The 121,896-nt window shown below is 59.5% G+C and overlaps 7 protein-coding genes and 1 long non-coding RNA gene across 14 annotated transcripts; 6 read left to right on the top strand and 2 right to left on the bottom strand.

The window, feature by feature from the left end:
• Positions 1-4,368: 4,368 nt before the first annotated feature.
• LCN6 (lipocalin 6) lies at positions 4,369-10,324 on the top strand. Its single transcript, XM_027554503.1, has 5 exons — positions 4,369-5,447; positions 6,037-6,161; positions 8,627-9,300; positions 9,579-9,680; positions 9,891-10,324. The coding sequence occupies exons 1-5, from the start codon at positions 4,803-4,805 to the stop codon at positions 10,322-10,324; spliced, it is 1,980 nt and encodes a 659-aa protein (XP_027410304.1). The 5' UTR covers positions 4,369-4,802.
• A 729-nt stretch (positions 10,325-11,053) lies between these two features.
• Positions 11,054-13,524, top strand: LCN10 (lipocalin 10). Its single transcript, XM_027556899.1, has 6 exons — positions 11,054-11,164; positions 11,742-11,881; positions 12,291-12,361; positions 12,693-12,800; positions 13,031-13,129; positions 13,439-13,524. The coding sequence occupies exons 1-6, from the start codon at positions 11,054-11,056 to the stop codon at positions 13,465-13,467; spliced, it is 558 nt and encodes a 185-aa protein (XP_027412700.1). The 3' UTR covers positions 13,468-13,524.
• Positions 13,525-16,272: 2,748 nt separating this feature from the next.
• On the top strand, positions 16,273-30,710 carry LOC113901866 (lipocalin-1-like). Of its 2 annotated transcripts, none has more exons than XM_027556884.1 (7): positions 16,273-17,171; positions 27,881-28,011; positions 28,412-28,482; positions 28,889-28,999; positions 29,583-29,681; positions 29,853-29,879; positions 30,547-30,710. In XM_027556884.1, the coding sequence occupies exons 1-6, from the start codon at positions 16,962-16,964 to the stop codon at positions 29,876-29,878; spliced, it is 648 nt and encodes a 215-aa protein (XP_027412685.1). In that variant the 5' UTR covers positions 16,273-16,961; the 3' UTR covers position 29,879; positions 30,547-30,710. The 2 variants fall into 2 exon arrangements, with proteins under 2 accessions (XP_027412685.1, XP_027412686.1); XM_027556885.1 differs by lacking the exon at positions 16,273-17,171 and adding an exon at positions 27,336-27,572.
• A 6,583-nt stretch (positions 30,711-37,293) lies between these two features.
• On the top strand, positions 37,294-39,784 carry LOC113901867 (odorant-binding protein 2b-like). Its single transcript, XM_027556886.1, has 6 exons — positions 37,294-37,663; positions 37,972-38,042; positions 38,273-38,383; positions 38,957-39,058; positions 39,312-39,338; positions 39,680-39,784. Exons 1-5 carry the CDS (start codon positions 37,416-37,418, stop codon positions 39,335-39,337), a joined length of 558 nt encoding a protein of 185 aa, XP_027412687.1. The 5' UTR covers positions 37,294-37,415; the 3' UTR covers position 39,338; positions 39,680-39,784.
• A 7,129-nt stretch (positions 39,785-46,913) lies between these two features.
• Positions 46,914-50,121, bottom strand: MRPS2 (mitochondrial ribosomal protein S2). Its single transcript, XM_027556877.1, has 4 exons — positions 50,013-50,121; positions 49,825-49,920; positions 49,271-49,400; positions 46,914-47,963 (listed from the first exon to the last, which is right to left on the bottom strand). The coding sequence occupies exons 1-4, from the start codon at positions 50,050-50,052 to the stop codon at positions 47,348-47,350; spliced, it is 882 nt and encodes a 293-aa protein (XP_027412678.1). The 5' UTR covers positions 50,053-50,121; the 3' UTR covers positions 46,914-47,347.
• Positions 50,122-50,233: 112 nt separating this feature from the next.
• On the top strand, positions 50,234-57,322 carry C11H9orf116 (chromosome 11 C9orf116 homolog). 3 transcript variants are annotated; one of them, XM_027556895.1, is made up of 3 exons: positions 50,234-51,194; positions 52,144-52,222; positions 56,301-57,322. In XM_027556895.1, exons 1-3 carry the CDS (start codon positions 51,052-51,054, stop codon positions 56,409-56,411), a joined length of 333 nt encoding a protein of 110 aa, XP_027412696.1. In that variant the 5' UTR covers positions 50,234-51,051; the 3' UTR covers positions 56,412-57,322. The 3 variants fall into 3 exon arrangements, with proteins under 3 accessions (XP_027412696.1, XP_027412695.1, XP_027412694.1); XM_027556894.1 differs by having other exon boundaries at positions 50,243-51,194; positions 55,128-56,664; XM_027556893.1 differs by having other exon boundaries at positions 50,248-51,194; positions 55,125-56,664.
• Positions 57,323-60,254: 2,932 nt separating this feature from the next.
• PPP1R26 (protein phosphatase 1 regulatory subunit 26) lies at positions 60,255-68,662 on the bottom strand. Of its 4 annotated transcripts, none has more exons than XM_027556857.1 (3): positions 68,535-68,662; positions 66,492-66,612; positions 60,255-65,679 (listed from the first exon to the last, which is right to left on the bottom strand). In XM_027556857.1, exon 3 carries the CDS (start codon positions 65,242-65,244, stop codon positions 61,723-61,725), a length of 3,522 nt encoding a protein of 1,173 aa, XP_027412658.1. In that variant the 5' UTR covers positions 65,245-65,679; positions 66,492-66,612; positions 68,535-68,662; the 3' UTR covers positions 60,255-61,722. The 4 variants fall into 4 exon arrangements, with proteins under 4 accessions (XP_027412658.1, XP_027412662.1, XP_027412659.1 ...); XM_027556861.1 differs by lacking the exon at positions 68,535-68,662 and adding an exon at positions 68,165-68,254; XM_027556858.1 differs by lacking the exon at positions 68,535-68,662 and adding an exon at positions 68,155-68,242.
• A 19-nt stretch (positions 68,663-68,681) lies between these two features.
• On the top strand, positions 68,682-77,403 carry LOC113901875. The gene is made up of 3 exons (XR_003513572.1): positions 68,682-68,839; positions 71,661-73,796; positions 77,091-77,403. It is a non-coding gene; the product is annotated as an uncharacterized LOC113901875 (long non-coding RNA).
• The last annotated feature ends 44,493 nt before the right edge of the window (positions 77,404-121,896 follow it).

The following is a 121,896-nucleotide window of genomic DNA, read 5'->3' as shown; positions in this document are numbered from 1 at the left end:
GCAGGGGTCCAGGTTCGATTCCTGGTCAGGGAACTAGCTCCCACGTGCCGCAACTAAAGATCCTGTATGCCACAAGTAAGACCCGGTGCAGCCAAGTAAATAAACTTCTGTGGACCACAGCATGTATTCATGCTTATACAGTGTAGACAGGCTGGACACGGAACAACAGGCTGGTTCCAAACAGGAAAAAGAGTATGTCAAGGCTGTATATTGTCACCCTGCTTATTTAACTAGTATGCAGAGTACATCATGAGAAACGCTGGGCTGGAGGAAGCACAAGCTGGAATCAAGATTGCCGGGAGAAATATCAATAACCTCAGATATGCAGATGACACCATCCTTATGGCAGAAAGTGAAGAGGAACTCACAAGCCTCTTGATGAAAGTGAAAGTGGAGAGTGAAAAAGTTGGCATAAAGCTCAACATTCAGAAAACGAGTATCATGGCATCTGGTTCCATCACTTCATGGCAAATAGATGGGGAAACAGTGGAAACAGTGGCTGAGTTTATTTTTCTGGGCTCCAAAATCACTACAGGTGGTGACTGCAGCCATGAAATTAAAAGACGTTTACTCCTTGGAAGGAAAGTTATGACCAACCTAGAAAGCATATTCAAAAGCAGAGACATTCCTTTGTCAACAAAGGTCTGTCTAGTCAAGGCTACGGTTTTTCCAGTGGTCATGTATGGATGTGAGAGTTGGACTATAAGGAAAGCTGAGAGCTGAAGAATTGATGCTTTTGAACTGTGGTGTTGGAGAAGACTCTTGAGAGTCCCTTGGACTGCAAGGAGATCCAACCAGTCCATCCTAAAGGAGATCAGTCCTGGGTGTTCATTGGAAGGACTGATGTTGAAGCTGAAACTCTAATATTTTGGCCACCTGATGGGAAGAGCTGACTCATTTGAAAAGACCCTGATGCTGGGAAAGATTGAAGGCAGGAGGAGAAGGGGACGATAGAGGATGAGATGGTTGGATGGCATCACCGACTCAATGGACATGGGTTTGGGTGGAGTCCGGGAGCTGGTGATGGACAGGGAGGCCTGGCGTGCTGTGGTTCATGGGGTGGCAAAGAGTCGGACACAACTGAGCAACTGAGCTGAACTGAGTGTGGATAGGTAGGCGGGTAGACTGTATGAACTCTTCTCCCAGATGCCAGTTCTTGGGCTGAGGGGCAGGGAGACAATGTGTCCGAAGCCCCCAAGTAAGATCCGAGTGTGGCAGGGAGAGGTCAGACCTCTCACCACAGAACTGTGGGGTGAGAGCAAGCAGGGATCGAGGGACAGGTCACTGTGGCCTGCAGGCCCCCCACGGACCCCCTTGAGCCTCAGGTGTGGGGCGGCTTCCAAGGCCACAGAGAACGCTCCCGCCACCAGCCTGTTCCCTGCCGGGGTCTGGAGACTCTCCATCACGAGTTCTAGATGCCCGCTCACCTCCTGCCTCCCCAGCCCCCTCATCTCTGAAGTCCACTCTCCACACAGCGGCCTGAGCAAGCCTTGTAAAGCATCAGTCTGATGCGTCCCTGCTTGAGACGCTCCTGAATCACTGTGGTGCAGAGCACAAACCCGCCCCGAGTGGAAACTCCCCAAGCGCAAACCGGCGCCCAGCCCAGCTCAGTGCTGCCCAGCTCCCTAGCAGTCAGCCCAGCCCGCTCCCCGCCTGCCTGGGGCCTCTTGCTCATACCCTCCGGCCCAGGGGCCCTCTGGTCCTGTCCAGCCCCTCACCAGAGTCCCTGCTACTCACCCTCTGCCTAGTCAGCAGCCTTCCTCAAACCCAGCCCACCGCTGGTCTGTGTCCTGGGGGCTTAGCACCGTTCCAGCTCTCTCCTGAGTTTATTTGTTCTCTGCTCTCCTGTGAACCCCGAGACGACAGGAACTGCAGCAGCCTGCAGGCCAGCCATTGGCCTCTGTTTCCCAAGCCTGGAGTGCGGGGCCTGGCGGTGGACGCTGCCCACTGACCGTTGTGAATGAACGAGGGTCAGGCCCAAGTCGCTGTGACCCCCAGGTCTGCCAACTGGAAACCTCACAGCATGCATTTGCCTGCGGGCAGGTGTGTGTGGCCACATCCGGCCTGAGGTGGCCCTGAGTGCCTGGCACCGCAGGCCCAGACAGCAGCGGCTCAGTGGGGGCCCCACACACACAGTGGGCCGGGCACTGCGGCCAGGGCCTCCATCGCGTCCTGCAGGCCTCAGCGCCCTGGAGGAGGCTAGCACATGCTCTGCTGTGTGCAGAGGGGGTTTGTGGCGGCTCAGGATGAGGACGGGGGCACCGGCAGGAGAGGTGCCTTGGTGGGCGGTGGGCAGACCGGAGCTGGCGAGGCCCTGGACCCAAGAAGGTGCAGTCCCAGAAGTGGCCACAGGGCGATAGCAAAGAGACGCCGCTCGCAGGGCTGGTGGAAGAGCTTAGATGGGGTCTGCGGTTCACTGAGCTGGGGAGGGGTCCCCTAGAAGGAAAGCTGCCTTACACTGAGGTGAGGTCTGCTAAAGGGCCGGGCTTCCCAGGTGGCACCAGCGGCAAAGAACATGCCTGCCAGTGAGGAGACGTGAAAGACGCAGGTTTGATCCCTGTGTCTGGAAGATCCCCTGGAGGCGGGCACGGCAACCCACTCCAGTATTCCTGCCTGGAGAATCCCCATGGACAGAGGAGCCTGGTGGGCTACAGTCCATGGGGCCGCACAGACTCAGGCACAGCTGAAGTGAGTTAGCACTCGCACATTCCGCTGAAGGGTTGCCTGGATAAGCAAATGTGGTCTATCCACACATTGGACGATTGTCCATATAAGAACACGATGAACCTCGAAGACAGGGTGCTGGGTGAGAGGCCAGACCCCTAAGGCCACGACGTGGTGTAGGAGCCCCCTATGGGACATGCATAATAGCAAGTCCTCAGAGACAGAAAGGAGCTTAGTGGTTACCAGGTGCTGGGCTGGGGGAGACTGATGCGTATGGGGTCTCTGTGGAGAAATGCCCCAGGGGGGCAGCAAGTCATGCCAGGAAGCCGACATCTGGCCATGAGCTGGCACACGCAGGTGGACACAGCCCAGCCAGGGGGGGGCGACAGCTGCCCAGGACAAAGAGAGCTGGGGGACGGGGGGTCACAGGAAGGATTTCAGGGCTAGAGAGCTGGGGGTGGGGGTGGGGGGTCACAGGGAGGGTTTCAGGGCTAGAGAGCTGGGGGGTCACAGGGAGGGTTTCAGGTCTGGAGAGCTGGGGGGTGGGGGTCACAGGGAGGGTTTCAGGGCTCCCAGAGGCTGCTCTGGGTGCTGAGCAGGAGCCAGCAGGAAGGTCCAGGGCAGCGCTGGGTCCGAGGCCATGTGGGAGGCACTAAGCTCTGCGTGGCCGCCACCCCCACCCACTTCCTCAGCGCCCAAGCTCGCCCCCTAGTGTCCACCAGTCTGCACAGCAGGTTGCCTGCTGCTGGGGAGCAGGTGTGGGGCGGGGGGAGCGGGGCGGGAAGGAGGGGTTGGCGGGGAGGCGCAGGGCGGCAGGGGCAATCCCAGCTGGGCCCCGCCTGTGGCCAGTGCCCTATGTCCCACTCCTGCCCTGAGGGCCCCTCCTGGGCTGGCTTCCACCCCATCCATCCAGCCTCCCGGTAAAGAGCGCTGGGAGGAGCTCTGGCTCGGCCTCCTGGGCAGGGGTCCTTCAGCCCCTGCCCACTTCCCCATCCAGTGCCCCCGGGCCTCCTCTGTGCAGCCACAGGGAGCCACCCCTGCCCGTGGTGGGCTGTTTGTGCCAGAGGCCCCGGCCCTGGGGTCCTCCAGGCCTGGGGGCAGGGCGACGCTTCTCTGCAGGTCTCTGTGTGATGGGCTCTCTTTGGCCCCCTTTCCTGCAGGGTGCGTCCTGTCTCCAGGCAGGGGTGGGGCACCGGCTTATCTGAGGTCCTTCCTGGGAAGGCCCAGCAGGACAGACAGCTTCATCTTTCGTCACCTTCCAAGGTGCCTGTCCTGTGTCCACAGCACCCTGGAAGCCAGCCAGCAGAGGAGGCTGGGAGCTGTGGTTTGCAGGGCGCCCCCTCCCCGGGAGGGCATCGTCCCAGGTACTTCTGCTTGGGTTTTGGGGCCTCAGACAGATCCTGCCGAACCTTCTGACCTCCGCTCCCAGGCAGGGTCTCCAGTGACCCAGAGTGGGCAGCCCAGGTCCAGGGCAAGCTCTCATGTGGCCTTGAGGGCCCGGCCAGGCTCATGGTGAGCAGAGGTGGGAGGCATCACAGTGAGGCTGCCCAGAGAGTGGGCAGGTCCGGATGGTGGGTGGGCGGCGAGTGGCACAGGGCGTCCAGTTGGGTGCTGGCCGTGGTGGGGCGGGAGACAAGGGCCAGTCGGGCAGGAAGGGGAGTGGGCCAGGAGCGTGTGGGAGCTTTCAAAAAAATGGGGGGGCTTTTTAAATTTTTAATGCCTAAAACAAAAGATACCCAAAACCACAGCTTCTGGAGGGACTGTTTGTTCTTGCCTCTCTTCTCAGAAGTGACCTTGGCCTGGGTTCAAGAGCAGGGTCTCTGGCCCTCCTAGACCGAGCGACAGAGGGTTGGCGCCCTGGAAGGGAGGGGATGGTGCAGCTGAAGGCAGGATGCTCATTCTGGAAACTTCCAAGTGGAGGGCTGCTGGACAAGCCGGGGTGGAAGGGGCCCTGCACACGGTCCCAGCCCCTCCTTGCTCCCTGGCGCAGCTGGAGGACAAGGAGAGAGGCAGGAGGGAGCCTGGTAATGAGCGCCGCCCACAGCACTGCGTTCAGAGCCATATAAACGGGCATCCGGAGGCGGGAGGGCTGCTCAGCCCGGGCCCGGGCAGGTCGCTGGCGTGTGGACCTCGGGAGGATGCGTGCAGCGCTGCTGGCCGCTCTGCTGGCTGTGGTCTTGGTGCCCAGCGCCCGGGCCGTGTGGCTGGGGAGGCTGGACCCTCAGCAGGTGGCGGCTCCCCCACACCGGTGCAGGCCTGGGGCCACACGGGTCCTCGGGCCTTTGTGGTCTCCGGGCTCCCCCGGGGCCCCCCGGACCACGGGGGCTGCAGGAGGCCGGGCTGGGGGTGGAGGGACGGCCCCTCACCTGCGCCCCCTCCCTCAGCTCATGGGGTCCTGGTACGTCCTCGCCGTGGCCTCAGGGGAGAAGGACTTCGCGCTGGAAAAGGCCACAAAGAGCGTCGAGGGGGTCGAGGTGATGCTGACGTCCCAGAACACCCTGAAGATGCGGGCTTCCCGGCACAGGTGGGTGGGGCCGGGGGCGCGGCTGGGTGGCCGGCCCGCCCTCCCCTCCCTCTGCACCGGGCTCTGCTGTGAGCTCCGCCCTCCATTGGGTCTCCGGGGTCTGCGTCCTGGGCTCCGGCCAGGGGCGCCCTGGGTGGGACTCATGCCTTCTCCAGCGAGGCTGGCACAGCCTCTGACCGCCCCCTCCGCCCCGGCCCCTGGGCAGCTTGGCAGCGGCTCCGGTCAGCAGGAGAGGCCGCTTCTTTGTTCAAGGCCCTCCTGAGCAGCCGCTCAAGGTGGGTCTGTGCATTTGAGCCCACACGGTCCGGTGGGCCCTCGGGGAGCCTGGAGACCACGAAGCCCCGAGGACCCACATCACCTAAGTGTCCAAGTCCCCGCCTGTCGCTCGGGATGGCTGGTGGGGCACCACCGCGGGCCTGGAGTCATCATGCAGCCTGAGCGGCTGGCAGCCCCAACCCGAGAGGAGGCTGTCTGCCCTGCTCCTTCCCACAGCTGAGCCTGCTGCAGCTGCCGCCCAGCTGGGGTGGCCTGGCGGCGGACAAGCAGGACAGAGAACATGGGGCTTGGGGCGGGGGCCCTGCTGTGCTGGGTGAACACTGGCTCACACGTGTCGTGGGCTTTAGCCCCAAAGCCATGAGGCTCAGAGAGTCCTAACAAGGCTGGCAAAAAGCCATCCAAACACGGAAGCTTGGCACCCAGAAGGCCAGGCCCCATGTGGCCAGGCCCCATGGGACGGCCGTGGACGGTGAGGGGATGAGGGCGCTTGCAGGGGCGGGGGCCTCCCAGCCCTTTCTGGCGTCCGCTTGTGGGTACCGACGGTCAGCGGCCTTGCTCCCTGCTGTGTGGAGGCGCGTGTGTCTGAGGACCTGGGCCACACCGGGGCGGAAGGGGCGGGCCCAGGCCTGGCTGCAGGGCGCACCCTGACAGCAGGGCCCGAGGACGGGCAAGAGGGCGCTTCGTTTTGTGAGTTGAGGTGAGTTTCACGTGTTGGTCTTCGAATAGGAAACACACTGACCTAGTTCGAAGATCAGAGTCCCCCGGCAGCTCCCCGGGCGTGCAAGGGTGAGGACGCTGTGCTCTCACTGCCAAGGGCCCCAGTTCCATCCCTGGCCAGGGAACTCAGAGCCCTCAAACTGAAAAAGAAAGAAACGGGGAGGTGGACAGCAGGGGTCTTTCCTCCCCCTCGCACAGGCAGCCCCTGGTTTTGATCTGTGACGGCTCCTTGGAGATGTTCAGGAACACGCAAGCACACGCAAGTCTCTTAAGTATCCAGGCGAGCCACAACTTGGTGTCAGCCCCCCGGGTTCTCTGCCCTCTTGTGAAACATTTAAGATTTTATTCTCTTTTGCCTTTCTTAAAGTTTTCAAAGCTGTGGTAAGATAAACGTAACATAAAATTCACCATCTTGACCATTTTCAGTGCATAGTTCAAGGGCATCGAACACACTCACCTTGTGCAAACCTCACCACCATCTCCGGAACTTTCTCACCTTCTCACACTGACCCCCTGTCCCCACCAGACACTCGCTCCCCGTCCCCTCACGCAGCCCCTGGCTGCACCATCTGCTTCCGTCTCTGGGTTTGATTCCTCTAGGGCCTCGCGTGAGTGGATCCTGCATTAGTCTTTTTTCAAAGGAAAAATGTTGTTGCTGTCTTTATGCTCACTCTGGCCCTGCTGGGTCTCTGGTGCTGTGCGGGCTTTCTCTGGGGGTGGAGGGTGGGGGCCACTCTCAGTTGCACAGGCCTCTCCTCCTGTGTTGGAACACGGGCTCCAGAGCAGGGGCTCGGCCGCTCTGCAGCATGTGGGATCCTCCCAGGCAGCGACCGAGCCCTAGTCTCCTGCTTTGGCAGATTCTTTACCACTGAGGTGGGATGGGGTAGGAAGCCCCCTACATTGGTCTGTGCCTGGCTTATCTCACAGAACACAGCGTTCTCCAGGCTCACCGTGTTTCGGCCTGGTTCGGGATTTCCTCCTTGAAGGCTGAGTAATATTCCACCTCAGGGCTGGACCACACCCAGTTCCCTTTCGTCCACTGATGGATGTCTGAATTGCTTCCGGCTTTTGGGCCTTGTAGACACAGGTGTGCAAATATCTCTTTGAGACCCTGTTTTCAATTCTTTTGGAGACACACCCAGATTGTGGGATTATTGGGTCATCTACTGACTCTATGTGACTTTTTTTGAGAAACTTTTTTTCAGAGCCAAGTAATACTCCCCTGGGCTGCCTTCCAGGGCTCTGCTGACGGGCAGACAGCGGTCTCCAGTCTTTCGCAGCTGGAAACACATCTAGGGCTGTGACATTGGTGCGCTGGCCTGGGAGGGACAAACCCCTGGAGCTGAAGTGCGTCTGTCCTTTTCCCGTGTCACACGAGGCGGGTGCCCCGAGCTGGTGCGGGACTGGGTGGCCATCTGATGGGTGACCGATGGCCCCATGGTTGTTTTTACTGTCTCCTCTGATCACAGGGGAGCGGGCATCTCGGGGCCTGTTCCTTCTGGGGCTCCTTCCCAGCCCAGCGTCTGTTCGTATCTTTTGCATATTTTTTCCTGGGGTAGGTTTTTATTGACACGCAGGAACGCTTAGGTATTGGTGATTTTGGCTACTGTCTGTGATGAAAGTTAGTTGCAAATTAATTTCCCACTCTGTCATTCTTACGCCTTCCAGCAGTTTTTGGTAGGAAGAGTTCTTTCTGTGTTTGTGTAGATGTAACTCTGGCTCTTTTTAGGGCCTCTGGGTCTTGTGATGTAGTTGTTAGGAGGTCTTTCCACCTCCCTGAAGCTGACAGGCCTCTGATCTTTGACCTGCTCGGGGCTACGCCCTGGGGACCTGCGAGGTGTGACCGTTGATGCTTGCCCAGGGTCCCTCTTCTTCCACTGGCCAAAGATGCTCACTTTGTGACACCTAACTCCTGGGCATTTTGCTTCATTTCTGGACTCTCTGCTCTGCTCCTTCGATCAGTCTGCTTCTGTGCCAGTGAGTCCGGTTGCTTTCCGTCTCGTGGCTCCACAGTGTGCATTGTTAGGGCTGGTGATGCTCCTTTCAGGCTTTTCCTCGTGACTCCTGGGTCTTGCAGGCAGCTTGGCTGTGAGCTCGTCTTGCTCTGCTCACAGAAGGCTGTCTGCTCATTTTTCGGGTTGACGGCTTAGGGACACTGGCCTCTTTAGACGTGGAGCCGCTTTACCCCAAACTGCAGACCCCCCTTTGTCTCAGGCGCCTTTCATGCCCTCAGCAGTGCTCCCAAGTTTTCTCCGTGTGGATCTGGCAAAGCAGGTCCCTCGGGAGGTATATTCTGCAGGTCCCCAGCCAGCCTGCGGCCCCGATGGCTCACCTGCGGTTGAGACCAGGGTTTCTGGGTAACTGCGGCCCCCGAGGGGGAGGCAGAGCCCCCCTGCAGCCACGCTGGCCAGGTCCGGGCAGTCCTGCTCCTGGACCTGGGTGATGACGGATCCTTCTGTGCTCCAGGCTGGAGAGATGCCACCTGCAGGCTGTGGAGCTGCGGAGACAAAATTCCAGATGGGTCTTCGCGAATCCCTGTAAGGATGACGGCCACCACGGTCCTTCTGGGCAGCGTGGGGACTCCTCCAGTCCCCTGACCGCCATCCGGCTGCCTTCTGCCCCCAGCGGCCTTGGGCCTTCCACCCCAGCTGCGTCCCCAGGCCCCTGTGTGCGGGGTCAGCCCCTCACGACGGGGAGGGGCAGCTCCACCCCAGCTCCAGGGGTGCTCCGCCGGGGACTGGGAGGTGCTCGGGGCCAGTCAGTCCCAGCCCTCCAGCTATGGTGTCTGGGGAGGTGGGCGCGCGTGGGGGTGTCCTCTGCCCCCGTGGGGACCCAATCTGAGGAGGGTGACCTGGGAAGAGCTGGGGCTCACCTGCCATCCCCAGACCACCTGGAGGCCCCGTGTGCCACGGCTGGGTGGGGGCGGGGGGCCGACGGACCGAGCCTGGGGGCTCTTGGTCCGCTGAGGCCTGACGCACTCCCCCGCCCCCGGGGGCACCTGTCTCTAGCCCGGGGCGTGCTGGAGTACCGGGTGCTGGGCACCAACTTCAGGGACTACGCGATAGTGTTCACACAGCTGGAGGCCCAGGAGGAGGCCTTCAGCACCGTGGAGCTGTACAGTGAGTGCGCGGGGCTCCGCCCCTCCCACCAGCCTCACCCCGGCCAGAAACCGCCCACCGCCCCTGCGCCTGCGTCCTGGGCGGCCCCTCCCCACGCACAGACCCTCCCCGCTCCCGGTCCGAGGCAGGAGTGATCCTGCCTGGAGGGGGCGGGCGGGGGGCTGCACGTGGCGAAGAGCCTTGGGCCCAGAGGGCAGGGAGTCCCGCCGCCTGTCGGGTTCTCTGGGTGGGCTTCTCCTCGCCCCAACCCCCGCCCGGCTCTCCCGCCTCCCCCGCAGGCCGGACGCCCCTGGCCAGTCAGGAGGCCCTGGGCCGCTTCGCCAAGTGGAGCCGGAGCCTGGGCCTCCTGTCGCAGCAGCAGGCCGAGCTCCAGAGGGACTGTGAGTGTCGCCAGATGCTGGGGCGCCGTTTGCCGGCTTGAGGACCTTCCTGGCCTCGGGGAGTCAGGCCGAGCTCAGGGGGGCTTCAAGGGGTCACCTGCTCCCTGCCCAGCATCAGGCTTGCGGGGTGGATGGGGCAGGCGGTGTGCGGGGCCAGGGTGCTGGTTGGCGAGGGCCGGCTATCCTCACCTCGGCCCCTTTCCTCCCCAGTCACCTGCGCACACAAGGTCTTCCCGGTAAGCGGCCTCCCCGAGCACCCCTCCCCTCTGTGTGGCAGGAGGCGCCTGGGTGCCCTGGGCCCCTGTTTTCCGGAGGCTCCACGGTGGGCAGGGCTGGGGCCCCGGGGAGCCGATGCCTCTGTGGCGAGTCCAGGCCGCCCGTGTTGCTCTTGGTTTCCAGTGAATGCTGCACCCACCAGGGGCCCGGAGGAGGCTGGCCAGACACTGCCCTCCTCGCCCAGCCGCCCAGGGGCTGGGCGGGGGGCCACCTGCTCCCAGGGGCTCTGGCTGCGGATTCAAATAAAGCAGTTCCACAAACCCTCCCGGGGTCTCTTGCGTGTGTCCAAGCAGGGCCCTGGGCCGGAGACTGCTGCTCCCCCGGGGGTCCCCCCGGGCCCTGGGCCGGCAGGAGGCCCGTCCACCTGAGCTGGAGCTAGACCCTGCGGTCTTGGTGACGTGTGGGCAGGGCACTGGGCTGGGGCGCCCAGGGCGTGAGAGCTTGGCTTTTCCTGGGGCCTTGGGGCAGGGTGGGGGGCCAGGTACCCCAGAGAGCCGGAGTCTGTCTGTCTTCCTGTGTCCTGAAGTCCTGGCAGAAGCAGGGGCCGCTGGGGGGCGGGGTCATCTTGCACTCTGCTGGTATCGGGTGTACACACACACAGACATATGTGAACACACACAAACACATACACACATGCACACATGTCAGGACCTGCCAAGGGCATCACGCAGGCGGCCCCAGCGTCAGCACCAGCACGGTCCCAGCCCCGTGCTCAGAGACCCCACTTCCTGTGTGCACACCCCGGGGAGTAACTCAATGCCCCGTCCAGGCTTTGTTCCCCCCCGGGGTGGGGGTGGGGCTAGGACAAGAGCACCAGCAACCTCCCTGCCGGTTGCATGGCTCCAGGGGACACTCGGTGACCCGAGGCCCAGGAGGTGACCTCGGGATCTTTGACGCCTCTGTCTTCTGGGGTGTCCCAGGCTGGCTCCGAGGGCCAAGGGTGGGGCTGGCCCTGCCTGCAGGGCGGGGGGAGGGCCCAAGACCCCTCCGTTGGCCCCCCAGGCTGGCTCACGGCTGTGGTCAGCTGACGCCCACAGCAGGGCTGGCAGGCTGGGCATTTAAGCGCAGCGTCCAGGCGGGCAGCTGAGGTGGCGAGGATGGGGCTGGGCTGGCGGCCGGCCCTGCTGGCCCTGCTGCTGGGGCTGGGTGGGGGCTCCCAGGCACAGGAGCAGCTCCCCCGAGAGTCCCACAACCTCAACTGGCACAAGGTGAGCCTCGCGGCGCCCTCGCCGGGCGCCGGGGCCAGGGGGTGAGGGCAGCGGGCAGAGGGCCCCTGAAGCTCGGGACGGGCTGGCTGGGGGCTTGGGCACTGGTCTGCTGGTCCCCAGGGCCTCTTCTGGGGACAGGCTGGGGCTTCAAAACTCAACTGCTGACCGTGGGCCACAGCCCAGAGCTCCGAGACGGGTGCTGCCGAGTCACTTGCTGGTGCCCGGGGGTGGAGGGGAGGCGGGGGGAGCAGGCGAGCCCTGGAATAACGAGACCGCAGCAGGCGGAAGGTCCTGGTGGGGGCGGCCCTGGGCACAGGCCGAGCAGACGCGGGGGAGCCGGTGGGATGGGAGCCAGCTGGAGGAAAAGGCCCTGCGGTCCCTGCGTCCTGGGCCCTGCGCTGCGCCGCCTCAGGTCGCAGACCAGCTGGGCGTCCGTCTCCAAGGCCTGGGAGGCAGCGGGCACCCAGGCTGGTCCTGGACATGGGCTGGGCCGTGGGCAGGGGTCACCGGTCCTGGGGGTCCTCGGAGACCGGGGCTGGGCGGGACCAGCGTGGCAGGCCCTGCGCCCTCTCCGCAGTTCTCAGGCTTCTGGTACGTCCTTGCCGTCGCCTCCGATGCCCAGGGGATGCTGCCACATGGAGGCCAGAGGAAGCTGGGCGCGTCCATAGTACAGGTTCAGGAGGTGGGCCAGATGAAGGTGGTGCTCGCCTTGAACCGGTGCGTGGGCCAGGGTGGAGGGCCCTGAGCCCAGGGAAGGGGAGGGGCCGATGGGGGAACCAGGGTGGGGGGCCCTGAGCCCAGGGAAGGGGAGGGGCCGATGGGGGGGCCAGGGTGGGGGGCCCTGAGCCCAGGGAAGGGGAGGGGGCCAGTGGGGGGGACCAGACCCAGGGTCAGTCTGGAAATCCCACAAGGACTGTCCCCAAACACCATCACTTCCTGCTGTCAAACTCAAGTGGCTGCTTTTTTGAGAAGTCCCCACAGCCCACTGGGGGCTGGGGGGCAGGGGTGTTGGAGCATTTCCCCTGAGCGGTGGGACTGGCCCAGGTCCCAGCTGGAATGTCCCAGGACGGCAGAGCCCCGAGAGGTCTCCCAGGCCCGCAGCTCACAGCCCGCTCCCCCCACCCAGGTCCCGGGGGTGCCAGACACACTCGCTAATCCTGCGGAGAGACAGGAAGAAGCCGGTGTTCAGGAACACCTGTGCGTACCCACTGGGCCACAGGGGGCTGGGGGAGGGCCGTCCAGGGCTTTCTGAGCCCCCAGGACCCTGGACAGGATCCCTGACCGCACGGCCCCCAGCAGTCCTCCCCGAGAGCATGCGCCGGTGGGGACAGACGCTGGGATGCGCGGTCAGGCCACAGTGGCCCAGAGTTGGCTCGGCCGGTGTGCGCCCAGGAGCCCAGGCCTGGGGGTGGGGGGCTTTGCTGCCCTTCCAGATGGCCCCTCGGTGAGGGTGGTAGGGGCCCGGGGACCCTGGAAGGACCGCAGTGTTCAGGAGTGAGCAGGGGATTCTGCGCTTCCTCCCTTCCAGTGAGGGGCGTGGAGGGCTTCCGTGTGATGGTCCCCGACTACAGCGCCAGTGTGGTCTACCTGCGCCTGGGCCGGGCCGGCCGGACCACCAGGACCCTGCTGCTCTTCAGTGAGTCCAGGGGCCACAGCCCCCGGGGCCCTGCAGGGCGGCCCCCCTCCCGAGCCTGTTTGGGGACCCCCACTCCCGGCTGACGCTTCCCATCACCCACCAGTGGCTGCAGGTCCCTGACCCAGAGCCCGGGGGCGTTCTGGTGAGGGGTGGTGCCGGGGGCCAGGGCGCCCCTCGACCGGGGGCTCTGACGCTGCGGCTCTGGTCCGCACCCGCCCCGCCCCCCGCAGGCAGACAGCCCACGTGCAGCTTCCTGAGCATGAAAAAGTTCGTCAACGCGTGTGAGGCCCTGGGGCTCGCCAGCCGTGCGGCCGTGCTCCCAAAAGACGGTGAGGTGTGGGCGGCACTGCCCCGGGGCCACCCCGAGACGCCAGGGAGCTGGCCCCCGTGAGGGATGGAGGGACAGAGGGCGACAGGGGCACCTTTAAAGAAAGTCATGGCCACGTGCATGTGCCCATCCTGTCTCCCCAGGGACCCCTGAGAACGCCGGTGGCTGGGGCCGGGTCACTGCGGGGTGCTGGGGGCCAGGGCCGCTCAGCTTTGCCCTCTGCAGGGCCCGAGGCCCCAGGGGAGCTGCTGCGCGTGCCCGGCAGACGTGGGATCCCTCGGAGACGCCCAGCCCTTTCCTTCCCCTGCAGCCTCCTGCGCGCACACCATCCTGCCGTGAGCCGGCCGCCCACCTGCTCCTCCCCGTGAGGCTCGGCTTGCGGTCCTCCCAGACCCTGGGAGCGAGTTCCAGATTGCAGGCTTCACACCCCACTGCTTGTTGAGACGGGTCTGGAGACCCCAGGCCACTGATGGTGTGGAGCTCGGGCAGGGCTTGGGCCCAGCAGGGTCCTTTAGGGTCCCCGGGGTGGGGGTGGGGGTGCATGCTGACTGGGGGGGGGACCTGGGGCTGGGTCCTCTGGATGGCGCGGCAGGCAGCTGCTACCTGCCCTCACCTGCTGGGAAATAGACGGGGCCAGTCCAGTGTGCCGTGTGCTTTCTCTGCCACCGCCCTCCATGTTGCGTGACATCCGACACTTCCCAGGAAGCCGGGGAGAGAGCCCGGGGCAAAGAGGCAGATGCGACCTCTCGCTGGGGAGGCAGACGCCAACATGGTCACCCGGGTTCAGTCGTGGACCCTGAGGACTGTGTCCAGAAGTGCCAAGCGCAAACCATGGCAGATCGGGGAGGAGGGGTCACGGAGAGTTTCTTGGAGGATGTGACGCTTGAGCTGAGAAAGTTATGGTGGCGCTGGAGCAGGGAGGGCCGTCCCAGAAGAGGAAACAGCCTGAAAACCCCCAGAGCAGCGGAGACGGTGGGGAGGGCGGGTGCAGGGCCGCTTGGAAGGGAGGAGGTGGACGGGGCTGCCGGTGTCCTGGGAGAGATGGGATCCAGAGCAGAGGGCAGGGTGGGGGACGGACATAAGAGTAACAGGGCTATTTAGGGTGGGGGTTCTGGCGTGGACGAGTCAGGCCGCCTACGGAGAGAAGCAGGACTGAAGCTGTCAGCTACTGCTGTGTAAGAACCACACGCGTGCGTTTCTCTTTATCATTATTAGGCGGCTCCCCAACTTGCAGGATCTTAGTTCCCTGACCGGGGATTGGACCCAAGGCCAGGGCAGGGAAAGCACCCGAGTCCTGCCTGCTGGGCCACTAGGGAACCCCCCCACCAATGTGTTCAGTGCCTGCGCCCGGGGCTCACCTCGAGACTGGGGGGCGCAGGCGGGCTGAGAGGTGAAGTCAGCTAGGTGTGCTCTGCGGCTCTGGGGGCGGGAGACAGGCTGATTTGGGCCGGCTCAGCCCCGGGGGCTCAGGGGCCTTGCCCTCCAGCTGCTGGGCTAACCACAGGGTGCCTGTCTCGTGGCCGTGACGAGGGCACATGGGGTTGGGGAGCGAACAGGAGTCCTCTGAAGGCTCAGGCCCGCCCGGAGTTGCTCGCCTCCGCCTTCCGAGTCGCCACCTGGCCCCACTCTCCACCGCAGCAGCTCATGTCGGGGGGCTTCCCTCCACCTGCCTCTCCGCTCCGGGGCTCCCGTCGTGCCTGCGTGGCTTGAGCCCTGCAGGCCTCCTCTACTCCACGTGCCTCCCAGCCCAGCACTCAGCCTCCCTGGCAGACAGAGAGGGGGGCCGCCTGGGTGCGCCCGTCCTGGAAGGAGGAAGGGTGGCCCTTCTGGGGGTGGGGGTCCCCGGACTCTTGGTTCTGAGGCTCCATGCCTTGTCATCGAAGACGCTTCTTTTTCAAGTGCTCGGCCACCTCTGAAGGAGGCGTGGGGACACGCGCCAGGTGGGCACAGCCCTCAGCCCATCTCCAGCCTGGAGGGTCGGCCCAAGGCTGCCCTGCGCCAGGCTCAGCCACAAGGCGCTTGCGAGGCTTGGAGGGTTTTCCCTGCGTTTGCCTCCAGCGTACTCCAGGTGCCCAGGGCCACACCCACGGTTCCTCAGGAAACCTGTCTTTCTCTAGGTTTGATGGTTAGAATTTGGGAGCGCTCAGTCTCAAACATCCAAGGGGCCCTTATGTGAACCTCGAAGGCCTCCCTGGAGCCTTAGTACTTCCCAGACCAACAGCAGCATCGCAGGATCTTGGTCTGCTGTGCACCCTGAGGCTGGGTCTCACCGTGGCGCCGGGATTGGGTTCTGTTCCCTGTATTTTAACAGCCTCCTCCTAGATTTGATGCCCGGCTGGCCTCACCCCTCCTCGGGGGTTTCCTCTGGGATGAGAGCTCCTCAGGTCCTGGAGGACCCCTGCCACCCCTCTCATGGGGGGCCAATTCCTCTGGGCGTCCCCACGACGGCGCAGGTGCACGCGTGCACACACACGCTCACACTCACTGACTGTCCTTCTGGGAGTCAGAGGGGTGTGCACGGGGGGAGGGACAGGGCTGAGGAGGAGGAGGCTGGGGACAGAGACAGTGAGCCCCCAGCAACATGCCTGGCCCATAGCACGGGAAGGGGGTCGCCAGGGTGCCCACTGGGCCATCCCTAGAGAGGCCTGGGGAAGACAGGGTCTGGGGTTCTGTGTCCAGCACTCTGGGCACCGGGAGCTAGGATGAGGCTCCTCCCCAGTGTGGAGGGGCTGCAGGAGAGGAGGCCTCAGCTTACTCCCCCGTAGAGGGGGTGCTTAGACAGGGCGGTCCCTGAGGCCCCAGAAGATTGCGGGAGAGTCTGTTGGCCTTGCTCCCCCATCCGTGACCCACTGTGCTCCGAGTCCTTGGAAAAAGCTTTCCGCTCCCTGAGGTCCTTCTGAGCAGGGGGCAGCCTGGGGATGTGGGGGACTGGGGACCCGGGGGCGCAGAAGGGGGCAGGCGCTGGACCACCCACTGGGACCAGGGACAAGACCCTCCTTGTTGGCCCATGGGGTCCTCATTTGGACCCCTGGTTGGGCTGAGGAGGCCTCCGGAGTGACCTGAGCACGGGGGCAGTGGAGGGGGGAGGCGGCGAGGGAGGCGCCGGGGTCCCTCTCGCCCAGGAGCGGGCAGGCTCTGCTCCTTCGGGGGTGGGCCCTGGTGGAACCACTGCCTTGCTGAGTTTCTGTCATGCCCCGCCAGGCTCCTCTGTCCGTGGGGCTTTTCGGGTAAGAGTATTGAGGGGGCTGCCTTTTCCCTTCTCCAGGGGATCTTCCCAGTGTGTGTCCTGCATCGCAAGCAGATTCTTTACCCGCTGAGCAGTCGGGGAACCTGAACCCCAAACAAGGGATTTGGTCTCTGCTTTTCCTGCCTGGGCTGCAGTGCTGGAGATGACCACGAGGGGGCGGGCAGTGCCCACTCTGCTCCGTGGAGGATAGCCCAGGGTCATTCTGGGCATCCCCCTGCCTCTGACTCAACAGGCACCTTTTATTGTTAGTCTCCAGGCCCACAGTGTCAGCTGCTCAGAGGCGGGAGGGGGCCCTGAGACCCTCTGTTGATGGTTCAGCTACTGCCTGGGGGTGGTGCTGACACGACAGACGGTTCCTGCCCTGCAGGAGCTCACGGCCTGGAGGGGCAGGTGGGCGAGAGCAGGAGAGCAAGTCCACGTGAGAGAAGAGCTCCAGGGAACTGAGTCAGGGTCCTGGGGGAGGGCCGGGAGCCCTGGGGGTCTACAAGGCTCCACGGGACACCGATGCCATGACCAGAAAGATGGGGGCGGCCAGCCCTGCACGCTCGGAGCAGCGAGCTGGGGTCAGAGGTGCGGCCAGCCCTGCATGCTGGGAGCAGTGAGCTGGGGTCAGAGGTGCGGCCAGCCCTGCACGCTCAGAGCAGTGAGCTGGGGTCAGAGGTGCGGCCAGCCCTGCATGCTGGGAGCAGTGAGCTGGGGTCAGAGGTGCGGCCAGCCCTGCCCGCTCCGAGCAGTGAGCAGGGATCGGAGGGATGTCAGAGCATTGGAGGAGGAAGAGACTTCGGCCAGAGGGCAGGTGAGGCGGGAGCCGGGGTGGCGGGAGAGAGCTGGGGAGGAAAGCAGGTGGGAGGAGGGGGAGGGCAGACCCAGGTCTGGACTGACGGTCGGAGTCTTGGTGTCTGAGTGGCTGGGATGCGCCACCCCTGCAGGGAGAACCGGCTCTGGAACCACCGTCAGTGCCGGCCCCACCCACGCCGTCTACCTGCTCCCCGGCCCAGAACTTTCCTTCCCTTCCCCCACTTTAGAAAACAATTTTATTCTCTCGCATTTTGTATAGTGTTTTATATTTTAGGCTCTAAATTAAAACTAATATAATATCACCTTGCATCATTTAAACTGAGCCGCACATGAGTGTTAAGTCCGTTTCCGATTATGTGCAGCCTTCAGTCCGCAGAGGCAGACCCTGACCCAGAGCGCCCGGTTCCTGGCCTGTCCTCCAGCCCCTGACCACCTCTGGTCTCCTTTCTGCTCGTCTTTACTGTTCTGCTCGTTTCCTACGAATGGACTCATACAAGGTCACTTTTTGTGTCGGCCACATTTTTAAGAGGGGAGTAGCTGCTTTTTGTTTTCTTTTTTTAATTTGAAATAGCATTTCTGTTATTTGAAAAGGAAACCCCAGATGGATTAAAGATGACATGTACAAAATGAAGCCCTTCTGGTGAGCGTATGTGTAGACTCCGGGCTGACCCTCCTGTCCTCGGTGTCAACCAGGGACAGAAGTTCTGGTTTTGCCTGGGCCAAAATGAAAATGGGCAAAATGTAGCAAGTGGGAAAGACAGACCGTGAACTGGAGCCCCATCCCTCACGTCCCGGGGCCAGAGAAAGATCTGACATCCCTGACGTAGACGTGGGCTCGACCCCTGGGTCGGGAGGATTCCCTGGAGGAGGGCGTGGCAGCCCGCCCCAGTGTTCTCGCCTGGAGAGTCCTGCGGACAGATGAGCGCGCACGTCTCTGTGGGCCTCAGACTCTGTGAAGACACTGATTTGAAAAGAAACAAAGAGCACACAGCTCTGAGAGGCGACCCCGCGGTCGTGCTGGTTAGAGGCCGCGTGCTGCGCCAAGCCCTCTCTCTGAAACATCCACAATAAGAATCCTCAGTGCTGGAGAGGCGACGGCTGGTTCCTGGGGCGGCGTGAGACCCAGATGGACGTTTGGTGCTTGGTGGGCAAGCGGAATCTGTTTGGCATGACGGGAATGTCCTAAAAGTAGATTTTGCTGAAGGTTGCACAGCGCCAGATGGTCAACATGGAAATCAGATTGATTATATTCTTCGCAGCCAAAGATGGAGAAGCTCTATACAGTCAGCAAAAACAAGACGGGGAGCTGACTGTGGCTCAGATCGTGAGCTCCTTGTTGCCAAATTCAGACTGAAATTGAAGAAACTGGAGAAAACCACTAGACCATTCAGACATGACCTAAATCAAATCCCTTATGACTATACAGTGGAAGTGAGAAATAGATTTAAGGGAATAGATCTGACAGACAGAGTGCCTCATGAACTATGGATGGACATTCGTGACATTGTACAGGAGACAGGCAGCAAGACCATTCCCAAGAAAAAGAAATCCAAAAAGGCAAAATGGCTGTCTGGGGAGGCCTTACAAATAGCTGTGAAAAGACGGGAAGCAAAAGGCAAAGGAGAAAAGGAAAGATATACCCATCTGAATGCAGAGTTCCAAAGAATAGCAAGGAGAGATAAGAAAGCCTTCCTCAGTGATCAATGCAAAGAAATAGAGGAAAGCAACAGAATGGGAAAGACTAGAGATCTCTTCAAGAAAATTAGAGATACCAAAGGAACATTTCATGCAAAGATGGGCTCAAAGCGAAGAAATGGTATGGACCTAACAGAAGCAGAACATACTAAGAAGAGATGGCAAGAATATACAGAAGAACTGTACAAAAAAGATCTTCACGACCCAGATAATCACGATGGTGTGATCACTGACCTAGAGCCAGACATCCTGGAATGTGAAACCAAGTGGGCCTTAGAAAGCATCACTACGAACAAAGCTAGTGGAGGTGATGGAACTCCAGTTGAGCTATTTCAAATCCTGAAAGATGATGCTGTGAAAGTGCTGCACTCAATATGCCAGCAAATTTGGAAAACTCAGCAGTGGCCACAGGACTGGAAAAGGTCAATTTCCATTCCAATCCCAAAGAAAGGCAATGCCAAAGAATGCTCAAACTACCGCACAATTGCACTCATCTCACACGCTAGTAAAGTAATGCTCAAAATTCTCCAAGCCAGGCTTCAGCAATATGTGAACCGTGAACCTCCTGATGTTCAAGCTGGTTTTAGAAAAGGCAGAGGAACCAGAGATCAACTTGCCAACATCTGCTGGATCATGGAAAAAGCAAGAGAGTTCCAGAAAAACATCTATTTCTGCTTTATTGACTATGCCAAAGCCTTTGACTGTGTGCATCACAATAAACTGTGGAAAATTCTTCAAGAGATGGGAATACCAGACCACCTGATCTGCCTTTTGAGAAACCTGTATGCAGGTCAGGAAGCAACAGTTAGAACTGGACATGGAACAACAGACTGGTTCCAAACAGGAAAAGGAGTAAGTCAAGGCTGTATATTGTCACCCTGCTTATTTAACTTATATGCAGAGTACTTCATGAGAAACGCTGGGCTGGATGAAGCACAAGCTGGAATCAAGATTGCCAGGAGAAATATCAATAACCTCAGATATGCAGATGACACCACCCTTATGGCAGAAAGTGAAGAAGAACCAAAGAGCCTCTTGATGAAAGTGAAAGAGGAGAGTGAAAAAGTTGACTTAAAGCTCAACATTTAGAAAACTAAGATCATGGCATCCAGTCCCATCACTTCATGGCAAATAGATGGGGAAACAGTGGCTGACTTTATTTTTCTGGGCTCCAAAATCACTGCAGATGGTGACTGCAGCCACGAAATTAAAAGACGCTTACTCCTTGGAAGGAAAGTTATGACCAACCTAGAAAGCATATTAAAAAGCAGAGACATTACTTTGCCAAAAAAGGTCTGTCTAGTCAAGGCTATGGTTTTTCCAGTGGTCATGTATGGATGTGAGAGTTGGACTGTGAAGAAAGCTGAGTGCTGAAGAATTGATGCTTTTGATCTGTGGTGTTGGAGAAGACTCTTGAGAGTCCCTTGGACTGCAAGGAGATCCAACCAGTCCATCCTAAAGGAGATCAGTCCTGGGTGTTCATCGGAAGGACTGATGTTGAAGGTGAAACTCCAATACTTTGGCCACCTGATGCGAAGAGCTGACTCATTTGAAAAGACCCTGATGCTGGGAAAGATTGAGGGCAGGAGGAGAAGGGGATGACAGAGGATGAGATGGTTGGATGGCCTCACCGACTCAATGGACATGGGTTTGGGTGGACTCTGGGAGTTGGTGATGGACAGGGAGGCCTGGCGTGCTGCAGTGCATGGGGTCGCAAAGAGTCGGACACAACTGAGCGACTGAACTGAACTGAACTGCACAGCACCTGAAATGTACTAAAAATCACTGACTTGTTCACGTGGATGAGCAATATCATGGCATGAGTAAGCATGACGTGTAAAGTGTGTGTAGAAAGCTGTTTTAATGTACACGTAACAGAGGAATCAGACCTGACCGCAGAGTGGTTCTAGCCCTCGTCAGAGGCAAAGGAAGGAGAGAACTTACTCATATCTCCAGAACCGAACGGGCAGTTTTTACAAGCGGGCTCCCACTGCTGGCGGCTGGAGCAGGGTTCAAGGTGAGGTACGTCACCAGCCTGCACCCGTCTCACTCTGTCTGGGGTGGTTTCGACCACAACCTACAACATCGCCCGTTCCCCCAAGCAGAAGAGACGGAACCCTGAAACTTGGGCTGCAGAGAGAGCTCCGGCTTTCTTAGTATGGAAAGGCGGTGGTTGCTGAACTGGCTCTGGGAAGCCAGTGGTCCGCCTGGCCCGCTCTGGGGGTCAGTGAGGGGCTGCAGGTCAGCCCCCAACTCCAGCCCACCCAGGACGGCCGCCAGCTCACGCTGCACACGGATGCAGGCACTGCCCCCTCACGGGCGCGGTGAGCTGCAGCTGGAGGGAAGGCGGCGACGCTGGGAGAGAAGTCTGGGCTCCTGTGCGGTTGCAAAGGTCACTTGCTGCAGAGGCTCTTCCTGTTTCTTTGTTCACGGCCGCTTCCTTGTGGCTGGAACCCAAATCAGCGCTGCCCTGGCTGAACTTTGCAGAGCCCCGCTCCCCGCCGACCCTGGCTGACCTGTGCGGAGCCCTGCCCGCCCCGACCCTGGCTGACCTGTGTGGAGCCCTGCCCGCCCCGACCCTGGCTGAACTTTGCGGAGCCCTGCCCCCACCCCCGACCCTGGCTGACCTGTGCGGAGCCCTGCCCCCACCCCCGACCCTGGCTGACCTGTGCGGAGCCCTGCCCGCTCGACCCTGGCTGACCTGTGCAGAGCCCTGCCTGCCCTGACCCTGGCTGAACTTTGCGGAGCCCTGCCCGCCCTGACCCTGGCTGACCTGTGCGGAGCCCTGCCCGCTCGACCCTGGCTGATCTGTGCGGAGCCCTGCCCGCCTCAACCCTGGCTGACCTGTGTGGAGCCCTGCCCGCCCTGACCCTGGCTGACCTGTGCGGAGCCCTGCCCGCTTGACCCTGGCTGACCTGTGCGGAGCCCTGCCCGCTCGACCCTGGCTGATCTGTGCAGAGCCCTGCCCGCCCGACCCTGGCTGACCTGTGCGGAGCCCTGCCCGCCCTGACCCTGGCTGACCTGTGCGGAGCCCTGCCCGCTCGACCCTGGCTGACCTGTGCGGAGCCCTGCCCGCTCGACCCTGGCTGATCTGTGCAGAGCCCTGCCCGCCCGACCCTGGCTGACCTGTGCGGAGCCCTGCCCGCCCTGACCCTGGCTGACCTGTGCGGAGCCCTGCCCGCTCGACCCTGGCTGACCTGTGCGGAGCCCTGCCCGCTCGACCCTGGCTGATCTGTGCAGAGCCCTGCCCGCCCGACCCTGGCTGACCTGTGCGGAGCCCTGCCCGCCCTGACCCTGGCTGACCTGTGCGGAGCCCTGCCCGCTCGACCCTGGCTGACCTGTGCGGAGCCCTGCCCGCCCGACCCTGGCTGACCTGTGTGGAGCCCTGCCCGCCGCGACCCCTGGCTGCCTGGCGGCTCCGTCACCCTCAGTGCCCACCCTGTGTCACCCCCCCTCACTGACCTTGGTCCACGGTGTCGGATGCCCCGAATGCTCAGTGTCTGAGCCATCATCATGCTTCGTCTCACCCCGCTGAATCCACCAGGAGCATGCCAGCTTGCATGGCTGGACCCTAAGCCCTGGGCAGCCTTTCGTGATGCCCCTAGGCACCTGGGCGCTTTCCCTGTCTTTCTCCAGGGTCCCGAACGATGACACAGCCCAGGGATGGGTTACTGTAGACCCATCAGGCTCACCCTGGGGATGGGGGCAGGGGGCGGTCAGCATCCTGGGGGGGGGGTTGGGCCTGAGTTTGCCACCAGCCCCACAGCAGTGACCTGAGAGCCAGGGACCCTGGGATGGGGAGGCCCTGACGCCTGGCACCAACACGGTCCCTCTCCTCCGCGCCACGTGCAGTGGCCCGAGGACACTGTCTCACTGGCCACTCAGGTGCCCAGGGAAACCCTGAAGAGCCGTGTTCATCACTGACAGGAAACGCCCAGCCGCCCCAGTGATTTGGTCAGCCCAGATTAAATGTGCGCCGGACGACAGCCCCATCACACTCCCGGGGAACACGTAAGGGGAGAGATTCTAGGCAATTTCTACTTTTTCCTTAAAAAATATACAACTACAATGCAAACAATTTGCCTTCTATTTAATGTGAATAGCCTTTTTTTTTATTCTGATGACACGAAAATCAGAAAATGCTGAAAACTCAAAAGTAGGAGTTAAAAAAATCCTCTTTTTGTCCAGAGGGCAGCTTTTCTGTTGGTACTTGGTATGTGGTGGGGCCATCCCACGGGCAGTTCCAGCCAAGGGCTTGCCAAACCGAAGAAGGGAAGAAATGAGACCGAATTGCTGGGCATCTGGGTGAGTCCCCGGTGAGCCAGGGACGAGGGCCGTGGTGTGGGCGGCTGACGGGGCATCCACGAAGGGACAGCTCCTCGCAGAGCTGAGACCCCCAAGCTGACCGCACCAGAGGGTCCAATGTGACCCCTGAGTGCCAACGACCCAGAGAGACCCGCTTCCAGAAGCCCCTTCCCGGATCTGCTCTGGGACGCAGGTGTGAGGAGCAGAGGAGGCGCCCCCCAGGCTTGGGCCGTGGAGGGGAGGCTTGCAAACCTCCCAGAAATCACGTCTGCTGGATTGGACCTGGCAGAGGAGACGGGAGGATGTGGGTCCAAGTGGCCTCCAGGCATTTCTGTCTGTTCACCGTGACATGCGGCTCATTGGTGGACAAAGCCACCTGCTGTTCAGACAGGCTGGGGGCCTTGCCGGAGCACGAGGAGGAGAAGCAGCCGGAACGCAAACACGCATGACCTTTCCTGGAGGCTGCCCGCGGCCAAGTGTGTAGACCAGCCCAGCCACCAGCTGGACCTGCTCAGGCAGGGCGGGCTGTGGGCACAGGGCCTGTGGGAGTCCAGCCCTGGGAGAGCCAGGGACCCTGGGATGGGGAGGCAGACACCTGAACCTCCGGATCCCTCCCCTGCAGGCCAGCAGCGGGACAAAGACAGGCCCAAGCTCAGGCAGGCAGGGGTGGCGTCGAGCCTGGAGCCTTTGGGGAGGCTGCCAGCAGGGACAGATGGACGCGAAGGACAGAGAGCAAAAATAATAAGAATGATGAGTCCAGGTTGGACAGGAGAATGAACATTCGTTGGAGGGAGAAGCAACCCACAAACTCACACATTAAAAAAGCTGCTAAGTACCAACTTCAAGAAAAGCCATAAAATGTGATGAGCTACCCCGTGGCACACTGTCGTCAAACTTCTTTTGCCTGTTTTAGCCACTGCTCCGACGGCCACTTCCTGTGAAACAGACTTGTTGCTTATTGTGGTTCTGCTGTAAGACACGGATTCTGATTGATGGTGTGGTCACCATCAAAACAGCATAAAGCTGGCATGTATCTGGAGAAAACTATAATTCAGAATGATACAGGGACCCCAGTGTTCACTGCAGCGCTGTTTACAATAGCCAAGACGAGGAAGCAACCTGTGTCCGTCGACAGATATGGATGAGGAAGAGGTCCGTGCACACACAGAGCGTTGCACAGCGGCAGAGAGCATGGAAGGACACCGTCTGCAGCCACAGGGACGGATGGAGAGATGACCGTGCTCAGTCAGTCAGTCAGACACGTGTGCGGAATCCACAATGAACAGTAAAGTGATCTTGTTTACAAAACATACACAGACTCAGAGACACAGAAAAGAAAGTCACGCTGCCAAAGGGGAGAGTGGGGAGGGGGTACACTGGGGGTTTGGGGTCACAGTACACACAGTGCTAGATACAAAATAAACAGCAGCTCTTCCTGCACAGCACAGGGAACGATATTCAGCATGTTGCAATAGCCCGTAATGGAGAAGAAGCTAGAAAGAATACATATATGTAGCGATCCCTTTGCTGTACATCTGAAACTAATACAGCATTGCAGATCAGCTGTATAAACGTCTCTAATTAAAAAAAAAGCATAAAACTGCATGGCGAGTTTACACAGGTCCCACTGTGAAGAAATTTTGGACGGCGAGGGCTGGCGTTTAGACTGGACTTCAACGAGCACTCCTCACGTTAGGGATGTGGACCACTCGATCCCAGACTCACTTCCGGCCTCAGGCAGAACAAAACTCACCGGTCCCCCAGTCCCCCCTGCCCACCTTCACACGCTGTGCCCTTGGCCGGCGCCACTGGAGTAGGCAGCCGGTGCTCCCGCCCAGAGCGTAGGAGGAGTCGGCTGAGCTCAGCCCCACAGCGAAGCGACTGTGACCTTAACATGCCCCACGAACCCCACACTGCCCATGCCCCCAGCACGTGGGCGGACAGCTTCTGCCAACTCACAGAGCCCTGTGACCCTGGAGCCCTGCTGGGGCGAGGAGGGGCCCTGTGGCAGCACCACGGGCCCGAGGGAGCACCGTCCCCCGGCCGCCTTGGGTGAGGGCCTGGTCATCCGCCCTGGCAGCCCCCGATGCCCGCGGTGACGCCCGGGCCCCGGGCTCCTTGCTGCCTCCGTCTTTCACACCCTTGCCATCATCCCGTCTACACGCTTTGCTCCGCGTGTGTCCGGCTGGTTGTCTTTTTCTGGCTTGATCGCAGGGCTCTCTGTGGACTCCGTGGGGGGTGCTTTGCCGTAAGCCTCTGGGGCTGCCCTTCCTCCGTCTGTGTCTTGCGCCTGCGGGACCCTCCTCTGCAGCGCAGAGGCCTCACCATTCCTCCCTTTCATAGGTTCTGAGAGTTCACTTTTCCTCTCTACGCCTGCTAATCTACCAGGACTTAGTCGTGTGTGGTGTGAGGCAGCGAGCTACACTTGTGTGTCTTCTCCACACGGATAACAAGCTCCATTTATCCAATATTCTCTTGGCAAGTATTGTCGCCACCTGTACTCAACTGTTCAGTTGCAAAATTGTGTCTGACTCTCTGCGACCTCAAGGACTGCAGCACACCAGGCTTCCCTGTCCTTCATTATCGCCTGGAGTTTGCTCAAACTCGTGTCCATTGAGTCAGTGATACCATCCAACCATCTCATCCTCTGTCGTCCCCTTCTCTTCCTGCCCTCAATCTTTCTCATCCTCAAGGTCTTTTCCAATGAGTCAGCTCTTCACACCAAGTGGCCAAAGTATTGGAGCTTCAGATTCAGCATCTGTCCTTTCAAAGAATATTCAGGGTTGATTTCCTTTAAGACTGATTGGTTTGATCTCCTTGCAGTCCAAGGGACTCTCAAGAGTCTTCTCCAGCACCACAGTTTGAAAGCGTCAATTCTTCAGCACTCAGCCTTCTTGATGGTCCAACTCTCACATCCATACATGACCACTGGAAAAACAATCACTTTGATTGTATGTACTTTTGTCGACAAAGTGAGGTCTCTGCTTTTAAAAACACTATCTAGGTTTGACGTAGCTATTCTTCCAAGGAGCAAGCATCTTTTAATTTCGTGGCTGCAGTCACACTGTCCACTGAGTGTGTGTATCTATGTCTGGGGCTTCCCAGGTGGCTCAGCTGGTAAAGAATCCACCTGCAATGTGGGAGACCTGGGTTTAATCCCTGGGTCAGGAAGATCCCCTGGAGGAAGGCTTAGCAACCCACTCCAGTACTCTTGCCTGGAGAATCCCATGGACAGAAGAGCCTGGTGGGCGGCAGTCCATGGGGTTGCAAAGAGTTGGACGACGGAGCGACTAACGCTTCCCCTTTTCTCTTTGTCTGAGCGCGTGTATGTCTGAGCGCGTGTATCTGGTGAGGGTGTCTGAGTGTGAATGTATGTCTGAGAGTGTGCGTGTCAGGATGTGTGTCTGAATGTGTGCATCTGACTGAATGTGACCGTGTCTCCGTGTCTGCCTGTGTGTGAATCAGTGTGTGTCCCTGTGCTGTACAAGTGCGTGTCTGAGTGACCATGTCTGTATGTGGGTCTGCGTGTCCCAGTGAGTGTATGTGTGTGTGCATGTGTGTGAGTGTGCCTACATGTGTGTGTCTGAGTGACTGTGTGTGTGTGTGTCTCAGTGAGTTTCTGAGTGAGGTCTTTATCTGAGTGACTTGTGTGTTGGTGTGTGCGTCTGAATGAGTGTGTGTCTCAACTGGTTTCGTGTGTCTGAATGTGTCTGAATGAGTGTGCGAGTGCATACATGTGTATGTGTGTCCATGTGTGTGTCTGTCTTGGTCCCCCTCCTCACGTCTGATCCACAGCTGCTCTGTGTGTGGAGCAGAGAGGGGACGTCAAAGTGCCCGCTTCCAGCGCATCTTGTCAGGAGTGCACGCACCCCCTTAGATTCATGGCTGTATTCACGCAGGGGTTGGTGCTGAATCTGAGGTTAAGAAGCCACTCAGGGACACTCTTTGACGCGAGCCACGTCCTCCCTGGCAGTGAGGGTGTCACCCTGGTGCTGGCATCGTGAGGCTCCCTCACCCAGCCCCCCAACCTCCGTGGACGGACCTGCAAAGCTTGGCCTCCAGCCTGGGCAGCGTGGTCATGACTCTCGGGGCTCAGCAAGGGTTGTTCAGCAACATCAACAATAGAGACCTTTATCTGCTCCACTGCAGAACTGGCCACGGTTTATGGCCAGGAAGGGATTGGTTGATGGTTTCTGCCAAGTTCCGCAGGGACCCTGGGCCGTGGGACATAAAGGGCCGCTGCCTGAGTGGCCGGCATAGCCTCTCTGCACCCAGCGAGTGACCTGTCGGAGGCCGTGCGTGCAGATCCCAGGAGATGAGGGCCCTGCTCTTGACCCTCGGCCTCGTTGCCTCCCTGCAGGCCCAGGACACTCTGGTCTCGGACAGCTGGACTGAGGACGTGAGGCTCGGATGGAGCTGGGGCAGCTGGAGGGGCCCCTGGGAGAGGCACCAACCCTTGCCCCCAAGGCTGTGGTCAAACTGAGTGACGGGGGTCTGAGACAAATGGGCCCAGGGCGCCCACGGTCCCGGGGGCCCTGTGGGGCTGGAGCCCACCTGGGGTGGGTCCGGCAAGGGTGCTGGGCATCTGCTGAGGGTGGGGGGTGGGAGACGGACGGTGCTCCAGCCCGGGGGTGGGGCAGAGTCTGGGGCTGCTGAGCGGGGCAGGGGTGCTCAGCCTGAGCCCTGACGGCAGGCAGCTCTCTCCAGGTGTCAGGAAAATGGTATCTGAAGGCCGTGACCACAGACCAGGACGTTCCCGGGAAGAATCAGGAGTCGGTGACAGCCATGACCTTCAGCGTCCTGGAGGGGGGCGACCTGGAGGCCAAAGTCACGTCGCGGTGAGAGCCGCCTCCTGCCTCCCCGCTGACCCCTCCCCACAGCAGGAGAGCGGCGTCGGGGGGTGGGCAGCCCACAGTGGGGACCGTCCCGACCCCTCGAATCACGCTCAGCCCTGGACAGCTTTGAGGGGCCACTGCCTCACTGGGGACCCTGTGCAGGGGCAGGACCCAGATGGGTGAGTGGCGGGGCAGGGCTGGGAGACCCGAGCAGCTGTTGCGTGAGATGCTGAAGTCCCCGCTGGTGCCTGGACTCGGCGAGAGAAGCGCACGCTCCCGGGGCTGCCTCAGGCCCGGGCCTGCGGTGGCTGTGGTGGAGCGGGGCATGCGGTGCCCGGGCTGGGCTGGGTTTCCAAGGTGGCCACACCCCAGGCATCAGCAGAGCATGGCTTCTGTGTCCCAGGGTTGATGGTCAGTGCCAGGAGACGAGCCTGGTCCTGGAGCAAACCAACGATCCTGGCAGATACACAGCCTGTGAGTCCTGGAACCCCAAGTTGGGGGGTGGGGAGGTGGATCCCAGCACGTTCCTGGGGGTCAGCTTTCAGCCAGAGAAGCCCCACTCCTTTCTGACCCCCTTAAGTACCTGGGGACTCCTCCACCGGTCAGTCTGCCTGAGAGGTGAGAACAGCTGACGCCATGTACAGGTGTGACAGACTCGTCCAGAGGGGCTGGCCGGTCCGAGCTCCGGCTGGAGCAGAGCTGAAGCTCCCCGCCGCTCTGGCCTCTTTGGAGCCCCTGAAATCCCTGGGATCCGCCCACTGGGTGCCCACCTCTCAGGCAGGGCCTCCCCAGGGCCTGGGGGTCCGGCCGGGGTGGAGACCCTGGGCAGGCAGTCCTGGAGGGGCCTGGGTTGCTCAGGACCATGTGCCGCCCTCTGCAGACGGGGGCAAGCGTGAGGTGCTCGTCTTACCGCTGCGGGCGCAAGACCACTTCATCCTGTACTGTGATGGCGAGCTGGACGGACGGCAGATCCACGTGGCGCGGCTTCTGGGTGAGGGTCCCGCATCCTAGCCCCCACAAAGCCCCTCCTGCGCCCTTTCCCCCCGTGCCTTCTGCTCAGGAGAAGCCCCTGAGGAAGCAGCAGGTCCCACATCACGGCTTGGTGTCCGTAGGGGATGCGGTGGGCACAGGACGCCGATGTCAGTGTTGGGGCGGGCCTTGCCGCTCACCAGGCAGCTCCCTGTGGCCTCACCCTTGGCTCCACTCCTTGGAGGGGGCGCTTTTGCGGGGAGAGCGGTGTCTGCACGGAGCCCGAGTGGGAAGGAAATTCCAGCTCCTGGGGCTTCATTACGGGCATGAGGCTCAGGCAGGTTTCGGAGCGTCAGGACCTTCCTGCCCACAGACAGGAGGCCCCAAGGGTCACGGAGTGTCTCTGTGGCCAGGAGCAGAATGAGCATCAGCCCAGGGGTCGGCGTGGACTCCCTCCTGGGCAGACCTTCCATCCTCGGGACGTTTGCTGAGGGCACTTCCTACCCTGCTGAGGCGGCCGCTCACTCCCCCAGGCCGGGACGGAGTCGTGGTCACTCTTGGTTCTGCCCTTCACCCTCCCATCCATCTCCTGGTTTCACCGACAGGAAGAAACCAGGAGAACAGCCCAGAGGCCTGGGAGGAGTTCACGGAGTTCGCAAAAGCCAAAGGGTTGAACCTGGAGATCTTCAGGCCCCTGCAGAGCGGTGAGAAGCCCATAGGCCCCTGCTGCCGGCTGGTGCCCGCGGCGGGCCATCGGCAGGGCTGATGAGGACAGGCCCCATCCTCGCTGGGGTCACGTGACGTGCTGGCTGATGGAGGGGCCCTGGGCTAAGGGATTCCCTGGGTCTTCTGAAATGTGCTTTCTTTTTCTACAGAAACTTGCTCTCCTGGAGGAAACTAGGGTAAGGGAACAGCTGTAGAGCACACTTGGGGTCTTGGGGCCCCTGGGGCTTTGAGAGACCGTGTGGTCAACCCCCCAGGCCTGCTCCCGCCTGGCAGGAGACCCTCCCTGGGCCAGGCAGGCGGGGCGTCTGCTCCTGGGCTCACCCGGCCCCTGGCAGCGCCTTCAGGTGGGTGCAGGGTGTCAGTCTTGGGCAGTGGGGAAGCCCCTTTTCAGGGGGAGGCTTCCTGGCGCCCCCGGCACCCGCATGCTTCCCAGCAGATGTGAAGTCCCTCCTCACCCCCATGCGTCACAGTGACTGTTTCCCAGTGAGCTGCTTAGAAGGGTCGGAGCTGGGGCGCCCCACGCAGAAAGCTCCGACCCCCGGGTCCCTCACTGGCGGCAGGTCCCTTGGGAGGGTGGAGTTTCAGCAGCGTGCCCAAGATTACCTGCCCAGGTGTGAGCAGAGTCAGAGTCCAGAACGTTGTCACGCTCCTCCTTTGCCCTCACTGGCTTGAAGTCCCTTTGTCACACCTTCACACGTGGGCTTGGGGGTCTGAAGACAGCCTAGTGGAGGGTCCCCCTTTGCTTGCCCAGAGCTCCCTGAGGGCCCCACTCCCCCCGCTGCAGCACTTGGAGCACGCTCCCCTCCCCTGTCCTGGCATCATGACCCGCCCCCTCCTCTGCAGGGCAGGGGGCACTGAGGCGCCACAGCAGCCCCCGGGCAGCGCCTTCAGGAGCATCCGCCCTGCAGGACAAGGAAGGAGCCCTGTTCCTGGGACATGGGCCGCTGCACCCCCTCCCTCCCAGCTCCCCACCCCTTTCCTGGCTTCAGATAAAGAGTTTCAGCATCCTGGTGGTTCTGCTTGTCTATGGGGTCCCTCGGAGGGGGCTGGGGCAGGGAGGGATGTGGGGGCTGGGGTGGGACCCCCCAGCCTGTGGTGGGAAGGACCCCAGGTCCGTGCCTGGGCAGGTCTGGGAAGGTGAGTTACAGCCCTGGGGGTGAATCACCACATGTCAACTTGTTCAGACACCTTTGGGGGGATTTTTGGTGTTTTCTATAAGATTTAGAGACTCTCTGATGGAGTCCACGGGGCAGTGAGCCTTGGAGATGAGAGGCAGGGCTCTGATGGCCCTGAGCACAGAGGCTGCCAGGCAGGGTGCATTGGGGCTACGCCGGGGACAGGGGCTGGAGTCGTAAGGCCCTGAGTGGGAGAGCCCGATGGGCAGGTGTTAAGTGCGGCCGTGACCGGCCGCTTGGGAAGGGGAACTGCCTGAGCCCGGCCGCGGCTCCCAGTGGCCAGGATGGCACCAAGCCAACCCACCACACCTGGGCCTGGCTCCCTGGTCTCAGAAGGGAGTCAGGGTCCTACCCAGAGTCTGAGGGTCTCCACGCGGCAGGCCCTCCGGACGCCCAGCTGGGGACGCAGCGCCAGCTCTGAGCCCATCTGCGGCGGGTGTGGGTGCCCCTCGGGCACGGTCACTTGGCTTGGCCGCATTCGGGGCTCACAGGGGCCCACTCAGCTCCAAAGGGCAGCCTGCGGGCATGGGGTTCCCAGACGGTTCACCTGGGGAGGGGTCCAGAGGGGTCGCACTGCAGCCCCTTCCCCTGGGGGTCTGCCGGCACCTCTTGTCCGTGGCTCTTCGATGGCATCACCCCAGGGTGGAGCCCAGGAGCTCAGGGGCAGGTTCTTCAAGCCGCGAGGGCACAGGGCTCCTATCAGAACTCTGCCCGCTCCCGGCGGCGGACACGGTTGGCCTCAGGTGAGCAGCAGGGAGCCCAGGCATCAGGTCCAAGGCCCTTCGTTACCTTCCTCCAGGGGCTGGCTGATCTGTAGCACTGGTCCACTGGTCTGCCTCTGGCGGCTCCCCAGCACCTTAAATGGGTGTTTTCACATTTTGTCCAGAGTTAATAATTGCTCCCTGGGGGAGGTGTGGAGCCCTGGGAGCTGCCTGGCCAGGCTGGAAGTGGCTCAGTTCAGTTCAATTCGGTTGCTCAGTCGTGTCAGACTCTTTGAGACTCATGGGCTGCAGCATGCCAGGCCTCCATGTCCATCACCAATTCCCAGAGTTTACTCAGACTCTTGTGCATTGAGTCGGTGATGCCATCCAACCATCTCATCCTCTGGAAGCGGCTCACATTTATTAAAGGAGTCGCACTGCACAATCCCGACAGAAGAGGGCGCACTGACAGACGGCGAGCGCTGCGTGTCGCTGCTGATTCGCGATCTTCACCCGTTTTTGCACACAGAGGCGCTGCAAGGAGAAAGCAGCATAGTGTCTTAGGTGGGCTTTCCCTAGAGCCAGACCCTGCACGGGGCTCACTCAGCTGGTCCGCCCACCCCAGTGTGGGGTGCGGTCGGCTGAGGACCAGCCTGGCCGTCCCTGCGCTGCTCCGAGCGAGCCTCTGCCCCAGAGGAAGCCCTGGGGGAAGCAGTCCCGGGGGCCTGTGGTCAGGGCTGCCTCTGTGCCAGGAAGGACGGGTCTGGAGGTCCTGGGGGCCCTGACATGACGGCCCCCCTTACGCTGCTCAGATAACCTAGTCACCCCCCGTGCTGTGGACACTGCTCTTCTTCAGTTCAGTCTCTCAGTCGTGTCCGACTCTTTGTGACCCCATGTATCACAGCACGCCAGGCCTCCCTGTCCATCACCAACTCCCGGAGTTCACTCAGACTCACGTCCATCGAGTCAGTGATGCCATCCACCATTTCATCCTCTGTCATCCCCTTCTCTTCCTGCCCCCAATCCCTCCCAGCATCAGAGTCTTTTCCAGTGAATCAACTCTTCACATGAGGTGGCCAAAGGACTGGAGTTTCACCTTCAACATCAGTCCTTCCAAAGAATACCCAGGACTGATCTCCTTTAGGATGGACTGGTTGGATCTCCTTGCAGTCCAAGGGACTCTCAAGAGTCTTCTCCAACACCACAGTTCAAAAGCATCAATTCTTCGGCGCTCAGCCTTCTTCACAGTCCAACTCTCACATCCATACGTGACCACTGGAAAAACCATAGCCTTGACTAGACAGACCTTTGTTGGCAAAGGAATGTCTCTGCTTTTGAATATGCCGTCTAGGTCGGTCATAACTTTCCTTCCAAGGAGTAAGCGTCTTTTCTTAGGTGGAGGTAAAAACGACAGAATGATCTGTCTTTGTTTCCAAGGTAAACCATTAATATCACAGAAATCCAAGTCTATGCCCCAGCCACTAATGCTGCAGAAGCTGAAGTTGAATGGTTCTATGAAGACCTACAAGACCTTCTAGAACTAACACCCCAAAAGATGTCCTTTTTATCCTATGGGAAAGGAAAAGGAAACTGAAGTCACTCAGTTGTGTCCAACTCTTTGCGACCCCATGGACTGTAGCCTACCAGGCTCCTCTGTCCATGGGATTCTCCAGGCAAGAGTACTGGAGTGGGTTGCCATTTCCTTGTCCAGGGGATCTTCCTGACCCAGGGATCGAACCCTGGCCTCCCACATTGCAGGCAGATACTTTACTGTCTGAGCCACCAGGGAGACGGTTCATCATAGGGGACTGGAATGCAAAAGTAGGAAGTCAAGAGACACCTGGAGTAACAGGCAAATTTGGCCTTGGAGTACAGAATGAAGCAGGACAAAGGCTAACAATTTTGCCAAGAGAACGCACTGGTCATATCAAACACCCTCTTCCAACAACACAAGAGAAGACTCACACACGGACATCACCAGATGGTCAACACTGAAATCAGATTGATTACATTCTTTGCAGCCAAAGATGGAGAAACTCTATACACTCAGCAAAAACAAGACCGGGAGCGGACTGTGGCTCAGATCATGAGCTCCTTATTGCCAAATTCAGACTGAAATTAAAGAAAGCTCTGCCTGCTCCAGGTGGCACACAGGGCTTGTGGGTTAGGCACCCTTCTGCACAGAGCCTGGGGGTCTCTGGGGGTTGTGCTCCCTCCAAGAAGGTGCAACGAATCTCCTGCCTGGTCCTGCGTTGCTCTGGGCTCCAGGTCTTACCCACCAGTGGTCCCAGCAGCCACCCGCCTAAAAGCTGCACCGCGGGCGGGGGCAGGAGGCCACCCGCGGGGGCCCCAGGCCCCGGCTCTTGGGGAGTCTCTGCTCTCTGGATCTGAAGGTTTACCTTCCGCTTGGCCTCTGTTCACAGGCGCCTCTCGGGTTTGCCTCTTCCTTGATCTCGTCTGTCAGTCCTCCTGGAGAACCAGCGTTGGCTTTATTTACTTATTATTTTTAACATCTGTTTACTTGTTCACTTATTTCTGGGCTGCCCCAGGTCTTTGCTGCTGCGCGAAGGCGGTCCCTGGTTGCAGAGAGCAGGGGCGGGTCTCTAGTTGTGATGGTGGGCTTCTCATCGCGGAGCACAGCGGCGGGGGCGCGGGGTGGCCGTGTGGCCCCTGGGTGCGTGGGCTCTTCCTGCACCAGGGACGCAGCGGGTACCTGGGCACTGGCAGGCGGATTCTCCCCCACTGGGCGCGGGGAAGCCCAGCTTGGCTTTAGACGGCGCTTCCTCACGTCTCCTTTGCAGGATTCTGGCTTCTCTGTGCTAAATCCCCCCTCTCTATTTTAGGGTTGCTCTGTGATGGTTTAAGCACTGATTTGAACACTCAGTTTGAAACCGAGTCCCTTTGTCAAGTTTCTAATTAAGCTCCATCCAAAACTTTCTTCCCTGTGTTTTTCTGAACGGGTTCCCCTCAAGATGGTTAAGTATAAAAGAAAGGGGGGATTGAGACCCCATACCAGCTCCCATGTCCTAGCTTTTGCCTCCTGGGCCTCCCCTGGTTCTCGAAGGGTTGGCTCAAGACGTGGTGATTAGGAAAAGAAAAAAGACGTGGTGATTAGGAAGTGAGGAGGAGAAACCAAGAACAACCGTTGGGCCAGGAAACAGGGGACAGTTTATGCCTGACACACGCTTTGAAGGTGCTTTTACAGAAAGCGGACCCCCCACCAGATGCAAACTGTGACCACAAGCACAGAGACCCCAGACCCCGAAACCACCCGGAGCGTCGAGCACAAGCTGTTCACACCTTTGCGGCCCCCTCCCCACGCGGCCTTTGAAGCCTGTCTCCTAACCAGCAGCTCAGGACGGGCTGGGCCCCGGCCCGCCGTCTCCCCAGGCTGCCGGCCTCCTGAGTGAAGCAGCTTTTCCTTCTCGACCAGCTCTTGGCGCTTGAGTATCGGCCTTTCGAGCAGCCGAGCGTGGGTTCGGTGCCGGCCGCGTCGATTACAGGTTCATTTGCTGACTTTGTCTGTTTGCTTCCAGTGCGGATTAGGCTGTGGTCAAGGCAGAGATAACTCGGAAAGGGGCGCTGAGGTGCGGGGCGCGGAACTGCTCCACGTGCAGGCGGGCGGCCGCGGCTCCGGCAGTCCGTTGAGGTCATCCTTTCTCCTAGAACTGCCGTCACACCTTGGTCCAAAAACCCACGGGCCTCCTGCTGACGTACGTGCCTGCCTGTCCATCACTCACACGGACCTGCGTCTACAAACACTGGCTAAATGGCTTCTTATCGGCCTCGGGGTGGCTGCTCAGAGCCTGCTTGGCCTGACAGCCTCTGTCCATTTCCCAGCGAACCTCAGCTGGGCCGTGGACCAACCCTGCCTCTTGGGCGCTCGGTGCCCGGCTGGCTGTCCAGGCGTCTTGTGACAGTGGGCTGGGCTGAGGGGCCTCTGCAGAAGCCAAGGCGTCCCGGGTCCAGGGGACACCCTGTCTCTCCAAGACGTGGCAAGGGGCACCGTCCTGCCAGGCCCCAGGAGAGGGTCACACAGACCAGGAACACGAGAGCCTCTCCCTGTAGCCGGACCTGCCTCCTCGCCTCCTGAAAGGGCACTGGGCCTGCCCTCTGACCACCTGGGGAGGGCAGGCTCTGCTCAGTGGCACCTTGGATGGCAATCACGGTAATTACTGGGTCCAGCTGAACATTCAGTTCCGCCCCCAGGGCCTAGGGTCATGCGAGTGCGTGGTGGTGGGAGGGGCACACCCTGCCCCGGGCGGCACAGACATTCTTTTGTGGGGCCCCAGGGTCCACCTGTGGCCCTGGCCGCCTTCTCGGTCAGCCCTGAGTCCCAGGAAAGCGTGCCAAGACCAGAATCTCCTCTGTCCCCGGGGAGAGAAGGCGGCCCTGCCCTGGCCCAGTGCTGTGTCCTTGAGCTGGCTGCTGTGAAATGCAGACAGCTGGACACCACAGAGGGGGTCAGACATGGTGAGGGGCCACCACGAGGAGCAGGCTGGACGGCCCCTCAGGGCAGGGGTCCCCCTGTGCCCTGGACGTGCAGTTGTGGACAAGCAGGCAGGCTCCCCACCCAGGGCTCAGACAGGTGGACAGACACCGGTGTGGTCATTCAGGTGGGAGCTCCAGGGCAGTGGGCCTAGGAGCTGACGGAAGTGGGCCTGTGAGCTGGGACTAGGTTACCAATGGTGAGGCGATTCGCCCTGCAGCCCAGGGCTGGTGTCCAGACAGACACACGGGAGAAGGTGTGAGGAGACGGAGTGGAGGGTCGGGGGTGTGTGGCCACAAGCCAGGGGCCGCCGGGAGCTGCAGGAGGCAGGAGGGACCCCCACCCCCCGCCCAGCCCCGGAGACTGCAGGGGGCCGGCCCTACCGGCACCTGGATCTCAGACTTGGGGCCTCGGCACTGGCAGGGAATACGCTTCTACAGTTCTCATCCTCCCCAGTCTAGGGGCCCAGGACATGAAAACTGTTCTCCACAGACAACCCACAGGGAATGTGTCACAGTTGGGGTGTACCTGGGGGGACTCCCCGAGGAGGCCGTGCTGAAGCTGAGCCCCGAACCGTCAAACGGTGCAGAAGATCGCAGGCCGGGGGGCCGCAGGGGCAACTGGCCACCAAGGCGGCAAGGCCAGGGCTGAGCTGGATGCCTGCCTCTCATTCCTTGCCCACCCTGTTTGCCTGCGGGTCAGACCTCGCGCTCGCGGAAGACCCTGCAGGACGGGGGACGTGCGCTCAGAGAAGGGAGCAGGCTGAGGCGAGGCCACAGGCCCCTCCTGTCGCCCCAGCTGCAAGACGGCCCTCCGCCCCCCACAGACCGCGTGGGGCCCTGCAGCTTAATGAGCCGTGGGTGGAAATGACAGGTTCCCTTGCCAGCTGGCCGCAGAGTGCAGGGGGTCTGTGCCAAGTGCCCCAGGACCCTGGGCTGGGGCTACAAAGGGCGGCTGAGGGAGGGCCCACAGAGCCTTTCGGAGCCTCAGAGGAAGGACCTGCTGGCGGCGTGAGCCCAGAGCCCCCGAGATGAGGACCCTGGCCCTGATTCTGACCGTCACCCTCGGCCTGACCTCAGCCCTGCAGGCCCGGGACAGCCTGTCCTTCCAGGGGCCGGATGTGAGGCTCCGGGGGAGGGTGGGGGTCGGGGGTCCCGGGCTGAGCCCTCCCTGTCCACGGAGGCCAGCGTCTCGGGGTCAGGAGGGAGACGCAGTTTAGGGCTCGGCCCTGGCCCTCCCACAGACAGAGACCGCCAGGGCTGGGAGACTGGGGGCCAAGGGGCCTCTGTCCCGTGCACTCAGCCCCACGCTGCGCCCCAGGAAGGTGCTGGAAGGAGGGGACCTCAGATGTGCCGGGGGGCAGCCTGGGGGTGTCTGAGGGGCTCCGGGGGGCATCGGGTCGAGGGAGCTGGCTGTGGCGGGGTGGCTGGCGAGGTGGAGGAGAGGCGGCTGCCTGGCTCACGCGTGTTTCAGATTTCGGGGAAGTGGTTCATCACGGCCTTCGTGGAGACCGAGGGCCACACAGGGGACAGCGTGTTCCCCGTCACGTTCTCCGTCCTGAGCGACACCCATGTGTGGGCCTCCACGACACACAGGTGAGTGTTGGGGCTGCTCATGGCCGCCCGCTGGCCCCAGGCCCGAGGCCCTTTATCAGGCCGGGCTGGGCAGAGGCCGCGAGCCCAGCCCCTTCAGGGTCCTCCCGCCGTCCTGTAGGCATGGGGAGAGGCTGAACGCCCTCTGAACTCTGCAGAAGGGGCCAGGGCTCTGCCGGGATGGGGGCAGAGCAGAAGGCTCCACCCGGAGTCGGGGTCCCCTGCGCTGCTCTAGGGTCGGGGTGGGGACCCCGAGCATCCCCAGGGCGGAGGGGACCTCAGGCCCCTGTGCACGGGGCTGTGTCCTCCAGGACCCGGGGCTTCTGCTACAACGTGGACGTCGTCCTGGAGAAGACCAACAGGCCCGGCACTTACACCGCCTGTGAGTCCGGGACGGCGGGGTGGGGCCCCAGAGTGGGAGCCCCAGGCTGGGTCCTGCGGCCAAAAGGGGGCCGTCAGGATGGGGAGCCCCCTGCTGGGGCTCAGGGTAGGCGGGGGCACCAGAGGACAGGTGACTAGATCCAGGGGGGCATGGCAATCGGGGCCCCCCACCGCCACCAAGCCAGGTGCCAGGACTCGCTGCTAACACGCCCGGCCCGTGGCCCTCCGCAGCGAGGGGCAAGACGCACGTGGATGTGGAGGAGCTGCCCGCAAAGGACCACCTCGTGTTTTACTATGAAGGGCCGTTCGAAGCGGGAAGGTTCAGAACAGCCAAGCTCTTGAGTGAGTCCCCTCTCCTGGCCTGGCCCCGTCTCTGCTCCAGGGGCCCTGCCCGCCCAGCAACAGCCCTTCTCTGCCCAGGGCTTCAGCGCCTCTGAAGGGGCAGCACTTGAGGCACGAGATGCGCACAGGCCCGCCGCTGGCCCTGCTGCCCGGGGCCTGTGCAGGCAGTCAGCTGGTGCCCGGGGTCTGTGCAGCAGCAGCGCCCTCTGGCCCAACAGACTGCTCCAGGGGCACATTCTGAGTCCCGCTTCTGGAGGCAGGAGGCGCTGACGGAGGAGTTCTCAGCGGGTGAAGGCCAGGGTTCTCTGGTCAGAGGGCAGCGCAGCTCCTCTGGGAGGGGAGCCCTTCCAGGTCAGGGGCCTGACCCTGCAGGTGGCTCTGGGATCTGGCCTGGGTCCCCCCGGACCCCCAGGGACTTAGGTGTCCCCCGGGGCTTCCCCCCACTTTCCCCGGGACCTGCCAGCTGGAAGGGGCCCGTCTCCTCCGCGCCTGCTCAGCGTCCACTCCAGACATACTCCTCCTGCCCTCCTGGGTGTCCCCTGAGGCCTGACTCACCAGGCACCTGGCCTGCAGGTAGGAATCCCGACGTGAACCCAGAGGCCCTGGAGGCTTTTAAGAAATTCGTCCAGCGCAAGGGCTTTTCCCTGGAGGACGTCTTCACACCTGAGCAGACGGGTGAGGGCCCGGCCCTATGGCACCCCCCGGGTCCCCTCTGCGTCCTCTTCATGCCCCGGGTCCCTCCCTCCATCCCCTCCCGCCCCTCCCCGGCCCCTCCGTGGGGAGACATCAGCGCTGTGACGGGTCACAGGGAGCCCCGGGGGGCCCCGCTCTGGGTCTCCGTGACCCACGTCCAGGCTGCAGGGGGTGAGGGGTCTGGGCCCCTGTGCGGGGCGTCTTCTCACTCCTGGCTTTGTCTTGGTCTCTACAGAAAGCTGCAAGCCTGAAAGTGACTAGGGTGAGTGGTCCTTGAAGCAGTCGAGGGTCTCGGTTCAACGGGGCTTCAGGGTCCACCGGGCTCCCCAGGGCAGGCAGGAGGGACCCCACGTGGCCAGGAGGCGGCGTCTCTGCTCTGAGGGCCCCTTCGGCCGCCCCCGCCCTGCAGGGTCTGTGTCTGGGCTGCACTCCGCCCAGGCACCCGCTCTGTGCTCAGGGCTCACTGTTGGGTAACTCGGGACGTCTGTGCCTGCCCGGCTGTGCACCGGGCGGAAGGTGCATTCTGCCCCCGGCGCTGCAGCCCTGGGGGCAGGGAGAGCCCCGTCTGCCCCCTTCCTCCATGACCTTTCCCCTCCTCTCCAGGGCAGGGGCACCAGGCTCCACGGCAGCCCCCGGCAGCACCATCAGGACCCGCCATCCTGCGGGATGTGGGAGGAGCCCCTGGGACCTGGGCCTCCCCACCCCCTGCTCCCCTGCCCCGCTTTCTCGCCCACCCCTCCCTCCCCTCTCTGGCTTCAAATAAAAGGCTTCAGCGTCCCCAGGGGCTCTGCCTGTCTGTGGGGCCCCTCGGCGGGTGAGAGGGGAGGACAGGGAGGTGGAAGCCTTGCAGGAAGGACCAGAGGACCGCTCTCGTCCTGGGTCCCCATGGTGTGTGTCTCTGTCCAATGGGCCTGGGGGTCCGGGGAGAGGTGGGTGCTGGCAGCTCTGCCTGAGGTCCCGGGGGGTCTCTGCAGGTCTGATGCCCACAAGCTCAGGTTTGGGTGGTTGTGTGGTTGGGGGGAGGGGTCTGATGCCCAGGAGCACAGGCTTTGGGTGGTCCTGTGGTTGGGGGAAGGTGTGAGGGTGGCAGGGTCAGCCCCAGGCCCAGGTGGGGACACGTGTGCAGGTGGGGATCGCCCCACAAGCTGGAGGCCGAGGTGGGAGTGAAGGGGGCCAGGCTGGCCCAGACACACGGGACAAGGATGGCCCAACACTGGGCCCCAGACTGGGATGACTGCTGGTCCCCCACCCAGGCCTGGCTGCACACAGGCGCTGCCCCTGGTCAGGGGACCGTGTCAGCAGGGACCTTCTGGCCTCTTCTGACGCTGACCCTGCCATTTCCCCAGATCCCCCTGGGGCAACGTGCCACCTGACAGCCAGCTGATGGTGACCAGGGTCTCCTTTCTCGTGGTGGGAGGGGACCCCAGCCCAGCCTCCCTGGAGACTAGGGACAAAGGGTCCCTCTACACAGGGTCAGTGCGACTCCCCAGTGGGGGCAGCCAGCTCACCAGGGCCCTCCTGGACACAGCAAGCCCCCCAGGCAGACGAGAGGCCCCGGGCACTCTGTGTTCCCTCCTGACAAGGAGACACCAGACAGGGGGTCCCCCAAGTGCAAGCCCCTCACCAGTGTGGGGGTGCCCATGAAGCCCCCGTGACGGGTCTTCTGATGGCCCACCCCCACATCCTCCTTGCCCGGCCCCTCCCACCCCCTCCCCATATCAGGGGTGATGGCACTGGCCCCGGATCACCAGGATCGTCTCCGTCTCACGCTGAGCTGACCAGCCCCCTGGTCCAGCCGCACCTTCAGGTCTTCGCCACGAGCCTCACCTGGGCCTCGACTGGCCGGGAAGCACACACAGGTGGCGCTGCCAGGACCAGTGAGAGGGACGGTTCTGGGGCCTCTCAGGGGGCAGCGCCCGTGCCAGGCTGACTGCATGGAGTAGACGTTCCTTCCTGCCACCCGACAGCGAGGAGGGGCCACTGTGTGTGAGGAGCCACCAGAGGGGGGACACACAGAAGGCTGAGCAGGGGGACCTCCCAGGAGGGGAGCCCCGGCCTCATCCTCAGGGTGATGCGCCCCCAGCAGGGTGGCTGCACGGTCAGGGGGAGGGGTCATAGAAGGTTCTGGGGTCTGGGGGGGATGGGACCACCCACCACTGGAGTCAGAGCTGTGCAGCGTGGGAACGGCCTGGAGCCTTCCCTACCTGCGCACAGGCAGATACACTCACACTCACACACTCACAGACTCACATGCACACACACACATGCACACGGACAGATGTATGTACACATGTGAGCGTGCACAGGAGACACATCAGCACAACACACTCACATGCGTGTTACATGTGTGCACACACGTACACTCACGTCACACAGCCATGCAGCACGTGTCTGCACAAAATTCTGCGTGCCTGTGCACACACAGAAAGACACGCATGCGCACACACACACACTTTATAACGAGTTTAAGTACCACCCAGAGCAGGTGTGGTGTGAGCGTCCCCCCGGAGGCCTCTCCGCTCTCTCTCTCTCCTCTGTCTATCTCTCACATGCAGATCCACGCACGTCTCTGTGTGTCTCCCTGTTGACATCACATCCATGTGTCTCATAGCCGGGATCCTGGGTGCAGAGGGTTGGGCCACGTGTCTCAGGTAAGACCACCCTGGAGTCTCCCTGCCAGCACCCACTTTAGCAGCCATGGGGCATTCACTGGTCCATGCGGACCACGCCTGGTGGATCCCATCCCCTCTCCACAGACAGGAGTGTTTGTAGTCTCCTGCTATTTCAATCAGCGCATTGATGGAGACTCTCGACAACGCATCCGTGACAGACTGTGAGGATTCCTAGGGTGAGCTCCTAGGAGTCGCTTTGTAGGTACACGCCCCTGGGATCCTCCCCCCCGACACCCCAAGTGCACAGGCACACGTGCACACGCATCACGCAAGGGTCCCTGTGGGTGGGCGCCTAGGAGTCGCTCTGCAGGTAAAGGGATGCACGCGTGGAGCCCTGGGGTCCACGCACGGTTCTCCCAGAGAGGCGTGTCCTCCACACCTCCCTGCAGGGGTCTGCTGGCCTCTCTTCCTCACGTTGTCCCCAGCGCTGGTCGTCACCAGCCTGGAAACCCGCCGGTGCAGGGCCGACACAGCCGTCTCCAGTATTTACGTTCCCATGTCGCCGGAGGCCGAGCGTCTCAGATGTACACCAACCACGTGCGTCGCCTCGTTAGCCATGCACGGGTCTGTCCTCTGTCCCTTTTTAGAACACTGACTTTCAAGATCCGGGGACCACAGGGGTGTCAAGCCGCTCTCTGGCCCTGGGATGCGAGGGACGTTGTCCCGGCTCGTGGTCTGTCCTCCCAGCTCTCTGCATGTTTGTCTGTTTGGCCGCAGGAGGAGCCAGGCGCTTCCCTCTGTCTTCTGGCTCTGGGGCCACACTTAGAGCAGGGGTCTCCACCCTGAGACTGTACAGATATTTACAAAAAAGACTTCAATTTGTATATCTTACCTTTAACTCACCCGAAATTTCCCTTTCATGTAACAAAAATGCTGCTGCTGCTGCTGCTAAGTCGCTTCAGTCGTGTCCGACTCTGTGCGACCCCATAGACGGCAGCCCACCAGGCCCCCCCGTCCCTGGGATTCTCCAGGCAAGAACACTGGAGTGGGTTGCCATTTCCTTCTCCAATGCATGAAAGCGAAAAGTGAAAGTGAAGTCGCTCAGTCGCGTCCGACTCTTAGCGACCCCATGGACTGCAGCCTACCAGGCTCCTCCGTCCATGGGATTTTCCAGGCAAGAGTACTGGAGTGGGGTGCCATCGCTACTTCCAATTAAAAAAGAAAACAAAAGTTAACTACTCCCCTCTTGAAACATGTGGCTGATACAAAAAGTGACCTTGTATGATTCTGTTCGCAGGAAACACCCAGAGCAGGGGAAGAGCAGAGAGAGAAAGTGGGTTAGGGCTGGGGGAGGAGGGCAGTGAGCGCTTCGGGTTCCCTTCTCAGGAGGAAACCCGTCCGCTGAGGCCGTGGGGAGGGCTGTAGACTGTGAGCGTCTGCCTCGCTCCAGAAGCGCACAACTCAAAATAAAAAGACTTGCTAGTGTGAAGACGTGCTTACGTCGTGCTTACATTGATGCTTACATGTGAACTGAGAAAGATGGCAATGCCAACCCTGCACGCAGGGCAGCAGAGACGACACGGACATAGAGAGCAGACTGTGGACTCGGGGGCAGACGAGGGTGCGATGACTGGAGGGGATGGCACTGAAACAGGCACACCGCCACACGCAGAATCGACGGCCAGCGCGAGCTGGGTGCGTGAAGCGGGGCACCCGAGCCAGCGCTCTGGGACGACCCGGCAGGATGGGGTGGGGGAGGCGGGAGGCAGGTTCAGGATGGGGGGACACACGTGTGCTCGTGGCCAATTCACGCTGATGCAGGAGAAAAACCAGCACAATGCTGTAACTATTCTTCGATTAAGATAGATAAAACAAAAACAAAAGACACCGTAAACGATAAGAAACGAAATAGTAAAATTAAAAACAGAGACAATGACAGGGAAGGGAAAGAAAGTCCGGGGTGGGGGCGACGGGTAGACTGGTCTCCGGGCGCGGCGGTGGTCCCAGGCGGTCAGCATCTCCTTGGGAGCAGGCGCTGCCGGGATGCAGCCCTGGGTGCTCCTGCTCGACGGTCCCTCCAAACGCTGACGGGGCGCCTCCGGCTCGGAGCGGCTTCATCTGCTGCTGCTTCTGCTGCGGATTGAGGTCTGCGGGTTGTGTCGGGGCTGCTGCTGGGGGCGGTTCCACATCCTGAGATGTGGTGAGGCTGCAGGAGGTCCCTGAGCCTGCCTTCCAAAGACGGGGAACATCCTGCCGCCTGTGCCAGAAGCGCCAGATTGTGGTCCCCGACGGTGGTGCCCACACGGGCGGTCTGAGGCCAATCTCTGCTCCCCCTGTGTCCCCCAGCCCGCCTCCCCCTCCGGCTCTGCCTTGCCAAGGTCCGCATGCTCCAGCTGGGCCAGGAGGAGGTGGGCCCGGTGCTCCAGGTCGGAGCCGGGCATGTTGAGCGGCAAGTAGGCCACCAGCCACCTGAGGCAGGGTAGGTTCGGGGGGCTGACAGAAGTCCTCCGAGCCCTGGTCCAGCCAGGTGCCCAGGATGGAGGAGACAGCACTGGGGGTGGGCGGGCGGGCAGCAGAGTCAGGGCCTGGCCTTTCCTTCCTCTCGGCCCTCCCCTGGCACCCCCTGGGGGACGGGCTTCTGGGCTCGCCCCACCCATCTGGACGCCAAGGCCTGGTCAGCAGCAGGGGCAGGCAGTCTCAGCTGGAGCAAGCCCTCTCTCCACGGTGACCACCTCTCCCTTCCTGGGGAGCCTGACTCACTCTTGTCCACCCCCCAGCCCCACTCTGGGCCCCCCCACCCCCACTCTGACCTCCCCCCCAACCAAAGGGAACTGCAGGAGGGCAGGCAGGGCCGCGCCTGCTCTGTTCATTGCTCCGGCCCGGCTGTGCTGCACACAGCCGGTGCTGCATACAGATTTGCTGAATGAATGAACCCCAACCAGCACCTTACAGACACCTGAGTGGCCTGGGGCTCTCTGCCAGCCCCCAGTGATCCCTGCTCCGGCTGCTCCCCGGAGGGCACCCCAAGATAGGATCCTGAACTTCCTTTACAAGTGGGAAGACGGCTCTGCCCCAGGGCTGGAGGCAGAGAGCTTCTTCACAGGGGAGGAAAAGCTCAACGGAAACCACCCCGTCCCTCGGGAGCCCTTTCCGCAGGGCCAGGCAGGAGGCCGCACCGTCCACGCGTATGGAGCGGCTCAGAGAGGTAGAGAGACTTTCCCAAGCCACACAGCTGGTCACTGGGCCGCTGGGCTGGGGCGCTCGCCTCTTGAACAGCGGGCCCAGGACCTGCTGGGCAGGGGGTTGTGGGGGGCGGGGGAGGGAGAAGGCGGGTCCAGGACCTGCCGGGCGGGGGGAAGGCTCGTAGGTGCGTGGGAAGCTGGTGACTTACGAGGGGTTGCTGTCCCGGGAGGCGGGCACCCGGTGCTCCAGCGGCTCCTCCAGGGGGTCTGCTGTGCCCACCCCCACCCTGAGGGGCTCATCCAGCTTCGGGGAGGATCCATTTACACACAGGGCTCATTTTTAGACAAAGCGGGACAGTTCAAAATGCAAACAGCGAGACTACTCGGGCTCACGTCCTGAAATGCGAAGAATCGCCTTGGCACGCGACCAGGGCCAGGCGTGGATGGCGCCGGGGGGTGAAGGAGGAGCCCAGCTCCTTGGGTCAGCTCTGGGCCTGGAGGCAGTCTGCGCTGGACCCGGGAGCAGGGCCAGGTGGCGTCTGGCCCCAGACCCCCAGGCCTGGCCGCCCTCCGCGCCCACGCCCGCCCGAGCCTCTGTGGCCCAGGTGGTGGCGCGGTGCGCCGGCCTCACCCACTCTGGCCCCAGGTGCCCCTGGACTCGGCTCTCCTGGGCCCCAGGACACCATCCGGCCAGGGCAGGTCTGATGGGCAGCGGGAGGGGAGGGCCTTCACCGTCAGCCTCGGAGCTCCCGGCCTCTCGGGGTCTGTCTCCAGGCGGCCCCTCTGGGGTCCGTCCTGCTGGGCGGATGCCTCTGTACGCAGAGGCTGTGAGGAGACACAAGTACCACCAGCTGTGTTGCCTGGTGGGACGCCGACCCCCAACCGGGGTGGGAGCCTGCGCCACGCCCCCTGGGAGGGCCCGGGCCGGCCCTCACCCTGGCTCCACACCTCCCTGCCGGGCCTGTGTGCCTAGACTGTCCAGCTCACCCATGTCCGCATGGTAGGTGAGTCCCCTGCTCAGGGCAACCACCCGGGCCCACGGCTCCCAGCGCCCCAGGGCAGGCGGCACAGCTGGCAACCTAGACACTCCCACTGTCCCCGCTAATCTTCGCCGGCCTGTGTCCCACACGGGCTCCAGGGGATTCTCAGGGGAGAGGCACCTGGGGCCGTGCGGGCCTCCAGGGAATGGGGCGGTTGGGCTGCTCCCCTCGGCCCAGGCCCACATCTCAGCTGCCCGTGACCCTGAGTGTCCCTGCCACCGTGCCCCGTGTCGCCTTCCCTAGATGCCCTGCTTCTGAAGGGTGCAGGGACCCTCTGCCCTGGGGAGGCCTGTCTACGGCCAGTGAGCCACCTCACGTTGCACTGGCCCCAAGGGCCTTGGCTGTGCAGCCTGGCACCCCCGGGCAGAGACACTGTCTGTGCAGAGCTCTACCACCAAGCTCGGGCACGAGCACCCGCACTCTGACGGAGGCGCTCTGCGGTGGGAGAGCCCGTCAGGGCCCCTCAGTCTGCGGCCTCTGAATGTCTCCATCTCCTGCTCCCGAATTAAAGCAGCGCCTGCCAGCAGCTGCTTTCAGGCTGCCACGCGACTCCCTCACCTTCCGAATGGGAGACCCTTCCAGAAGACACCGGGACCTCCACTGTGCACACCCGCCTCAGACAGAGTGGGCCCTGGGGCGTCCTGCTGCCCCCGTGCGCGGCTGTGGCTCCCAGATAGGCGTGTGTCCATCCACCCCACCAGACCCTGGGCAGCAGACAGGCTCCTGGGGCGTCAGGGGTCCTGGGAGCCCCACACCCCGTCCAGGAACGCAAGTGCTGCCCAGGGGGGTCCCCTGATGAGGAGCATTAAGAGGTCCCTGTGAACAGGGGCCACCCACCCCGCCCACATGGAGGAGGCTTGTCCAGGGCGTGGGGATGTCACCAGGCCTCCACGCCCCGCTGAGCCCACGGCCACAAGCCATGGGTCCACCTGAGGCTCAGAGACCCGGGGGCGGCAGGGCCTCGCATGCCCTGTGGGCGCCGATGCAGAGAGACGACAGAGAATAGACTGCGGGGCCAGGGCCCACCCTGCCCGGACCCAAGCTTTATTTCTGCGGCAACCATGTTGTCTGCTTTGCCCAGCCTGGCCCAGCCCAGACGGGATCCTCTGAGGTGCTCACCCTGCAGCCTCACGTTACAGAACAGCCCCTGAAACCAGGTGGCCGCACACCCCGACCTGGGTCGTGAGAAGGGTCGACCTGCTGTGCGGACGCGCCTAACACGCGGGCTCATCTCAGGGTGGAAACAAGGGCCTCACGCTCCGGGGACACAGTGTTTTCCGAGGGGTCTTTTTCGGACAAGCCCCATTTCCGGGTAAGCCCCCCGGGCGGCCACTGCTGAGTGCAGTTCCTAGCAGCAGCGGCCCAAAGCCTGGAAGGTCTGGAGGCCCTCCCAGCTCGGGACAGGCTGCTCCTTCCTCTGGGAGGAGGCTGGGCAGCTCAGGGGGAGTGGCCCACGCCCAGCTGGGCCTGCGCTCCAGGGGAAGGTGCTCCCGGGGCAGCGGGGTCGGCCGGGTGGGGGCCCGGGGCGCCCTGCAGCCGGTACAGGGCCTCGAGCTGCCGGCGCTTCTCCTTGGCCCGGGTGACCGCCGTCTGGAAGAGCTGGCAGAAGAGCTGCACGGCCGGGGGCGAGTCGTCGTTGCCGGGGACGGGGTAGGTGATGAGGCAGGGGTTGCAGTTGGTGTCCACGATGCCCACGGTGGGGATGCTCATCTTGGCCGCATCCCTCACGGCCACGTGGGGCTCGAAGACGTTGTTGAGCGTGTGCAGGAAGATGATGAGGTCCGGCAGGCGGACCCGGGCGCCCAGCAGGAGGGGCGCATTGGTCAGCAGGCCGCCCTTGAAGTAGCGCGTGTGGGCGTACTCACCGCAGCTCCGGGCCGTGCTCTCGATCAGGTGTGAGAACTGCCGGGCACGGCTCACGAACAGGATGATGCCCCCGCGGAAGGCCACGTGGGCCGTGAAGTTCAGGGCGAGCTGCAGGTGCGTGGCCGTCTGCTCCAGGTCAATGATGTCCTGGCCAAGGCGGCTCCCGAAGATGTATGGCTCCATGAACCTGCCGGACACACGGCCAGCGTGAGCTGCCCGGGCCACCTCCCCCGACCCCCCAGGGCCGGTACCATCTGCAGCCTTCCCCGTGATGACACAGTGAGAACCCGGCCCAGGAGTGACCACCAGGCGCAGTCAGAGGGCTGGACCAATAGGACAGGCTGGGCTGTAGGCCGTGTCCACGCCTCGGGCAAGACGACTCTATCCTCTGAACCTGCACCTCGCCACGACCCTAACAGAAAGGACCCAACAAGGACGTCTGGATGCTCACACGTTGACATCCAGTGTCCTGCCCAGGGCTGTCTGTCTGGCAGCCGCCCTCGTTATTACGGCTTTACCGTGGAGACCACCCAGGGCCGGGGGACCGGCAGGGCGGGGGTGCCGGCTGCAGCAGGAACCAGCCAGGCCTCGGAGGGGAGCCCTGCGGCCCAGACCTGCGGGCCTGGACAGAGGGGCTGGGTGCCAGACTGTCCCCTCGTGTTCCATCTTCTCCCACCCCGTTCACGTTCCTGCTCACCGCCATCTGGATTCTGTCCTCCCTGCAGACACCGCCCAAGGCCCCACAGGCCCAGCCTCCCTCAGCGCGGGAGACTTCTGGGAAGAACCCCCAGCAGCACGCCCTCTCACTTCCTGGCCCCTCCTCCTCTCCCAGACTCTGGGGTGCGGGTCGCCGGGCTCCTGCCCAGGACCTCCCCCGCCCCTCTGCCCAACACGTCCTCTGAAGGCCCTGGTGTGGCGCCCCTGGTCCAGGCTGCTTCCTCCGAGGGCACCTGTTTGACACTGCCCTGGGGTGACCAAAGCATCACCCCGCTCGGGACCCAAGCTTCTAATGTGAAGAACGCAGACACCCGCTCTGCTCGGCTCCCCTCTGATCACCCCAGGCCCAGCCACTGCTGTGGCTCTGCCCAAGCAGCTGGGCCACCCCCTTCCCTGAACTTCTGCAGCGCCCCCCCAGTCCACTCTCAACCAGGCCCTCACAAGGGCCACCTTTAAGAACGGCCAGTCACTGCTCCTCAGCCTGCCCTTGGGACGTCCCCCCAAGAGGGTGGCCTTGCCAGCGCCCGTCCATCGCCAGCTTACAGAGCTTACAACCAGCCGCCCTGCCCCTGCGGAGGACCATGAGCCCCACGGGAGGCTTTGGGAGGAGGAGCAAGCTGATTCTGAGAATAAGCACCCGTCCCTTCCGGGGACTCTACGATCCCATGCGGAGGAAAAGGGAGGTACACTCTCTGAAAACAAACTGAAGAGGGGGACCCGGACCTCAAGGCGGGGCGCGAGCGCCCTGGCAGAGCCACGGCCACCAGGGCATCTCACCTGTGCCGGCAGCCGGCCTTGTGGCCCAGATGCACCCGGGCGTTGAAGAGGCTTCGCACGGAAAACAGCTCCTTGACGTTAAAGAAGTCGGAGTGCTTGAGGGGCTCGCTCAGGATCCGGGCGCTGCGATCTGGGCGGGGAGGTGGAGAGCATGCAGGCCCTGGGTCCCGGCACCCCAGAGCCTGGGGCCTGCGGAGGGCGGCGGCAGATGCTGGGGGCCCCCGCGGCCTTGTGCGGAGGCTCGGGGCGGGGAGACCGGATCTGACCATGGCTTCGCTCCCGGGTGAACCCGGCCAGGTGCCCACTCGGAGAAGAGGAAGCCGGCTGACGTCTGTGTCTGCGGGCCCCGTAGTCCCACGGCCGCCCGCAGAAACTCCCTCAAGGCAGCAGTTCGGGGCCGGCCGGCCTTGGCCCGCTCGGCGGCGGGGCGGGGACTCGGAGACCTCGGCAGCGCGTGCGGCGCGTGGGGCTCTCCCGCCCGGGCCCGGGCCCGCGCCCCCCGGGGCCGCACGAAGACCCAGGCGCCCGACCCCCCGGGCCGAGGGCCCACTTACCGCTGTCGCGCTCGGGCTCGCGGGCGGCGGCGGCCGCAGCGCTCCCCAGCGTCCTGCCTCTCTGCGCGGCCCGGCCTCGGGGCGCCGCCCGGACACCTGCGCGGACAGCGGACTCAGGGCGCGCTCCCCGCCCCGCCCGCCCAGCCCCGGAGGGGTCCCCGCCGCTCCCGCCACCCCGGGCCCCTCACCCGCTCCAAGCAGCCGGGGCAGCACCGCGCCAGTCGCCATGGCCCGGATCCGGGGCGGACGGACTCGGAAACGGGCGGCCGCAGGGACGCACGCACGCACGCACGCAGGACGGGGCCCGGCGGCGCGGCCGCAGGAGCGGCTCCTCCTCCCGCCGGGTCCCGCGCCGCCCCCGCCGCAGCGCCGCCCGCAGACCCGGAGGTACCACTGCGCCGCCGCCGCCGCCTCGTCCGGAAGCCCGGCGCGCCCCGCCGGCCGCCCAGAGTCCGAGCGCGCGGTCCCCAGGGAGCCGTACCCCGGGCCCGCCCGGGCAGAGCCGCAGGGAGGGCGTGGCGTCCAGGGCCCGTGGTCCGGTCGGGCGCGGGGCCTGGAGGCCCGTCTCCCCGCCCCGTCCCCCGTCCCGGCGTCCTCGCCGCCTCCTTGCACGGGGCCGGGCGGCCGAGGAGCCCCACGCAGTCCGGGGGTACCCGCCGGGCAGGGGGGCCGCGCTCCCGTCCGGCCAGTTGTTACAGCAATATGTGGCTTAGAAGGGCTCCATCAGGTCAGTCCAGTGTGCTGTCCAGCCTTAGACGCAGCGTACCGGCGAGTCTGCAGGCGGAGTGCGGGGGTCACGGCGCAGCCCTGCCCGCGCGGTGAGCGCCGGGTCCCCGCAGCAGAGCGGCCTCGGAGCACCGAGCCCCACTGATGAACCCGGGCCGGGGTCTTCGGTGCCCCGAGACCCGCCCCGCTTTTGGGGAAACGTAGCGTGCGTTCGCGCCGGTGGCTTCAGAGCACAGGGGCCTCCGGACTGCGGCCCCAGCAAGTGATCCCTTATTCTCACAGCCAGGCCAGGGCCTCGGGGCTTGCCAAGGAAGGTTCTAGAACTCGGACTTCTGCCCAACCCGCCGGCGGGGGCGGGGGTGGGTGGCTCCCGCCCGGGGGTTGCGGCGCCTTTAAGGACCCCGCCCGCGCATCGGGTGGCCGGGCCGTCGCTTAGTAACAGGACGCCGCGCCGCCGCCCGCTCCTTCCGTGCCCCCAGAGCGCGGGGCGACCGAGGCGGGATGTCGGAGGAGGACCCCAAAGCGTGCGCGGAGCCAGAGGAGCCCAAGGCCGGGCCCCCGCCGGAGAAAACCAGCGACTGGTACCGCGTGAGCGAGGACCTGCCGGCCAGGTTCAACAACCCGGCCTGGTTTCGGGGCTACAGGTGAGCACCCGGGAGTCCGCTCAGGGTCTGCCTTGCGTGCAAGGAGGAAAGACCAGTGCTCCTGGTCCGGCGGGCAGCCAGGTGCCCAGCTGGGCCTGCGCTCGGCTCAGCCCACAGGCCCCAGCCTGACCCCAGAGTCGAAAGCGAGGTCAGCGGACACCATCACGGGACCCTGGAGGGGCAGGTGGAGGCAGCGGGCCTCCCGCCCGGGCCGTGGGCGGGGCGTGCCCCGAGGGGCGTCAGCGCGCGGGCACATCGCGGCCACACCCCCTAGGGCGAGGCCAGCCTGCTGTCCTGTCCGAGAGGAGGAGAGGGTGGTCTGCTGGAGATGCGCGGGCGATGCGCTCATCACCGGGCTGCTGAGGGGCGCGCGCCCTGCGGGCTCTAAGACAGGCTGAGTGCCTTTCCTGACCCCCACTTAGCCCCTCTACAAGCCCCCGGGATCGGCTCTGTTAGCATCTTCATTTCCCAGCTGGGAAATGAGACTGGGAGGTAGAAAGATATGCTCTTGCCCATAGTTAGTATGAGGCAGAGCTGGGGTGTCGGAGCCCACAGCCCCTCAGTTACACGGCTGTACCACCAGCTGATATCAGGGCTGGAGACAGCAGGAACATTTTCTCCTGGAGGCTCAGAAGTGGAGGGGCACCACACCCCCGGCCCCCCAGGTCTGGACACCCCCCCAGGAATGACAGCATGGGCCAGGTCTTGCTGGGGCTGAGGGCCAGCACTTTCCACCTGGGAGTTCTTTACGGCTTTGGCAGAGGTCAGCAGAGGGGTCAAGGGAGGCTGAATGAACCTGCCTGGAAGGCCAACCCTGCACCCCAAGGAGCCCAGGTTCACGGCTGCATTGCATGCCTGCAAAGCTCTGTCAACCTAATACGGTAAAGCTGTGGCTTGGGCAGACTTAGAACAAATGAGTGGAAAATAAAGTGTTCTTTTCATCTGCCAGGACCAAGGAGCCCCCCTCAGTGTACAGGACCAGTAACCAAGCTTATGGTAGCAGAGCCCCCACTGTGCACGAGATGCCGGTAAGGAGGAAGCAAGGAAAGGCTCTGGAGGGGGGTGCGTGCGTGTGTGTCCGGAGTTCCAACATCACAAATGGAAAGGGATCACCTCACATCTTTTTAGAACAGGACAGGGTAGAAAAAATGAGTGAATGAATTTAGCAAACACGTTTTAAAGGCTGGGAAAGGGGCATGGTGGGCTTGCTTGCGTGTATGTGCTTGCTCAGTTGTGTCCAGCTCTTTGGGACCCCATTGACTGTAGCCTGCCAGGCTCTTCTGTCCTTGGAATTTTGCTTGCAGGAATATCCTGGAGCGGGTTGTCATTTCCTCCTCCAGGGGATCTTTCCAACCCAGAGATCCAACCTGGGTCTTTTGTGTCCCCTGCATTGGTTGGCGGCTTCTTTACCAGCTAAGCCAATGGGGAAGCCTGTAGACTGGTTTACAACATCCCAATGCACTGGCCCCATTCATTCGTACGACGAGCCAACTCTTATAGGCAGTAGGTTTTGAGGCAGATAAATGAAGGACTACTTTCATTTTGGAGTAATACCTAACCTGTGACCCTAAGAGGCAGCACTGGTGGTGAAAGCTCAGGTTCCAAAAGGACTGGGGTCCGTGCACCTTTGGGGAAGTTGAGTCCTTTTTGATTGACTTCACATGGCAGGGGGCCTCCTCGAGTCCTCCGACGGCCCTGCTGCGTCTAGGAGAAGGGCCAGTGGGCTGGTGTGAGCCACCCATGGGTACCCCAGACAGTGGACCACCCGCCTGGGGGGCCACGTTGGTTTTCTTCCAAAATATCCCTCATTTTTAAAGCAAATCGTGGTTTATGTTTTTGACTTAAACTCTGCTGGATCCTTGTTGCTGCGTGGGCTTTTCTCTAGCTGGGGTGAGCACGGGCTGCTCAGGGCGGTGGCCCCTCGACGCAGAGCACAGGCTCTAGGCGCACGGGCTTCAGCAGTTGCGGCCCCGGACTCTAGACACAGGCTCAGTAGTTGTGGATCATGGGCTCAATTGCTCTGAGGTGTGTGGGGTCTTTCTGGACCAGAGAGCGCACCCACATCTCCTGCACTGGCAGGCGGGTTCTCTACCACTGAGCCCCTAGATACTCCTCATTTAAAAAGAGCTGGATAATCGCTTCTTTACTTATTTCACGTGAGGGAGTACAGCTCTTAACAAAAAAGAGATTGTTTACCTACAAAGTTTCCAGAGCACTAAAGGTCATGCTCCCAAAGCCAAGGTATCAGGTGTTTCCATGCAAAGGGCCCCCATGCTCACTAACACAGGCCCGGACGCTTTGCTTTCGTGCATAGGTCTTACGAGGCGGAGGCAGTGGGGCCTGAAACATGGGCTTCTCACGAGGCAGGTTTAGCAGGAGCTTTCCTGCTTATTGTCCACCTGCTCTATCAGGAGCCTGGTTTCCAGTTTCTGGCCTGAGTGTGGCTGCTGGGCTCATCGAGCAGGACTGTTTCCTTCCCATGTGGGAACAGAAAATAAAAATGCGTGTTTTGCACTTTAAAACATAGACTGAAGGGAACTATTCTTCCTGACACCGTAATGGTGGATTCAGGTCGTTCCTTATTCAGTTGTTACAACCCAGAACGTACAGCTCGAAAAGTGGACCTGAGTGTGTGGTGTGGACTTGGTTAATGAGAACCCGCCCACACTGGCTCAGTCACTCTACACGCTGCGCTGTGAGACACACACACCACGGCAGCTGTGTGCTGCAGGGAGGCAAGTGGGAGCTGCTGCTCTGAAAAATAAGTGCCCGGGGATGCCCTGGAGGCCGAGTGGTTAGGACTCCATGATTCCATCGCAGGGGTCGAAAATTCGATCCCTGGTCACGGAACTGAGGTCCAGCAAGCTGCACAGCATGGCCCACAAACCAGCAAAGCAGAACAAAACACGAAACACCAAAAACAAACACACACACACACCAGGCCAACAAAACATCTAAAAAACCCTCCAGAATACACCGAAGGCCATTTTTCTTTGCATTTGCTTCCTGTCGAGGAGACAGAATATCAGGGGGGCTTCTTGACACAGGGGCACTCTAGAATGGGCCACCTGTCCCGCAGTGGTCCAGGCCCCTTCCGTCAGAGGCGCCCAGGTCACCTGGCGACGCTGGGTTGCTGAAATGACCACCGCCCCTGGGTGCCCGCACACACCGGCAGCACCCCCGTGTCCAAACGGCAACCCCGCCCCGCAAGGGCAGCCCCTCCTGAGCCCCCTCTGCAGGTGCGCTGGGGCCCTCAGAATGGTTCTAAGGTTCTGCAAAAGATTCTGATTCCCTGTCAAGGCTGAAACCTACTCAGGCCACTTCTCTTCCGTAGAAAGCTCAGGTTCAGAGAGGCGCATTGACTTGCCCTGGCTGCACAGACGGCAGAAGCAGAGCTGGGAATGGCTTCGGCCTGACGCCCTGTAGCCAGACCTGGGATGGCACTGCCTCGCCTGGCTGTTACAGCCCCCATAGCGGCGGAGGGAGGCGCCATTCGTCATGACTCCCTGGCGTTAGGCATAAACCGGGGCAGTGCTGGTGGTTCAGTCGCCCAGTCATGTCCGACTCTTGTGACCCATGGACTGCAGCCCACCAGGCTCCTCTGTCCGTGGGATCCTCCAGGCAAGAACACTGGAGTGAGTCTCCATTCCCTCCTCCAGGGGATCCTCCCGACCCAGGGGTTGAACCTGGGTCTCCTTCATCGCAGGTACATTCTTTACCGACCGAGTCACCAGGAAAGTCCAGGGGCAAACGAGGCCATCCTGCAAACCTGCTCCCCCACCCCGCCCCGCCCCGCCCCGGCCTCTCTGTTTTCTAGTTTTAGGAACAGTGTTTTCTCCCAAATCCTTATTTTCCTTTCACAGGCGCCTGATGACCGATTGCTCGAGTGCCACCACGTGCCACTAACCCGTGTCCCCTTCTCACTTCCAGAAGGTGTTTTATCCAAATTCGTGTAAGTTTTCTAGACAAGTTGCAGTGGGCGGAATGTTCCAGAACAACACGCTCAATGTCTACATGGAGAAGAGCATTGTAACAGGTCCTGACAACTACATCACCTCCTATGACCGGCTCAACTTCCACCCCAGCTACAGGGTCTGCAGGCCGTCCATCTGTGACTGAGGGGCCTCCCGGCTCCTCTGGACGGCTGTCCACCCTAGTCCTCGATGGTTCGCCCAGGCGTTAAGGGACGCACTTGGCCACTTTTCCCGAAAACACTTTTCCTTTCTAGATAAGCAGGCAGACGGGGCGGCGATGCTCTGCTTTCTCTGTTTTACGCCTGAGACGAAAAAGAGCTGATGGCTTGACTTTCCATTAAAACTCTTGCCACGGCCTCACTTCCTGACTCATCTGTAACCCGGGCGCAGGGCGCTGGGCATCCTGAGACCCCGAGCTCGGCCTGGATGCTGGGAAGGCCTGCAGCGCTCCACCTGCATCCTAATCTGGATGCATCTTTGTTTTTATGCTTATGACACATTGTGGGGGTTTTCTGTTCTCAAGTAGCCTGCTGGGCCGCGGGGGGAGGGCTGGACCCCCTGCCCAGGGTATGGACGAGAGCCGGTGAGGGAGCAGGGGCACCCTGGAGCAGGGAAGGCTCCAGGTGGGACTGGGAGAGCCCAGGCCAGGCTTGGAGTGACCCTGAGCACTCCCTGGCCATGAACAAGGCCCAGGTGGAGGCAGAAAGAAGGCTGGCGAGTGCCGCTCGTTGCTGAGGGGCGATGTGTGCGAGGGGGCTCCCTGCTTGTGTTCATCCGGGGAAGGCCGTTGGGGGTGATAACCACATGAGGCTTCCCAGGTGGGGCTCAGTGGTAAAAAATCCTGCCAACGCGGGAGGTGTGAGAGATGCGGGTTTGATCCCTGCGTTGGGAAGATCCGCAGGAGGAGAAAAAGGATTCTTGCTTGAGAAACCCCACGGACGGGAGCCTGGCGGGCCAGGGTCCATGGGGCTGCAGAGATGGACACGACTGAGCCTCTGAGCGGTAGCTACGTAAGTGGATTCCTATCTATGTAGTCACTTCTCAGTCAACATTTACCATGATTTAGACCGTCCTCAGTTAGCATTTTCGGGGGCTTCCCTGGTGGTCCAGGCGTTAAGAGTCCGCTTTGCAGTGCAGGGGACTCGGGTTCTCTCCGGCGTGCCCCAACCCCGGAGCCCACGCAGCACAACTGGAAGCTCTGCGAACAACCCCGCCAGAAGTAAGACCCGAAGCAGCCGCGTAACTAAACGTTAAAACCGTTTTCTCCGACAGAACGTATGTTCCAGACATCAGTCCCGCTTCCCTTGTGACCGCTCACTGCAGGAACCCTGGGAGGTGTTGGGACTGGAGAGACGAAATGGTTAGAGGCTGTTGACGCTGCTTGTTTACCGAGGTTTTTATCCAAAGAAAGTTTTTACTCATGTATTAATTTGGGAGGAAATGAAATACCGTGGCCAGTTATCTCTTCATTAAAAAGTTTGTGAAGCAAAAGTAAACATTCCAGCAACATTCTTAAGCTTCCGTTTGCGATGGAAACGGTTTCTAGAGAAAATCCGTCCCTTTAATAGAAGTGATACAAAGCTGAGGCTGGAGCCAGGATCTACTGATAGGTCGTGTCCTTTTCCTTTGCTGGAAAGCCAGCACAGGCTCCAGGCATCAAACTGAAAATGCATTTTTCACAGCTTATCACTAGAAGTGTCAAGACACTCAGAATGCTTCTGCATTCTACCTCTCTTGAAATACAAAAGGGGGGATAAAAAAGGACGCATCATCAGTCCAGTTTTGAAACTCAACAGAAGAGAAGCACCGCCTCCTCTGCGCTGGCCAGGAACACGGAGTCCTCAGGGTGGCCGTGGCCGTCAGGCCCCGGGACCGTCTGCCCCGCAGCCTTGACCGTGAGCAGTGCACTCCGGGGCGGGACAGCGTGCAACGGTCAGGGCCCAGGCTGGGCCGGCATGTCGAGCCGACGTCCGCAAACACAGCAGGTGCCAAGTGGGCCGGTGAGCTTCAGCGAGTTAGTTCCAGCATCAGAATCAGGCAGTGAAGTGCTTTCATTAATCCTCACAGCCGCTCACCAGTATTCCTGTACCAGTTGCTAATGAGTTAATGGGAAGTTAGACTCTTGTACGTTGAATAAATGTCTGGAAAGGTGGACGACAGAAATACCTTCTGTATCACACACACACCCGTCTTCCTGAGAAGTCACCCACTGCCTCTGGCGCAGGCTCCCAGTCCCCACGCCCTCCTGGGGCTGGGCCCCTGCAGACGCTGTTGGCCACGCGTCCCCCACCCGTGTGCTGTCTCACGGTCTTCAAAGGGCTTCGACGGCCTTGCCTCATCGACGCTCGTGCCTGCAGCAGGTCTTACTCCACCTCCCTCTGTGGATGGGGAATTAGGGCCCCGAGGGGCTGCCCTGTCGCAGGCCCTGGGCCCCCGCCTTGGTGGTGGAGGGGGGAGGGTCCTGGGAGGGACGAGGTCATCAGCGTCGGACCCCATAGACCCGCCCTGACTTCCTAGTGTTTGCACGAGTCATGCAGGAACTCCAGTGATGATCATGAAATTTATCCTTTTAGTCACTCAGTCGTGTCTGACTCTGCAACCACAGACCATACTGCAGTCTTTATGTGCTGGGGGAAGGGAAAAGAGTTTGGATCGACAGGCTAATCTTTCGGCACAAGACCGTGCCTTCTGCCCGGGGTAACAGCATATGGAATGGCTGGTTGAAAAATGGGAAGAAAATCACACCCATCACTCTTCTGACCGTGGTGCTGAGATCTTTCAAAATCGTAAATCCAATCAGAGCAGTTACGGGAAAGGCGATCGAAACACTTAGGATAACAAACACCAGTTTCCACTGATCATTACATTAACTGCACGGCCATAGAGGAACCCTGTCTCCAGTCACGAGATGCTGTATCGGGCCTCTCTGCTCCACTCTTAAATGAAACGTTGACAGTTTCACAGCACTTTGCTCATCGCTTAATTTAGCTGCTGAGTCGGCCTAAAACTAGGAACTTCTTACTCTAGAAGTCTGTTTTCATTTGTTTCCCTGTTTTTCTTCAGTGATATTTCACCTTTTATTTACAGTTAATTAGAATAAATGGTTTCCAGTACATAGTAAAATATGTTGATGTTGGGAAGACAAATCCCTGTCCAGCACACAAAATACCAGAGATCTCAAAGATTCAAAATAGAAATAATGTGTTTCCCTCCCCGGCAGCCTTGCCTGGTGCTGCCCTGGAGGTGGTCTGCAGACAGCGAGGGTGGGCTTGGTTGCTGTTTCTCCCCGTCTACACCGGCCCTAACATTAATTTTGAGGAAGGGGTGGGGTCAAGGTGGCAGTGCTTTTTACATGAGCAGATAAAGTGCTGGTATTTAAACTGAGTATCTGCGGCGTCCCTGGCGGTCTCGTGGTTAAGAATCTGCCTGCCAGTGCAGGGCACAAGGGCTGGGCCCCTGGTTCAGGAGGATCCCACGCTCCACGGAGCATCTAAGCCCGGAGCTGCAGTGCCTGAGCCGGTACGCCTGGAGCCCAGCTCCACGGCAGGAGGGGCCGCTGGAGCAAGGATCCTGAGCTCTGTGACCAAGGGGAGACCCCGCTCGCCGCCACCAGAGAAGCCGGTGTGCAGCAAGGGAGACCCAGCAGAGCCGAAATAGCAACAGGAATTAAAAAGAAAAACTAAACTCAGCGCCTGGGTAAACCTGCCGACAACTCGGATTCTGAGCAACAAAGTCAGGAGGGACTTCTCTCGAGGAAGACCCCGTCCTCTGTGTGGACACGTGGGTGGTGAACATCAGACGCTCACCCCCAGGGCTCTCCCCTCCTTCCACCCCATTCCTGCTGTTAGGGCTTCTGACATGGGGTGGTTCCTGCAGAAGCCCGGAGCAGCAGACACCTCCAAAACCGGGTCTCTCCCCCTTCTTTGCGTTAAGGGGAGGGAACCTGTGGCCCCAGCATGCAGCGACCTCCCTTCACTGGGAAGCGAGAGGGGCCCTTTGGGTCGGACTTCCCTGTAGGTCCCCACCCCTTTTTAAAAAATCATTTCTTTCTGGCTGTGCCCGGTCTTGGTTGCTGTGCAGGCTTTTCTCCAGTTGCAGGGCGCGGGGGCCGCCCTCTCCTTGCCGTGTGTGGCTTCTGTTGCTGAGCACCGGCTCTAGGGCGCTTGGGCTTCAGTCGTTGCGGTTCCCGGGCTCCAGAGCTCAGGCTCAGTAGCTGTGGAATCCGGGCTTAGTTGCTCCGTGAGAGGTGGGATCCCGCCAGGGAGTGGACCTGTGTCCCCCGCACTGGCAGGCAGATTCGTGACCACTGGGCCACCAGGGAAGCCCTCCTCTGCAGGTCGCAGTACTTTCGGCTTGCTCTGGCCACACGCCCTCCCAGCCTCTTCCTACGGGTAGGGGTGCATTGGCTGCCCGGAGCGCTGTGACCTGCGGACGCGCGGTGGGGCTGGGACCAGCGGGGGAGCTGGACTGGGGCTGCAGATGAAGCCGTCCCTCCTCAGACGTGCTCCCGCCGCCACTGCAGCTCCCCTCTTGAAAGAAATCGACTAGTTTTGGCTGTGCTGGGCCCGCGTGGGCCTCCCGTTTCTGTGGTTTCTCTTGATGGGAGGCACAGGCTCTAGGCATGCGGACTCAAACCCGTGTCCCCTGCACTGGCAGCTGGGTTCCACCAGGCAAGTGCCACTCCAGCCCCCTTTGCAGACAGGCTGCAGGGGACCGCCCACCTTGGCCCCAGGGTGCGCCAGAGTTGACCATGTCAGTGGAGAGGGGGGAAAGGTGGGAAAACAAGAGCTTTTATGCAGCCGGGCTTGTGGGCAATCCAGGGGTGGGCCCACGCTATCACGGCTACGTCCAGTTTGTCAAAACCAGGCCTGGCCTGCACTGCCCAGGAAGCAGCCAGAAAAGGGAGGGGGAGGCGGGGGCAGAGGAAGGTGGGAAGGGCCTGGGGGGCGGCGATGGGGCCAGGAGCAGAGAGGTGCCCACGGCTCAGTCCTCGATGGCAAGGGTGGAAGCCCGGCAGGTCCTGGACGCTGGGTTCTCACGTCCATATCCTGCAAAGGCCACTCCGCAGAGGACAGACCACATCAGCTGAGGTGTGAGCAGCGCTTGATTTATTAGCATTAAAAAAACCCAGTTCATATATACAAAACAAGCTGATTTTTGTTGTCAAGTGTTAAAAGCACTCCTTTAAAATTAAATACAATTTAAAGCATGGATTAATGAGTTGATTTCCTGGGAAGCACTTCAGTGAATGAATATTTGCCAATGGAAACATCAGATGCACACCACGCGGGCACCAGGGGGTCACGGGATTCACAGGGCTGCTCATCACAGCGTCTGACCCCAGACACTGTAGGTGCCACACACGTCCCCGGTGGGTATTCACGCTAAGACCCAGGGCGGGGGCACGACCTGTGAAAATTCACTTGCACGTTAGAATAACGACCAACTTCAGCTGCAACTTAAACCTCGCCCCAGGCCCACCGCAGCTGCACCGATGAGCCGTGACACTCGGGGCGGCCGGTGAAAGTTCGCTGGACAATGTTGTGTGAACGTCCATGCTCGGCTGTGGGCCCCGCGGCAGCTGTGAAGCAGAAGGCACAGGGCACCAGGCTCGACCCAGCTGTGCGCGGCCCCGCCAGGCAGACACACAGAGAACACGGGGAGGACGGGCGCGCCAGCCCGCCAACGGAGCCCACCCACAACCCGCCCAGCCCCCAGCAGGCATGGGGCTCAGTCCTCAGGACTCCAGGAACCAGCCGCTCCATGGGCACTGACGAGGGTGAGGACACTGGAAACACATGGGCTGGCTGAGACCGGCCGGAGCTGTGATTAAACGTGAAGAACGGCAGCTTCCGTGTAAAAAGTGGTTTACTGAGCTGGTGGACTCGTGTCAGAACTGAGGAGGCCTGGACACTGAACAACAGAGGCTCCAGGTGTGAACGGCCGGCTGGCGGTCTCACTGGGGGTCTCCGTGTGCGCCCCGGGTGACTGGTTTGCTCGCCAGCCTTTGTGCTTTGAAACGCTTTTCTGCTTGAGGACTCCATCGGGCCTCCGTGGGGGAGGCAGGGGCTCTTTCATGTGAGAAGTGCTGCCCAGCAGCGCCCTGACAGGGACTGCTGGGGTGTCTGGTGAATCTCGGGCAGGGCTCCGGCTGCTGCCTTCCTGAGGCTGGCATTGTGGTCGCAGCAGGCCGTGCCCACCAGCGGTCAGCCCCGAGTGCGGGGACGCACAGAACCGAACGTCCGCTGATCCAAGACTTGTGCGGAGACCACGGAAAACCGCTGCGAGGAACGCCCTGCAGGATCCAACCGCGGCGTTCACCAAAAATAGTTTCTACAGCACTTTAAATAATTTACAAAAAGGCTACAAAAATCATATTTACCAGGACACATCTGTTAAATAAAAACACGGTTTCACGTTAGTGTACAAATGTACAGGCTGCACAGGGACCTCCAGGGCCCCCGTTCCGTCAGGAGCGTGGCCGCGGGGCGCGCGCGCACGCCGAGCTCACAATTGCGTCAGGAGCGTGGCCGCGGGGCGCGCGCACGCCGAGCTCACAGCTGCAGCACCGGGCCCTGGGCCGTGGGCCCGCCGCCCTCCTCCACCGACGTGTCGCTGAGCTCGCTGGCGTCGCTGCCCAAGGCCTCCGGCTCCTCGTCGTCTCTGTCCAGCCCCCTGCGCCCGAACCGCAGGTCCAGGACACTCTCTTCCGGCCCCGACCCCCTCCTGTCGGACAGGCTGAGCCCTGCCCGGGGCTTCCTGCAAGGCCAGCGGCCGCCTTCCTTCACCAGCAGGCGTGGGCTTCCAAACACCGGGTTGCGGGTGGCCTGGGCCTCCCGGAAGGCCGAGAAGGATGGACCCTGCAGCGGCAGGCCCAGGCCGGGGCTGAAAAGGCTGGCCTGCTTGGCGCCCCAGGGCATGCTCTTCCCGAAATGGAACAGCTGCGTGGAGAGCAGCGGTGAGAAGCCGGCGAAGGGCAGGCCCCTCCGGGAGTCTGTGGCGAGGCTGGGTGAGCCCCGGGCCTGGCCCTCCGGCCCCTTCTCCCTCTGGCCGCCGAGGCCCCCTCTCCACGCAGCCACGTCCCTGCCTTCCGGGCCCAGTACCCAGGTGCTCTGCAGCCGGCTCTGGGGGCTGAGGTCGGGCCAGGGCAAGGCGAGGCCGGCCCGGGGCACCCCATCCCGCTGGGAGCCCGGGGTCCGTGCCAGTGAGCTTCGGCCCTCTACCCGGGCACCAGCCTCTGCGTGGCTTGGGAGCTGGCCGAACGTACCCTCTCCTGTGACTCCCTCGGGCCCCCTGGGGCCCGAGTCTCTGGGGGCACAGATGTTTCTCCTGGGAGCCGGCGACCCTTTGGCAGGGGTAGGCCCGCTGGTGCTCCTGGGCGGCGCCAACTCGCACCGGGCCAGGGCGGCTGGGGGGCAGGGCTGCTCAGGGTGCGGGCTGCTCCCCCCGCCCGGAGCGAGGGCTCTTCCCGGCCCCCGGGGTCCCTCGGCCCCTGGCGGCAGGCCCCCCCTGACCCTCTGGCTCCGCGTGCACATGCCTGGCTGGGCAGCTGGGCCGGGGGGCGGTGCTTTCCGGCCCGGGAGCTCCGGCCTGGCCCCAGTTGGCGTTCCCAGGGTGGCTGGGCCCCCTCCTGGAATTTCTGATCCGCTCACGGACTCCTTGGCCTTTTCGGCCAAAAACTTCCTGATCTCCAGCTCGATGCTGTCATCGCTGTCTATGGAGCTGCTGTCATCAGACAGGGAGCTGGGGCTTCTGGCGGCACCGGGAGGCTCGCGGGCTTCCGACTCCCTGGAGAACAGTCCCCTGGGCGCGGCCCTACCCCGGGTCCAGGGGGCTGAGGGGCCCGAGGGCGCATCCTCCAGCCCTGAGCCATCCGCCTTTGCCCTTGATGTTTCCTGGCTGGGAATGTGCGGGGGTCTCCCCGGGGTCTCCCTGCTGTCTCTTCTGGACTTGGAGAGACAGCTTTTCAGCAGGTGGGGGCTTCGGTCTCTCCAGTCTTTCTGGAAGCCCCCCAGTTTGTCCAGGAACTGCGTCTCTGTGGTGCTGAAGCGGACCCTCTTCTTGCAGCTGGCCCGGGGGTCCCTGTGCCGCTTCCGGAGCCGCCGCTTGGAGCGCAGCAGGTCCTTGATGGCCGTGTCCAGGTCCTCGTCACTGTCTAGCGAGCTGCTCTTCTCCTCGGAGCTTGCCTGCACATCCCCGCGCCTCCCCTCGGCCGTCTGCCTGGGGCCTGGCGGTGCGGCTCCCAGCGGGTCCGGGGCCCCGAGCTCATCGCCCGGTCCGCCCGTCTTGAAGGGGAGAGGCGGCCCGCGGCTCTCGCTCTCCCTTCTGGGGGCCTCGGGGGCTCGCCCCTGGCCAGGCTGCACCCGGCCCTGGCCGCGCTCGGCGTCCTGGGCGTCCTGCATCTCGGCCGTGTCTCTGGGCCGCCTGGGCATGCAGGGCATCCTGCTGCGCCGCCTCCTGCAGCCCGGGGACGGGTCTGCAGTGTCGGGGGCTGGGGCGCTGAGGCTGGGTGGCAGTGGCGGGCTGTGGGCGGGCCGGGCGCAGGTCTCCGTGTGGGGCAGCGGGCCCCCCGACTGCGCCTTCAGGGCCAGGAACGTGCGGATCTCCCGCTCGATGCTGTCGTCACTGTCCACTGCGCTGCTGTTGCCGTCGGGGCCCTGGCGCAGCGGGCTGGTGGGTGGGGGCCTTTCCCCACCATCCACGGGGGCTGGCAGGATGGTCTTGGAGATGTCCAGGATGGCCTCGGCGCACATCAGCTCGGCAGACGTGTCTGCCCGGCATGGGGACCCGTCCACGCCCAGGCTCTCAGCAGCCGCGCTCCCCGGAGGCACGGGAGCTGTGGTTTCCCTGGGGGGCCTGGGCGGGTGCTCAGAGTCCGGGCCGCCCGGGCCGAGGTCTGTGGCCTTGGGGGCCGCTGGCTTCTTCTTGCCGGGGGTTTTGCTGAGGGCCTCTGGCCAGGGGCCCCTCAGGCTGTGAGCAGGGGCCACGGGCCCCTTCTCCTCTGTTGGCAGGGGCCCCTGGTGGCCCCGGACCTCCCTCCGCCGCTCCCGCTGGTACAGCCGGATGGCCTCCTCGATGCCGTCGTCGCTGCTCGAGTCGGGCTCCTCGTGTACCAGGGCCACGCTCCTCGGCTGCCTGCCCTTCCGTGCGGAGCCCGCGCCCCTGCGGACCCTGCCTTTACTGGGTGCGGCCTCTGCAGGGGGCCCCGCAGTGGCAGCAGCAGCCGGCTCGGCGGTGACCTTGCACCTGAGGCCTCTGGGCAGTGCGCTGGCCTTCGCTGACCTGGGCAGCTTCCGGAAGACGAACTCTTTGCCGGTGCCCGGCAGGTCCTGCTGTGGTGCCTTCAGTGGTGGCTCTCTGCCAGGCCTGCAGGTCGCTCTGGCCAAGCTGTCACCGGGGTCTGCCTTTCTGTCAGCAGGGAGGTCACCTTTCTGGGTCTCGTGCAGCCTCTTTTCGCTCAGGAACTGTTCGATCTCTGCCTGGATGCTCTGTTCGAAGGAGTCATCACTGCTCACGCTGAGCGGGGAGGCGGAGCCCTGGACAGGGCTGGGGCCAGCTGCAGGGTTTGGGGGACACGGGGCAGCTGGGGCGCCGCTCAGAGCTGGCTCTGGTCCGCACCGACGGGCCGCGTCCCCGGCTGCAGGCGGCGGGGCGGCCCCGCTCTTGGCCCTCAGGTACTCCTGGATGGCTTCCTCAATGTCCCGGTCCACCGAGTCGTCGCTGTCTGAATCCGGCACCAGAGGCCCGAGGTTGGAGGCCTCCTCCTCCTCCCGCTTGGGATCAAGACCCGTGGCAAGACCATAGGCCGCAAAGGCGGGGCTGGCAGTCGGCAGGGAGCCCCGGCCCCTCTCCGCCCTCTGGCTTCCCGGCCGGGCATGGTCGCCGCTCATGCCCAGGGCTGCCCCGTCACCCTGAAGCCTGCTGATGGCCATCTGCACCTGGGCGCTCGCCGCCACTCTCGAGACGCCCTCTCTGGGCTCCGAGAAGCATCGGGGAAACCTACAGCTCCCGGGCGGGCCGAAGGCCTCCCACGCGGACCGCAGGGCCAGCACAGGAGGTGCGTTCATGAGAAACATCCTAGCAGGCAGTGCGCAGAGGCGGGGCTTTGCTTCTCTGCCTGCTTCACATCCTGCAGGGGGCACGCCGGGCGGGTGCCCCGGGTCAGGTCACAAGGGAGCCGGAGGCCTGGCGAATGTCCGGCCAGCCGCGGGCCCCCGGGCCTCAGCTTCCTCAGCTGTACAGGGCGGGTGGCCGAGGAGACTCATGAGAAAATGCTTCCAAGTCCCCTGGGCCGAGCTCGTGGAAGCTGACACGGGTGTCCTTCTTCCGTCATCCCTCTGTCCATCTTCTCCGGCGAAGGAGCAGAGGGGGGGTTTACCTTCCGAAGTCGTCAAGAGGGGGTGACGGGACGAAGGCGCAAAGCCTCTGGGCGGGTGGAACTGTCGACTACTGGGAGTCAGGTTCAGCGGCACATCACGGGTTGGTTGGCTCTTGACACGAACTAGCAGCTCCTGGAAAGAGAAGTTACGTGATGTGAGCACCTAACACCTTTGGAGAGTTATTTACACAAAAGCCTTTTTATTGGAAAAGGTTGAGTGTGTAGTTGCCGGATGATCTCAGGGGACCGTATGACTATTTGCATGTAATTAGCACAGACACTGCCCCAGTCACATGCCCTTCCTCACGGTGTGTGGCTTCTCTGCTTTCTGCATCTCAGTCCAAACGTGGCTGGGATGGCAGAACCGCTGGGCTGCCCTTGGGAACACAGTGAGGACTTGCTCCCAGAGGCCTTTACACGGGAGGTCTGGGACCACCGCCACGGAGGGAACGTAGCGCAGGTTGTACACAGCGGATTAGAAAGACGCAAAATACACCATTAACTGTCAATTCCGAACACGTCTCTCCGACCTCTCCTGACCCCCCACAAACTGGGACGCAAAGCGACCGAGAGTCAAGAGGAGAGCTTGGCAGCGCTCCCGGAAGCAGGGAGATGGAGTTCCAGCCCCAAATGGTGCCGGGCAAGGCCGTTGCTGCCTGGGAGCCTGGGGGTGGGGGTGGCCGGAAGCGGCCCGGGGGTTTGCTTTGCTTCCCTGCAGATCCTTCTCCCAGAGGAGCTTCCTTCCTGACGCGCACAGAATCCCGTGTTTACATACCACAGCCCTTTCCAAGAAAGCCTGGCCCGGCCACCTAGGCGCAGACGTGCCCAAACAGGTGTGACCAGCGATTAACCAGAGGGTGTGACCAATTCAGAAGGAAGTCCTTTGCTATGGATATTTACGCTCAAAAAGTGAAACTTCAACGTCAAAGAATTTGCTACAATTACCTGTGATTCTCTTCAAGTCCAGGTTCAGTGTAATGTTGGCAGAACGGTTCAAGGACTGGGTCTTCATCTCCCTACGTGTACTCTGTAGCATCTTGGGCCCACTTTTTAAACAGACTTTTGACTGTCAGGATTAAAGAGAATCAGAGACTTAATTCAGAGGCTGAAACTATAGCTGGTAAATATTTGGGGGGAAAGAAAGTGCATTAATTTAAGGGCTCGAAATTCAATTTTGGAAGAACTTACCCTGAGGCCAAATACAGTTAACCACAACAATTAATCGTTCCAACTCCCCTGAGCCATTGGTCTGATGTACCAGGACATGCATAGCTGGGGACGTGAGAAGCCACTTCAGAGTCCTCAGATGGAGCCCCCAGGACAGCAGGTGGTCTTTCCCGCAACACCACCCTCCAAGGAGATCCCCTGCTAAGGACAGTGGGGGCCAGCAACGCCGAGGGGGAGGGCTCTTCCACCCGCCTGTGCCCACCTCACTGTGGTCATTATTCAAGCTGCCCTGGTGAAATAACACAGCACACAAGACATTCCCATGGGTCTTCTCAAGAGTCTAGATCAGGAATATTAACTTGCTGAACAGCAGTGCCATCTGAAGAAGCGGCCTGGGGATGGATCCCAGTGAACCTGGCTGCAGTGACTTCTACTCCAGGCAACAGAGAGCGTGGGAGGGAAAAACGCTCCTCTCTACTCCTCACCTTGACTGTGGTCACTGCTTCTAAATGCTGTCTCAAGTTTGGACTCCCAGGGAGTGGTTTTCTGAACTGTCAAGATTATCTAGCCCAAGAATGAGGTTAAAAATTCAGAGGGTGTCTCCAGCGACAACTTGGCTTGTGGCTTTAAAACAATGGTCTACATAAGATGAATCATTCTGGAAAACTCCCCTCAACTGTACTTTGGGGGACTCCGGGCTGAAGCCAGGGGGCTCCCACTTTGTCAGACTGCCAGCCTGCACCCCAAGAGCCCCAGAACCAGGTCTGGAGGGTGACTGTGGGGGCCCCAAAGCCGCGTGGTGCCAGAGTCTGAACCGTGCAGGGGGGCCCTAGGCCTCTCTGTACACCTCCTGTCTCCAGGAGGGCAGAACCTCACTAATGCTTATCCCTGGACAAGCCTGGCTCCCTGCACGGATGCCCAGCACAGCTCTGGGTTCCCCACAATGCTGTGCACCCCTGGCTGGTCCCCTAGGGTAGGGAGCTGAGGGTCAGGGTACAAAGCCCAGGAGGGCCTCTCCAGATTGCCGGCCTTAAGTGGGCGTGGGCTGGAATTTCGGCCGGGCTTGCCAGAAGGCGAGGCTTGACAACACAGCAAGGACGGCTCCAAGCAAAGCTGCATGGCCGCTGTCTGTGCCTGGCGGGCCGCAGGCAAGGCGAGACCCTCGGCTGGCCCTGCCCGCCCTTAGCTCCCGGCCTGGGGGCGCTCACTCACAGCGCGGCCTCTGCCAGGAGGCATCCCTGCGCCCGGAGCAGCGACCCGGTCCTCCAGCAGGGAGGGGTTGGGCTGCGCCCCGGCTTTATATTCTGGGCTCCGTGGTTTGGGGGCGAGGAGCTGGACGGGAAGCCGGGGGGGACCCTCCCGGAAGCTGCGTGGGGCGGGACGCGGGGCGCAATCTCTGCGGGAGGGCTGAGTGCGGGGCCCCCCCGCCGCCGGCCCTCACCTGGCCTCACCTGGGCCCCGCGCCCGGCCGGCTTCGAGGAACGCGGGCGCGCGCTGACGGGGGCCCGGGCCAGGAGCTGCCTCTGGGGCCGCGACCCCCGGCCTCGCGGTTGGGTGACTAGCCGGCCCTGGCCGAGTCCACGCCGCCCGCGGCGGCCCCTTCCCCGGCGGCCTGGCGCCGCGGTGCGGCCTGCGCGCCCGCCCTCCGGCCGGCCCCCGCCGCCCACTCGGCCCTGCGCCGGCCCCCAGCCCTCGCCCGCGTCAGTCCCGGGGAGGCGGCGGGGTCCCGGACCGAGGGGCGGGCAGCGGGCGCCGGGGGCGCGCGGCAGGGCGGGGCGCGCGCAGGGCGGGGCGGCCCCGGAGCCCCATCCCCGGACCTACCGGCGGCGGCGGGGCGGCGGCGGCCGCGCTCCGGAAGCCGTGCCCGGTGGCTGGGCATCATGGGAATGGCACGGCCGAGTTCCGGGGGAGGCGCGCGGCCCGGCCGGACCCCCGCCCGGCGAGCGCGCGCCCACCTGCCGGCCGCGCCGCGGAGGAGCCGCAGGAGCCGCGCGCCGCCCCCGCGCCCGCCCGGCGCCCGCGCCCCGCGCCCCTCGCCGGCCCCGCCTGGAGGCGGCCCGAGCCTCCGGAGACGCCCCACCCCTCCCGTCTCCGGCCGGCCCCCGAAGTGCGCCGGGGCGCTTGGAGTGAGTAGTCGGTTTGAGGTCTGACCCCCGTCCGCTCCCGGCCAGAGGCGGGGCCCTCCGGCGCTGCGGAGCCCCTCTCCCCGGGGGCCCCCAACTGATGGGCGCTGAGTCGGTGGCCGGGTGGGCAGAAACTGCCCTGCCTCCGCGGTCCCGGGTGCGAAGTTCAGGCCGGGAGGGTGTGGGCCCCCGCCAGGCGCGCAGATGGGCTGCTTTGGGGCTGCTGCTGTTCCTGTGGTCAGTGCCGTAACCGGAAACTCCTGCCCGGCCCGGCGCCGCTGTGTGCCTAGCACCGTGCCCCTCTCCTCCTCCGGGCTGGCGGAGGGGGTTCCTTGAATCTGCACAGAGCTCCGGTCTGGCCCCCGGGAAGCCGCTGGCCCCTCTGCGTCCCCTCACCCGCCCCCTGCGCCCCTACCAGTACCCCGAGCTCTGGGCTGCGCGTCCAGCCTTCTCTCTAGGAAAGCTGCCCAGGCCTCCAGCTGCCTTTGCCAAATGCCGCTGTGTCTGCGCTTCCTGCTTCACTTCCACGTTCGGGAGAAGGAACAGGGGCCGCGGATGGATAAGCAGTCCCCCAGGGGCAAGAGTCCTGCTGCAGGGAAGCTGGGTGGCAGGGTTCAGGCCTGCTGTGCAGTGGAAGCCCAGGGCCAGAGCAGCAGAGGGTGGGGCAGGGCAGGGCCCACCTGCCTCTCAGGGTCTCTGAGCACCTGAGTCTGCGCCGGCTGGCCTTGGGGAGGCCGGGTGGAGGCTGGGGTACCCCGGGCCTGGCTGCATGGGCGTCCCTGCAGGAGGAAGCCTGTTCAGACACACTGTCATTGGCCAGTTTGGAGAGGGGGAGGGAGCACTGTCTTCTAGGACCCCTGCCCCACCCCCCCAGCAGTAAGGCAGGTGGTCTCTGGTCCTCACTGACCGTGTGGCCCTGAAGTTCTCTCAGGGTTTGAGTGATTTTTCTAACAGCTCAGAGATCTTCACTCGAGGCCTGGGGTGTCCCACTGCCCCTCAGGGTCCTGGGGCTGGTGGGGCGGACCCTCACCCGTGCGAGGGGCACCCTCACCCGTGCGAGGGGCACATTGAAAGGAAGACTAGCACTGTGCTTCTGTCCCCCGTGCCAGCCTCTGTGGCCCCGACCTAGGCCTGTCTCAGGGTGAACTGGGGTTTTGTTTCCTGTCTAGAAAGTGCCAGAAATTGGACAGGAGAAAACAAATCAGAGGCTTTATTCCTACAGGGATAGAAGGGGGCTGTTTCTTATCTGCCTGGGGAATTTGGGGCCAAGTGTCAAGAAACCCATGAAAACATTGAATTAATCCTTCAGTAAATTGTTTAATAAACGCTGTCTTCCCATTAGGAGAGTAATACTTTATCACTGAAAGTTTGGGAAAAGTATCTAATGAGCCAGAACTAGGGACTCCACATAATTTGGCTTGAGTTTTCACAGGTTTAACGACTGCCATGATGAACGTCTTTGCTGATGTGTCCCTGGAAGCCGGCTCAGTTTTCCCAAGGGTAAATTCCTAGAAGAGACACTGCCGGGCCAAGGACTGGGATGTATTTTGGCCAAAATGCCCTCCGGAGAGGCCCGGCTGAGTACCGTCCGCCCTCTGGGGCTGGCTCGAGTCCTCCTTTGTCTCTGGCAATCTCACAGGTAGAACAAGCCTTTCCACTTGGAGTTTAATCCCTTTACCTCCTGGTGGTATAGAGCATCTTTTCATTTTACTGTTGGCCATTTGGAAAATTGCCGGTATGTGTTCTGTGTGCATTTTTAAGTATTTTTCTGTTGGGGCGCGTGTCTTTTTCTTGCTCAGCGCCTTCCTCATTAGGGTTGAGCCCGTCTCCATCATATACACGCTTATTTTTCAGTTTGTCATTTTCCTCTGAACTTTGGGTTCAGCTTTTGGTTTGTTTTGCTGGTAATGCTTGAGTTTTCAATTTGTGTAGCCAAACCTGTCAAAGTTGCTTTTATGGTTTCGAGCTTGGAGATAAGACCCAGGGCGGCTATCGCCGCGCTGAGGTTTCCTAACCCGTTTGCCAATTTAATGGCTAAACTTACAAATAAGAACTGAAGACCTGGAGGGTGTGAATTACAGGTTCCTGTGGCCATCAGAAGCCCAAGATGTGACAGGTAATAAATTCTGGAAAGGGAGAGGCATTCTTCACCTCTTGTTGGAAGCCACCAACCTTCAGATATCTGTGTACACACGCAGGCTTGTGTGCACACACACACACAGGCACACGTGTATGGATGCACAGAGCACATGTGCGCGCGTTCACACTTTAACTTTTGGGAAGCTCTGTCTCCTGCGTGTTGTTAGGTCATCATCAGAGGAAGGGCTGGTTTTATCGCAGCTCTCCTGTTGTAAGAGGTGCCGACCTTGGCGTTTAGTTCCCCAGTCAGGCTTCTCACTGTGCGGGTTCAGGGTCTCCTGGGATCAGCCCCCAGGCCACCTTCCCCCAGTTCCTGCAATGGACCCACCTGACACCGTGAAGGCTCCCTTCCCCAAGGCAGGGGCCCCCCAAGCAGCTCTGCTCAGCCCAGTCCGACGCTTCTAGAAGGACAGCCAGTAGCTCTCCTGTCCTGCAGGTGGGTGAGTGGTGGGAGCAGGGGCTGGGGCAGTGGCTGGGCTTCTGGTCGGGCCCCAGGGCCCCTCGTGGGCACTGCTGGCCTCTGGCCCTCCCCTTGTCCTCCTGTCAAGGGGAGCAGGGAGTTCTTAGAGACGTCTCTGTTATTCTCCGCATGGAGGTGACCTCCAGGGAGGCAGCTGGGGCCCTGGGGCCAGAGTGCGAGTGGCAGAAGCCAGACGCCCCCTTATTTGGCTGTTTTCCTTAAAAGAGTGAAGAGCGACTTCACGATGAGAGAAACAAATGAAAGGAGGCACGGGCCCCCGCCCACACCAGGAGCCCTGACAGCCCCTGGGATGCAGCACTCTAGCCAGCTGGTGTGACCATGAAGGGCGTGTCCTCGCCACGTCGGAAACTCGAGGCCTGCTGATCCCGCTCGAGGACTCTGTCCCAAGGTTGCCGTCACAGTCCAGGCAGGCGAATGGCCGCAAAGACGATCCTTCATTTAGCAAAGCAACCCCCGCCTTCCGGCTGTTAGGAGGGGTGGGGGCACTGACCGCAGTGCGCCTGGAGCCTCTGCTGGAGAGGACGGGGCGGGGCTGCGTGGAGCCTAGGCGGACTCTCCCGGTGGCCGTGGGGCGGCCTGCCAGCAGAAGAGATGATGGAGTGGCGTCTCACCCGGGATGCGCCAGCCACTGTTAGCAGCGGGGCCTCCTCTGCAGAGCGGCCCGCGAGGGGGCTGGCCGGGGTGCTGTGGGCTCCCTGCTGACCTCTTCCTACTGTTCCAGCTTTGATCGTGAGCATTGCTTTCGTACATACAAAGACCAACTCGTAGCGTATGGAATGGAGCTGTGCGTAAGTTCATGTGTGTGAGCGTAGCCACACACACACAGCACCCAGACCAGGTCCGTGTAATAACTCTGCCCACTCAGTTCAGCCTTGGAGAGTCTTTCTGTAAAACTGTTTTAAAATCACTCACCTCAAGAGTTTGGGACTGACGTATACACACTATCACGTATAAAATAGGTGACCGGTGAGAACCTGCTGTATAGCTCTGCGCTGTATTCAAATGGGGAGGAAACCAGAAAAGAGCGGATCTGTGTATACACAGAGCTGATTCAGTTTGCTGTGTGGCAGAAACTAGAGCAATATTGTAAAGCAGCTAAACTCCAGTGAAAATTAATTAAAAAGTCTCTTGCCTCAGAAATGACTTTTATTCAGTTTGTTTCTCAAGTGTCAGATTTCTTAAGAGTTTTCCTGGTGTGATTTTCGCCCAATTTATTATTTACCATCTTAGTGACCAACTTGACTTTAAGATTGTCCCTTAATAAGGCAGCTAAACTAGGCAGAAATGAGCCCCTTGAGGGCACAGTGCTTGTCCCAAATGGAATGAAGACATGTTACCTCCAATTTATTCTCAGAAGAGCGGGGTATTTCCAACCCCAGGTTTGAGAGAAAAAAGATATTGTCTCTGATTCTTTGCAGAAAATAAATTGGATGAAGGCCCTCATTCCACAACTCTGGGAAGCTTGCTTTTGCCTCTCCTTGGGGCTTCGGGGCACCGGGACGGTGCTGGGAGGTGGTCGGACTGGGGCTCAGGCTGCATTAAAGTGGGGAGACCCCTTTAAAAGCAGGAAAACATGCTGGGCAAAGGCAGAGCAACGGAGGCTGGCAGGAGCCGGACGTTCTGGTCCAGCTGTGCTCTGGGCCGGAGACCCCTGAGGACGGTCCACTCAGAGGTAAGGACACAGGCCTGGGTGAGGGGAGCTGGCGGTGACGTGCGTACAGGGAGGCCGGGGGCAAGATGACCCCTCAGTGCCTGCTGAGGAAGCAGCTGGGCCTCTACACTCCTTACACGGGGCCCCTGGGAGGGGGCACCTCGGTCAGGATCGTGGCCAGTGCAGGCCCCCTCCTGGTACCTCCACCCTGAAGGCATCTGGGCGGTGGCTCCGTGTCTGCACAAGCAACTCCTCGAATCCCGTACATCAGAAACATGGCTGCCTGTCCCTGCTTCCGGCCAGGGGTCAGTTAACTTGTTACATCTTATAGGAGTTTTATTCCAGCTCTGTTCAGTGGCGGAGGCTGCTCCAAATTGGTCAAGTGGTGACGAGGTGGTAAGACTGGGGCGTGCAGATCTGAACTGGAGTGTTAAACGTCAGGATGCGCAGGATGGCAGATGTCGCAGAGGAAACCGATTCCGGCGGAGCTTGTCCCGAGGACGCCTCTGTGCTCCCGGGAGATGATTTGGCGCAGAGTAAAAATGGGAGAGTTCACACTTCAGTCTCAAAAATCTCCCCAAGTCTGCAAAAATGATTCTATTTCAGCTTTCTTTTGGCAGAAAGAAGAGGAACCTACTGCACGTTCTCTGAGTTTGGGAAAGGCAATATGGAAAACTCGACCTTTTTCGGTACAGAAATCTCCTTCTGTCCTGAATCACGTCTTCCCTTCCTAGGACGTGGGAGGGGACGTGTGTCCTCAGGCTGAGGAAGGATCCTGGTGTCCTGGTTTCTCGGCCCCAGCTAGTTGGTGCCATCAAAGGACAGTTGGGCATTCCCTTGTACCCCCACCCCCTTCCAGAAGGTACCATCTAATTCCACACTAAAGCCACTTTCAGAAACATCCCCTCCACGACACCCTGTGTGGCCCAACTTGGGAGTATATAGAGCGATAGACATGGTTGGGAAAAATGTCAGGAACCTGCAGACTGGGGAAAGGACACGAGGCCTCTGCTGGTGGGTGGAGACCCGCTGGGAGGGGCCTGGGCGAGGTGAGTGCCCCTGGGTGAACAGCAGCTGCATGGGAGGGTGGCTCCAGTCGGCTGGCTCTTGGGCTGAGCACGGAGCTGGGGGCAGTGCAGTTTTCCCTCCCTGAAATCAGAGCATCGGACTCAGCTTTCCCCTGGGAGCCTGGATTTTACTTTCTTAGTTTCTAGAGTGGCAATGTTTCACTGCCCTGGGGGTGACCACTGAGTGTGCCTGTTCTTCAGCCTTGACGGGGCGCGGTGAGGTCATCTGTAGGCCACGCAGTGCCCAGGGAGCAGACAGGCCAGGCGAGCAGACTCCCCACCCCCATGGAGATGGCGTGTGTGGGGGGAGCTGGTGGGCACCATGGCGAGTGTGCAGAGGAGGTCCCCCAGCATGTTCCTCTCTGTTTATAAAGCAGGACGAGCCACTTTTTGAAGAGCAGCTGATGCACTTTACCCTACGTGCATAAACCAGTCTCCAGCTACAACAAACAAGGGTTTCCTCTGCTAGGAGGCAGAAGGAGGTTGACCAGTAAGACAGACATAAAACTCACCAGAATTCTTAGAGTGGGAGCCAGGGAGAAGGAAGCTTTAATCTGGGCCACCCGGCACCACTGAGGTTTTATACCAGAGACTCGCTGGGGGCCGGGCTGGCTGGTTACGTGAATGACACAGGCAGAGGTGACCTTCTGTCACCCTCGGCAGTCCGCTTGCTTGTAGCCTAAGGATGCAGTGCGTTGGGCTTCCCAGCGACCACGGATCCACCTGCCAATGCAGGCAATGCAAGAGACACGGCTTTGATCCTTGGGTCGGGAAGATCCACTGGAGTAGGAAATGGCAACCCACTCTAATTCCTGCCTGGAAAATTCCAAGGACAGAAGAACCTGGCAGGTCCGTGGGGTCGCAGAGCTGGACATGACCGCATACACGGTGGGTTAGCTTCATCCTGAATGCACACAGACATGGTGGAGACGTGTGCGTGTTCGGTTTAGCTCAGCATCTTTTAAAGGCATTCAGGGAAAGGAGTCTGACCACTGGAGGCAGGCTCAGAGCAGATTGTCTGGGGCGGGGGGTGGGCGGCCAGGCCCCAGGGGATCCCCAGCACTGCCTGTCTCTGCAGCCTCCGTCCCCAGGTACAGAAAGGGCCCAGAGCGCTGTACAAACCCTCTGACTAAGAAGCCACTGCTCTGCTCTGGGAGCCTGGAATGGAACACACAGGCACAGCCTGAGGTCTTCGGGGCCGAGGGGCTGCCATGGGCTCTACGGTGACAGCCCTGCTCTGACAGCCACCCTGGACGCCAGGCCGACTGGAGAAGGGACTCAACCTAAAACCTTGAAGGAGGAGCCCAGGCATTTAAAGCTGACGCCCAGGAGAGAACACATGTTTGACAACTGGTTTCTGCTCTGAGTCGTCTCTTGTGCCTTTGGCTGAACTTCAGGGGAAAAGGGTGGAGCTTGGTTTTGCACCGAGACCTGGAGGAGAAAGAGGTCTCTGATGAGCAGACTAAATCTTCCCGACATGCCCAACGCTGCCCTTGCCATCGGGGTAGAGGGTGGTGGCAATGGCTGGGGACAGTGTCCCGCCGTGTAGTCTGGGGACCCCCGCTTTGGGCCTCAAAGACCAGGGCACTGAGGCTGGAACATTTGTGACTGGAAAAGGAGAGCTGCTTTGGGGGGCATTATCCTGAAGAATCCAGAGCTGACTGAGCGGCTCGGTGCCGGAGGTCACTTCCAGAGAAGGGTCCGAGGGCAGACCCCGACTCTCAGCTGGAGGTCCTGAACACAAGACGGGGCTGCTTCTGGGGCTGCCCAGCTCAGGGGGCTGGAGACCCCAGGCTTTAAGGACAGGCCAGAGGCAGAGAGAGCTTCATCTAAGACCCAGACTCATCCATCTCGGTAAATACGCTAAAATTTTAGTAAATGTATTGCAGCCTCGACCTTGACAGTACCGTCTCGTTTTTCCCACCACTGGTGTCGAGACTTAGTTGGAGACCTCAAGTGGACAGAATAACATTGACCTTTGAACCTGAGACCTTGACCTGGGAGGCGAGGGTCGATTTTAAAGGAAGAATCTGCGCTGGTTCTGGACTCCACGTGCCCTCACAGGAGCTGGCGCCCGGGCGCTTGCCCACCCGCCTCCCTTCCCAGGCCCAGGAGCTGCCCACTTGGTCCTCTGCCTTGAGGGACGTGGACCTGCCGTCTTCCTTCACCGGCGGGACAGCTGCGGGTGCCCTCCTGCTGGTCACTCAAAAAGAAAACAACTCAGTAGAACTTGGAAATAAGTCAAGGTCCGTGAGTTCACTCTAAGATTTCTAAATAGCCCAAATCGTCACCTTTGTAGAAGAATCAGCTCCATACGTTGAGGATGTGAAGAGGAGAAATCCAGCGTTTTTCCTGCCTTTCCCGAGTGAACTCTGCTCCTGGGGAGCCAACAGTATATCATTGTTCTGCAGCTCCCAGGGGATTAATGGGGATGGCAGCCACTGGTTCCTAAGAGGGGGTGTTCAGACCTTTTGTGCCCAAGGGTGGCTGAGGGGATGGAGACTTCCACCTTGAGGGGTCCACTCGTTGGATGGAGGCTGGCTGACCGAGCGCAGGGAGGAAGCGGCCGGCAGCACCCCAGCGTGCAGAGAACCTGGCCGGGAGACCAGTCTTCCCCAGTCGGCTGCGAGAAGAGGGCAGCTTGGGAGCAAGCTCTGGCGTGTCCCTCCTCCCCACCCTGAGGACTCCAGGGGTCTCATCAGCTCTTCTCCAGGAGCATCTGGTGGGGTACTAGAGTGAGAGCCCTTGAAAATGTGCCCCTCAGCCTGTGGCCCCCGGGAGTTCTTCACTCAGGACCCCATGCTCCTCTGACCACAGCCCCCCACATCCCCATCCCAGCACCCTCCCCAGTCATGGCTGGGGCCCCTTCTCATCCAGGTGTCTGGGCTTTGACATTCTGAATTCCCATCTCTACAGGTTTTGAGGTGGCCGTTTGACCCGAATCTCAGTCCTCCAGGGGATGGAAGAAGAGTTGTTGCTTTGTGTGTGCAGCTTTCCTCGTCCTGAGGATGGGGTGACGGCCTCCCAGCGCTCTACATGTTGAGGGCTGAGCTGAAGCCAGACGTGCCCCTCTGCGGCTCCTGCCACATGCCTTCGGGATCCACGCTTACTCTTTCCCTCTCGTTTGCTCCTTTCTTGCTGTCGCTCAGTCTGTCAGGCACGTCTGACTCTTTGTGACCCCATGGACTGCGGGACTCCAGGCTTCCCTGTCCTTCACTCTCTCTCAAAGTTTGTGCAAACTCATATCCATTGAGTTGATGACGCCATCCAACCATCTCATCCTCTGTCACCCCCTTCTCCTCCTGCCCTGGCGGCTCAGATGATAAAGAATCTGCCTGCAGTCCAGGAGATCTGGATTTGATCCCTGGGTCGGGAAGATCCCCTGGAGGAGGGCATGGCTGCCCACTCCAGTATTCTTGCCTGGAGAATTCCATGGACAGAGGAGCCTGGCAGGCTGCAGTCCACGGGGTTGCAAAGAGTCGGAAAATAATTGGGTTTCCTATAAAGCTGTCAAAGTAGAGGAGAAAAAGTCAAGGAGATGTGACATCTAAAGAGTGAGAGTCCCTTATGGGGAACGCTCTTCCATGCTGGGCCCGAACACTCTGATGCCGGGAGCTTGGGTGACCAGCAGAGAGGCCTTCTCTGCTGATTCCTCCCAGTCTGGCCTCGGCCTCAGACGCCCCGGCTACCCCAGGCAGCAGATGCAACCTGGCCAGGTGGCCTTTGTCTGGTCAGGTGACTGAGCTCTGGGGCCAGGCTGGAGTAGCTCAAACCACCTACTTCTTTACTGACACTGCCCCATGGTGACTTCTGAGGGTGGGTTGATGACCAACATTTGGGACTCTCTGGAGGACACACCTGGGAGGTGTGGGCTCTGCCTCTGTCAACGAGAATCTGGAAGGCAAACCTCCTGGTGTGAGCAGGGCCATGTGGAAGGAGTGTCCAGGCTCAGAGGGCACGTCCTCCGCCTCTACCCGGGAGACCCAGGGGGGCCTGGCAGAATGACAGCACTCATTCAGAAAGCGGATAAAAATAGCCAAGCAGCCAGTCGCCTATGGGGAAATCCACAGTGACCCAGGTAGACTGGTGGCTGCCGGGGGCCACGGTGGGGAGCTGGGGGACAGGAGGAGGATGACGGCTGAGGGGCCTGGGGTGCTGTGCTGCTGAGTCCTAAAGTCAGCCGTGGTGGTGGCCGCCCATGCGGTGACTTCACTAAAAGTCACTGAACGTGATGTTTGCCGAGGTGGTGACTTCACGAAAAGTCCTTGAGCTGTACTCTTTTTTTTTTCATATGTGGAGTGTCATTCACTTATTACAATGACACAGCTGTGAGTAATTTTTGAAACTCTTGGAATTGGCCTCTGTGCCTTGGATACATTTTGCCAAGTTCAGTAGTCATATATCCTTATGTTTTGGAGATTTTTTGGATTCAAATTTTGGGAGTGCTTTAAAGCCAAGTCCAGTGAAGGGCATGGAGGGACTGAGCGGGTCACTTCCATGTTGGGTTACCAACAAAGTGCAACTTATAAACTGTTTCTGCAGTTATTTCTGAAAGAGAAGTTAAAAGCCTCTGGACCGAAGCAGCATTATTCAAGCAAACTTACAAAAGTGATCTCTTTGAAGGACACTGCTCATTTGGCAAATAGTTTGTGCCTGTATTATTCCTTCCATTTTCTTTGGATTTACTTTACTATTCTTTCTCTGTTTTCTGTTTTTAAGATGGATGCTTAACTATTAATTTTTAGCATTTCTTATTAATTTTGCATACCTTTTAAGGCTATCTGTTTCTAAGCACAAGTTATGATACATTAATTTGTAATTTGATTATTATTTTAAAATATTCTCATAATAATTTAATGGTAATTTCCAAGCATGAAAGTTTCCTAATTTTTCTGGTTATTGATTTCTAGCTTAAGTTGTCTCAGTCACATATTGCTTTGTGAGAAACCGCCCCAAAACATAGAGATTTAAAATGACAACTGTTGTGGTATTTATTTCACTTGTGAATTGAAGTTCAGGTCGTGCTCTGTGGGGATTTTTCCAGGGTGAGGCGGGAATTGGCTGACGTGCGTGTGTGTGTGCTCTTTGCGACCCCAAGGACTGTAGCCCACCAGGCTCCTCTGTCCAATCCCTATGGGATTTCCCAGGCAAGAATACGGAGTGAGTTGCCATTTCCTTCTCCAGGGGCGCTTGTGGTAGAGAACTCGCCTGCCAAGGCAAGAGACATAAAAGACGTGGGTTCCATTCTTGGGCTGGGAAGATCCCCTGAGAAGGAAATGGTCAGCCACTCCAGTATTGTTGCCTGGGAAGTCCCATAGGCAGGGGAGCCTGGAGGGCTACCGTCCATGGGGTGGTAAAGAGTTGGACACGACTGAAGTGACTCAGCACACGTGTTCTCCAGGGGATCTTCCCAACCGAGGGATCAAACCCTCGTCTCCTGCATGGGCAGGCAGATTCTTTACAACTGAGCCACCATGGAAACCCCGGAATTGTCTGAAGTCTCATCCACGTGCACAGCTAGTACTTCACGCGTCAGTCAGGGCCTTAGCTGGGTCTGAACACCGTCACGGGGCCTCGCTGCATGTCCTCGCTGCATGTCCTCGCTTCCTCACGACACTGAGGCTGGGTTCTCAGGGCAAGACGGTCTGAGAAGGAGCCAGCTGGGCGGCGTCAGCTCTGCGACCCAGCCCCGGGTGTCTCGGCACCAGTCCCACCAGGTCTGGTCCTCGAAGGCAAAGACCTGCCAGGTTCCAAGTAAGGGGAGCCGGACTCCACCTCTTCACAGGTTCTGGGTGATCTTAGACAGAAATACTGTTGTAGCTTTTTTTGTTTTTAATACAATCTGCTCCACTACCCTTCATGATGTCAGCCCTTTCACATTTTTGAGAATTCCTTTCTGGCTCAGTATATGGTTAATTTTTATAAATACTCAGTGCATTTGGGAAGAATGTGTGGCGTTGTAAGAAGCAACCAAGTCTCAGTTTTGTTGGCCATGTTGATAAAATGTTCTATATATCCAGACTGACTTTCAGGTGACTGCTCTATTTAATTACCCAGAGAGAGTGTATCAGAATCTCCCTTGATGTGTAATTGTTCTACTTTTCTTCGTTTATTTGAAAGTGTTTGCTTTATGTATTTTGAGGCTACTTTATTAAGTACATAAAAATTTAGAATTATTATTATTCCTGATATATGGGTTACTTTATCAATATGAAGTGTTTCTTTTTATGTCTAGTAATGCTTTTTGCTTTAAAGTTTATTTTCTGATATTAACATAGCTACCCAAGCTTTGCTTTGATTAGTATTTTATGCTGTTTATCTATTCTTTACTTTCAACTTTTAAGTATATTTATGTTTTAGGTGCATTTCTTGTAAAGAGTATATAGTTTCCTAATACCCACCTCATCTATCTGAAAATTCTAGTAGACTGTTACTATTATTATTTTTAGCACTTCAAAGGCACCATTTCATTGTTTTTTGTGTGAAAACCCAACAGCCTTCTTTATTTCTGTGGCTTCTTATGATTTTCTCTTTATTGCAGATTTTTAAAGAAGTTTATACTGTGAATGTCTAGTTGTAGATTTATTCTGATTTATTCTTCTTGGTTTTCCCTACTTTCTTCAATTTCAGTCTGAATTTGGCAATAAGGAGCTGATGATCTGAGCCACAGTCAGCTCCCACTCTTGTTTTTGCTGACTGTATAGAGCTTCTCCATCTTTGGCTGCAAAGAATATAATCAATCTGATTTTGGTTCCAAATAGGGAAAGGAGTATGTCAAGGCTGGATATTGTCACTCTGCTTATTTAACTTATATGCAGAGTACATCATGGGAAATGCTGGGCTGGATGAAGTACCACCTGGAATCAAGATTGCCAGGAGAAATATCAATAACCTCAGATATGCAGATGACACCATACTTATGGCAGAAAGTGAAGAGGAACTAAAAAGCCTATTGATGAAGTGAAAGAGGAGAGTGAAAAAGTTGGTTTAAAACTCAACATTCAGAAAACTAAGATCATGGCATCTGGTCCCATCACTTCATGGCAAATAGATGGGGAAACAGTGGAAACAGTGACAGAATTCATTTTTGGGGGCTCCAAAATCACTGTAGATGGTGACTGCAGCCATGAAATTAAAAGACGCTTGCTACTTGGAAGAAAAGCTATGACCAACCTAGACAGCATATTAAAAAGCAGAATCATTACTTGCCAACAAAGGCCCATCTAGTCAAAGCTATGGTTTTTCCAGTAGTCATGTATAGATGTGAGATTTGTACTATAAAGCTGAGCCTTGAAGAATTGATGGTTTTGAACTGTGGTGTTGGAAAAGACTCTTGAGAGTCCCTTGGACTGCAAGGAGATCCAACCAGTCCATCCTAAAGGAAATCAGTTCTGAATATTCATTGGAAGGACTGATGCTGAAGCTGAAATGCCAATACTTTGGCCACCTGATGTGAAGAACTGACTTATCGGAAAAGACCCTGATGCTGGGAAAGATTGAAGGCAGGAGGAGAAGGGGACGACAGAGGATGAGATGGTTGTATGGCATCACTGACTCAATGGATATGAGTTTGAGTAAACTCTGGGAGATGGTGATGGACAGGGAGGCCTGGTGTGCTGCAGTCCATGGGGTTGCAAAGAGTCAGACACAACTGAGCAACTGAACGGAAGTGATGGATTCTCCTTGGGATTCACAAGTTTTCTTGAATCTATAGAGTGATGTCTTTCATCAATTTTGCAAAAGTTCTCAACCATTACTTCTTTGACTATTCTCATTCTTTCTTTCCTCCTCTGCTGGGGTCGTAGTGAAATGTGCGTTTCTGTCCCCATCCACTGTGTCTCTCACACCCCTCTGTATTTTCCGATCCTTTTGTTTTATGCATTTAACGTTCATTTACATTTGCTTGCATATTTACCATTTTCGTTTTTCTTCATCTCTTCCTCCTCCATTTGAGTAGCCTTGATACTTAGAAAGGTTTGAACTTTTGTGTTAGTGTTCCCTTTATTGTTATAACTCTACATATTAAACTTTATTCCTCATTTTCTGTAGACAGTATTTAACATCTAATCCTCTAACACACAATTGCAGTTGCTTTTTTCCATTTCCTGACATGCCATTGGCAACCTTTTATTTTCAAACTTGACGGTAATTTTAGATGTATTTCTGTGAGCAGCATAAAATTGGGTTTGCAGGTACAACCCAATTTCTCCTCTCGATCCCGTTTCATTGCCTGTGAACAGACACCCAGGAGTGGGACTGCTGGGTCACTGTAGCTTCTTTAGCTTCTTGAGGACCCTCCACCCAGTTTTCCACAGCGGTCGCTCCAGTTTAGCTTGCCACCAGCGGTGCACGAGGCCCCCTTTTCTCCACATCCTCCCCAGCACGTGCCGTCTCTAGCTGCTCTGACGGCAGCCGTCCTGAGGGGTGAGGTGACGCTCACTGTGGTTCTGACTTGCGTTTCCCTGGTGGTTCGTGATGTGGAGCACCTTGCCATGGAGCTCTTGTCCGTCTGAACGTCTTCTTTGGAAAAACCTCAGTTCCCCTCCTCTGCCTTTCAAAATTTGGATAGTCTTTTGCTACTGTGTATGAGTTCCTTATCTGTGTTGGATATTAACCCCTTTTCAGACGTATGGTTTACACGTCTTCCTTCCCTGTCCGGAGGTTGCCTTCTCATTTGTGGATGGTTTCCTTTGCTGGGTGCTTACCTTTGGCGCCATCCTCATGTTGATTTTTGCCCTGTTCCTTCTGCGGATGCTCTGGAGGAGTCTCAGTGGACCTCCCGGCCTCACAGCCCCAAGGCTTGCTCCTCTGCTGTGCACCTCTTCCTGCTCACACAGCTGGTCTGCGGCTCCATGCGTGTCCCCTTCCTTCGAAGCAGCCTGGGCGTGGGGGCCTTTACCCACTGTGGGCGTCCTCCTCTTCCTGTGGCTCCCACACTGGTTCCACGCAGCTGTCCCCCTTCCACCGCGGAGGGCTGCGTTCTGCCAGCGCTTTCTGGGCTCCTGCACTCTGGGATCTGCCCACTGCCGCGGAGCTGCCCTCCTCCTGCCTGTATGTCTACCCTCCCCACATGTATTTTCAAAGCCTGTGCTTTACACTTCGCTCCTGGTTTTCCTGAAAAATGAAGTTTTGAAAAAGATCTTGTTGTTTTAACGTGATACCTAGGTAGACAAAGGCATAAATTCTGGTTTACACAGCCATTCTCATAGCAAAACGCTCAAACTCATGCTTTTCAAGTAAATATATATATATACGTATTTGGATTTATTTCGTTGCCCCAGGTCATGGTTGTGGGCATGTGGTATTTTCAGTCTTCCCTGCGGCATGTAGAATCTTATTCCCTGACCGTGGGCTGGACTTGGGCCCTGCACTGGGAGCACAGAGTCTTAGCCACTGGGCTTCCAGGGAAGTTCCACGTTCTGGCTCTTTTTTTAGGCAGCACTCATTTTTCCTGCGCTGCAGTCCATGGGGTCGCTAAGAGTTGGACACGACTGAGCAACTTCACTTTTCACTTTCATGCATTGGAGAAGGAAACGGCAACCCACTCCAGTGTTCTTGCCTGGAGAATCCCAGGGACAGCGGAGCCTGGTGGGCTGCATGGTCCAGTCTATGGGGTCGCACAGAGTCGGACACGACTGAAGCGACTTAGCAGAAACAGCAGCAGCGTTTTTCCTGAAAGAAAATTTTGAAGTCACCTTGGCTTTAGGAATATCTTTTGCAGCACTTTAGCTTGATAAAAACACATTTTATGATTAAGTTCCAATAATTTAAGCAAACCCTTCTGGTAGAACCAAAAGGTAGAAAGAGGACACCTTTCACTGGATTTTATTTAAAAAATTAAAAATAACCAGGCGCTTCCCTTTCTCTCTTCCTTGCTTAGAATTGTGCTTATCTGTATAAAAGCCTTGGAGGGGAATAATGACTTTTCCTTTCTGATACTGAAGGAGGAAACAGAACAGGCTCCCTCTTGAAAGCAGGACTCCATCTTGGGCCGGACTGTGGACTTTGAGCTACATGCCCAGTATCTATGGAAACGACATACCAACAGGGACACCAGGCCCCCGGAAGGAAGAGCCCCAGGGCCTAATTATCTGTGTAACTGAGTAGAATCATACATTCTGGTATGCTTATTGGGGAATGACCACAAGCCTATTGAAAACTGTCCACGGTTAACTACCTAGGTTTAAGGCATATAAATCACAGGTTAACTCTGATTGTATCTTTCTTTTTCCTTTGTTCAGACTAGTTTCAGGTAATTTGGGGAGGGGGGTTGGGGCACACATGCTTAAGGTATAAGGTTTTCACAAAAACTGGCCAGGGTCCTTGGCTAAGAGGAGACTCTGCGACGGGCCCACCAGTGTAATCAACTGCACTCCACTATCTGCATTGTCCTTCTGAGAGTTTGTTTCCCGGAATGCGTGGCTACAACATTTGACAATACTTGATGGAGTAAAAAGTGCAGAGGTCATCTCGCCATGGCAGAAGAATCTGAGCCTTGTACAGGAAGGTTCTGGATGCTCCCAGCAGCTCATGGAGTTAGACGTAGGAAAGTTCCCACCCCACCCCCAAATGAGGAAGGGAGGTGGGGACTGAGGGGCGCCAGTCCCTGAGGGGTGAGAACCCCAGGAGCACGTCCACACTGCAGTGAGAGCTAGGGCTGGGGCTGTGTCCTCAGAAGCGACCCCCTGGGGCTCCCCTGGTGCTCCCGCAGCTAAGACTCCACTCTTCCAGCGCAGGGGGGCGTGGGCCCCGGTCGGTCGGGAACTGAGAGCCTGTGGGCCCAGCGGCGAGGCCAAAAAGTTAGAATAAAAGAAGCCGCGAGCCCCTGGCTCCCGCCCCAGCTCCAAGCACCTCCTTTGAAGCAATTATGCTCGGAGCGTTTCAGCGACTGTCTCTCTAGTAGGGAGGCTCCTTGGCTGTTTATATTCAAGATGAAAGGCTCCAGGTTAACATTTCCCTCACAGGAAATTCATTCAAACCGTGTTCAGTGGGGGGAGGCTGTCGAGATGTATCAGGAGTGACAAATCTCAGTCAGAAATAGAGCCCTGGGTGGACTGTCTGATCGCTGTGGGCCGGGGGTGGAAGGCGCGGAGCTGGAGGGCAAGTGGCTGCCCAGCCTGCCGTCTGAGGATCTGTTCGTGAAAGCGTCCTGCTCACTGGACCTGCTTCCTCGAGAAGCTGTTCTTGGCCAAAGGACCGTCCAAGCAGGTAAAGGAAGCTGTTATTTTATCTAATGAGGCTCAAAAAGACTCACATCTAGTATTTCCTCTGAGTCAGTGGTGCTGGACAGGAGGGACACATGATGGTCACAGCCGCGGCCGTGGCTGTGAGGGGCTGGCGGGGCGGCACTCTGCCTCACAGTGCGGGCGCCCCTGGCGGTCCCGAGAGAGGAAGTGATCCCGCTTCAGGGAGCGATCCCGCGCCCGTGTCAGCCCCGCCGCAGCCCTGCTTCAGACGAAGCTCTCTGGAGAAGGGCAGTGGGAGTCTGCATTTTGGAGCAAATAACTGGAGTTTTAGAGTTTGTGTAAAAATCTGTCTCTCTTAGAAAGGTCAGAGCCTGCTACCCACTTAACCGCCCTCCTGGAGCAGCCTGCACCTCGGCCGTTCACGGCCGTGCCTCTGTCTGGGTGATCTGAGGCCGCAGGAGAACGGATGGGTCTAAATGTTCCAACCCGAAGGCAGGTCTCAGCTGGTGGATACACACATCTGGCACGAAGACGCTCGGTCAATATTTGTAGAATAAATAAAGGAGGGGGCGGCTGGCCCGGCTGAGAGGCAGATGGAGCTTGCAGCAGCACCTCCGTCCTCACCCCGCTGGCCGAGGCTTCGAGGTGGGAGGCCTTGGACGGTCATCGGCCAGGGCCCCTCGAGGAAGCCTGGGGGTCAGCTTGCGGGCCCAGGATGGGAGGCCAGCCTCCAGGGCGCCTCCCAAGGAGGCTGATGCGGGGAAAAGTGAGAAACAAGCCTTGGGGTTCCGCACCCTCCCAAGACATTTTCCAGCTTCAAAGAGGTAATTAAAAATGCTCTTTGGAAGAGCAATTTACATTTCAGTGCAAGCATTTCCCTCTGTTAGATGGCTTTTAAGAAGGTCTTTTCGCCTTCCTCACGGAAAAGATAGGAAGCACACGTTCCGCCATCCGCCTGGTCTTGGAAAACCTCCGGTGGCCACGGCGGAGCTGGGCCGGGGCAGGCGCCCTGGTGTGAGTGCGGGAGGTCAGAAGACCAGTGCGTGTGCACACGTGGGCGAGTGTGTGTGTGTGCACACGCACCCTGTGCGTCTGGGTATGCGTGCATGAGCGTGTTTGCAGCTTCTAAGGAAATGGAAGTGATGAGCCGCAGTCTTACAGGTGAGTCCTTCCTGTGTGTGCACGTGTGTGCACGTGTGTGTGTGAGTCTGCATGGGTGACACGCGCTGAAGGACGGCTTCTATCCCGGTTGCTGACGTGGGATGTTGTCCACCTGGGCTCTGTGGCCACGTCTACCCTTTCCTGGCCTCAAGGGGAAGGTTCAGGAGGGAAAGAGACGCTCAGAGGCTGCGAGACTGAGGCGTGGAGTTGCCCACGACCTCCCCGTGGCCCCCGGACCGGCCTGAGGCTGACCCGCCGCTCTGGGACCTGCCTTCCTGGGCTAAGCTGGCCTGGGCCGTGTCTCTGCTCCTCACGACGGAAGGTGCTGAGCAGTAGAGCTTTGTGGCGGAGTTTGGACTTTCCGAGATACCGCTGTTCACCAAGCTTTACATGGGCGAGCTCTGATGTCTGCAAAACGTGAGTTTTTAGATAGAAAAGATAGCAGTTTGAGGTCGTTCAAATTGGAAGCGCCGGGGCAGCCGTCCCTCAAAGCTCTCTTGATAATCTGGTTTTCTATTTCTGTGAGACACACTGCCTCAACGTTAACTGTGAGAGAAGACAGCCATGCTTTCATGGCGCTCATGGGGGCGTGGGGGGCAGGGGGCGGCTTTGCCTCTGCTTCAGGTCGTCTGGACCCCCGCGGGTGGTGCCGGCGCCCGAGCCTCAGGTCCTGAAGGCTCCAAGGTCGCGCCTGCCTGCGGCTGGTCTGTAAGGCCTGGGCTCCTCCAGGCGGTGGCCGGGTTTGGAGCGGGAGTCTCTGCCCGGGAAGGTCAGGGAGCTGGTCAGGCAGCTGTGGACAGGTCTCTGAACAGACATCCTCGTACCCTCTTCCTCTGTTGGAGGAGCCCTCGTCCAGCTTGAAGGAGGCGACAGAGACCCCACCTCTTAGCAGGGAGAGGGTCCGAGGCTTTGGGGCCACGTTTTACAGTGGCCATCCGGAGTCCCTGTGACCTCTTCGAGACTGGGGTACAGGCTCACGTGCAAGCTCTGATGAAGGCACCTTCTGGCCTTGCTGTCTGGGGGCACGGTGGATGCACAGTCCGATAACTGTTTTATCCCCCCCAAATCTGGAGCTCCCCACGTTCTAAATTACCCCGGGCTCCATAGCTGGGCTCAGAGCGCCCTGCGGGGATTCAAGCTCTTCGAAAGAATTGAGGTGAAACTCATGTAACAGGACACGCACCGTCTTAAAGCACTTGATTAGGCGGCGTTCAGTGTTCACCGTGTTTCCATCACTGTAGACGGAAACCCTGCGTCCCCGGAGCAGGCACCCCCAGCCCCTCCACCCCAGCCGCTTCGCTGCTTTCTGCCTCTCTGGATTTGCTTGCTGCGGGTTTTTCGCCAGAAAGAATCGTGTGCTATGTGGTCTTGTGTCATCCTGTTTTCGAGGGTCATCCTTGCAGAAGAGCGCCATTCTGTCTTAAGGCTGAGTGACGCTTTGCCCAGTGGGCACCGACTGCGTTTTGTTTACTTATCACTCAAGGGGCATTTATGTTGTTTCCACGTCGTGGCTGCTGTGAATAGGGCTAATGTGAACTTTTGCATAGAAGTTTTTGTTCGAATGAGTCTCCAATTCTTTTTGGAAAGCGCTGAGAGAGAGAGGAGCCGATGCAGGGAAAGGTCGCGAAGGGGGCTGTTTTGTTTCTGGGCAGCTCCCCAAGCCCACCTCTGGCTGTGCCTCTTAGAGGGAAAGCCGTGAGCCAGACCCTCCTTCCCTGCAACCAGCCCACTTTTGTGGGAAAAGGAGTCTAGAACCTCTAGCAAAATCTCCCTTGACATGCTCCCTTCCCAATTTTGAATCAGTCAGTTGTTCCATGTCCGGTTCAGTTGCTCCTTGACCTGCATAAAGGTTTCTCAGGAGATAGGCAAGGTGGTCTGGTATTTCCATCTCTTGAAGAATTTCCCGCAGTTTCTGTGACCCATAGAGTCAAAGGCTAACCCTAACCAGCAGTCAGTGGAGCAGAAGTAGATGTTTTTCTGGAATTCCTTTGCCTCTTCTATGATCCAACGGATGTTGGCAATTTGATCTCTGGTTACCCTGCCTTTTCTAAATCCAGCTTGAACATATGGAAGTTCTCAGTTCATGTACTACTGAAGCCTAGCTTGAAGGATTTTGAGTATTACCTTGTTAGAATGCGAAATGAGCACAATTGTACGGTAATTTGAACATTCTTTGGCATTGCCTTTCTTTGGGATTGGAATGAACACTGACTTTTTCCAGTCCTGTGGCCACTGCTGAGTTTTCCAAATTTGCTGGCATATTGAGTGCAGCACTTTCACAGCATCACCTTTTAGGATTTGAAGTAGCTTAGCTGGAATTCCATCACCTCCACTAGCTTTGTTTATGGTAATGCTTCCTAAGGCCCACTTGACTTCACATTCCAGGATGTCTGGCTCTAGGTGAGTGACCACACCATCGTGGTTATCTGGGTCCTTATGACCTTTCTTGTACAGTTCTCCTGTGTGTTCTTGCCACCTCTTCTTACTCTCTTCTGCTTCTGTGAGGTCCTTGCCATTTCTGTCCTTTATTGTGTCCATCTTTACACAATAATTGACGTAGAACATTATATTAGTTTCAGCTGTACGGTGTCGTGATTCAGTGTTTCTATATATTGTAAAGTGATGGCGGTTCAGTTCAGTTCATTCGCTCAGTCGTGACCGACTCTTTGCGACCCCATGGACTGCAGCACGCCAGGCCTCCCTGTCCATCGACAACTCCCAGAGTTTGTTCAAGCTCATGTCCATTGAGTCGGTGATGCAATCCAACCCCATCTCATCGTCTCTCATCCCCTTCTCCTCCTGCCCCCAATCTTTCCCATCTTCAGGGTCTTTTCCAATAAGTCAGTTCTTTGCATCAGGTGGCCAAAGTACTGGAGCTTCAGCCTCAGCCTCAGTCCTTCCAACGAATATTCAGGGCTGATTTCCTTTAGGATGGACTGATTGGATCTCCCTGCAGTCCAAGGGACTCTCAAGAGTCTTCTCCAACACCACAGTTCAAAAGCGTCAATTCTTTGGCCCTCAGCTTTCTTTAGAGTCCAACTCTCACATCCATACATGACCACTGGAAAAACCAGACTTATTGACTACAGTAAGTCTAGTCATCACCCATCAGCACGCATAGTTACAACATTTTAATTTTCTTGTGATGAGCACTTTAAAGATCGATTCTCTTAGCAGCTTTCACAGGTACAATGTAGTGTTACAAGTATGGTCACCACGCTGTGCGTCATGTCACTTTGTAGCTGGAAGTGTGCACCTTGGACTCCACTCACCAGTGCTCCCTGTCCTCCGAGGCCCCTGGTGCAGAAATGCCGGCTGGGCCCACTGGGTGTCAGGACTCCCCCACGGAGAGACGGGTGCAGGGGGCAGCGTGCCCAGCAGGGGGCAGCCGTGCCCGCAGGTTGCCGGTGCTGAGATGCCGGGAATCAGCCCTCAGCCCTCAGCCCACCCTGTGGAGCTGGGCCGCGCCAGGCCCCCTGGAAGCTGAGCGGGAGGCCTCTGCTGCTCACCCCCTGCCTCTCGTTTCTGAAACGTACATTTGTGGTTTCCTTTTTCTCACTCTCTGCCCACTGCCCTTTCTACCCTTAAGTCCCATGCAGCCCCTCCGAGCCCCATGTGGCCCTCTGGATTAAGAGTGACTGATGTACCCCGATGCTGACAGCTTAGTAGGGAAACACGCAAAGAGCTCATTCATAACTTTTATGTTGGTTACACATTGAAATTCACAGATGATAGGTTTGGCTGAGTGAGATGTCTGATCAGAACTCTCACCTGTTTCTCTGTGCCTTTTCAAGCACAGCTCTCTTCCACTCCCCAGGCAGGCCCCTTGCCCTGCGGTCCCCTGTCAGTCTGGGGGGCAAGGGAGGCTTGTGACCGCAGCTGGGGTACAGCCGCGTGGCTGTGGGACGGCGTGCCCGATGGAGACCTTGGCCTCCTGGCCTGGCTGCAGGGCTCGATGCCAGGTGCCTGCCTGGGCCGTGGGGTCCTGGCTGCTCTTGCTGCCCGGCCACCAGCCTGGCAGCACCAATGCCACGCTGGGCCCTCTGCACACGAGAGGCATGGGCTGCAACCTGTTGGCCAGTCCCTTCCTGCCGTGGGCGCCCTGAGTCAGCACAGAAAACCAGCCCCTGGGCAAGCCCAGCATGTCAGCCTCCAAACCCGCTGGGGGCCCTTCCAGGGGCCAAGGCCTGGACGTGGGGCAGACACCTCAGCCAGAAAGCCTGGACCTCGGTGTATCCCCAGGAGTGCTCCGGGCTCTGAAGTCCCCATGCCTGCCCGGGCCAGGGAGCCTAATCATGCCCTTTCCTGGTGGCTTTTCCTCGGGAGATGGGAGACAGGAGACGGGAGACGTGGAGGCGAAGTCTTCCCCACCCTTCAGCCTCTCCTGGGGGCGGGCGTTCTGGCGTGTGGGGTCACTGGCCTCGGCCGTGGCGTGGGCAGTCCCCAGCTGCTCTCGCCCGCCTCTGCTGGGGCGTGAGTCCTCTGCTCCCCCTCCAGCTGTGGGCACAGCCTGCTTCACCTCGAGAGGACAGAGGCCCCAATGCCCAGGTCACCCTGCCCCCTCCCGGCCCAGAGCCGGGCCCAAGCCCCCCCCGGGCTCACATAGCCTTCCCGTCACCCTGGAGTGTGTACCCCATCCGTAGGATTCTCTCTCTTCCCTCACAGAGCCCAAGCTCTCCCAGCCTGCTGGGGTGGGAGGAGGGGGATGGATTTTGTGGGCAAGACACTGCGATCACTAGCCATTAAAGGAAAGCTGGACCAAGTAGAAGACGTCAGAGTTAAGAATCCTGTCTATGGGGATTTCCCTGGTGGCCCAGTGGCTGAGTTTCTGAGCTCCTAGAGCAGCGGGACCTGGTTCAATCCCCGGTCAGGGAATTAAACCCTACATGCCGCAACTAAGACTTCACACGCGACAACAAAACATCCCACGCATGACAGCAAAGACTGGAAAGCCTGTGTGCTGCTATCAAGACCCGGCACAGCCAGATAAATTAATACCTTGTGAAGAAAAAAGAATCCTGTCTATGAAGAGACAGTAAAGAACAAAGAGCAAGCTATGGACTGAGTGAAGAGATTCTCACTGCAAATAACGGACAAAGGATGCGGATCCAGCATATGTACACAGTCCTGACCGACCAAGAAGAGGACACACGCCTCAATAGCAAGACGCGCAGAAGCCGCGGGCAGGCGTCTCAGGCGGGAGACAGCTGACGGCTCGGACGAGGCCCGCTTGCGACTCGTCTCACGTGCAGTCTAGAGCCTGCCGGCGGCGAACGCGATTGGTCTCTAGGACCTTCTCTCGCTCGTGGGAGGACGAAAGGGGAAGTGTTAGTCGCTCAGTCGTGTCCGACTTTGCGACCCCATGGACTGTAGCCCGCCAGGCTCCTCTGTCCACGGGATTTCCCAGGCAAGAATCCTGGAGTTGGCTGCCATTCCCTTCTCCAGGAGATCTTCCCGATGAGGGCTCGAGCCTGGGTCTCCTGCATTGCAGGCAGATTCTTCACTGGCTGAGCCACCAGGGAAGATTTGGACAATCAGTTTGGGAGCATTTTGCTCATGTTGTAAAGCTGAGCGTTCATGTGTCCCATAGCAGGCCACACGCGAGGAGCACGGCTTGTGCGCGAGGCAGGAGACACTACTGAGCACCCGGGCGAAGACAGGCCGGTTGCAGCACTGGGACAGTGGAGGGGCCCGGGCAGCTCAGCCACACAGCGGTGGGCGGGTGTTGGATGGCTGCCGCACACGTCTGGGCGGACAGCACTGTTCAGCAGCAGCAAAGGCAACAAGCACAGCCTTTCAGGCTGGTGGTTACCCCGGGGGTGGGAGGCAGGTGCAGAGGGAGGGAGCCCGTGAGGTCCCGGGGTACCGGTGCTCCCCGCATTCTCAACACTCCTGAGCATGCCGGTGCACCCACAGATCTGTAGGTAGGTAGAGGGGGCCCCTGTGGATGCGTCTCATCACTGCCCGCCTCATCCGCTCTGAGCCTGAGTCCAGACAGTGAATGGACACGAGTGCCCCCCTGCCCCATAAAGCGAGCGCCTGCTTAGCGTTAAAATTCACAGCAAGGCCACCCGGGCCGCCCGTGGTCACCCTGCGTGTGTTTCTTTTCCCAGTTTCCCGGAGTCCAGCTCGGTGTCCGTGGGCGGGAGCCTGGGAGCCGAGGGAGGGCTGGCCCGAGACCACACGGGGGACGCCTGCCTGGCCCTCCCAGGCTGCTTCTGCGCTCCGGTTTACAAGACGACGGTGAGTTCCTGGGCGCAGAGGCAGCGTCGTCTCCCCGGGGTTGCTGGGGCCTGTTCAGCCTCAGGGAGGGGAGCCGGGGTGCTGGTGAGCTTCCTCTCCAGGCATTACTGAAATCGCTCGCAGCTCTTCCTGCCCGATGCGAGCTGGAGGGAAGACTGCCAACTTCTGTCTTTCTGGAAAATCCATTTTGTGAGCGTCTGGTTCTGACCCACTCGTGGACACGGCTGTAAGCGGCTTCGTCAGTTGAACGATTTTCTGTCTCTGAACAGAGAAAACAGTCTGAGGACAGGTGAGTGAGGGGGGGAGGGGACGGGGCTGGTCACACCCACCCAGGGCTCCCTTTGTAAAAGCCGGATACCTCCCGGAGCCTGAAAGCCCGGGGACTCTGTCTTTGCTGAAGCGAAGTGACCAGAAGCCACAGCGTTGCTTTTGTGGGAGAAAGGATCCCACGACTTTCCCACGCCTTCTCTCAGCTTGCTTTTTCCTTCAGCAAATGGCCCCAGAGCAGGTGCGCCCGGCAGGGAGAAGCAGCCCCCTCACCCTGGGGTGCTCAGCAGGGAGGGGTGACCCTGCAGTAACGAGGCGGAGGTGGCTTAGGCCCTGATGCCCCCCCAGTCACCCTGGGGCCCCTCTGGCCACGTCCGGTGTGCGTACTCCCACACCCGCCGGCGGCCAACACCAGCCCCCACGAAACTGCAGAGGCCCCAAACAGTCCCTGATCCCCTAGAAATCCTCCTCTAGAAATCTCTGCTCCTGGGGCCCCCCCGCTGGCTTGGGGCCCCCGCTGCCCCTCACCCCGTGTCCCCTGTCACTGGGCATGCCCTCGCGGCCTCCGCTCGGCTGTCTGCTCCTGCCCGTCCCGCTGCCCCAGGCAGTCACCCTCTATCCCACCCTGGACCCCGCGACAGCCCCCTCCTGGGCAGGGTCCTCCCCCCTCGCCAGCCTGACCACGTTTGCCCTCTGTTCAGAGCCCCTCAGCTGCTGGAGCCCAGGCCTGCCCAGAGTGGCCCTGCCGCCCCCTTCCAGACCCTGCGGCCTGCCCAGCCTGCTGCCCCGTGCCCTGCCCATGGCCCTGTGGGACACGCCCCTCCTCAGGCTGGGGGCCCCATGTGCATCCTTCTGTGGGTGGCCCCTGCTCACTGTCACCAGTGAGCTCCCCCACGTGGGCGCCCAGTGGGCCGGGCCCTGGCGGGGTCCCTGCACACGTCGGGGCTCAGTGAGTATGTGGATGCGGCCAGGGCCCCTGGGCCCTAATGGGTCAGAAGAGCGGCTGCTCCTGGATGAGGACCTCTGGGTTCATCCCTCAGTGGGGTCCCGACCTTTCACCCCATGAGGTGCTTCTGCCTACGTTGGGCAGCTCACTGCAGGGTGGGCTCTCTCGGGGGGCGGCGTCCCCTTGCGGACCTCCGTCTGCCCTCCTGAGGCCAGAATCTTTGGCCTATCCCAGTTGCCTGTGGGGGGAAGGGAGGGGTCCCTGCCACTGCCTTCCGCCTGGGATAGGGGTTGGCCAGCCTGCGACTGTCCCCAGGGGGCACGGGGACCTCCCAGGTGGTTGGCCTGGGGAGGGGGCTGCCAGGGAGGGGGCAGGGAGCTGAGGCCTAGCTGTGAGCGTCTACACAGTCATAAGCGGGCTACTGCAGGCGTGCCCTTGTCTACGCAGACGGCAGGGCCCGGGTAAGGGGGGTAGCCGGGCTTCTGCAGCAGGAGGGTGGTGGGCCAGGGTGGCCACCTGGCGGGGGGGTGGGGCTGGGGTCATCCAGGGACGGCCCAGGGGGACACGGGCTGGGAGGGCATGGGGGGGGAGGGGCAGACCTGGGCGTCTTTCTGGGGCTGAGACCAAGCTCCCCGGAGGAAGGGAAGCCGGACCCTGAGGCAGCAGAGGGGTGGGCTGGGGGCCGGTGGGGACACTGGGCCCGTGGGTGTGAGATGGAGCGAACTTGGGGGTGAGGGGTGGCGGGCCCCTGGGAATTGGGTGGAGGAGGATGGGTGTAGCCACGCTGGGGGCCGGCCTCGGGTGCGGGCTCACCCTCGGGATGGACCTGGGGTCGATCCCCGGGAGGCTCAGGGCCCTCCCACGTGCAGCAGTACCCACAGGGGTACAGCCGGGGTGCAGCCTGGGGGCTGCTGGGCTGGGGTGTTCTCCAGCTGAGGGGTGTGGGGAGGGTCCCCAGGGGCATGCCTGTCCTCAGAGACGCCAAGCAAGTCCCTCTACTGCCTCCCTGCACCAGGACCCCGGTTTACTCTAAGGACCCCCGCCATGGGTCCTGCCCCGGGCCAGCCATCTCGGCGGCCCCTGGCCCTCTCGGCCCTCCGGCCTCTGCAGCCCTGGGGGCTGGTCTCGACAGTCACGTCCTTAGGGCTGCTTCCCGGGGCTTAGGTCCCAGCCCCCCTGCTCTGCAAGCACCTGTATCCCTGTGGCCTTGAGGGTGACATGGTCACCACCCTGAGGGGGCAGAGCAGCAGGGCCCCCTCGGTGGGTGCTGATGGGAACGGGCTTGCTCTGAAGATGCACGAGTTTTTGGGAAGAAGACTGGGTGCGGCCCCCACATGGGGCCTCAGCACTGCCCCCACACCCTCTGCCCACTGCCCACCGCCCAGGCTGCCAGGGCTGAGCCCCTGCAGGCCTCACCAGCTCTTGCCCCCTTAGCAAGAGGCACCTCCAGGGAGCGGGGAAGGTCCTCTCAAAGTGTGTCATCTTGGCCGAGGGCTGAGTGTGGACCAGGCTCCCGCGTGGTGGGGGCCAGGGCTCCGTTTGGGTTGGCAGAGCCCCCACCATCCGCCACAGCTGCGCCCCAGAAGCGCGGCTCCTGCAGCTGACGTGGCTTCAGGCAACCTGGAGTAAGTCGGCGTCTGGCCTCCCTCCCTGCTGGACGCCTTCCAAACGGATGACGAATGTGTTCTAATTTGTCCCCACTTGGCATGGAATCCCCACCCCCACCTCAAGAAACTGGGTCGCCAGCAAAGGCGTGATGGGCTGACTCCAGCTCCCCGCCCTTCCTGCACGAGGACCCTGGTCTTGTTAGCACACTGACGGTCCCTGTGGGGCTCAGGGCAGTCCAGAGACGGCCAGGCCTTGGGGAGCTGCAGGGCAGCCCAGGAACGCAGCTCTCTGCCCTCAGGAGGGGGTCATCTCCACTCCTACCTCTTGGGGAGATGACGGTGGGGTGCAGAGTGGGGGTGTTTCTGGGGACCCCTCAGGGTGCTGGAGCTGAGCCTCCCCTGCCAGGTGCTGAGACCTCTCTGGGCTGGGCTCCCTCTCTGTGGGCAGGATGGGAGTGTCCCGGGGTGACCACACCTGTCTCAGATGTGCCGGTGGTAGGGAGATCATGAGTTCCCGCTGCCCACTGGCTTCTGGGGCTGCACCCTTGGCTCTGGAGGGTCCCTGAGCCTCCTTCCCGCCTCCTCGGCTAAAGGATTCTCCAGGTTCATCAGCAGGTGACGGGCAATCCTCCACAACGGCCGTGCGCTTGGAGGCAGGGACGTTGCTCAGCGGCCCATGGCACAGCTGGGGTCAGCTCCAGCCTCTGCCCTCTGAGCCAAGGCAGGTCACCCCACCCCTCGGAGCCTCAGTCTCCCTTCTGGAGACTGAGAGGCAGAGACTGAACCAACAGGCTTGTGTGGGCTCGGACGAATGGGGCATGTGAAGGGTGAGCTGATCAGATGTGGGGAAGGAGAAATGGGGGGCTTGGCCGTGGGTGAGGGCCAAGCCCTCTAGAGTGCTTGCGGGCAGCCTGAGCTGGGCGAAGCTTAAAGCCCTCAGTATTTGGGTCCTTGAATTTTCCTTGGCGGAGGGAGGGGCAACTGGGGGCCCCAGCTTGTCGGTGGAATCACCTCAGCAGGCATCTGTGGGCTCAAGGTGCTCTTGTGTCCTGAAGACTCTCGGTGGGCTTGTGGCCCTGGGACTGTGGGGAGACCCCGAGGTCGGGGTGGGGGCTGGGAGCCATGCAGACCTCAGACTCCCCAATGGGCATCCCTGGTCAACACCCTCAGGACGGCGGGGCTGCTGGGCTCTGGGGACTTAACCACGCCTGGCTCCTGGCTCTGCCCAGCAAACAACCCTGCTCCCCCAGACCTTCTGTCCCAGGGCCTCCTGCCTCGGCTCCCAGCCTCTGTATACCTTCTGCTTTTTTGCATCTCAGGTTAGGCCTCCACTTGTGTGTGGGGTGTGTTCATTGTCCAGGCATATACCCACTCATCCAGCCAACCATCCATCTTTCCATCCGTCCATCCATCCCCTCGTCCTATAAATACTTTCCTTGAGCAAGTCACGCAGTCAGTTTAAAGCTGGGAACAGGCAGGCAGGGAGAGATCCAAAGAGGAAAACCAGACGGTTTCTGCTCTAATGGAGCCGAAGGGTGACGATGGGTAAACCCTCTGCATCCTGGAGTGGAGTGGGCAGGGTGAGGCGGCTCAGCTGCTCAGACCACCACAGAGCTTGCCTGTTGGGAGCAGGGGCGATCAAGGAAGGCTTCCTGGAGGACAGGCAGCCCGGCTGAGATCCTGGAGGCCCGTCTCCCGGGCCGACCGGTTCTCCCCACGTGTCTCCTGATGGGGAGGGGGGGCAGCTCACAGACGTCCGCGTTGCCTGCCCACGGGTGGGGCCCCCAGCCTGCCCACGAGCCATCTGCCGGCTCCTGCCTTCTCCGAGCGACGTGATGGAGCCCGTGGGCTGCCTGGCTCCCGCATGGTTGCTAGCTGCACATGTGGGCCTTGGAGGTCCAGCCCAGGGGTGCCGCGCCCCGGAGGAGAAGGCACTGGGCCCGAGAGCCAATGGGGCGGGAGGGACGGCCCTGCTGGGGCCTGGCGCTTCACCGTCCGCGCAGTGCTCCCAGGTCCAGCACGTCGTCCCTTTGTCAGGATCATCCTCGGGGGCCGCCAGGCGGAGGTCACTGCTGGAAATGGAGGCTCAAGGGAGGCAGCGCTCCACCCCAGGGCACAGAGCCCCCGGCGGGGCCAAGCCCTCTCCTCCGTCGTGTGCGGCCCACCAGGAGCGCCCCCAGCAGTGTCACAACCAAGAGTCTCCAGCCTCGCTGAGTGTCCCCTGGGGGCCTTTCGTCCGCAGCAGGGGACAAAGCAAAGCCCCGCCACCTTCCTGGAGCTGAAAGTCTTTGAGGGGACACAGAGAAGGAAACGGCCAGGTTGAGTCGCCGAGGGACCCAGGAGAGGAGGGCGGCGGGTCTACTCAGGGATGGGCATTCCTGGAGTTTCTGGAGCATCCGTGGGTTGTGGCAGAAAAGGAAAGTGAAGGGCTCCATGAGGAGTCTGTTCTGATTCGGGTCAGCTCTGTCTTTTCTCAGAAGCAAAAGCAAAGGCTGGGGCTTCTTTTACTAACTGCCCGTTGGACTCTTCCTTCGTCGTTCAATGTTACCACGGCCGGGTCGGGCTTGCGGGGACCCTGGGGTGCTCTCGGGTTTCGTAGAGGACACAGCGGAGGGCAAATAGCGCCCTCGGGAGGGACCACCTGCTTGGGGAGCGGCTCTGAGAAGCCGCTTGGAGCGGAAAATGCTGGCACAGAAGTGTGCAGGTGAGCCTTTGGTGGGACTGGGTGTCTCCTGGGCTTCGGGAGGGACGGGGGTCCCCGGGAGCTGAGGCTGGCTTCAACCCCAGCAGCTTGTGTCAGCCAGTTTGATGTGGGACTTTGAGGGGCCAGGAGCCCTCACGTCTAGGTCCCACCGCTCTGGGCCAAGCCCCGTGATTCCTAACCCCAAGTCATCCAGGCTCAGAGGGCTCACTGTCTAAGGCACAGGCCAATAGGCAGCCTCATCAGTCGTCATTCTCACCCCCGGGGTCCTCCCTGTATAAAGGCACCTGCTTCATCGAAGGCTGAGACTGTCCACAGTGGCCACTGGTCATGCGGCCCCTCACTGGTCTGTGCGTCAGGGCACGGCTGGGCCCACTGCCTGCAGATGTCCTGGAACATCCCTGTGCCCAGAGTGTGCCCGGGGCACAGTAGGTGCAGGGAATGGCTGTGCACGGACGGGAGGGATGGACAACCAGCCCCTCAGACTGGCCCCTCCTGCTGAGTCCGGCCTAGCAATGCCCTGGGTGGGCGAGTCTGGTTGTTAGTCCTCCCCGACCCTGCCCAGCTCAGCAGGTGGCCTCTGAGCAGGCGGGGGCAGTCCTGAGGTTGGGGCGTCCAGGGCAGGGGCTGGGGAACACCTTGGGGGTCCCCTGGGTTGGGGAGGCTGGGAGAACCCACTTCAGACTCCTGCTGGTGGAAGCCACAGAGGCTCAGGGCTTCCTCTCCTTCCTGCAGAGCAGGGAGGGGCCGGCCCAGCACCCCCCATCCCCAGGCCACAGGCTGCCGTGTCTCTCCAGGGGTCGCCGTGTCTCTACCTCACTCCCTGCCTTCCTTGTGTGTGCAGAGGATGCACTCTTCTGGGTGCAGGGGGTGTGGGGCTCACACAGGCTCACACCTGTCTCCACCACAGGGTCCTGGGGCCTAGGCAAGTCAGGGGACCTCTAGGACCTCAGGCTTTTCCTCTGCACACTGGATACTTGAAGGGTCCTGTCTGCAGACTGCTCTGAACCAGGACGTGCTGGTGGCCTGTCCCCCCACAAGGGGCTGCCCTCCTGGGCTCTTCCCTGGGCAGAGCTCCTGTCCTCACAGCTAGACAGTCGTATTATCTTATTCTATCACTTTGGACTATAAAATGCCCGTCTGTACCCAGTAAAATCCTGGCTCAGAAGGTGCTGGCTTCTGCCTCCCTTTTTAGTAGTGAAATATGGTGTTTAAACGTTTCATGGTCTGGTGGTAAATGTTTATGAGAGAGGCCCATTGGCTAGAGGTCAGTGGCTTGGCTGGGTTTGTCTCTCCTGGGACCCAGAGAAGCCAAGGAGAGCCGGGGGACCCTTTGCCCCGAGACAGCTGCCTCTGGGACCCGACCCTGCAGACCAGGCAGAGGTGGGGACCAGGCCGGGAGTCGGAGGGGAGGTCAGGCTGGCCCTTTTGTGATAGCGGCTGTGTACTCAGGTAAAGATGATGACGATGATGAAATAACATTCCCGAGAGCCTGGTGGAGCCCCTCCCTTCGCTCTAGGCCTCCAGACTCTCCCCGGCTCCTGATCCAGCCCAGGAGCTGGTGACCTCAGGGGCACAGGGTGGATGCCCAGCTCTCCGTGGGGCTCTGTCCTTCCAGTGGGCTCGTACCTTCTGTGCTCTGGGCCTGCTGGCCCTGCCCTGGCCAGTCTCAGAGAAGCCTGGGTGGGCCTGCCATCTGCACACAGCCTTATACCAAGGGTAAAGGCAGGCCTTTCCTACTGACCAGTGGAGGCAGGCTGAAGCGTGAGGCCCAGTGGGTATGACACCCTCCCATTTCTTGTCTCCCCTTAAACATAGGAATGATGATGACGATGCTGGTGCTCCCACCCAGACGTGGGCCCAGCTCAGCGCCCCTGCTTTGGGCTCAGGGCCCCCTTGAGGTCCCAGTGGATGTCTGCTCAAAGCCTTAGCATTCCCCTCTGCTGCTCCCCAGATCTAGACACAGCCTATGAAACCACGGTTTTCAGGACCCTGCACGCCAGGCCAAGGAGGACAGGATAGCTGAGAGGTGCAGACGAGCTGGGCGAGCCCCACAGCTGCTCCCAGCTTGTGGCCAGGAGGGGACCACAGGAGGACCCCGGAGAAGCCCTGGGTTCAGGAACCCAAGAGCCCACGGAGACCAAGGCATTTAAAGTCACAGGGCAGAGCCTCAGAGGAGAGAGCTGGTGGAGATTTGGACCCCCACATACTCATGTCACAAGTGAGGAGGGTTGCTGAAGTTTAGGAGAGGACCAGCCACCCAAAATGATGAGAGGAAACAGTCCTCAGGCTGACAGCTGGGAGGAGGTGTCCTTCCCACCAACCAGAGGAGAACCATGGTTTGTGGGTCCCTGGGGGAAGCGCTCAGCAGGGTCAGGCCTCAGTTATGAGGAATAACTAAAACCAGGTTAGCCACTGTCTGGTCCTGCGTCAGTTCAGTTCAGTTCAGCCACTCAGTCGTGTCCAACTCTGCGATCCCCTGAATCGCAGCACGCCAGGCCTCCCTGTCCATCACCAACTCCCGGAGTTCACTCAGACTCATGTCCATCGAGTTGGTGATGCCATCCAGCCATCTCATCCTCTGTTGTCCCCTTTTCCTCCTGCCTCCAATTCCTCCCAGCATCAGAGTCTTTTCCAATGAGCCAACTCTTCGCATGAGCTGGTCCTGCATAATGAAACTTAAAAACAAGACCCAAGAGGATAAAAGTGTTTCAAAATAAATTCACCCGCAAACAAAGCTCTAAAGAATTGATGCTTCTGAACTGTGGTGCTGGAGAAGAGGCTTGAGAGTCCCTGGGACAGCAGGGAGATCAAACCAGTCAATCTTAAAGGAAATCAACTATGAACTTTGGAACTCTGTTACTGGAAGGACTGATGCTGAAGCTGAAGCTCCAATACTTTGGCCACCTGATGCAAAGAGCTGACTCATTGGAACGATGCCAATGCTGGGAAAGATTGAAGGCAGGAGGCGAAGGGGACGACAGAGGATGAGATGGCTGGATGGCATCACGGACTCGATGGACGTGAGTGTCAGTGAACTCCGGGAGTTGGTGATGGACAGGGAGGCTGGCGTGCTGCGATTCATGGGGTCGCAAAGAGTTGGACATGACTGAGCGACTGATCTGATTTGAAATGTCCAAATTTAAATAAAGCTGTAAACCTGCAGAATCAGTTTGCTCAATGGACCCCGAGCACAAATTACATGAAGAAAACGACAGGAAGGCACGTTTTAATAAAGTCACTCAACACCTGTGAGGAAGCAGCCAAAGAAAAGGGACACATTACACTCAGAGGAAAAGCGATGAAGGAGACCGTGGGTTTCTCATTGGAGGTCAGCAAGAAACGGGGGTAGGTCTTTAAAGTGCTGAGGAAAAGAATCATCAGTCTAGAGTTCTATACCCTACAAAAGCATTTTCCACAAAAACGGAGGTGAAATAAAAGATTTTCTACGAATGTATCTAAAAATGTATCACCAACCATCCACACGACAAGGAGCACTGAAGGCTGTTTTTCAGGAACAAGAGAAGCAAAACGGAATTACGGATTTACCCAGAGGAACAGGCACCCCAAAGTGGTGATTTCGTGTGTAAACACGGTCTGCATCTGTTGGCCTGTGATAATGACGTTAGATGCCTTTTACTGAATACTCATTTGCACCCAGCCCTGCACATATCGTACCACAGTCCATTTTTCCTCTCCATTTTGCAGATCAGGAAACTGAGGCTTGGAGAGGTCACATGACCTGGACGACACCGCAAAGACCGAGAGTCCACCTGGAGCCGAATTTGGCTCCTTTCACCCCCTAAGCTGGGTGGCCCACTACTCTTCTTGCCTTAAACCCTTCCTTTCTATTCTTCCAACCCTCACTTCATCCATGCAGCGTCTCCCACCCTGCCCCCGGCTCAGTGCCCCGGGGTCCGGCCAGCGGCAGGCTGGGAGGCTGAAGCCCCTCCCCTTCCAGCCCAGCTCTTCACAGCACTGATGGAGCTTTCCTGAGTCTTCAGGAGATGAAATATGACAGGGCTGTCGCCGTGGCAACCACTCATCATTTATTGATAGCCTGAAAACCCACTTGCTCAAATAGCTGGCAGTGATCTGCTGATTCTGTTCCCACTGGTGGGCTTGCTGAGTGGTGGGCTCCGCACCAGGTACTCTTGCTTTGACTTGGGGTCAGGGGGAACAGGGCAACGTGGAGGGCTGCCCTCTGGCCTGGCTGCTTGCCGCTCACCATGCTGTCTGACACCAGAAACCACCTTTCCCGCTTCTTCTGCAAGTGCTGAGTCACACCCGGATCACTCAGAACAGACTCGACCCCAGCCTGTGGGCTGAGTGCTGTCAGTCCCCCAGCTTCCATTTCTGAATCCCACCAGACAGTCTGGCTTTCTGTACCCCCTACCCAACCCACTGAGTCCATGGCTCCACATGACTATTTTCCACCAAAACTTAGAAACAAGTGCTTGAGAGGAAATAAGAGTGGCTACTTGTCAGCATCTTGGCCAGAGATGGGCTGGGTGTCTGCCCTTCCAGAGAAGCTTTGATAAAAATAAATACATATGTAATAGGCTTATTAAAAATTTTAAAACTGTGGTAAAATAAGCTGCAGGGGGCATGGGTTTGATCCCTGGTCAGGGAACTAAGATCCTGAGGACCATGCTGCATGGCCAAAATTTTTTTTTAAATTTTGTTTACTGATACTGAAACAAATTATATAAAAAAGGCAATATATACTCAAAACTCATCACTTTCTAATTATTTACTACATTTTATTATCATCTATGCTCTTGAGGTTAATCATGTCTATTGCGTCTGTTTGGTAGAAATATTGTATGTAATGTTTTGCTGTCTTGCATCCCTTCCCAACTTCACATTCAGTGACTTAACATTGGTAGATTGAAATCAGCCATGGTGGGAGGATTTATACCATGGAAATTGTTGATCATATAGACTTAAGAAAATGGTGGAGAAAATGTTAATAATACAGATTCAATTTTGGGAAAGACCCAGATGCTGGGAAAGTATGAAGGCAGGAGGAGAAGGGGACGACAGAGGATGAGATGGTTGGATGGCATCACCGACTCGATGGACATGACTTCGAGGAAGCTCTGGGAGTTGGTGATGGACAGGGAAGCCTGGCGTGCTGCAGTCCATGGGGTTGCAAAAAGTTGGACACGACTGAAGGACTGAACTGAACTGAATTTGAACCCATGTTGTATTAATAATTGTTGCATTGTGATGAGTGCAAAAAGCTGAGCACACACTCGTTCAGCATTCAAAAACCACTACTTGATTCAGCAAAGAAATCTGTCCCTGATGAACACACGGCGTTCTGACACACGCCTTTGGTGTTTCTCTTTTGTCTTGCTCCTGAACACGTGAGACTATCCAGCAGCATTCACCCTGGAATTGTACTCCCTCGTTTTGTGACTCGAGGGCCTTCTCTGCTGCACTGGATAACAGTCGAGCATTTCTGGGCTCCCCAAGTGGCACCAGTGGTAAATGACCCACCTGCCGATGTAGGAGATAAAAAAGTGGGTCTGATCCCTGGCTCGGGAAGATCCTCCGGAGGAGGGCATGCCAGCCCACGCCAGTGTTCTTGCCTGGAGATCCCATGGACAGAGGAGCCTGGCGGGCTACAGTCCGTGGGGTCGCACAGAGTCGGACACGACTGAAGTGACTGAGCACAGCACGGCACAAGCTTTTATACACGTCCTGATTTTGTCAAGTCATGGTTGAGTTGCTAGCTTGACTATGAACACCAGAGTTCCATGAAGGTCCCTGAAAGCACTGTGAGACCCAGCTGTCAAACACAGTGTCCACGATCCTAGCTCAGGCAGCTCTGCGTGCGGAGCTCAGGGGTGTCACGCCATGGTGCAGCCATCGCCATGCCCATCTCCAGGGTCCTTCATCTTCCCAAGCCCGCGCTCTGCGCCCACTGGACGCTCACGGCCCTCCCCACCCCGCCGCCGCGTCTGCTTCCTGTCCCTGCGGGTTTGGCTCCCCTCGGCCTCACGAGGGTGGGGCCCGCAGGACTGGCCCTCCTGTGACTGGCTCATTTCACTGAACGCAGTGGCGTCACGGTTCACCTGCGCTGTCACCTGGGTCGGAGTTCCATTTTTCTTTGAGGCTGAATAACGTTCCTGCCACAGATGGGCCATGCCTAGCTTCTACGTTCATCCACCATCGGTCACCAGAACCTGGCACGGGCTTGTGGGAGGAGCGGGGCCCGGGAAGGGGAGCAGATGGCATTCTGCTCCTTCTCCTCCTGGCTGGACTCGGTCCCATGGGCGCTCCTCTCCTGCCCTGCTTCTCATTGCCGATGAGGGATTCACGGTAACAAGCGGTCCATCCAGACCCTTATCTGACGTCAAGCCCTTGTCTTTGCGGGTGAGCCGCCTGAGAGAGGAGGAGGTGCCAGCTGACTGTCTGAGCCCCACCTGGTCTCCCCACCCACCCACCTGGCTCCAGCTGAGTCCAGAGGGGGCCAGAGGCAGAGGAGTGCCCTGGGTGGTGCCTCGTAACTGCTGCCCAGGCCGTCCAGCCACGATAGGCTCCTCGCAGTCCTTGGGTGGTTCTGGAGGCCTCATCTCTGAGGATCTCTCAGAGTAGGGAGTCTGCTGGCTGGCCAACCATCATAGTCCCCTCTCCTGGGCCCGCTTGTCCACTCCAAGTGGTCTTTCTAGGAGGGGTCTCTTTTGAGATGACTGGAGCCCAGCTGCCCTCCTGGAGAGAAGCCCACCAGAGTCCTTGCCCCACGGCTGTGACACATGGCCCAACTCCTCGTCTGTCCCTGGGATGTTCCAGGCACAGCCCCTCACCTGGGATGGTCAGGGGCCCAGCCCTCGTCCCCTCGCTTGACCTGCAGTGATGGGAGGATCCCTTACCTTCCTGCCATGGGTGGCAGGGGCAGAAGACAGCATGAGGCCGGGTTTTCTTTGGGGAAGTGCCCATCCCACTTCTCCAGCCTCTCATGGACTCTCCATGGCTCCTTTCAGGGTTGGGAGGGCTGGGTGCTAGCAGGGCTGCCCCCAGCCTCCAGGTGGGCCCTGCCCCGGGGGTCTGGCTCTAGGACATACAGGTCGCAGGCCTCAGACGGGCACTCAGGCGGTGGTGCTCATCCCCAGAAGTGCAGTGGAGCCGCCAGCCTCAGAGTGGGCACCAGCTGTGAAGGGGGCCACAGGCACCCTCCTGCCTCCGTCTCGGGGAGCGCCTCGCCAAAGAGCGGCCGCGCTCGGGGCCCAGAGGGTCACTAGGAAGGGACAGCCGCCCGCGTGAGCATCTCAGGGCAGCAACGGTCCAGCCAAGTGGCTGCAGATGCCGCCAGGGTCAGCGGATCCACGGGGCACGGGCCTGAGGACGCTGCCCGCAGCTGCACCTCGGGCGCTGCTCCCGGCGTGGAGGAGCTGTCGGGGGGCAGCTGCGTGTGAGAGCCTCAACCGACCACAGCATGGGCCCTGCTGGCTCCTGCTGCCAGCCCTGCTTCAGGAAGGAGGCAGAGCGTCCGCCCCGTGCTGGGCATAGCAGGGGTCACGAGTGGGTCTGCAGAAGGGAAGTTAGGGGTCCTCGGAGAGCCCAACAGGTGTTTTGCAAGGAAAGAGCTGTCGGTCAGGGTCACGTTTAGAGCTGTCAGTGTCTAGCTCACCCAGGTGGATGTGGGAGCTGGGCTCCGGGCGGCGATGGCTATGCCCTTCTTTGCAGAGATGTGCTGAGAAGCGTGGGGGTGAGGCGGGGAATCATTGTGGTCTCCGCAGAGTGGGGCTGGAGGCCCTCTTTCCCTGGGGGGAGCAGAGGTGAAGTCCAAAGCCTTCACCCCAGGGACCCCCCCCACAGACGGGCTGCTCCACAGACCCAGAGATGTACGTGGTCATGTGGGCGGGTGGGAGGGGAAAGCACTGTGTCCTCGGCACAGAGAGCCCGGAGGCCCAGGTCCAGGGAGCCTCCTGTGCTTTGGGGGGTCCTTCTGACTCATCAGTGACCCTGACAGGTGGGGAACCCTGGCCTGCCCGAGCTTTTGGGATCAGTGAAAGGTGCCCGCCGATTGTCTTACCTTCCTGTTGGGAGCCGGAGTCCAATCCCCCACCTCCCTGAAGCTGTGCGGGTCCTTGAGACTCCCGTGGCTGGCGGACTTGCAGGACTGGGGCCGGGGGGCTTCCGGGGCTCAGTTGGAGGCTGGGTCCATCTGGGCCTCTTGGAACCTAACCCTGTGGCCGGAGCTGCCGGCTAAGAAGGCTGACTGCGCTGCTGTCGGGACCACGTGACTCCCAGAGGAGGGGTGCCCAGCAGAGCCCCCGCTTCTGGCCACCCGCTCCAGGTCGGGGGTGAGCTCCCTCTTTCGTGGAGCAGCAACAACACACATCCACGCCTTCTCTGAGGCTGCGCTGACTCTGCTGCCCTCTGCATGTATATTAACTACCTGGGCCCCCGGGACGCCTCACAGAGCAGCACATCGATCCACAGAACGGGAGACATGTCGACGGGGTCAGCTGAGCAAGGTGACCGTCAGGAGCTCAGCCGAGCTGGAGAGCCTGGAGCTGCTCCTTCCACAGCCAAGGAGGCCGAGTGGGCGTGAGTCCACGTGTCCCCCAGGCTCGGGCCACACCTCCAGCAGAGGGGAGGGGATGCCCCGAGGACCAGCCAGTGTGGGGGCTGCGTCCGTCCCCCAGCGTCCTCCCACGCCTCTCTTGGGGAGGAAGCCCTGGGCTCCCGAAGGAACCGCCCTCCCCCGGGTGCCCTGCCCCTGCCCTTCCGGGCGCAGGTCCACCTTGGCGTCGCTTGCGCAGACCTTGCCGGGTGACGGCAGCGGTGTCCCCACCGCTGAGAACCCGTATTTCAGGAACGACCCACAGTTACGAGCCACGAGAGCCATACGACCGCATTACTAGAAAGAAATCTCGGCAGACGCCTGAAAGGCATCAGAGTGCTCCATATTCCGAATCTGATCATAATTAGAGGTTGAGAGTATGGGCCAGAAGGAGGCTGGTTGTGACAGACATGCGGCTCGGGGCACACGGAAGCATTATTAACGAGAAGAACTTGCCGGAGTCGGGCTCGGCGGCCGCTCCACTCCAGTGTGCACAAACAAGGTGATTGGGGCCCCCAGCACCCGAGTCACGGCGGGTGACGGCTCTGACCCTGAGCTCTGCCCTGGAGCCCCCTCTTGGCGCCTCCACAAGCAGGGAGTGGGCGGGGTGTGGGGTGTGTGGACTCGGACGGGAGAGTTGGGTGGTGGGGCCGTGCAGGGACTGAGGGGGGAGGGGCCACACTGCCCGGGGTTCCCTGCCCCTGTGGGTGCCCCTGAGGGAGCAGGTGGCTCCTTACAGACAGGCTCGCTCCCAGCTGAAGACAGCAGCCTGGCTCCGGCTCGCTCCTTCCTCTGAGGGCGGCCAGCCTCCCATACTGCTCGATGTGGGGCCGGAAGGGCTTGGTTGCTCGTCCAAATCTGGGATGGCCCTGAGCCCCTGCAAGACGCTTCCCCTGGGAGGGCTCCCAGAGCAGCCCCCACATCCCCATCTCTGTCTCAGGGACAGTGTCCAGAGAACCCACCCACCAGGGGAGTTGAGCCGTCCTGGGTCTCGGGACAGCTGGGGGAGGGAACAGGGATGCAGAGACTGAAGGATGTGCCTGAGGCCATAGCGCACCCCCCGGGCTTCCCTGGGTGCTCACGTCACCCTGAGCCCACCCCACAGTGAGCACAGAGGAGGGTGGAAGGCCCGTTGCCGGCACCTGGTGCTCTCAGATTGAATTCGGATCTCTTCCGACTGACTCAGTCTGGCTGCCTGGTTTCCGCTTTCCCACCCGCCTCCTGGGCTCCGGGTGGACCAAGCCGACGCTGGGCCTGGGGTCCTCCTCACCCTCACAGCGACATGTGCAAGAGCCCTGGGGGCGGGGCTTGGCACAGTACTTCACTTTCTGCCTTGATTTCCCCCTGTGAGCGGGGGAACTGTCATTAGGATTGGGTTCAGACCCGAGTCTTGCTCAGCCCAGAGACAGCCTGGGCTCCAGGCACCCGGAGACTGGTGCATCTCAAATGGTACCGTGCCCGGGATGTACTGGGGGTCTGGTAAGGTCCAGAAGAAGTGTGACCTTCCTGCTGCTGCTGGAGCAAGGTTTCTGGAGGCAAGCCTGGGCTCCAGGATGCAGGGCTGGGCTCCCTCTGGAGGCCCCAGGGCCCTCCTCTCTCCAGCTGCCGGTGGCCTCATTCCCCAGCCTCTGCCTCTGTCCTCTGAGAGCTTCTCTCTGGTGTTGCATCTCCTGCTTGTCAGGACACTTGTGGTGGTGGGCAGGGCCACCCGCACAGCCCTTAACCCGGTTACACCTGCAAAGGCTTGTTTGTTTGTCTGTTTTTTCACATAAGGTCACCTTTAGGAGTTCCAGAGATTAGGACGTGAATACCTCTGGGGCTGTAGTTCAGCTGACCCCAGGTCGTCTAGGGTGGGACCTGCCCTTCTCCATTTCTGAGGAGCTCCTGGCTGGGGCAGGTGCTGCCAGCCTGCAGACCCTGCGTGGAGTGGCCGTGGCGGATCCCTCGCCTTGGGGTGGGCAGGTTCCAGAAGCTTTCAGGGAGGGGGTGGCAGGGCCCCTGAAGGCTGCCTGGGGTGGAGCAGAGCCCACAGGAAGGGCATTGAAGTGGACCCAAGGGTCATTGCCCGGGCAGGGGCAGCTGGCAACAGGAACGTTCTGGAACCCGCACGGCTCCTGCTTCCTCTGGGTGTGATCTGTCTCCTTTCTCTTTGTCACAAGTGGCTGCTCTGAACTGAAAGCCTGCCCGGCTCAGGCTGGACCCCAGTCCCGCAGGATCCGGAGGGCAGCGAGTGGCAGGGACTGCGGGTGGGCTTTGTCCCGGCGCAGGCTGTGCTGGTGACGCTTCACTGCGATGAATCCACAGGCCGTGAAGGTCATCTGTCTACAGAGTGTGATTCAGGGCTTCCGGTGTGTTCACAGAGCCGTGCAGCTCTCACCCGCCGGTGCTCCACACCCTGCCTGGCCCTGCTCGCTCGCTTGCTCAGGCCTGGCTTTGTACTTCTGCGGGTGGCCATTGGGTACTGGGCAAGCCCTGAGCGTGCCTGTCCCAGGGCCGGGTGATGTGTGGGCTGGCAGATAGCAAGTCTTCAATGTTCATTGGCCAGTGGAGGGGGTGGGGTGGGGTCCTGGGGACCTTGATTGCTTACCCACCCCCACCCCCACGACCATCCTGGCCAACAGAGTTGGTGTCCCTTTTGACAATCCAGGAGACAGGAGCTTGGGAGGTCAAGTGCCTGTCTAAGGTCACAAGGGCTAGGAGGTGCCAGGACTCAGAACTCGCCTCCTGAGTCCCCTCTCCAAAGAGCCGGCTGGCTGGGGACCCCGGCGCGGGACAAAACCAACCCTGCTGCCCCAGCTGCCGCTGTTCAGGGGACAAGCAGGAGGCCAGGATAGACGAGTGGCCCCAGAGACGGTCTAACGGGGGCAGTTGTGGGGAGGGGGCACAGAATTCTCACAAAGGTGTGACCCAGGGGTAGGTGTGCTGCAGGCAAGGTGCTCCCTGGAGCCCCTTGGTGCTCTTTCCTGCGCCCTCCTCCCGGGCAGGCACAGTACTCCTTGCGGGGGGCCTCGGTGGGGAGTCAGGAGTCTGGCAGGGAGGGGACGGCGGGGGTGGGCCCTGGGCGAGGGGGCGGTGACAGGCAAATGCACGAGGTGGACTCACACCCTCTGAAAATTACAAAGAGCTGATTGATGAACGCTTTCTCGGTGGCCCGTATCTTGTGCTGGATCCTGTAAATGGATAAACAGGAAGGGATTTAATTAGGTGCCTGGAGCAGAGGAGTGGTGATTAGCAAGCGGATCCTTTAATGCCCTGTGTTACATGCAGTTAATTACACAGATTGCAGGGGAATTAATGTCGGGCCCTGCTAATGATTTTTTTGGGAAGAATAATTTTATTTACACAACAGCGGCTGCAAGAATTATTGAAACAAGAAAAATGGGAATGGCTGAGGACCACTGGTTCCCAGGGAAAGGGGTTCTTTGGTTCTGGGATGGTGAGGGCTGCGGGGACTGGGGCTCCGCCCGGCTCTGCCACTCCAGGCAAAAATGCGGCGGCCTGGGCATCCAGGGCCCACCACTTCTGTCTGTCCGGATGACCTGCTGAGGTCACTGCCCCACCCTGTCTGTTCCTGAGGCTGCCTGTCCAGCCCCCTCCCACCAGCTCCCCTCTCCTCTCCTCCCTTCCCTCCTTGTTTCCTCCCCCACCCCACGAGCTTGTAAGTGTCTGAAGTGTCAGATCAAATCTCTGCAGAACAAGAAAGGCCAGTCCTGCTCCTGGCTGTCATGGTTTGCAGGCTGAGACACACAAAGAGACGAGCCCCATGGCCCCGCGTGGCTTGGAGAGGCGGGCAGAGCCGGCTCTCAGGACGAGGTTGAGGGCTGGGTGTGCAGGGTCAGATGCTCGGGGAGAGCCCAGGGCCGAGCAGCACCCCGCATCCCTGGGAGCTCTGCCAACCAGGCCCTTTCCCCAGGGAGCCAGGAGGTGACCAGGCCACCGTGGTCCCCAGTGGTCTCAGCCATCTGAGATCTGGCCTTGGCCACCAGAGGCACAAGAGGGTCTGCCCACCGTCTCTGCGACTTGGGACAGGGTGGGGTCTATAGGCTGAGGGTTTCCTGGCAGTGAGGATGAGCCCAGAACCAGGTGCCCATCCAGACTTGATTAGCTGTTGCCAGAGATGGCTGCCATTCACAGGAGGGCGGTCCCTAAGCTCTGGAACCCCACACCCCACGTGAAAATTTTCAGGTGTAGAGAAGGACATGGGGGGGGTTGGTGCAGAGAGACACAGAGACAGACACCGAGACCCTGGAAAGACCAGATCCCACTTGTGAGAGGCTGGATGGTGTGCAGACCAGACCCTATGGTGTGTGCGCGCGTGCGTGTGCGTGCGTGTGCGCGTGTGAATGCATGGTGTATGTGCACACACACACGCAGACTCACATGCTCACTTCTTGCCAGATACAAGGTCTGGGGTCACCTGGGGCTCGACCAGAAGATGTGAGGAAATTCACTAGAGGAGTAAGTCGGGGGAGGTTGCGGGCAGGACAAGCTGGGGGGCGTCTGAGTGAGTGTCCAGGTGCACAGGTCCTGAGCTAGGAGGGATGGCAGGTGGGGGACAGCGCTGGGGCCAGAGCCCAGGTGCCCGGGGTGAGTGTGGACCTGGCTCTGCATGCTCCTGAATCCTCGAGAAACCACTTTCCCCGGGATGTGGGGGGGTGTCAGCTGGGTAGCAGCACCCCGTCCTCTGGGCCACTTCTGAAAGCAGGGAAGTGTGATCAAACCACACCCACGCTGGAACCTTTGCCCCACCCCCGTCTACTACCTAATGTGTCCTGGGGAGCAAGGCAAGCCCCCTGGTCGCCTGATTGAGTGGGCTGGTGCGGGCGGTGCTCAGCTGTGAACATCCCTTGGTGGCCAGCGGGAGGGGAGCCCAGGGTCCAGGGCTGAGCAGGTGCACTGGGTGGAGGCTGGCAGGTCCGTGCTCTGCGTGAGCGTCTGAGGGGCTCTGTGGGGCAGGTCCTGCCTGGAGGGCCTTCCCTTCCTCCCCAACCCCCCTGAGTCTGGCTGGGCTTGACCTTCAGCTCTGTCCAGACATGCCTCAGGAGCAAGCGTGAAATACAAACTGAACAGTTTCAGTGATTCCACATATGACTTAGATGCTCTGATAAAATAATTAGAGAAGAAACCAGGATAAATGGTAAAATTCATGCTAATAATCTACATTTATAATTTTTCTTTACTTAGAACGACATTAACCAGCAGCAAGTAAGAAACGTCACGGGGAGGCAGGGACAAGGCTTTGGATCTGAAAGCCTTTGAGGACCCTCCTTGCCTGCTTTTCTGAACAGGGGCCTGATTTCCTCATGCTCTAGGCCTGTGCCTGAAGCCCTCCCCACCCAGCTCCTGCTCATTCAGTGCCCACCCCACCTCTGCCCCGTCCTCCCCAGCCTCCTTGCCTCTCCCTCTGTCCAGGCTTGGAGTCCGGGCCACCCTCTGCACGCTGCTGCACGCTGCCCCGCTCTGGCCCTCCCTCAGTCCGTTCTGGTCCCTGTCCTGGCAAAAGCCCAACCCTGGTTAACCCCCTTCTCTACCTGGTTCCCGTTGTTCCCACACTGCTGGTGTGTCCAGAGAAAACCTGGCTGCTGTGCTGACTGGGTGTCAGGTCTGGACAGGGTCTGGGCCACACGGGTGTCCAGCAAGTATCTCATGAGGAGTGAATGGATGACTCCTGAAGCCCTTTATCTCTTAGGCACAGGCTTGCCTTGCCCTGCCACTCGAGGTCAAGCCCCGCCCCCTATGTCATAGCCCCGCCCACAGCCCAACCCATTAACCACAGCCCCCCACTATCACCATAGCCCCGCCCACACCCCATATCATAGCCCCGCCCACAGCTCCTCACCACACCCATCACATCATAGCCCCGCCCACAGCCCCATCCACTACCCCAGAGCCCCTCCCCATCCCTCCCACTATCACCATAGCCCCGCCAACAGCCCCTCCCACCCCACTATTTCAGAGCCCCGCCCACAGCCCCACCCACTTCCCGCCCACAGCCCCTCCCCATCCCAACCATCATTACCAGAGCCCCGCCCACAGCCCCTCCCACCGGCCCAGCCCCTGGGGCCTCTAGGCAAGGTGGCCCGCGAGGAGGCAGCGAGCAGCGGGCGTCCTGTTCCCTCCGTGTGGGCTGAGGGCAGGGGAGGGTCTTGCCTCTGTGGGCACGGGAGAGGCCGTGGAGTAGGCCGGCCCTTCCGTGGCCGCCACCGTGCTGACCCCACTGGGTCTCCGCGGAACTGCCTCCGCGCCTGCAGAAGGGCGGGGCGTGTGCGTGGGGAAGATGTCGGGGTGTTGGGGTGGAGATTCTGCCAGGACCCCTGCAGCCCCTCAGCACAGATGCTGCTTTCCCAGGGTTCCTGCCCCCACCCTCCTCCTCCCCCGTATAGCTCCTTAGCCGAGGACCCCCAGGGGAAAGGAGAGGTGCACGCACACCCATGGGGGCCCCGCCCCAGGAGTGGCTGTGGGATCACAGGGGGCACCCCTTCCACCAGCAGGAGGAGACGGGTTGGTAAGAACCTGACTGAGTGTCGGTTGGGGGGCCCCACTTTCCATGTCAAGGGGGTGACCTCTGATGGGGAGACGACCTGGGGGGAGCTGGAATTGTCAGGAAATGTGCCCCAATTCCACCCCTTCCTCTGTGGCCTCCTTCCCTTCTCTGCTGGGTGGGGGTGTCCTCCTTGCACACTGGCCATGGAGGCAGTTTAGGAAGGGCATGGCCAGGCTCTGGATGCCCACAGGGGCTCCTGCCCCGGATAGGCCCATGGCTTCCACTGGGGCCCTTGCTGTGCGCCCTCAGTCACACCTCCTCCCAGCAACTCGGATCTCCATGCCTTTGCTCACACGACACTTCTGGTCCAGCCACCCCTGTCTGTTGACCGCCTGGGATCTCAGTTTATAAAGGAGAAGGTCCATTTGTCCCCATCCTAGTCAGCCAGACTGGGTGGACTTTGGCAAAGCCAGAGAAGGGAGCCTGGTTCTCTCCACAGACCACCCCGGGGCAGTGGCTGGACCCCAGGCAGTGGGGCCAGGTGGTCTCGGCAGGGTCCTCCCTGTGAGAGCCTCGGTTCCCTCCTCTGTGAAATGGGAATAATGCTGATGTGGCCCTCCCAGGGCTGCTCTGGGCATCCTGCACCCACAAGGGTGGAGGCCGTTGTGCCTGGGCTGCCCTTGGAGGCCTTCTCGCTGACCAGGAGAGAAAGACCTGTAATTAGCACCTCCCAGTAGACCTGCTCCTGACGGCTGACAGCTGCTGGCCAGAAGCTGCTTCTGGCTTTTCAAAGGTCCCTGCGATCTTGTCTGCTTGTTAATTCTCACTGTCTGTGCAATGTCACTTTCTGCCGGCCTCAGACGGGCTGATCACAAACCCCTAATTAGCGGTGTCTCAAATAATGAGGTTTCCCTGTGTTCTCATTACATGGAAATTACTTCCGAAAAGCAGCTCAGAGGGGCACGTGGGCCTGAGGCAGCCCTTTCCAGAGGGACACTGGTCCTTGGGACAAGGGCACACTTTGCCCTGGGGAAGAGCTTATGGGGGCCGAAGCCAGAGGCAGGGGCTGAGCTGGGGTTGGGGGGACCCTGTGGGCATGCCTGCCTTGGGGCTCGGTGACAGGAGATGCGGGGCTGGTTGGGGAGGAGTCCGTTCATCTCAGTTCCCGCTTCCCCGGGCTCCATGCAGGGGCATTTCTCGTTCTTCACTTAAAAGGATGCTTTTTGGCAAACCTCAGTATGTCATTAAAATTTCATGGCTCCCCTTAAGTGGAGGACCGTTGGCTATGACCTCAAGCTGAGTCCGCGCCCAGCCCAGGTGTGTCTCCTGTTGGCGAGCCACCTCCTGGACCTTGCAGGAATGAGCCATCACCTGTGGACGCAGGACAGGTTGGCTGGGCCCTGACACTCACGGGCTGGGATGCCGTGAATTCACTTCCAGACAGAGCTGTGTTAACACAGCTATTAAATGCCGGATGACTCTGCCTTCTCCACACCGTATTTCAGGGCTTTGCTAGCAGCGATGAGTGCTGCATTGCAAATTGCTGTGTGGGCCTTGGTGTGTCCCTCGCTGGGCACCGTGGTGGGTCAGGCCAGGTGGGTCCTGATGACTTCTGGGGCCAGGGGGTCCCACGGCCCGTACAGCATGGACCTCAGAAACTGAGAAGCCTGCTGTGAGCCAGCAGACTCCTGGGATGGTGGCGAGACCTCTGCCACCGGGAGGGCTCACTCTTGTCTCTGCCTGGGGTCCCTGCTGCTGTGGGGCCATCTACGCACCTTACCGCAACTCCACGCCTTCCGCACCAGGAGCGTGGAGGCCTCCTCCCCAGGAAGCATACCTGCTCTCCCGGGGCCCCCGACTCGCCGCCTGTGCCTGCCTGCCTGCCTGGAGTCTGTGGACACGTTGGTTCATAAATAAATGTGTGGGCTCCTTAGGAAGGTACTTGGCACACACTAGATGTTCATGAAACATTTGAAAATGCACGTGTGGCTGAATGAACGCGTGTACGAATGTGGATTAGTTCATTAATACACACCGGTGAGACCTGGCTGTGTGGCTATTGTAGTGATCACCAGCTCACACACCCTGAGGCCTGGACGCAAGCTGGTGGCCCAGGCCAGTGACCCTCCTGGCTGCCACTCCCCCACCCCGCCTGGCACTCTGGCTCCTACATCGTTTCCAGGGACCAGCTCCCTGCACCCAGGGAGATCTGGGGGCCTCCCCATTGGGACTGTTGTTTAGTCGCTCGGTCGTGTCCGACTCTCTGTGACCCCATGGACTGCAGCACGCCAGACTTCCATGTCCTTCATTATCTCCCAGAGCTTGCTCAAACTCATGTCCATCGTGTCAGTGATGCCATCCAATCTTCTCATCCTCTGTCGTCCCCTTCTCCTCCCGCCTTTAATCTTTCCCACCATCAGGGTCTTTTCCAATGAGTCAGTTCTTTGCATCAGGTGGCCAAACTATTGGAGTTTCAGCTTCAACATCAGTCCTTCCAATGAATATTCAGGGCTTATTTCCTTTAGGATTGACTGGTTGTATCTCCTTGCTGTTGAAGGGACTCTCAAGAGTCTTCTCCAGCACCACAGTTTGAAAGCATCAAATCATCAGTGCTCAGCCTTTGGGGGCTCCTGGCTTAATTGACCTTCTTGCTGCTCATCTTGGAAAGGAGTGCCTGCCTGGCATGAGGCGCCCCTGCCCATGGTGCCCTGGACAGCATTTCTGAAATGATTTTCCTTATAATGAGAATCTGAAACACCTCATTAACCCTGACAACTCTGACTGAGGTGAACAGTTGTTCTGCGGAGGCTGGTGGAGTTTGGAAGTGGCTTTCTTCTTAAACAAAGAAAGTGACTGAAGACATTAATGAGTAAGTCTGTGATCATGAACAATGAAGGCCTGGCTCGCCGGTTGCTCTGGGCACCGTGCCGTCAACATTTTGAAGGAATGAGTGAGTGAATGAAGGAGGCACGAGAGGTGTGCAGAGGTCCTCAGAACCCCAGGTGGTGGCCCTCAGGACCCTCTCATCTCCAGGACTCTCAGCCCTCCCATGGCCCTGCGTGGAGGTCATTTCGTTGAGAATAGCTCAGGCCCACTTTACAGATGAGAACACTGAGGCCAGACTCGAGGGCTTGGTGCTCAGGGCTGTCTTTTCACATCACGCTGCATCCTAAAAACAGCTCATGCTTCATCTGAGTCTGAACTAGGACGACTGGGGCACCTCGTTCGCCCAGAATCCCCAACACCCCATTTCAACCTTTCAGGGGGCCTTAGAGGGAACTTGTCTGTCCCCTCCAAAGTTCTGCTGGAGGTGAGGGGAGGCGAGGGATGCTGGGGGCTGCCGGGAGCCGGTGGGAAGCAGCCTGCCTGCACGTGTCTGGCAGCCGTTCCCTCCAGTTAGCAGGAATGAGCAGGCGTTGCCCTCAAGAGCCCCCAGCGGTTAGAAGGTCATTATGCTATTCCTTCTGGTAATTACATTTGGGAGATGGCCGTGGCTGCAAAAGAGCAAGGGAGTGACCCTTGCTCCTGGGGAAGAGCACTCACATGGAAAAAAGGAGAGAGGCCCACAGCCTTGAACCTGGGGGAGGGCACTGTACCATCTCTGCTGCTTGGGACACAGCTGCCCACTGGGAGGGGTGCACCTGGGCGCTTTGGGGGAACTCGAGGCCTTGGGACACAGCTGCCCACTGGGAGGGGGGCATCCGGGCGCTTTGGGGGAACTCAAGGCTCAGGCCTCGTGGCTGGGTGCCTTTCGGTGGCTGAGCTGTTCTACCACGTCCTGTTTGCAAACTGGGATCTGAGCTCCAAACTGCAGGAACGTGCCAAGGGGGTGGTTCTTACGAGAAAGAGCCATGGCTTTTGTGGACAGTGTGATGTCTGGACCAGGCTCACAGGATCCTGTAATCGTGCGGGTCCTTGTTCAGAACCCAGCACATGCTGGACGCTTCCTGGGCACGGACACTCATCTTTCCCAAAGCCAGCACCGCTGCTGATGCCCAAAGTCACCCGGCTTGTGGTTGGCGAGGTGGAGTCGCATCCACGTTCCTGTGGCCCCTAAACCTGGGTCCTCCTCGATGCACTGTGCAGTCGGTGGAGGAGGCCTGTGCTGGGGAGTGGGGAATCCTGTTTAATTCTCTTGCCCATATCTTCTCCATCTGCTTGCTCTGGAGCCTTGGGCAAGGAAGCCCCCTCTCCTGAGAGCCCTGCTGGTGACCTCTGGGAGGGTATAGGCCAGGACTGGATCTCGGGGGCACACGTGAGAGAGCACGCATCCACATGCTTTGGAAACTGCTCTGCACATGCTGGTGTGTATGAGGAAAGAGCCCAGGACTCACAGCTCCGACTCTCACCTCACAGCTCCGACTCTCATGCTGGATCCTGGAGCCCAGAGGGACCACGACAGTGCCCCAGAACTCACTCCAGCAGGGTGGGCAGGGCTAGGTGATGCCACGGCTTCAGACCCCAAAGTTGACTCTCTCCACTCCTCCATGTCGGTGTGCCCTGAGAAGCCAGCACCTCTGCTGAAGGGCATCCATCCTTCCATCCATCCTTCCATCATCCAACCCCCTATTCATCTGTTCATGTATCCATCTGTTTCCCACCCACCCATCCATCCAGTATCCATCCATCCATCCACCCAATATCCACCCGTCACCTATCATTCATTCATTATCCATCCATCCATCCACCACTCATTCACTGTCCATCCATCTACTTGTCTTTTCCTCAAGAACTAATCAAGCAGTTACTATGTGCCAAGAGACAGGGCAGCCAGCACAACCAGACCGGGCCCTGCTTGGAATCTCCTAGGCGAGAGGCATTTCTTGGGCCCTCATGTAAGTACAGCTGTAATATTCATGTTGGCAAGTGCCCATAGGATAAAGGCTCAGATGGCTGGGTGGATGTCTGAGCGAGTTACAAGCTTCTTTGTGCTTCCGTTTCCCCACCTGTCAACAGAGAGCAGCCACAGAGCTGGCCTTACATTAGCGCGTCTCCTATGAGGCGCTGGCTCCTTCGCGGGCATCGTGTTCTCGGATGAGTGTCTGCTGAGGGTTTTTCTGCTGCTGCGACCATCAGCATCACTGTCACGTTGCTTCAAGCACTGAGAAGGGCGGCTTGCAGACCTGAGGTCCAGGAATGGGTGCACCCTGAGTGGAGGGGCTCTCGGTTCCTTCTGCTGTGGGTGTGATAGGAGCCGTGCTTGCCCCTAAAGCCCCCAGACTCGCCTATGTGTGTCCCTGGGGCCTTGGTGAACTTGGGGAGAGGTGATGTGATGGGGCAAGAGTGGGACCTTGGGGGGCACCTAGGGATGGCAGCTGCTTCTCACGATGTCACCTCACATAGTCACTCCCAATCTTCTGGAAGGTTCTAGTGCTATTCTATTTAGATACGCAGAGCCTGAGGCTCAGAGAGGTTATGTAACTTGCCCAGGGACACAGCTAGTAGCCGGGTCTCCCACCTGAAGCACGCCCTTCCCGCTGGGCCCCCTGTTTCCAGGCTTGCTCTCTGAGTGTCTGGGGCTGTCCAGACACACCAGGGGGCTGAAGCCAATGGGCGTTTACTGTCTCCCCGTTCTGGAGGCCCGAGGTCTGAAATCACGGTGTCGGCAGGGCTCTGTCCCTCCAGAGGATCTGGGGGAGGGTCCTTCCTGCTTGTTCCAGCTCATGGTGGCCCAGGTGTTCTGGCTTGTGGTCACATCCCTCCAGTTTCTGCTCTGACTTCACTTGGCTTCTCCTCTGTTGCTGTGTCTCTAATAAGGCTCCTTATCACTGCATTTAGTACCTACCTAGTCAATCAGAACTATGAACCATGAAACTATGAGCCATGCTGTGTGGGGCCACCCAATTGGGACGGACGGGTCATGGTGGAGAGTTCTGACAAAAAGTGACTCACTGGAGAAGGGAGTGGCAAACCACTTCAGTACTCCTGCCTTGAGAGCCCCGTGAACACCATGAAAAGGCAAAAAGAAATGACACTGAAAGATGAACTCCCCGGGTCGGCAGGCGCCCAACATGCTGCTGGAGAAGAGTGTAGAGATAGTTCCAGAAGGAATGAAGGGGTGGAGCCAAAGCAAAAGCAATACCCAGTTGTGGATGTGACTGGCGATGGAAGTAAAGTCTGATGCTGTTAAGAACAATATTGCCTAGGAATCTGGAATGTTAGGTCTGTGAATCAAGGCAAATTGGAAGTGGTCAAACAGGAGATGGCAAGAGTGAGCAATGACATTTTAGGAATCAGTGAACTAACATGGACTGGAATGGGCTAATTTAATTCGGATGACCATTACATCTTCCACAGGGGCAAGAATCCCTTAGAAGAAATGGAATAGGTCTCATAGTCAACAAAAGAGTCTGAAATGCAGTACTTGGTGCTATCTCAAAAAGGACAAAGTGATTTCTGTTCTTTTCCAAAGCAAACCATTCAATATCCATGTCTATCCCCTGACCAGTAATGCTAAAGAAGCTGAAGTCGAACATTTCTATGAAGACCTACAAGATCTTCTAGAATTAACACCCAGAAAAGGTGTCCTTTTCATCACAGGGGACTAGAATGCAAAAGTAGGAAGTCAAGAGATACCTGGAGCAACAGGCAAGTTTGGCCTTGGGGTATGAAACGAAACAGGCAAAGGCTAACAGAGTTTTGCCAAGAGAATGCGTTGGTCATAGCAAACACCTCCAAATTTGCTGGCATATTGAGTGCAGCACTTTAACAGCATCATCTTTTAGGACTTGAGATAGCTAAGCTGGGATTCCATCACCTCCACTAGCTTTGTTCATAGTGATGCTTCCTAAGGCCTACTTGACTTCAGACTCCAGGATGTCTGCACTCAATGTGTCCGCAAATTTGGAAAATTCAGCAGTGGCCACAGGACAGGAAAAGGTCAATTTTCATTCCAATCCCAAAGAAGGGCAATGCCAAAGAATGCTCAAACTACCGCACAATTGCACTCATCTCACACACTAGCAAAGTAATGCTCAAAATTCTCTAAGCTAGGCTTCAGTAGTACATGAACTGGGAACTTTCAGATGTTGAAGCTGGATTTAGAAAAGGCAGAGGAGCCAGAGATCAAATTGCTGACATCCGTTGGATCATAGAAAATGCAGGAGAATTCCAGAAAAACTTCTACTTCTGCTTTGTTGACTATGCCAAAGCCTTTGACTGTGTGGATCACAACAAACTGGAAAATCAGTCAAGAGATGGGAATACCAGACCACCTTACCTGCCTCCTTAGAAATCTGTATATAGGTCAAGAAGCAACAGTTAGAACCAGAAATGGAGCAACGGACGGGTTCCAGGTTGGGAAAGGAGTACATGAAGTATGTTGTCACCCTGCTTATTTAACTTAAATGCAGAGCACATCATGCGAAACCCTGGGCTGGATGAAGCACCAACTGGAATCAAGACTGCCGGGAGAAATGTCAATAACCTCAGATATCCTGAAGAGAAGAGGAACTAAAGAGCTTCTTGATGAAAGTGGAGAGTGAAAAAGCTGGCTTAAAACCCAACATTCAAAAAACTAAGATCATGGCATCCAGTCTCATCACTTCATGGGAAATAGATGAGGAAACAATGGAAACAGTGACAGATTTCATTTTTTGGGCTCCAAAATCACTGCAGATGGTGACTGCAGCCATGAAATTAAAAGACGCTTACTCCTTGGAAGAAAAGCTGTGACCAACCTACACAGCATATTAGAAAGCAGAGACATTACTGAGAAATGTCCATCTAGTCAAAGCTATGGTTTCTCCAGTGGTCATGTATGGATGTGAGAGCTGGACCATAAAGAAAGCTGAGCGCAGAAGAATTGATGCTTTTGAACTGTGGTGTTGGAGAGGACTCTTTAGAGTCCCTTGGACTGCTAGGAGATCCAACCAGTCAATCCTAAAGGAAATCTGTCCTGAATATTCATTGGAAGGACTGAAGCTGAAACTCCAATGCTTTGGCCACCTGATGTGAAAAACTGACTCATTGGAAAAGACCCTGATGCTGGGAAAGGTTGAAGGCAGGAGAAGGGGACGACAGAGGATGAGATAGTAGGATGGCATCACTGACTCGATGGACATGAGTTTGAGCAAGCTCCGGGAGCTGGTGATGGACAGGGAGGCCTGAGGTGCTGTAGTCCACAGGGTCGCAGGACTGATATGAGTCGGATATGACTGAGCGACTGAACTGAACCGACTGTAGAATTGAGGATGACCTTCTAATCTCAAGATCTTTAACTTAATTGCGTCTGCAAAGACCTTTCCCAAACAAGGTCACGTTCCTGGGTTCCAGGGTGAGGACATGAAGAAACCTTTGAGAAACCCCATTCAATCCACTGCAGTTGGGAGCAGGTGGGACGTGTTCCTCCCTTCTCCGGTGACTCAGCAGTGAGGAATCTGCCTGCAATGCAGAAGATGCAGAGACGCAGGGGCAATCCTTGGGTCGGGAAGATCCCTGGGAGGAAGGCATGGAAACCCACTGCAGTAGTCTTGCCCGGAAAACCCCATGGACAGAGGAGCCTGGTGGGCTATGGTGCATTTGGTCACAAAGAGTCAGACAGCAAAAAC

Source organism: Bos indicus x Bos taurus, chromosome 11 (genome assembly GCF_003369695.1).
Source record: "Bos indicus x Bos taurus breed Angus x Brahman F1 hybrid chromosome 11, Bos_hybrid_MaternalHap_v2.0, whole genome shotgun sequence".
NCBI lineage: Eukaryota > Metazoa > Chordata > Mammalia > Artiodactyla > Bovidae > Bos > Bos indicus x Bos taurus.
Note: the sequence above shows the minus strand (reverse complement) of the source record. Positions and strands in the feature narration are given on the sequence as shown.

Bases quoted from the DNA above. Each gene is read 5' to 3' on its own strand.
- LCN6 (XM_027554503.1), top strand. From the start codon at position 4,803: ATGCGTGCAGCGCTGCTGGCCGCTCTGCTGGCTGTGGTCTTGGTGCCC. The intron at 5,448-6,036 runs TGAGCAGCCGCT...TGCTGTGTGGAG, and splicing joins TTCTTTGTTCAAGGCCCTCC to GCGCGTGTGTCTGAGGACCT. The intron at 6,162-8,626 runs GTGAGTTTCACG...ACCTGGGTGATG, and splicing joins GCTTCGTTTTGTGAGTTGAG to ACGGATCCTTCTGTGCTCCA.
- LCN10 (XM_027556899.1), top strand. From the start codon at position 11,054: ATGGGGCTGGGCTGGCGGCCGGCCCTGCTGGCCCTGCTGCTGGGGCTG. The intron at 11,882-12,290 runs GTGCGTGGGCCA...CCCCCCACCCAG, and splicing joins GTGGTGCTCGCCTTGAACCG to GTCCCGGGGGTGCCAGACAC. The intron at 12,362-12,692 runs GTGCGTACCCAC...CCTCCCTTCCAG, and splicing joins GCCGGTGTTCAGGAACACCT to TGAGGGGCGTGGAGGGCTTC.
- LOC113901866 (XM_027556884.1), top strand. From the start codon at position 16,962: ATGCTGGGAGCAGTGAGCTGGGGTCAGAGGTGCGGCCAGCCCTGCACG. The intron at 29,000-29,582 runs GTGAGGGTCCCG...TTTCACCGACAG, and splicing joins CCACGTGGCGCGGCTTCTGG to GAAGAAACCAGGAGAACAGC. The intron at 29,682-29,852 runs GTGAGAAGCCCA...CTTTTTCTACAG, and splicing joins CTTCAGGCCCCTGCAGAGCG to AAACTTGCTCTCCTGGAGGA.
- LOC113901867 (XM_027556886.1), top strand. From the start codon at position 37,416: ATGTGCCGGGGGGCAGCCTGGGGGTGTCTGAGGGGCTCCGGGGGGCAT. The intron at 38,043-38,272 runs GTGAGTCCGGGA...GGCCCTCCGCAG, and splicing joins GCCCGGCACTTACACCGCCT to CGAGGGGCAAGACGCACGTG. The intron at 38,384-38,956 runs GTGAGTCCCCTC...CCTGGCCTGCAG, and splicing joins CAGAACAGCCAAGCTCTTGA to GTAGGAATCCCGACGTGAAC.
- MRPS2 (XM_027556877.1), bottom strand. From the start codon at position 50,052: ATGGCGACTGGCGCGGTGCTGCCCCGGCTGCTTGGAGCGG. The intron at 49,401-49,824 runs GTAAGTGGGCCC...CTCCCCGCCCAG, and splicing joins CGAGCCCGAGCGCGACAGCG to ATCGCAGCGCCCGGATCCTG. The intron at 47,964-49,270 runs GTGAGATGCCCT...TGTGTCCGGCAG, and splicing joins AAGGCCGGCTGCCGGCACAG to GTTCATGGAGCCATACATCT.
- C11H9orf116 (XM_027556893.1), top strand. From the start codon at position 51,052: ATGTCGGAGGAGGACCCCAAAGCGTGCGCGGAGCCAGAGGAGCCCAAG. The intron at 51,195-52,143 runs GTGAGCACCCGG...TTCATCTGCCAG, and splicing joins GCCTGGTTTCGGGGCTACAG to GACCAAGGAGCCCCCCTCAG. The intron at 52,223-55,124 runs GTAAGGAGGAAG...TCTCACTTCCAG, and splicing joins CCACTGTGCACGAGATGCCG to AAGGTGTTTTATCCAAATTC.
- PPP1R26 (XM_027556857.1), bottom strand. From the start codon at position 65,244: ATGTTTCTCATGAACGCACCTCCTGTGCTGGCCCTGCGGTCCGCGTGG.